The 142,219-nt window shown below is 46.8% G+C and overlaps 1 protein-coding gene across 1 annotated transcript; it reads right to left on the minus strand.

The window, feature by feature from the left end:
* Positions 1-57,593: 57,593 nt before the first annotated feature.
* TTC9 (tetratricopeptide repeat domain 9) lies at positions 57,594-99,177 on the minus strand. The gene is made up of 3 exons (XM_044271445.1): positions 98,771-99,177; positions 71,830-72,012; positions 57,594-58,495 (listed from the first exon to the last, which is right to left on the minus strand). The coding sequence occupies exons 1-3, from the start codon at positions 99,057-99,059 to the stop codon at positions 58,416-58,418; spliced, it is 552 nt and encodes a 183-aa protein (XP_044127380.1). The 5' UTR covers positions 99,060-99,177; the 3' UTR covers positions 57,594-58,415.
* Between the last annotated feature and the right edge of the window lie 43,042 nt (positions 99,178-142,219).

The raw sequence follows: 142,219 nt of genomic DNA on the forward strand, positions 1-142,219 counted from the left end.
AAGAGAGTCGTAAGCAGTGGATCTCCCCCTCTATGTCATGTCCACATGACTAGGTGTTGTGGTGAGGTTGTCTCTTTGCCCTAGAGAACTTGGCACAAGCATATATTAGAGGCACTAAGAGATTTGCCAAGAGGTACAGCTGATAGCCAGGGGCTTCTTCTTTAAATCTCCTAAACCCTTTAATTTGGCCTGCTCCTGATGACCTACAGTAATGGGGCATGTGGACAACCCTTTTCCATATACCCCCATAGGACAAATAGACATTGTAGAGAGATGACTCTCAGGACCCCCTTCTATGATGTAGAAAAGAGAGCCACTAAAAACTGCTCCCCTTTGGCAGAAGAGGAAATGTATTTCCTGGGGTTATAGGGGCTAAAAAAAAAAACTGCTGAATATCCCATACTGAGAAGTGATGCATACCTATGGCCATTACTTATGCAGTAATGCATTTTTTTCATAATTTAAACCCATTAATCTGGCTCCAGATCTTACAATATAACCAAAAGTAGATAAAATAAATGATAACGTTTTTTTTTTCTTGACATTTTCTATTAGTGTTCCACAAAATGATGCTGAGTGTGTCATGAAACCGAAGAAAAATGTGACAGGCCAGAAGAAAAAGAAATCTGTATTCGATGGAAGAAGAGAAGACTCGCGTTGAGGTATTTTAGGCACTATCTTTAATTAATTGCTAGTTTTCTAAGATGCAGACATCAGAGAGATCTTGCTGGTCGGCTCCTTATCAAGCCTCTGGCAGCTGTGCCTCTCCTGACATTATCTCTACTGAGGTGGGTGCACCAGAACATAAACACAATGAATGACCTTGACTTTTGTGAGGACACAAGTGGAGCGCTGTTGGCACAGTCGACGTTCCTAAATCTTTCTAAAAGAAAATGAACAGTCATCTGCTGGAAAAGGGGGATGCATGCATTAAGCCAAAACTGCAGCATCCCATGGCTCCTTGTATAATAAACATCAGCATCTCTTATACTCAGCTCTGCCTCTTACTACAATATGGCGGCACATACTGAGGTGGGAGGAGAGCAGCCAAATACTGAAGTCTGTAAGGAATGAGGACTTCACTTCTATAACACATCCCAAAAATAAAAAGTTACTCCCTATGTTTGGATCGCATGTGGGCTCATGGAAATCGTGCCTCTCCTTCTTTGTGACTGTAGTCAGATGAACTGCTGTTGTAAGCCACAGGGCTGCAGCTGTAACAGGCATGTTACTTTTCATCAGTGCAGTCTCCAGCTTTGGGGAGCAGAGAGACTATATAATCAGTAAGGACCCAAATGCTTTCTGTATCTTGCATTAAAGGGAACCTGTCACCGGGATTTTGTGCATAGAGCTGAGGACATGGGTTGCTAGATGGCCACTAGCACATTCACAATACCCAGTCCCCATAGCTCTGTGTGCTTTTATTGTATAAAAAAACAACTATCTGATACATATGCAAATTAACCATAGATGTGTCCTGTCCCTGAGATGAGTCACGTACAGGACTCATCTCAGGTTAATTTGGTACACTGCATTGTGGGAGTGCAAAGCATCCTGGGAAAGAGAAGCCTCCAGTCACCAGAGCACATCAGCAGAGCTGTCCTTCTGCATATCTCCTTCTCAAACTCCACCATCCTTGTAAAATCATATCTGGTGAGAGATTTACCTTTGTTTCAGGGACATATGTTATGCAGAACTGTTCAGCTAGTTATCATTGTTACTCAGGGAGTTGTGTCTACTGTTAGCTAGACATGTAATCCTATGTAAAGGGAGCCATTTTACCATATGCTTTCACTGATGACTGTTAATGTTATAGTATACGCAATTCTATGCTTAATACTTATACATGCTATTTGTATTCTTGTAGTTTTACCAAATACTTCTGTTTTACCAATCAATCAAACAAACCTGTTGACCAATAAACAAGTTAGACTACATAGAACAGTCCTCTCATTTGGAAGACAGGAATGGTTTATGCTGAATGTCGGGCTGCACACTGTGTGAACGTGTATGAAGACAGAACAGGCAGCATGGCACATTATATATTCGTGGTATCCAAAAGGAGCACAGTGAGTACAAAAACCAAAGGGCAGGGATATAATTGATCTCATCATGGGCAACAATACATCCTATAAAAGTGTATAAATGCATACTGGTGGCACATTACTATTTTAATGTGCAATAAAACCTACTGCTAAGAAACTGCCAAAATATTGAAAATAAAAAACGGTAAGATCTTCTAATTTATAAGGCATATTGGACACAGACATGTGGTTTACAGTTTTCCTAGTTTCTAAAATGAATATAACAAATAATCAAACGGAAGTTGCAGTATTTATTGTGAGGCTTGAGCCATGACACAGGTTACAGCTCCAGCAGTGTCCTGCATATATTTGCTTTCGGTGTAGCTTGAATATTGTAACATAGTAACATAGTACATAAGGCCGAAAAAATACATTTGTCCATCCAGTTCGGCCTGTTATCCTGCAAGTTGATCCAGAGGAAGGCAAAAAAACAAAACTGTGAGGTAGAAGCCAATTTTCCTCACTTTAGAGGAATAAAATATTCCTTCCCGACTCCAATCAGGCAATGAGAATAACTCTCTGGATCAACGACCCCTCTCTAGTATCTATAGCCTGTAATATTATTCCACTCCAGAAATACATCCAGGCCCCTCTTGAATTCCTTCATTGTACTCACCATCACCACCTCCTCAGGCAGAGAGTTCCATAGTCTCACTGCTCTTACCGTAAAGAATCCTCTTCTATGTTTGTGTACAAACCTTCTTTCCTCCAGACGCAGAGGATGTCCCCTCGTCACAGTCACCGTCCTGGGGATAAATAGATGATGGGATAGATCTCTGTACTGACCCCTGATATATTTATACTTAATTATTAGATCTCCCCTCAGTCGTCTTTTTTCTAAAGTGAATAACCCTAATTTTGATAATCTTTCAGGGTACTGTAGTTTCCCCAATCCAGTTATTACTTTAGTTGCCCTCATTTGGACCCTCTCCAGGTCTGCTATGTCTGCCTTGTTCACAGGAGACCAGAACTGTACACAGTACTCCATGTGTGGTCTGACCAGCGATTTGTAAAGTGGTAGGACTATGTTCTCATCACGGGCATCTATGCCCCTTTGGATGCAACCCATTATCTTATTGGCCTTGGCAGCAGCTGCCTGACACTGTTTTTTACAGCTTAGTTTGCTGTTTATTAAAATTCCTAGATCCTTTTCCATGTCAGTGTTACCCAGTGTTTTACCATTTAGTACGTACGGGTGACTTGCATTATTCCTTCCCATGTGCATAACCTTACATTTGTCAGTGTTAAACCTCATCTGCCACTTCTCTGCCCAAGCCTCCAGTCTATCCAGATCCCTCTGTAGTCGTATACTGTCCTCTTCTGTGTTAATTACTTTACATAGTTTAGTGTCATCTGCGACATTTTTTATTTTACTGTGCAAGCCTTCTACAAGATCATTAATAAATATATTGAAGAGAATAGGGCCCAATACTGACCCCTGAGGTACTCCACTAGTGACAGTGACCCAATCTGAGTGTGTACCATTAATACCCACCCTCTGTTTTCTATCACTGAGCCAGTTACTTACCCACATACAGATGTTTTCTCCCAGTCCGAGCATTTTCATTTTATATACTAACCTTTTATGTGGTACAGTGTCAAATGCTTTGGAGAAGTCCAGATATACGACATCCATTGATTCGCCGCTGTCAAGTCTAGAACTTACCTCCTCATAGAAACTGATTAAATTAGTTTGCCATGACCGATCCCTCATGAAGCCATGCTGATATTTTGCTTATTTCCGTTGAGATGCTCTAAGATACCATCTCTTAGATGTATTCTGAATCTTATTGGATTTTAGGATTGTTAAGGCCATTTAAAGGGCCTCTGTGATCAGATACATGCTTAGTGAACTGGCTAACGTAAGACGTGCTAATGTCAGCTGAAGCTAGGCAGTGTTTATGTCATCCTGCGTGGCCCTGACTTTGGCGAAAATCTCACACCTGCGCCGTGCCATTCAGCATTTAGTGCAGGCATAGTAAAAAAGGCTGCTGCCGGCCGCGGACTTCCCTACTGCGCCTGCAACACATAAGTCACTGTACACCCGGAAGACGTATGCGGCACCGGAACGAAGTCTACGGCCATCGATCAACATAAGCAGTAGTTTTGGACTGTGATATGGTCCCAATTGCTGTGTGTGGAAGATTTCAACCACGCACTTTGGGATCTTAAAGAGGACCTTTCATCTGTTTAGCCCTAGTCTAATTAGGGTCTTACCTTATAGGGTGACCCACACTGATGTCATCGCATTTTTTATTTTTTTTCAAAGACATCCGCTGTTGTCCCCTGTTGATTTTGACGCCTTATATTCTAATTAGCCGACTTGGTTATACTAGGCTGAACATGAGCGGTTCTCTTCTCCCTGGCTGTGAGCGCATCCAATCAGATTGCACCGCTCATAGCCAGGGAGGAGCTCATTCTTTGAAAAAAAAAAAAAAAGTGCGATGACATCAGTGGGGGCGGCCCTATAAGGTAAGACCCTAATTAGACTAGGGTTAAACAGATGAAAGGTCCTCTTTAAGAGGAGCACTGTAGCCTTTCACTCTAACATTTGCAGGGGTTATAACACATGTCAGAAGTTGTTTCAAGGTTAAGTCGCCCATAATAGGGTTGGCCACTATTATTTAGCTCCCTACCGAGCAGGTCATCTGAAGAGAAGTATTCTCAGCTGCTTCCTGCCAATCATTTCTGGCTCCATGGTTCCTGAGCCATCTCCACTGCTCGCCTGTTCCCTGCATGTAAACCTCCTGCATGGATGGGGGTCACATGCGCCACTCCAGTCAATGACTGGCCTCAGAAGTGACGTGTCCCCAAACACTATACACTGATCGCAGAATTTACACTAGACTATGGACTGACTGACTGCAGCATTTACACTAGACTATGCACTGATTGACTGCAGCATTTATACTAGACTATGGACTGACTGCAGCGTTTACACTAAACTATGGACTGACTGCAGCGTTTACACTAAACTATGGACTGACTGCAGCGTTTACACTAAACTATGGACTGACTGCAGCGTTTACACTAAACTATGGACTGACTGCAGCGTTTACACTAAACTATGGACTGACTGCAGCGTTTACACTAAACTATGGACTGACTGCAGCGTTTACACTAAACTATGGACTGACTGCAGCGTTTACACTAAACTATGGACTGACTGCAGCGTTTACACTAAACTATGGACTGACTGCAGCGTTTACACTAAACTATGGACTGACTGCAGCGTTTACACTAAACTATGGACTGACTGCAGCGTTTACACTAAACTATGGACTGACTGCAGCGTTTACACTAAACTATGGACTGACTGCAGCGTTTACACTAAACTATGGACTGACTGCAGCGTTTACACTAGACTATGGACTGACTGACCGCAGCATTTATACTAGACTATGGAATGACTGGCTGCAGCGTTTACACTAGACTATAGACTGGCTGACTGCAGCGTTTACACTAGACTATGGACTGATTGCAGCATTTACACTAGACTATGGACTGAGTGACCGCAGCGTTTACACTAGACTATGGACTAACTGCAGCATTTACACTAGACTATGGACTGACTGACTGCAGAATTTATACTAGACTATGGACTGACTGCAGCGTTCACACTAAACTATGGACTGACTGAAGCGTTTACACTAGACTATGGACTGACTGACCGCAGCATTTACACTAGACTATGGATTGACTTTAGCATTTACACTAGACCAGGGACTGACTGACCTTGGTGGTTACACTACTAGACTATGGACTGGTCACTAAGTTGGACAATGAGAAATTGTGGCAGGTTGATGTTAGAAGAGTGTGGCAGCAGACAGGCATGCAGCTCAGGGACACCCCATCTACATAAAAAATTTAAATTATGGGTGGCCTCCCACAAGACACTTTGCCCTAGGGCTTCTGCCAGGCTTAATCAAGTTTTGATTACTCATTAAGTGCCGGATTCTGTTTGTTATTACAGCTCTTACATCCATAATATATGTGTGTGCTGGCAATTAAGGCTAGTATAACAATGATTATTGGTACTTATAGTATCTGTAGAAAGGCACAAGGGACCATCATAGATGGAAGATATGTGTCACCGAGGTTCCTGGCCTCGGTGAAGTAGGAGCCAGTAGTGTATATGTCCGCAGCAGTTGCTGATGGACACTTTGATAGTTAACATAGCTGTGAAAAGCTAATCCGGGCCGGCTCTTACTGGGAGCAGCCAAAGTGCAGGCTGGGTTGGCTGTTCCCCATGGTCCAGGCCGGGTTTTGACGGGCTTACAAAAAGTCATCCAGCCATTACCTGGCTGATGGTGGAGCTCTGTGTAGCTGTGTGTTTTTGGAGCCGAGTGAAAACCAGAGGGTCATTGCCGAGAGACAAAGGACAAAGCAAGGTCCCCATCCACTCCGTGGGGAGTACGGTACTGTGCCCTAAAAACTTCCTATGTGATTTGTTCAGATTCAAGACTGAATTGTTTTCTTTAAAGGGCTTCTGTCACCCCACTAAAGTGATTTTTTTTTTTTTGGGCTGGTGAAATTAGTTATATTGCGATATATCACAATATAATTGTGTCACTTACTTTGATCCAGCAGTTTCTTCAAAAAACAAAGTTTTATCATATGTAAATTCGGTCTCTAACAGCAAGTAGGGCGGCTACTTGCTGCTAGCTGCTGCAGAAATCCGCCCTCTCGTCGTGTTGATTGACAGGGCCAGCCGGGATCTCCTCCTCCGGCCAGCCCCTATATTGTGATATATCGCAATATAACTAATTTCACCAGCCCAAAAAAAAAAAATCACTTTAGTGGGGTGACAGAAGCCCTTTAAGTGTCAGCTGAAGTAAGCTGATCACTACCGCCTGTTGAATTGTGGTGTGCCAACAATAAAAGACATTTATTACTTTGATTTCCACCACTAAAAGGCTACTGTGTATTTATCTGAAGGCTACCATTTGGGAAATCCCTACAATTGGTGTCGGATGCAGGCACACCCAGGATTGCTTGAAGCAGCAACAAGTTAAATGTCAAAAGCAGTTTTTTTTCCTCTGGTTGGACTCTTAAAGGGCCAGTAGCCTAAATTACTGAATGGATTTTTGTTGAAAGGAAGTTTTTCAATTGATGTCCTGGGTTAAAGCAGCAGCGGAGCTTCAACAAGAGTCAATTAAAATGGAGGATCTTATCAAGCAGATGGTGCAGAGCAATCTACAGCAGCAACAGGCATTGGAGCAACAACGGCAGGCTAATGCCCATCAGCAGGAGACGAACCGCCTACTGGCGGAGCACATTGCAACTCTAAGAGAGAGGGTGGCAGCACAACCAGCGGGGTATGTGGCTGAACAGAATGTGGGCGGAAGAAAAAACGTGCAATCTGCCTTACAAAAAATCACCGCAGAGGATGACGTAGAAGCCTTCCTCACCGTCTTTGAGTGGATCGCTGAGCGTGAGAGACTACCAGCTGAGCAATGGGCCGAGGTGCTGGCCCCCTTCCTCTCAGGCGAACCCCAGAAGGCGTATTATGACTTATCATTGCAGGATGCACTGGAATACTCCCGACTAAAGGCAGAAATATTGGCACGTCTGGGGGTAACCATCACCGTCCGAGCTCAGAGGGTGCACCAGTGGGGGTTTCAGAGAGGCAAGCCTCCCAGGTCCCAAATGTTTGATCTACTGCACCTCGTCCAAAAATGGCTACAGCCGGATGTCTGTTCCCCAGCCAAAATGGTGGAGCGGGTCGTAATGGACCGATTCCTGCATGCTCTCTCTAAGCCGGTACAGTGCTGGGTTGCACAAGGAAATCCGCAGACTGCAGATGACTTAATAGGCTTGGTAGAGAGGTACTATGCCGTAGAGCCAACCATAGCTGCCTCAGGATCCTTGAACTCCCCCTACTGGAAGGCACGGGTTGACACTGAAGTGCAGAAAAAGGGACTAAAACCCCCCGGGGTGGACGTTATGAGGCCAAGAGTCTATCAGAACCAACGCCACGGCCGTCCTTAAGAGAGGTCAGCTGCTGGAGGTGCCGTGGCCTGGGACATATGGCAGCCCAATGTCCCATCAGCCCAGAACAAATGGACTGTTCTGTGGGGAGACGAACCTCCCTGTTTGCGTGTAGTGCGGTTCCTAATGTTGAGGGAGGACTCCCTTTTTGTACAATTAATGTGAATGGCAACCCCACAAAGGGACTTCTGGACTCGGGGAGCCTGGTCAAGCTCCTAACGGCCCATATTCCTCATAAGTTGGTTCCTGGGAAGACCTTGGGAGTCACCTGCATTCATGGTGATACCAAGGTCTACCCAATAGCCCAGGTGACCTTAAAAACAGAAGAGTGTATGGTATACCACCAGGTAGGGGTAGTGCAGGGGTTGATGCATGAGATGATCATTGGCCGAGACTGTCCTGTGTTCTGGGACCTGTGGGCCAAGGCAGTACCGCAGCAACGCCCTGGTGCTGCAGACAGCCCCGTGCTCCTTGACCCTGAGATGGTCCCTGACTTTCCGTTCTCGGCCCAGGTAGGTGAGAATGAGGAAGAGTCTGAAGGTGTCTCGGGGAAACTTTGGGACTGCTCAGTTTCGAGATGAGACTCTAAAAGGGGCCTTAAACAATGTGGGGGTAGTCAATGGGGCACCTCAAGAGCCAGGGGCAGACAAAAGGTACCCTCACTTTGCAATAAATGAAAACTTGTTGTACCGGGTGACTAAAATTCGGGAAGAATTAGTTGAACAGCTCGTGGTTCCTAAAGCATACCGACACATGGTAATGGACCTGGCACACAGCCATGCAGGGCCGGCCTTTGGGGTGTGCTGGCTGTGCGGCCGCACAGGGCGCCATAGCAGGGCGGCCGACAGCCCGCCGTGAACTAAGTCTCTACTCTACTCACAATTATTCTGCGACTGTCTGCGGGCGGCCGACTAACACAGCGCTCAAAGCGCACGGTCCGGACAATTGAGGAGTGAGGAGGGGGGCGGGGCCCGTGACCGCTCTGAGCTCCGCTCTGCTGCCTGGCTGGCCTGCCTGTCTCTTTAAGAGAGCAGACCAGTGGCTGCTAGAGCGTAACTGCCGCACAGGCACGTCTTCCCTTTTGACGTTGCCACTGAGCTCCGCCCCCAGAGAGAAGACGGAGCGTGCCTGAGCGCCAGCCAGCAGCCACAGCCACAGCAAGGAAGCAGCACTACAATCTACACAGGCACAGCAAAAGAACAAGTAGGTATTTGGAGAAATGTGCCATGGGGGCTGGGGGGGGGGCAGAAATGTGCCATGGGGGCTGGGGGGGGGGGCAGAAATGTGCCATGGGGGCTGGGGGGGGGCAGAAATGTGCCATGGGGTCTGGGGGGGGCAGAAATGTGCCATGGGGGCTGGGGGGGACAGAAATGTGCCCTGGGGGGGGGCAGAAATGTGCCCTGGGGGGGGCAGAAGGGTGCCCTGGGGGCTGGGGAGGGGAGCAGAAATGTGCCATGGGGGCTGGGGGGGGGGCAGAGATGTGCCATGGGGGCTGGGGGGGGCAGAGATGTGCCATGGGGGCTGGGGGGGCAGAGATGTGCCATGGGGGCTGGAGGGGGGGCAGAAATGTGCCATGGGGGCTGGAGGGGGGGCAGAAATGTGCCATAGGGGCTGGGGGGGGAACAGTTGTGCTGATGCTGCAGTGCCCATCTGGAGGGGAGAAATGTGCCATGGGGGAGGGGGGACAGAGATGTGCTGGTGCTATGTGCACACTCCGCATCATCCAACCCCTAATGCCCTCCCAAAATGCCCGGTGTGGGGGGGGGGGGGGGGTGGGTATGACAGGCAGGAGGAGCAATGTGTATGCGGGCCCTTGCACTGCACTCGCTCAGCTGTGCTTGCATACATATCATGCCCTGTGTCCACTGTCCTGTGCCCACTCTGCTAAAGCCTGGCATAGCCCAGCTATGCCCAGCTTTACCAAAGCAGACAGGCAGGAACTGTGATGTGATCATATTTATTGTATGTATGTGTGTGTGTCCATCCCTGTGTCTGTGTGTCACCATCACCATGCCCACAGTGTTCCTATGTCTTGACGCAGCTGCATCAGGACGTTCTCTGCGGAGGACGAAGGAAGAGGAGGCAGCGCCGCCAGCAGGGAGTCCGTGCGATAGACACAGGAAGGCACACTAAGGAAGAAGGTAACACTACCACATTATCAGCACTAGTGTTATCTGTGGTGTTACATAGGACTGCAGGTAACACGTTTTTTTCCTCTTTGTATGTGTTTATGTGACCAGGTGTAAGGAGGGGGGGGGGGGGGGGGCGCCACAAAGTTAGCTCGCACAGGGCGCCTGAACACCTAAGGCCGGCCCTGCAGCCATGTATTAGGGGGACACTTAGGGGCTAATAAAACTCTTGAAAGGGTTTTGCAGAGGTTTTATTGTCCCGGGTGCTACAGAGAAATTAAGGATTACTGGATTACTGCCAATCCTGCCCTACGTGCCAAGTAACCTCTCCAGTCGCAAACTTCCACAGCCCTCTAATACCATTACCAATTATCGAGATACCATTCGAGAGAATTGCGATGGATTTAGTCGGGCCATTGGTAAAATCCGCAAGGGGGCACCAATATATATTAGTGGTAATGGATTATGCTACCCGATACCCTGAGGCGGTGCCCTTGAGGAAAGCTACCTCTAAAGTTATAGCCAGAGAACTGTTTCAGATTTTCTCCAGAACAGGGCTGCCCAAGGAGATCCTGACTGACCAGGGGACCCCATTCATGTCCAGGGTCATGCAGGATCTCTGTAAAGTATTAAAAATTAACCAGTTGCGTACCTCAGTGTACCACCCACAGACAGATGGCCTGGTGGAACGCTTCAATAAAACTTTGAAGGCCATGTTGAAAAAAGTGGTTGAGAAAGATGGCAGAGATTGGGATTACCTGTTGCCTTATCTACTGTTCTCAATCAGAGAGGTATCCCAAGTGTCAACAGGTTTCTCGCCTTTTGAGTTGTTGTATGGAAGGCATCCACGAGGCCTGTTAGATATTGCTAAGGAGACCTGGGAGAGTAAGGTCACGCCTTACAAAAGTGTCATTGAACATGTGACTACATTGCAGGAGCGAATAGCTCAAATGACACCTATTGTGAAAGAGCATATGCTCCAGGCACAGGAGGCGCAAGCGAGCGTATACAACAGGACGTCCCGTCTTAGACAGTTCAGTCCTGGGGACCGTGTTTTAGTCTTAGTCCCCACAGTGGAGAGCAAGTTCCTGGCCAAGTGGCAAGGGCCCTATGAGATAACTGAGAGGGTGGGCGAAGTTAATTACCGGGTACATCAGCCAGGTAGGAGAAAGCCCTATCAAATCTACCACATCAACTTGTTAAAACCATGGAAGGATAGGGACCCTCCTGAGAGCCCATGTCTGTTGACCCAACCAGACACCACCATTGACGATGTAAAAATTGACGAAACCCTGTCCCCTTCCCAAAAATACCAATGCCAGCTCCTGTTACAGCAGAATAGGGACTTGATTACAGAAACCCCTGGCTTAACCAAGGTCGTGGAACATGAAATTCTAACGGAACCTCAGGCGCGAGTAAATTTAAAACCGTACAGGATACCTGAGGCCCGAAGGGAGATAGTTTCCAAAGAGGTCCAGAGAATGTTAAAACTGGGGGTAATTGAGGAATCCAAAAGTGGGTGGTCTAGTCCCATAGTGCTAGTCCCGAAGCCCAATGGAGAATGGCGATTTTGTAATGACTACCGAAAATTAAACGAGGTGTCCAAAGTTGATGCTTATCCCATGACCCGGGTGGATGAGCTCATTGAGAGACTAAGGCCAGCTCGAAACATAACGACCCTGGATCTTACAAAGGGATACTGGCAAATTCCGTTGTCGAGAGAAGCTAGGGAAAAAACAGCGTTTTCTACACCGGAAGGGTCCTTCCAGTACGTTAGGATGCCGTTTGGTTTGCAAGGGGCCGCCGCCACCTTCCAGAGAGCTATGGACCAAATCTTACGCCCACATCGGGAATATACGGCCGCTTACTTGGATGATATAGTGATCTTCAGTCAAGATTGGGAGAGTCACCTCAGTAAAGTTCAGAGCATCCTAGATGCGCTACGAAAGGCCGGATTCACTATAAATCCAAGTAAGTGTGCCATGGGGTTGGAAGAGGCTCGATACTTGGGATATCGTAGGAAGAGGTATAATAAAACCCCAAGTAGCTAAAGTGAAAGCTATCCAAAAACGACCCCGCCCACTTACCAAGAATCAGGTCAAAGCCTTTCTCGGTATTGTGGGATACTACAGGAGATTTGTTCCTTGCAGAAATAGCAGTACCCCTGACTGACCTTACAAAAGGGGGGAAGTCTGCTGTGATCAAGTGGTCCCCGGAGACTGAAGAGACCTTCCAAAAACTTAAGTCCGCCCTCTGTAGACAGCCCATCTTGGTAGCCCCTGACTTCTCCCGGGAATTTATTGTTCAGACAGATGCATCAGAAGTAGGCATAGGGGCATTAATGTCTCAAGTCATAAATGAGGAGGAACATCCCGTGTGTTACCTCAGCAGAAAACTGTCTCCGGCAGAGCGGAATTACTCTATAATTGAAAGGGAATGCTTAGCCATTAAGTGGGCCCTTGATTGTCTCAGATACTATCTTCTGGGACAGAGATTTACACTGGTCTCGGATAATGCCCCTCTGCAATGGTTAAGAGAGAAAAAGGGTAAGAATGCCCGTGTCACCTGTTGGTTTCTAGCTCTACAGGACTTTAGGTTTTCGGTAGAGCATAGGCCGGGAAAGCTACAAGGAAATGCGGATGCCCTATCCAGAGTACACTGCATGTTTGCTGGAGTTGCCCAAACCCCCGGCTTTGGGCAGAGGGGGGGATATGTAGAAAGGCACAAGGGACCATCATAGATAGAAGATATGTGTCACCGAGGTTCCTGGCCTCGGTGAAGTAGGAGCCAGTAGTGTATATGTCCGCAGCAGTTGCTGATGGACACTTTGATAGTTAGCATAGCTGTGAAAAGCTAATCCGGGCCGGCTCTTACTGGGAGCAGCCAAAGTGCAGGGTGGGTTGGCTGTTCCCCATGGTCCAGGCCGGGTTTTGACGGGCTTACAAAAAGTCAGCCAGCAGGGTCAGTGGTGTGATTACCTGGCTGATGGTGGAGCTCTGTGTAGCTGTGTGTTTTTAGAGCCGAGTGAAAACCAGAGGGTCTCTGCCGAGAGACAAAGGACAAAGCAAGGTCCCTATCCACTCCGTGGGGAGTACGGTACTGTGCCCTAAAAACTTCCTATGTGATTTGTTCAGATTCAAGACTGAATTGTTTTCTTTAAGTGTCTGCTGAATTAAGCTGACCACTACCGCCTGTTGAATTGTGGTGTGCCAACAATAAAAGACATTTATTACTTTGATTTCCACCACTAAAAGGCTACTGTGTATTTATCTGAAGGCTACCATTTGGAAAATCCCTACATATCTCACAAAAGTGCGTACACCCCTGACATTTTTGTAAATATTTTATTATATCTTTTCATGGGACAGCACTGAAGATCCGACACTTTGATACAAAGTAGTCCGTGTACAGCTTATATAACAGTGTAAATTTGGTGTGCCCTAAAAATAACTCAACACACAGCCATTGATGTCTAAACCGCTGGCAACAAAAGTGAGTACACCCCTAAGTGAAAATGGCCATATTGTGCCCAAATGTCAATATTGTGTGTGGCCACCATTATTTTCCAGCACTGCCTTAACTCTCTTGGGTATGGAGTTCACTACAGCTTTACAGGTTGCCGCTGGAATCCTCTTCCACTCCTCCATGACGACATCACAGAGTCGGTGGATGTTCGAGACCTTGTGCTCCTCCACCTTCTGTTTGAGGATGCCCCACAGATGCTTAATAGGGTTTAGGTGTGGAGACATGCTTGGTCAGTCCAGCACCTTTACCCTCAGTTTCTTTAGCTAGGCAGTGGTCGTCTTGGAGGTGTGTTTGGGGTCGTTATTATGTTGGAATACTGCTCTGCGGCCCAGTTTTCAAAGGGGGGTGATCATGCTCTGCTTCAGTATTTTACAGTACAGGTTGGCATTCATGGTTCCCTCAATGAACTGTAGCTCCCCACAGCTGGCAGCACTTACGCAGCCCCAAACCATGACGCTCCCACCACTATGCTTGACTGTAGGCAAGAAACACTTGTCTTTGTACTCCTCACCTGGTTGCTGTCACGCATGCTAAACACCATCTGAACTAAATAAGTTTATCTTGGTCTCATCAGACCACAGGACATGGTTCCAGTAATCCATGTCCTTAGTCTGCTTGTCTTCAGCAAACTGTGGGCTTTCTTGTGCATCATCTTTAAAAGAGGCTTCCTTCTGGGACGACAGCCATGCAGACCAGTTTGATGCAGTGTATGGGGTATGGTCTGAGCACTGACAGGCTGACCCCCCACCCCTTTAACCTTTGCAGCAATGTTGGCAGCACTCATACAACCTCTGGATATGACGCTGAGCACGGGAACTCAACTTCTTTGGTTGACCATGGTGAGGCCTGTTCTGAGTGGAACCTGTCTTGTTATACCACTATATGGTCATGGCCACGGTGCTGCAGCTCAGTGTCAGGGCGTTGACAATCTTCTTATAGCCTCAGCCATCTTGATGTAGAGCAACAATTTTTTTATTTTCAGATCCTCAGAGTGTTCTTTGCCATGTGGTGCCACATTGAACTTCCAGTGACCAGTGAGAGAATGTGAGAGCAATAACACAAAATTTAACACACCTGTTCCCCATTCACAACTGAGACCTTGTAACACTAACGAGTCACATGACACCAGGGAGGGAAAATGGCTTATTGGGCACAATTTGGCTATTTTCACTTAGGGGTGTACTCACTTTTGTTGCCAGCAGTTTAGACGTTAATGGCTGTGTGTTGAGTTATTTTGAGGGCACACCAAATTTACACTGTTATACAAGCTGTACACTGACAACTGTACTGTCACGGGTGATGTTGCAGATAGCTGGAACTTATGAATAAACGTCCGACTGGCTTGATCCCAAACTAAGGAGCATATAGGTGAGCCCTATAAAACCTTAAGAGCTTTCCCTGACTGCTATGCCCATGCAAGGGTCTCAATGGTAGACGATTGCATGCCCACGTACCTAAGACTGTGTGACACCTGAAAACCCTATAATAGTGAGGGGACACGACCACCGGCTCCCTGCACTTAATCAGGGTCACCTAGAATCAAGCCAGCAAGGAAACACAATACATGAAAAGACTTTTGAGTAAACAGCAGCAGCCTCCAGCAGTGAACATGTAATCCAGGAAGTAGTATAAACCGCAAAGTGAGGCAGTATGGGAGGGAATATAAAGGGAGACGATTAGTCTAAATAGGTGACACCTGGGAGAAGGAAAGGAGATGACAAAGTGAAACCAAAACAAAGAACATCATGCAAGAGGTAGAGAAGAACGTCTGCCAGACCTTCTCACAGAACTGGCGGTGACATGTACATTGTATGAAAGTGTCAGATCTTCAGTGCTGTCCCATGAAAAGATATCATAAAATATTTACAAAAATGTAAGAGGTTTACTCACTTTTATGAGATACTGTATATGCAACTATGCGGGTGAATAAGAACTGTCCGGAGGGGGAGCTTATTTTGAGGAAATTATATAATATAAATTTAGCAATCCCCAGGGAAGTAAAACATGTAAAATATTTACCTTCAGGCATAAAATCCTAGATTTTTTAAGTATCAATGTGATAACACTGAAAAAGAGGGAAAGGCCGGACATAAGGTTAGCCCTAAGGCACCAATACACAATATACAGATGTCGGCTAAACCCGTCATGACCATGTGCATGGTGAGATCCCCTGACCAATAATCTCGGGAGAGAAGGATCGGCGCTTTGAATTACAACACCTGATCCTTCTGTTCTCCCAGAAGTGTTTGGCAGTAGCTTCTCCTCTCTCCCTATAAAGACACATACATCCATGATTGGCATAGCAGAGTGTATATGGGAGGTCAGAGGAGATGGCAGTAAGCATTTTGCCAACACCTTTTGAAGGTTTATGGGCATCTTTATGGGTCCAAAGAAGGGGAATAGGAGAATGAGGAAATAGATCCGAGGATGAGAAAGAAGGTAAAGGTGAAAAAAGTATGCTCGTATTGAAATCTCAAGAGACTTTAAGATGCAGTGCATCCTGGGACTGGTGAACTTATCCATAACACTTAATATGAAAACCTAGTACAGGTAGACTTTTTTACATCTATCCTACTAGCAGTTGTTTCTCCTGTTGCGCCCCGCAGGTAAAACAAAACATAATTATCTTGTTAAATCATCTTTATCTCTATGTGTAGACATGTGGCAACGTAAATGCCCCAAGCCCAATATCCCTTTCTGGGTGTGAACTGGTCTAAAAAAAAATATTGTCTGGAAATGGCCAACCCCATATCTATGACCTTTGAGTTTCGTAAGCAGTTTTGAATGACATCTTACAGATAACAGGCAGAGAAAGAACATACCGCACTGAATAAAACATGCCCAGGTCTATTTAGGGCAGACAAGGCCATTTGACCTTTTATTACTCGGCCATATTCGCACATTCCAGAAATATTTACTTGTCTCATCAACATATGATGTATAGCCTCTCAGACAAGAGGAATCATGTTGTGGAGACTTTGTTCTTTTTTATTATATGTAGCTTTGACTCAAGGGCATGAAAATACCATCTCCTGATCCAGCTGCAGGTGTAACGGACTTCATCTGGGGGTAAGACGCCGCTGGTAGAAGCTCCTTTTCTCCTGGGAACAAAGAGATGGGATATGCTATTATCCGGGTGCTCCATCCTTCTCTCCTCAGTCATCTGCTGTTTTGGGGGCCTGCCAGTCTGTGCCGGAGCCTGCGTTATAATTGACAGCTGCCTCCAAAATTCTTCTGGTTGTTATTGGAAACAGTCAATAATTTTGCTGACTGATTTGGAGGAGTCCCTATAACGGAGTGGAAAACATGGCTTTCCTTATAGCACATGCTTTATATACACCACTGGGCTTATTGCTCAGTATAGCTTGCGGATCACAGAAATTACATTCATAGAAAAGTATTGTGTGACTATGAAGTAATCGCCTGCAATAATTGGGCAGATCTTCCATGGTTGCGTTCACTTCAGGTTAAGTACAACCTTCCTCTGCTTGGTCAGTAGCTCAGATAGATCCCATGTTTAAAGGGGTTGTCCAGGTTCAGAGCTGAACCTGGACATACCTCTATTTTCACCCAGGCAGCCGCCCTGACATGAGCATCGGAGCAGTTCATGCTCCGATGCTCTCCTTTGCCCTGCGCTAAATCGCGCAGGGCAAAGGCATTTTTCAGAGTTCCGGTGACGTACCGGGCTCTCCATGGGGCTGACAGGAAGCCTGGTGACGTCACCGGCACTGATGGGCGGGATTTGGCTCTGCCCTAGCCAGTAAAACGGCTAGGGCAGAGCTAAAGCCCGCCCCTCAGAGCCGGTGACGTCACCGAACACTGCTGGGCGGAAGTTACCGCCCGGCAGTGTGTTATTGAAAACAAAAGAGCCCGTGCCCTGCGCGATTTAGCGCAGGGCACTGGAGCGCATCGGAGCATGAGATGCTCCGATGCTAGGCTCAGGGGGGCTGCCGGGGTGAAAATAAGGGTATGTCCGGGTTCAGCTCTGAACCCGGACAACCCCTTTAAGCGGAAATAAATGCCCACTTCTTTTTACGCTGCTCCAAATCTCCTGCTTCGCTTCTTACATGCTTGATGCAGTCGGGCTGTGGGTCTAATAACAAATTGGTATCAATAGTCCTAATAGTTCCGTCAGGCTTTTATTGGCGGCCAGAATACAGGTGCAGAAATGCACTTCTCTAAAGCTTATGTGAAATTGGCCATAGAGTTAAAGGGATTGTCCCACTAATAAATGTTAATGTAATCGCTACATTGCACAAAATATAACAATAAAAGACACGCCACAGTGTCAGGGGTTTAGCAGCTCTTCCAGAATTGCCACTATATTTTTTTGTTTTTCTCTTTCTGCCTTGTTAGATTTGAGTGCGTTTGCCTTTACTTGGCATTCTAACACTCTTTTGCACCTGGTAACCTCCATCACATGGTCTGGTGTGGGTGTGGCTCGCGGCCTGGCTTCATTCACATTGTACAACCGCAGTATTCATGCTGGACGTTTGTGGGGAGCTTGGCTGCGAGCTGAATTATATCACCCCCAGACCGTGTTCACACCACAGTTAGAGCAGCGGTTAGCACCCCTTGCCATGCTGAGAACCGTGACGTGGTGTGTGATGGGCTCCGATATCTCCATGACTGGAATATATTGGCAAAAGTCTCAGCTTTTAATACCTGCATTTATGTCTTGCCAGCATAGTCAGTGTTATATCTGTTTGGTGCATTCTCTCTCTGTGTTTTATATAACAATTTTTAACAGCAAGTTCTATACTCAGTCTTTTATTTTAATTATACTAATTGAAAACCTATGCATTTCATCCTTGGACAACCTCTTTAAATGATAAAATGCTGGCTGCTTGCAGTCACCACTAGGGGGAGCTTATTGCATACAGGATAATTATTACTGACGTTATGGAGAGTTGCATACAGTAATCTCTACCTAGTGATGGCCTCTCTTTGTAGGCAGTTACATATTGGCTGATAGTTTTAGAGAAATGTCCTGGGGTAAGCCATGTAAAACACTATATAATGAAGCTAGTACTGGGAGTCAATCAGCGGCTCAGACATCCCACTCAGCAGTGCCGCGCACTTACCTACAGGTCCCTGTGTATATTCGGATGCCTCACAGCATCATTTCACCTTCAGGCTGACCCCATCTCAGGCATAAAATCTGAGATTTTAGAAGTATCACTGCCTTTACATTCAACCTATTTCACAGAAATGAGATATCGCACAGTGAAAAATTACAATTCTGATGGATCTTTTCTCTTTTGCTCTCGGCACTTTCTGTCTGATATGTGACGGTCTAGTTTCATGGTTTGTCGTTGCGCTGCCGGTAATCAGTCTAAAGACTGAATTAGATTCATGCTATGGTTTAGGATGTTAATTGGCTTTATAGAAAGGGATATTCCAAGGTCAAATGCTGCCAGTACTATGGATACATGCCACAAAGACCAGGCTCCAGAATGTAAACTGGGTAGGACAACTCTCGTCATTTCCGCCACTGCAAAGGCAACACTGAGCGATCAGTTAATGGTTAAATGTCCTAATATAATAGGGTATATTATGTAAAGACAGTTTTCTGTTGTAGAAAAGCAACACTATCAATTTAATCTCCATGCACTTAATTTAGGGCACTTAGGGGGAGTTTTATTATTCCCTTTAGGCCTGAAAAGCAGCGTCGAAAAGTCGCAGGTGCGACTGAGACTTTTTTTTTAATTGTCGCATCTCCCCTTTTTCTTCATCCTTGCCACTTTTCTAAAATGGTGTGTGGCAAGGGCAGGGAAGGGACGTTTCCAGCTGCAGCAGCAATTTTGTCTTCATTTACACCAGTTTTCTGGCGTAAATGAAGACAGAAATCTACGGTAGCTTTCTGCAGGAAAGCGCAGGGGATATAAAGACAGGTGCAAAAAGCACCAGTCTTGATAAATCTCCCCCTTACTGTTTATTTTAGGGCACTTAGGTGTTTATTTATTATTTAGTGTTGATATTTATTATTTTGTGTTATTTATTTATTGATGATAATTTTTTATTATTTATTGATTTTTATTTTATTTATTTTGTTGATACACTGTGCAACTGAAAGACTCTATGTCCATCAGACCTCCCAGAAACTAATCCAATTCTACAGCTCTCCCTCAACACCTCAAAATTAGCAGCGGGCCTAGGCCACAGTCTACCCTAGTTCTTCCACACTGTCATAACCACCACAGCTGGCGTTCTTACCAGAATTAACCCCAAACAGTGATTTCCATCAGTGATTTGTGCACACGACCGTTCCATTTTTTGTGGTCCGCAAAACGGACAAGAATAGGACATGCTATATTTTTTTTTGCGGGACAGCACACGGATGCGGACAGCACACGGAGTGAATGGGTCCGCACCCGAGCTGCAAAAAATGTGGCTCTGATGCGGACCACAACAACGGCCGTGTGCATGAGGCCAAAATCAGGTGCGGGTCAAAAACCACAGAACAGGTGCAGATCTTTCCATTATACCTTATGTCTGTGTAGACTTCACTGCTGCTTTTGGCTCACAAATCACTGATTGAAATCACTGACCAAACACTGAAGTGTGAATGAGGCCTTAGCGAAGCAGATAATCCCTCTGCGCAGCCTTCTTCAGACCACTATCACGCCTCTGTCCGTCCCTGCAGGAATTGAGACTTTTCAGGCTCCTGCCGCCACACTCCTAAGTGTCAGACCACGGTAGCATCCCCCTTTTTAACAGATCTTCATCGCTCCTGCCAGCGGGATAATGCAATGTGCCCCTGTCTCCATATACATCTTACCTGTGTAGGACCAGGCTTTCCCTGGCTATATATATAACTAGCAGAAGTCATTTAATGTTTGTGTGTGTCGTTAAAAGATATCGACTTTATCCACTATAACAGTGACATCTACAGTACTCCGCCCCTTTAACAGTGACCTCCATAGCGGTCTGCTACCTTAACAGTAACATCCACAGTACCTCGTCTCGTTAACAGTGATTTCCACAATAACTCGCCCCCTTAACAGTGACCTCCACAGAGCTCCGTTCCCTTAAAATGTGACTTCCACCACACCCCCACCTCCTTAAAGTGACCTCTACAGCAGCCCGCCCTTTAACACTGACCTCCATAGCAGACCGTCCCCTTAACTGTGAACTCCACTGTTCCCTGCCCCTTTAACAGAGACCTCCACAGAGGCCGTCCCTTTAACTGTGACTTGGGCAGCATCCCGCCCCCTCAACAGTAACCTCGACAGCATCCCGCCCCCTTAACAGTAACCTCGACAGCATCCCGCCCCCTTAACAGTAACCTCGACAGCATCCCACCCCCTTAACAGTAACCTCGACAGCAGCCCGCCCCCTTAACAGTGACCTCCACAGCATCCCACCCCCTTAACAGTGACCTCCACAGCAGCCCGTCCCTGTAACAGTGACCTCCACAGTGGCTGCCCCTTTATTAGTGACCTCCACAGTACCCCATCTCCTTAACAGTGATTTCCACAACACTCCGTCCCCTTAACAGTGGCCTCTACAGCAATCTGCCCCTTAGCACAGAACTTTATAGTGGACCGTCCCCTTAACTGTGACCTCCACAGAAGCCTTCCCCTAGGGTGGCCAGAGGTCCAGTTTTAGGCCGGACAGTCTAGCTTTCAGACTCCCTGTCCTCTGTCTGGTGCAGGGCCTGGACAGACACAGGGATGTCCTTTTGAACAGCTCACTCTCAGACACTTCCCGGACACCTGATGTACCTGTGTGCCAAATTTCGTGATTGTAAATGCGACGGTGCAGATTCCTTTAGCGGACATACATACACATACACTCAGCTTTATATATTAGATTAGTTGCATATAGTTATAGATGCATCTGCCACTAGAATGGAGAGCGCACAGTCACATTGTGACATTACTCTGCAGCCCCCATAAGGTTTTTCCTTTGGCTTATAGGCTGTTTGCAAGCTGTCACCGTCTGATCGCTCTGGGCGATTGCTCCACTTCTCCTTTGCACTGATTTGATTATCCTCTCTCTGATTTTGTGCACTTCTGTTAACATCTCCTTCCATTAGCGGGCATTTCTTTTACCTCGTGGGTCCTCGTACCTCTCTGCAGTGGCAGTCCAGTAGTACACCAGTTATGTAGGGCAGGTTGATGCCTGGAGGGAGCACAGCGGCTGCTCAGCTGGAAGTCTAGGTTGTGTTAAGTCAGGGACTTCACTGTGGGAGGCAGCGGCTATGACATTTCTTTGAAAGGTTCCTATTGATTCCAGCTTTATGCCAGCACGTGGATATTAGATTCACTGTATACAAATATCCTATGATAATTCCTATATCTTCTTTAGCTCTTTATCCAGTAAGCAGCACTGATGTTCTCTGGGTTGAAGTATGTGGTAACTAATAGTGCCTGCCCATACACATTAGATGTATGTCGGCTGATCCCGCTGATTTTGACAGGGCTGGCAATGGGGACCTCCTCGCCCTTCCCTGGTATCAGGGAAGATAAAAATTGGGCAGCAATTTTTTTTTATCTCCTTTACGTATTGGTGACAGGTAGCAATGAGCGAACCCATGGAAGTTCGGGTTCGCCGGGTTCTGCCGAACTTCAGGTCAAAGTTCAGATTTGGGACCGGAACTTGAAGTCAATGGGGACCCGAACTATACTTTATTATTTTCCGTTATAACATGGTTATATCAGAAAATAATAGCATTCCTAAGACAGAATGCAAAACAACATGGCCATTTAGGAGTTAAAAAAACAACAACTCACCTCATCCACTTGATAGCGCTGCAGCAGCTTCTTCTATCTTCAATGAACAGGACCTACCAAAGGACCTGCGATATGCGCGATGACGTAAACCACGTGGGAGAGCGCGGTGATGTCATCACACACATCGCAGGTCCCGTTCAGTGAAGATAGAAGAAGCTGCTGCAGCATTATCAAGTGGATGAGGTGAGTTGTTGTTGTTTTTTTAACTCCTAAATAGCCATGTTGTTTTGCATTCTGTCTTAAGAATGCTATTATTTTCCGATATAACCATATTAAAATGGAAAATAATAAAATCACCCGAACACCGAACCCGGACTTCAGTGAAAACGATCAGGTCCGTGTAGCCGAACGCGCAAAGTTCAGGTTCGCTCATCCTTAATGACAGACTGAGCATGCTTGTGTATGGGGGGGGGGGTAGTCAGGAGACGTAGCTGTCAGGTCAACAGCTCTCTAATGTGTATGTGCTCTTCTGTCATGCCCTGCTCTGACTATGTGCGGAGGTCGGCCAGATTAGCAGCGCGTGTTTTGTGTTTTGTTTTGGAGTCGTGTTAGATCCGCCTCCCTTCAGGTGCACTGGGTGGGGTCCTTGGTTTAAATTGCACTCAATCCCAGTGTTCCGTGCGGGTTATAGAATTCAGTCTGGCCTTGGAAGCAAGGAGAGAAGGATTGTCTGTTCCGGCTCAGATAAGATAAGTTTGGTTTCTGTTTTTTGTGGTTTGCTGTCTAGGCTGTTTTGTGTGACGTCTGTTCCCTCCAGGTTCTGAGGGAGCAGGCTGCCCTATTCCCCTTTCACCATCTCAGGGATTCTAGGGTATTTGCAGCCCAGGCACGAGGACACATTATTCCCACCTTAAGGGTCTGAATGTGGGCTTAGCAGTATAGGGAGAGCTGTTAGGGATTTGCTAGGAGGTGACCTTACCCCAGCTTCTCGCCTAGAAACTTGTTGCTTGGTTTATCTGTGTATCTGAGATCCTGTCCGCCGTGTTATCTTCCCACAGGCGGAGAGAATGGACAAACACTCATAGAAACGCCCATTCCCAATCATTGACCACTCATTGCCTGCATTTAAATGCAGTAATGATCACTGCTGTATGGGGGTGAATGCTCAGTACTGACACTGTGTCAGTACTACTATTCATTCTGATACAGTCACCTTGTTTGTAGGCAGGACATCACTTTTTACACAGAGCAAAGTGCTGCCAACAAACAATTATATTTTGTGCCACATAAATGATTGGAGCATTTACGTGGGCCAATTCTCGGGAATGAGTGTTCGTACAAACATTAATTCCCTATTATTGGCATGATCATCATCGTTGTAAATGGGGTTGTCCCTCAAAAAATATTCTACAGTTTTCAAACCAGCCCCTGGATCTGAATTATTTTGTAAATGCATGTAATTAAAAATTTAATATAGCCAGCGAGTTATTCAATAAAATGTATCTGTACAGCACCACCTGCTGTTCTTTTCCTTATTGCTTGTCCACTTAACTGAGGTGGTCGCACACGCTCAGTTTAAATCTTTAACTGTCATCAGCTATATCTGCTGTTAGAAGCTGTGGCAGTTGCAAAAAAAGAGCTGCAGCAGAAAGGACATCCCTTCTGAGCTGTTATAAGGAGACAGCAGTAGCATTAAGCAACCCCTTCCCCCATCGGAGCTTTGATAAAGAAAGCTGCTGCAGAAAGGACATGCTCCATCTGCTGGGATAAAGACATAGCTGCAGCCAAAAGGACACGCCCCATGAGCTGTGTTAAGGAGATAGCTGCCACATAAAGGACACACACCCTGAACTGTCAGCCTGAAATAATTCTGGCAGAGCAATTGGAGCAATGAATGGGGAGATGTCTGATTCCATGTGAGGTACAGGGCTGGTTCTAGCTTTGTTGTGATGGATGTCACTCTGACCAGATGGATTCACATCATGTTAGTGATGGATGTTTAGCGTGGAAAACATTCTGACAAACAGCTAAAGGAGTATAGCATAGCATAGTAACTGTGGAATTCCATAGTACAGTATCCAATAAATTGAGCTAGTAAAAAACCTAACAAAAGTCCCTAGAGGGTGAATCCCATGGGGATTTTGGACAAAAAGAAAAAAGGGTTTTTTCAACCCTAATCAATCCCTGTGCAGAGTCACCTTTGAAATGGTTAAAACTTAACTTGTAATGGTTATATTAATAAAAAGGTATGACAAGTCTACTGCATTAAAACTGTCAGGGTGCCACTGCCACCTTTTTTTGTGGCCCAATATCAATTTATGTGATAATGGAGTGTGTTGTTGGCTCTCGCCTTGCTCCTTTATACACCCCTAAGTGGGGGACGGAGAGGGGGGGAGAAGGACTACTCTAGATGTAGTGTAGATTGAAGCTGCTTGCTGGATCCTTGCAGAGTCCAGATGCTGATGGTGTGGAGAGAAACCTCTTCCACCCCTGGGGTCTCCCCTTGCTCCTTTCTTACACCCCTTTCTTACACTAGATGTAATATATAATGGAGCTGCTCGCTGGGAGCTTGCAGAATAATGCTTAGCATCGCCCAATTCCCCTGATGACAGCGGTGTGCCGGTGAAACATGAGGGGGGGTCTTGTGTATGGGCACTCTTTTTAGGTTGGGAAACGCTGCTCCACCAGTGGCACTAAAGGATGTTCCTTCACCATAAGGGTGATTGGACCAATCTGCACTGACAGGAGCGTGTGTGTATGGTCTGAGTGTAATCTCTGAAGAAAGGAGCTAACAACACGCTCCACTATTACATAAATTGATATTGGACCACAAAAAACAGGGTGGCAGCTGCACCCCAATAGTTTTAATGGACTACACTGGTCATACCTTTTTAGTAATATAGACATTAAAAGTTTTAAGGGTGACCCTGCACAGGGATTGATTAGGGTTGATAGCCCGCTTTTTTCTTTTTGTCCAATAAATTAAGCATTACTGTTAAAGGGGTTGTCTGGGTTCAGAGCTGATCCAGGACATATCCCCTTCTTCCCCCAATCAGCCCCATGAAATGCCCCCGTGCTCTCCCTTGCCCCGCGCTGTATAGCGCAGGACCAGGGCTTTTTATATTACATTTTTACACTGCTAGGCAAAGGCTTCCACTTAGCAGTGTTCCTGGTGATGTCACCAGCTTTAGTGCTGCCCAGCCATTAGTACCGGTGATGTCATCGGGCTCATTGCTAGGCGGAAGCCTCAGCCGAGCAGAGACCGGGTACGTCACCGGATCTGCAGAAAAAGACCTTGTCTTGCGCGATTCAGCACAGGGCAAGAGAAGGTATCGGAGTATGAAGTGCTCCGATGCTCATGTCCGGGGGGCTTAGTGGGGGGAGAAGGGGATATGTAACCCCTTTAAATGCGTGGTGTACTTTACAATGGTGGCCTGAGGCTGACAGATGCCACTGTATGGAATATGTTGGAGGCATCTGTTTAACATATACATTCAGTTGTATGAGGCAAATGGAGGCCATAAACGTGATGTGAACAGACCCAAGTAAGTGATAAAAACTGAAGCCAAAGTCAAATGTGTGAACTGAGCCTCACCCTCCTTTCTTTTTGTGTTCTGTCTTGGGTTGAAACAAGAAGCTTAAGAAGAACGGCATGACAGTTCAGCGGCACAAAGGAGCCGTTCTGCAGGACATGGACTAGTGGGGACACGGTAAGGCAAGCAAGTGCTGTATGATAAAATGTGATTGTGCATCTCTGGTTACAACCTATGGCCTAGGTGTCAAGCCTGTGGTAGAGGGTGCGCCGAATGTCTCTGGGGAGCATAAAGCCTTTAGGGTACTTTGTAGGATAGAAAAACAAAAAAGACCAAGGGTGTCCAAATGAAAGATGGAAAGCAATGCCCACCTAGTATAACCACAAGGGACACCCGTAGTTGTAACTCGGTACTAGCTCCCGAGTGAAATGAGCGAAAAAACAAGAAAACTGAGCTCATAGTGCCAAAAAGTAAAAATATATTTTATTTAGTTATGACATGATTAAAAGATATACATATAAAGAAATAAATAAATGATATGCCATTAAAAAGTAAATGGGAGCAGAAAAAGAGCGCCACCCTGGGATAGCACACGTATCAATTGTGAAAAATATGTATATTGATCAATGGAAAATGCATGGTACAATGACCGACCAATGACCAGAGAAAAGTATGATAACCTTAATACACAGGTGAGTCAGCAGTCAAAATGAACCCACATGGCAAAAAAGGAGGGTTTGTGTTGCAAGTGCAGCATGATAAATAAACCACAAACCACAGTGAAGACCAGGTATAAGATATAGCTTGTGTCAAATGCCATATGGGTAAGAAATAAAAAAAAATAAGGATTTTGATTTGTCATATTAAGAGGCCCATAACTTTATTTTTCCATTGATAATGCTGTACAAGGCTTGTTTCTTGTTGTTTTTTGTGGGGTAGCTGTAATTGTTAATCATGCCATTTTGGGGTTCATATGACTTTTTGATCACTTTATATCACATTTTTTGGGGAAATAAGGTGACCATAAAAAAGCAATTCCCTTTTTTTTTTATAATGCCATGTATCGTGCAGGATGAATAACATGATATTTTAGTAGTTCTGTTGCTAGACTGTTATTGATGCAGCAGTGCCACTTATGTTTATATTTTTGTGTAGCTTATAGAACACATGGCAGTACTTCCATGCCTTTCAGAGTTATTAAGAGGAGTACTATACAATCAGTGCCGCCAGTGTTTGGCTGTGCAGGGACAACCCCACAACTGTTAACACCCATCTGGACCTTTATTTTTAACTGCTAGTAATGTATTCATAACTTTTGGAAGGATAATAAAGGAATGGCACATCATAGAGTCATAAGAATAGATGACCTAGAATTGTTATTGTATGGGGGATGCACGTAGTTACTAAAACAAGCATGTTGGAGGGGGAAGGGCAGCTCCTCTAGAAACCAATACGATCATCTGATATAGGCTACATGCACACGACCGTATGTGTTTTGCAGTCCGCAAATTGCGGATCCGCAAAAAAAAAAACGATGATGTTACGTATGGCATCCGTTTTTTTTTTTGCGGATCCTTTTTTTTTGCGGATCCATTGTAATAATGCCTATCCTTGTCCGCAAACTAGAAAAAAATAGGACATGCACTATTTTTTTTGCGGAGCAACGGAACGGACATACTGATGCGGACAGCACACTGTGTGCTGTCCTTGTTTTTTGCGGACCCATTGAAATGAATGGGTCCGCATCCTATCCGCAAAAAAACCGGATCGGACACTGAAACAAAATACGGTCGTGTGCATGTAGCCATACTCAAATGTTGTATACAAAGGTACACGCTGACTTAAAGTGTAACGGTCATATTTTTTATTTTATTTGCTAGTTTATTAGAGCTAGGCATATATACTAGAGTTAGTCTGTCAATGATTGTCAAAAGATCTGTAATTACCTTATAATAACTTTCATTATCTTTCCACTGGTCCCTTAAAAGACAGTTGCTAGGGCTTGTCTGTCTTCCCTTTAGTATAAACAGAAGACAGAGGGGCGGTCCTTCACGCTTCATGCCTGCATTAGGCTTCAGAGTGGGGAGGCGTGTCTCTCAGTAATCCAATCTGATAGGCTGGCAGGAAGCTGCTGGCTAAAACAAGTGTGCATGGTATGTGAAGTGAGGGAAGGCAGTTTTGGCCTCAGAAAACTGGCAGAGGAGCCATCTTCTCATATTGTAGGGTCCAAAACGGCCGTAACTAAGGGAAAACAGTGGTATGTGAAGAAACTTAACATTGCTTTACGGATAAAGCTGCAGCAGCACTTACATATGCTAAAAAAATGTATTTATTTTTTTATGAAAACATGAGATATATCTAGTATATAAAGCTGAGTGTATGTGTGTGTCCGGTAAAAGAATCCGCACAGTCGCATTTACAATCACAAAATTTTGCATAGCCGCCTCCTGTGACTCGGGGAACGTCATAGACTATGTTTTGAGTGGAAATTTTCACCTTGCGCTTTCTAATTATTTGCCAAAAATTACGCTTAGTAACCTAACCGCCAATTTACAGGAGCCTTGCCTGGATATTCATCAGGTTGCATATAGCAACCAATCACAGTTCAGCTTCTATTTTGCTACAGGTCATTAATATGAGCTCTGATTGGTCGCTAAAGGCAACAAAGGACATTCTTAGAATAGGATAGCTTATGTGTGAGTTAATATGATCTTGATTGCCAACGTTGTTGTAGAGGCTGATGTAATCATCACCTTAAGTGTATACTAATTCTGTGGGGTTTTATATACTGTCGATTAAAGACAATAATGCCCTGTAAGAAAAGGAATTCGATTGGACGATTGTCAGGGACCTGTGGAGGTCACTGTTAAAGGGGTGGGCACGGTGGAAGTCACTGTTAAGGGGGCAGGGGACTGTGGAGGCCACTATTAAAGGGGCAGCTGCTGTGGAGGTCACTGTTAAGGGAGCGGGGTACTGTGGCAGTCACTGTTGAAGGGGCAGGTACTATTGAGGTCTCTGTTAAGGGGGCAGGGAATGGTGGAGGTCACAGTTAAGGGGACTGTCATCTATGGAGGTCACTGTTAAGGGGAAGGGTGCTGTATAGGTCACTGTTAAGGGGACAGGCCCCTGTGGAGGTCACTCTCAAGGGGTTGGGGTGCTGTGGAACTCACTGTTAAAGAGGCAGGCTGCTGTGAAGGTCAAAGTTAAGGGGGTGTGCTGCTGTGGACGTTCCATTTTAAGGAGGTGGGGCACTGTGGGGGGGGGGGGGTCAGTGTTAAGGGGCGGGATGCTGTAGAGGTCACGTTATCGGGGGATACTGTCGATATCTTTTAACGACACACACGAACATTAAATTAAATAGATGAAATATACCAGTGTGAAGCCGGGTCCTTCTGCTAATATACACTGCCTGTCCCAAAAAGTGCCACCCCAAAAAATGGTCACACGCATAAATATTTTGTTGGACCACCTTTACGGCACGCATTCGCTGTGGCATTGTTTTGATAAGCTTGTCACATGATTTATTTCCATCCAGTGTTGCATACATTTTTCACCAAGATCTTGCATTGATGATGGTAGAGTCTGACCGCTGCACAAAGCCTTCTCCAGCACATCCCAAAGATTCTCAATGGGGTTAAGGTCTGGACTCTGTGGTGGCCAATCCATGTGTGAAAATGATGTCTCATGCTCCCTGAACCACTCTTTCACAATTTAAGTGAATCCTGGCATTCTCATCTTGGAATATGCTCGTGCCATCAGGGAAGAAAAAAATCCATTGATGGAATAACCTGGTCATTCAGTATGTTCAGGTAGTCGCTGACCTCATTCTTGGAGCACATACTGTTGCTGAACCTAGACCTGACCAACTGCAGCAACCCCAGATCATAGCACTGCCCCCACAGGCTGGTACAGTAGGCACTAGGCATGATGGGTGCATCACTTCATCTGCCTCTCTTCTTACCCTGATGCGCCCACCACTCTGGTACAGGGTAAATCTGGACTCATCAGACCACATCACCTTCCTCCATTGCTCCAGAGTCCAATCTTTATGCTCCCTAGCAAATTGAAGCCTTTTTTTCTTGTTTGCCTCACTGATTAGTGGTTTTCTTACGGCTACACATCTGTTCAGTCCCAATACCTTGAGCTCCCTTCGCATTGTGCATGTGGAAATGCTCTTACTTTCACTATTAAACATAGCCCTGAGTTCTACTGTTGTTTTTCTTCGATTTGATTTTACCAAACGCTTAAGTAATCACCGATCCCAATCATTCAGGATTTTTTTCCCACCACATTTCCTCCTCGAATACGATGGGTCCCCACTATCCTTCAAGTTTTTAATAATGCGTTGGACAGTTCTTAACCCAATTTTAGTAGTTTCTGCAATCTCCTTAGATGTTTTCTCTGCTTGATGCATGCTAATAATTTGACCCTTCTCAAACAGACTAACATATTTTCCACGACCTTGAGATGTGTCTTTTGACATGGTTGTTTAAGAAATGAGAAGCAACTTATTGCACCAGTTAGGGTTAAATAACTTATTGCCAGGTGAAAGATAATCGCCCATGCAGTAATTATCTAATAGGAGGCTCTTAACTATTTGCTTAGTTAAATCCAGGTGGCGACTTTTCTTTGGGACAGGAAGAGTATATATATATATATATATATAGTTAGTAGTGAGCAATGTCAATGTGTTCTAATGTCAGAGGAACTTATGCTACTCAAAGATTTGCAGATACCGTAAAGTGGGGGGGGGGAAATAGCAGTGCGTCCTATACGGCGAATGCTGCTGATTTTGCGAGTTTTCAATGATACACCCGCCGTGATGCCACGCGGCGGATGTATCAGCTGTGAGGGAGGAGGGGCTGGCATCTGCTTTTATAATGACAGCGGGGCCCGTGCAGTGACTGTATTCTACTACACGGGCCCCGCCCACTGTATAATCGTATCTCTAATAGTTAATTGTTATGTACATAATCACATAATGAGCGCTGTGTATTACTTACAACTACAAGCGCTCGCCGCTCGGTAGGTAGCAGAGAGGAGGGAGGAGGCAGGCTGGGAGGACAGGCGCTGGCAGTGTGAGTCATACGTCACGTGCCTGAGCCGCCCAATTTATGAATGAAGCCGGCGGCGTGGGCGCATGACTTAGTGACTCGCACTGCCAGCGCTTGTCCTCCCAGGCTGCCTCCTCCCTCCTCTCTGCTACCAACCGAGCAGCGAGCGCTTGTAGTTGTAAGTAATACACAGCGCTCATTATGCGATTATGTACATAACAATTAACTATTAGAGATACAATTATACAGTGAGCGGGGCCCGTGTAGTAGAATACAGTCACTGCACGGGCCCCGCTGTCATTATAAAACCAGATGCCGGCCCCCAGCCCTGTATTGAGGTACAGGTACACTGTTATGGAGGAGATCTGTGGATGACACATAGCATAAGATGCTATATATGTGTCATACACAGATCCCCCCCCATAACTGTCATACACAGATCCTCATAACAGTGCCATCCAGAGAGCCCAATAAGAGCCACCCACAGATCCCCCATAAGCGTCACCCACAGATCCCCCATAAGCGTGTCACCCACAGATCCCCCATAAGCGTGTCACCCACAGATCCCCCATAAGCGTGTCACCCACAGATCCCCCATAAGCGTGTCACCCACAGATCCCCCATAAGCGTGTCACCCACAGATCCCCCATAAGCGTGTCACCCACAGATCCCCCATAAGCGTGTCACCCACAGATCCCCCATAAGCGTGTCACCCACAGATCCCCCATAAGCGTGTCACCCACAGATCCCCCATAAGCGTGTCACCCACAGATCCCCCATAAGCGTGTCACCCACAGATCCCCCATAAGCGTGTCACCCACAGATCCCCCATAAGCGTGTCACCCACAGATCCCCCATAAGCGTGTCACCCACAGATCCCCCATAAGCGTGTCACCCACAGATCCCCCATAAGCGTGTCACCCACAGATCCCCCATAAGCGTGTCACCCACAGATCCCCCATAAGCGTGTCACCCACAGATCCCCCATAAGCGTGTCACCCACAGATCCCCCATAAGCGTGTCACCCACAGATCCCCCATAAGCGTGTCACCCACAGATCCCCCATAAGCGTGTCACCCACAGATCCCCCATAAGCGTGTCACCCACAGATCCCCCATAACAGCGTGTCACCCACAGATCCCCCATAACAGCGTGTCACCCACAGATCCCCCATAACAGCGTGTCACCCACAGATCCCCCATAACAGCGTGTCACCCACAGATCCCCCATAACAGCGTGTCACCCACAGATCCCCCATAACAGCGTGTCACCCACAGATCCCCCATAACAGCGTGTCACCCACAGATCCCCCATAACAGCGTGTCACCCACAGATCCCCCATAACAGCGTGTCACCCACAGATCCCCCATAACAGCGTGTCACCCACAGATCCCCCATAACAGCGTGTCACCCACAGATCCCCCATAACAGCGTGTCACCCACAGATCCCCCATAACAGTGTGTCACCCACAGATCCCCCATAACAGTGTGTCACCCACAGATCCCCCATAACAGTGTGTCACCCACAGATCCCCCATAACAGTGTGTCACCCACAGATCCCCCATAACAGTGTGTCACCCACAGATCCCCCATAACAGTGTGTCACCCACAGATCCCCCATAACAGTGTGTCACCCACAGATCCCCCATAACAGTGTGTCACCCACAGATCCCCCATAACAGTGTGTCACCCACAGATCCCCCATAACAGTGTGTCACCCACAGATCCCCCATAACAGTGCGTCACCCACAGATCCCCCATAACAGTGCCATCCACAGACCACAATAAGTTCAAAAGCACACCTTTTGGTTAAAAATATTTATTTTCTTATTTTCCTCCTCAAAAACCTAGGTGCGTCTTATGGGCCGGTGCGTCTTATACGGCGAAAAATACCGTAATAACCAGTTAATGAAATCCTCACCATATGTACAGTAAATCTTCCAATGAAATAAGCAGCCAAGACCATTAAGGTAATTTAATTTCCTTTATAACCGGTTTTGCATTTACAGTGCTGGTTTTATAACAAAAGTAAAAAGAAAAGCTGTGAATAGAAGTTATTACATGACTAAAGATGGCACCTAGTCGACAACTGCGACCCAGTAACAAAAAAAGTGATACAAATGCAGTTCAAGCAGTAAGGTTTACTCCACCGAGTGCCACGTGCCCTCTATCTGCCTGATATATGTACCCACACATCCAGTCACTGCAGAATCAAGGCAAGGCTAGGTTTAAGGAGTGCTCCATTTATCCTCTGCGAGAGCCCATCTAAACTTCTATTAAATAATACAACAGTATTAGCCACAGGAAGGCATTAACATAGAGGTTCATGCTCATTAAAATCCAGAAATAGGAACAGAAAGCCTGAGGTAGAAAACGCGTTGAGCTAATTACAGAAATTGAAAATCTGAAATAACGACATGAAATGGCGAGGCCGACATCACAGTCTTTAAAGAACAGATTTCATGGTTATGGCGGATACAGAGGAGTAGAATTAATTTATTCCCATTTCTAAATTAAAGAACACACTAGGCAAAACTGATAGATACCTAGTGCTGTTCTTAAGGGGGCGGAGCTTGACACAAGCATTCTCCCTGGTGCCCTTTAAATCCCTCCGGCTCTGCTGTAAGCACAACACAGTGAATCCGTTTTGCAAATTGCGGATCCGCAACACACCCGGCCGGCGCCCCCTATAGAAATGCCTATTCTTGTCCGCAGCTGCGGACAAGAATAGGACATGTTCTGTCTTTTGCGGAGCTGCGGACCGGAAGTTCGGGGCCGAAACCCAGAAGTTCGGGGCCGCGCTCCGCAAATGCGGAAGCGGTGAGCACATAGTGTGCTCTCCGCTTCACATCCGGGCCCATAGAGAATAAATGGGTCCGCACCCGTTCCACAAAATTGCGGAACGGGTGCGGACCCTTTTAAGGACGTATGAATGGGGCCTAAAGGGGTTGTCTAGGATCAGAATAAAAACTGCTTTGCTCCAGAAACAGAGCCCCTCCTGTCCATGGCTGTGTCTGCAGCTCATCCCCACGTGAATTTGACTGAACTGCAATACCAGACAAATTTCATGGACAAGCGTGGAGCTGTTTATGGGGAAAATCTGATTTTCTTTTTAATCCTGGACGGTCTCTTTAAGTCTTCAGAGCAGTAGCAGTGATGTGATGCCCATTGCCTAGGTAAATACACTTGTGGCAAAGTTTTTTTTTTTCTAAGCCAGCAAAGTAAAATATTTTGTTTCAAAAGTCATTTATTTGGGTTTTGGCATCAGAAAGTAAATAACTGAGCAAAAAAAGAACATAATACATTTTTCATTATGAAGGGTAACAAAAACAGGGAGAAAAAGAAGAAAAATTCATGGATAAGAGCATAAGTAAGTAAAGGGAAAAATCCAGTTACATTTTAAGAATGATACAGAGAAATAAACATTGGAGTACAGTGGGGATTGCAAATCATCAGTTAAATTCCTTGAAAGATAGAAGAACATTGTGGCAGTGGGGGTGTGCTATAAAGTAATACAGTAGCGGAGATCAGTAGAATGAGGAGAGGATAGCCAGGGCTCCCAGAGCTTCTCAAAGGCTGCATAAGTGTCAGTACGTATGGCGGTTAGCCGTTCAAATAGAAGTATATTATTGATTCTATCTAGTACAGCCTGAAAACTAAGTGAGGCCGAGCGCCATTTAAAAGCTATATGAATTCTGGAAGCTAAAAGAATAAATTGTGACAGCTTAATTTTAGCAAACGTCAACCAGGACGGTTTGTCCCCTAGGAGGCAAAGAGGTAAAGAGACGGGATACTGGCAACCCAACACAGCCGACACGAGAGCAGAATCTTCCCCAGAAGCTCTTAACTAGTGGACAAGTCCACCATATGTGTAACATAGTACCCGCGGTAGTGCAACCACGGAAGCATCTGGGAGAAACTTCAGGGTATATGCAGTGCAGTCTAGCTGGAACCATGTAGGTCCTATGGAGTATTTTTATGGATGTTTTAGCTAAGGTGGTCTGCCAAGAGCCCTTAGTGAGAGTCTGGGAGCGCTGGAACCATCGAGAAGTTGAGTATTCTACCTCCAAGTCCTCCTCCCATGCTTTCATGTATGGCAACTTGGAACCCTCGGCTACACCATTAAGTATTCCATATATCCTGGACAGTAGACCTCGTTTGTATAAAGGGTAGGCTATAGAGCGTTCAAAGGGAGTATAGTCGAAGGTGCCAGTAGGTGTCTGAATAGAATATAGGAATGAGAAAATCTGGTTAAACCTTTCACTGAATTCAGCCAGGGAAATAAGTTTGCCTCTTACTAGGAACCTGTGTTATTCGATTTCCACAAAACAAATGCATGGTCTTGAAGGTCAGGTAGAAATGAAGGATTTCCCAAAATATGCACCAGTGGTGAGATAGTGGACTGTAGAGAAGACTTAAACCTGACTGACCTCCAGAGCAATAACGAGTAGTGGGATAGTAAAGAGTTGGGCCGGACATTAGACTGTAACGGACGGGTGGACCAAATCGGAGCCTTCCACGAATATGGAGCAAATAAGGTTTGCTCCAAGGCAATCCACAATGGCTGCTCCCTGGGATTAAGATCTGTTAGAAACAATTGTGCTAGTCTAGCAGCTTTATAGTATTTATGGAGGTCAGGAACAGAGAGGACTTTCTGGGATTTATGGCAATAGATTGTGCGCATAGCTATAGATGTTTATCCACCCATATAAATTATTGAATATCAGTTTGTAGCTGTTTTAAATCTGAAGTGGGCACCGGCACAGGGAGGGTTCTAAACCAGTACAATAGTCTGGGGAGGACCGCCATCCTGATGATTCCCACCCAAGAGACTGGAAGAGATGGCCAGCATCTAAGGTCCTCTCTAATTTTACGATAGAGAGGAGGGTAATTGGTTTTGTAGACCTTGTCAATTATGTTAGGTAGGGATATTCCCAGATAGGGGATAAAGTTATGTCTGATTTGGAATGGAAAGTTTTGTAGTAGGGCTCTTTCACACCTGCGTTCTTTTCTTCCGGCATAGAGTTCCGTCGTCGGGGCTCTATGCCGGAAGAATCCTGATCAGGATTATCCTAATGCATTCTGAATGGAGTGAAATCTGTTCAGGATGCATCAGGATGTCTTCAGTTCCGGAACGTTTTTTGGCCGGAGAAAATACTGCAGCATGCTGCGCTTTTTGCTCCGGCCAAAAATCCTGAAGACTTGCCGCAAGGCCGGATCCGGAATTAATGCCCATTGAAAGGCATTGATCCGGATCCGGCCTTAAGCTAAACGTCGTTTCGGCGCATTGCCGGATACGACGTTTAGCTTTTTCTCAATGGTTACCATGGCTGCCGGGACGCTTAAGTCCTGGCAGCCATGGTAAAGTGTAGTGGGGAGCGGAGGAGCTGTATACTTACCATCCGTGCGGCTCTCGGGGCGCTCCAGAGTGACGTCAGGGCGCCCCAAGCGCATGGATCACGTGATCGCATGGCACGTCATCCATGCGCATGGGGCGCTCTGACGTCATTCTGGAGCGCCCCGGGAGCCGCACGGACTGTAAGTATACCGCTCTCCTGCTCCCCGCTCCTACTATGGCAACCAGGACTTTGATAGCGTCCTGGCTGCCATAGTAACACTGAAAGCATTTTGAAGACGGATCCGTCTTCAAATGCTTTCAGTACACTTGCGTTTTTCCGGATCCGGCGTGTAATTCCGGCAAGTGGAGTACACGTCGGATCCGGACAACGCAAGTGTGAAAGAGGCCTTAGATGGACCGAATCTGGGGTGTTAAATTACAAGGGAGAAGTTCGGATTTAGAGTGGTTGACGGAGAGTCTCGAGGCCGCAGAAATGGAGCCCAACACCTTCATCGGGGACGGGAAGGAAATGACAGGATTGGTAATGGTAAGGATAAGGTTATCGGCAAATAGGCTTAGTTTGTGTTCGTGGCCACCTATAGGGAGTCCTGTTATATCGGGATGTGATCTGATTCGGATAGCTAGGAGTTCCATAGCGAGTGCAAATAAAGCCAGTGACAACGGACACCCCTGACATGTTCCCCTTTAAATCTTGATGGGTGAAAAATGGGACGCAGGGAGTTTTAGATATGCTTCAAAGTAAAATATTTTATGTTTCTAAGAAAAAAAAATTATATTATGGACTGATCCACAATTTGGGACCATGAAACTATTGGGGGGGGGGGGGGGGGGATTTATCATAAGGGAAAAATTTGTAGTCCGTTTTGCTCGAGTCTACGTTGGCGTACATTGTGTCAAATTTATCAAATATTGCACATTGTTAAATTTGGTTCATCTTTAAAGGGGTTCTGCAGTTTTTTTTTAACTGATGATCTATCCTCTGGATAGATCATCAGCATCTGATCGTCGGGGGTCCGACACCTGGGAACCCTGCCAATCAGCTGTTTAAGAAGGCAGCGGCGCTGGCAGTAGTGCCGCGGCCTTCTCGCTGTTTACCGCCGACCCAGTGATGTCTCGACTAGGATGAATGGCCTGGGCGGGGCTAAGCTCCATTCAAGTAAACAGAGCTTAGCCCCGCCCAGGCCATTGATACTAGTCGTGACGTCACTGGGCCTGCGGTAAACAGCGAGAAGGCCGCGGCACTACTGCCAGCGCTGCTGCCTTCTCAAACAGCAGATTGGCAGGGGTCCAGAGGATAGATCATCAGTTTAAAAAAACTGCAGAACCCCTTTAAACCTAACCTCTAGAAATGTTAATCCAGTACCGCTTACTGGTGTGTTAGGACTTTTTCTGTATTTTTGAAGACAGAATTCTAGGGGTGCAGGGCATGATAAATCCCCCCCCCCCCCCCCCTACGTATTTTAGCTGCTAGAGTTGATGAGTTTCTTAAAGGGGGTATTTCACTTCAGCAAATAGCATTTATCATGTAGACAAAGTTAATACAAGGCACTGCCTGATGTATTGTGATTATCCATATTGCCTCCTTTGCTGGCTAGACTCATTTTTCCATCACATTATACACTGCTCGTTTCCATGGTTACAACCACCCTTCAATCCAGCGTTGGTGGCCATGCTAGCACACTATAGGCATAAGCTCTTGCTTATGTGCGCTCCTATGATGCCAGCCACCAGAGAGGCTGGCACTTTTTTCTATAGTGTGCAAGCACGGCCACCGATGCTGGATTGAAGGGTGATCGTAAACATGGAAAGAGAAATATATAATGTGTTGGAAAAAGTAGTCTAACCAGCAAAGAAAGCAATATGGACAATCACAATACATTAGTAAGTGCCTTGTAGTAACTTTCTCCACATGATAAATGCCATTTGCTGATGTGAGACACCCCCTTTAAGGTAGTATATTGTGCTGTTTTCCACAAACTGTGATGTTACCTTTTAAAGGGGTTTTCCCACGAAGAACATCCACAAAAAAGGTGATAGGTGTCTGACTGGCGGGGTCCGGCCACGGGGCCCCTCGGCAACCCCGAGAATGTGCTTTCAATTTGAATAGTTGTGCGTATCCACTTCCAGTCCATTCGACACTATGGGACTGCCAGAGACAGGAGAGTACAGCATTACAGCGGACAGACCCCCACTAATCAGACACCTATTATCCTGGTAGGGATTAAGGTTTTTCATGAGAAAGTGGTTTGAGCTAGGAATGCTTGCAAATAGTCTTAGTCTGAACAACTGTTTTTCAGACGATCACCACATTGGTCAGCGGACAGTCACAGAAAACTGAACCCAATTGGATATAAAGAAAAACGTTCCTGTTTCCCCTGTGAATGTGGCTGAACGGTCATTTACACAGTGGCTAATCAGACATCGCCGGGAAGGAGCAGGATTGCAAATCTAGGAGGCAGCAGGTAAGATGTGTAGTCAGCGACGTTCAGGCACTAGCCGTTTTATTTTTAAACCCATTAGAGATTCATGCGATATATCCAGCTCCGCTTTAAACTCCAGCCAGACAAAATAATTCTGGGTGTAGCATCCTGATACAGCCTGATTACCACCAGATATTTCACACTGCATGTAGACTAGGACTATGCCAGCCGCATCTGTTTGTAGCTCGCTTAAAAGAGCTAAATGAACATGATGGTATGTTAAAGGGGTTGTCCCACGAAAAATACCTGGATCTGAATACTTTTGTAATTGCATGTAATTAAACATTTATTACAGCTCTACTGAGTTATTCACTGAAATCTATCTGTATAGCGCCACCTGCTGTTTATTTTTTCTTATTTCTTTGTCCAGCTCACTGAGAAGGCCGCACATGCTCAGTTCCATCCTTCAACTGCCTTCTGAGCTGTGATAGGGAGAGCTGAGACACGCCCCCTGAGCTGTGATAGGGAGCACATGGACACGCCCCCTGAGCTGTGATAGGGAGAGCATGGACACGCCCCCCTGAGCTACAGCAGAAAAGACACTCCCCTTGAGCTGTCAGCTTGATATAAATCTAGCAGAGCAATGAATGAGGAGATCTCTGGATCCATGTGAGGTGCAGGGCTGGTTCTAGCTTTGTTAGAGATTGTCATGTACAGTGATACCTCGGTTCACGAACTTAATTCGTGAACTGACTCTGGTCGCGAACCGAATTGGTCGCGAACCGAGGCACATTTTCCCATAGGGTTCAATGTAAATCCGGTTAATCCGTGCTGACCTTTTTTTGGGGGGTTTTGAAGCACAAAAATATGAAACAAATTACAATACACATTAGTACAGTATAGTAATGTATAAAGAGAGGACACTAACCTTGCTTGAGATGACTTCTGGCATGGAGGAAGGCAGGTGGGAGGCAGTTATTGTTTGGAGGGAGAGTCCCCCCTCCATAAGGACATCAGGGGGAACTGTACAATACAGTAAGTACAGTACTGTAGTACAGTACAGTACTGTATGTGCTAAAAAGCACACCAAAAATAAAAAAATCACTTAAAATGTTTGCAGAGTACTCACAGTACTTCTTTCTGTGTCTCTTCTTCTCTCCACGGTCTTCCTACAGGAAGTCACGACCATGTGACAGCCTGGAAATGGCATTAAAATGGCCGCGGCTCCTGTTCGTGAACCGAGGCGGACTTCGTGAACCGGAGCATATTTTTATGAACTTTTCTGTTCGTGAACCGAGTTGTTCGTGAACAGAAGCGTTCGTGAACCGAGGTATCACTGTACTATATAATTTAAATTTTTTACATGAATTATGGGATAACCCCTTTAATGTTGGAAGTGCATATTCCAGATGTCTACAGTTCCTGAACATTTCCCTGTAGCCAAGAAATAGTCATCCCAGAAGAATGCAAGAATTATACTGAATTCAGAGTATGCAGATTTTTCATGCATATTCCACTGAGTTGCATTAATCACCCACATGGCCATAGTGATATTGTCGTAGCCAGAATAGGTTAGAATAAGCAGTACTACAACGGCAGGTGCTGTCATATGTCACTAAATCCTTTGCCTTAGTGATGATGAGCCGATTCTGCTGACTCTGTCCCAGTCAACACAGCAAAGCTGAAAAGTGAGCTGCATACAATAGGAAATACTCTATTGCAGGGATGCTCAACCTGTGGCCCTCCAGCTGTTGTAAAACTACAACTCCCACCATGCCCTGCTGCAGGCTGATAGCTGTAGACTGTATGGGAATGCTGGGAGTTGTAGTTTTGCAACAGCTGGAGGGCCGCAGGTTGAGCATGCCTGCTCTATTGTGTGTGTGCTCCACTACCCCTGAAGTAGCATTTTGTTACGCATAGTGCAGCACTACAAGGGTTATAGTCAGCAGCCCCGCTCATTATTACTTTCTGCAGACTGGACCCCTCCCGTGCCCTAATTTTACAAATAGCGGTCTCCATTAAAGACTTGGATACAGGAGGGGTTGTTAAACTCCCAGCCAAGCTTTTAATGACAGTTGCCCTATAAAAAATTATTTCATGCTGGCTGCTAGGATCAAGCAAAGATTGTAAAAAAAATTGCCTGTCGATGCAAGCACAAAAAAATCCTCATTCTCTAACTTTGCCAAATCCATAAATTCATGCAGGGTATAAAAGTATGCAGATGCTGCGTTATCCGTGCACACAAATTGTCATTTACTCTTCACTTCAGACAAGATAAACCATGACTGTAGGGTGCATCATTTCTCCGAGCCGTATCCTAACACCAGCCACTTTCCAGCGCTGTATAATTTATCCGGAGCAAACTAGCCACACAGCAGATCTTCTCCATATAAAGCGCTGCGCCGTATTGCTAAATCACCAATAATACTCGTCCCATTTACTCCCACAAGCTGCATTGTTATGAAACCACTGGGCCCATTAAGGAGTCACTTATCTCTCCCAGCGTATTTTAAGCTTCTCACAGCTATCTTATAAATAATACAGAGCTCCTTCTAGGCCAGAAGCTCCACTCAACATTTAGAAACCCTTTCAGGACAAAATGTTCAATTATCACCCCATCATGCTTTATTAAATAATGGCAATCTTAAAGGGGTTCTCCGGGACTTTACTACTGACTATCCTTAGGATAATTCATCAATATCAAATCGGCGGGGGTCAAATGAATGGGAGCAGTGCTGCAGTAACCAGCAGCGGCCAATGCACAGTGGGCGGAGTTTTGTCGCTTCCAGCGCTACAGCAGAACAGCTGATCAGTGGTCGGACCATCACCAATCTTAAGGATAGGCCATATATAGTAAAGTATTAAGGAACCCCTTTAACAACAAGGGGTAGTGTAATAATGTGCTTACTTTCAGGACTATAAAATGGCTTATCCCTATGTTTGTTCAGTGGGGGTATGACCTCTGGGGCCACCACCAATCAACACAATGGAAAGACCCCAGGACTCCTGTGATCATCATGTCCTCTTCGTTGTTTTCTTGGGCATAGCTACCACTGGCACTTTCCATTCCAGTGAATGGGATGAGTCACAGTGCCCAGCACAGTCCCTTAGCCCCTTAAGGACCTCCGCCGTACATGTACAGCGGCGGTCCTGTCCCCAAACATAGCGCCCGCTCACACGTGCGGCGGGCGCCATAGCCGCCGGGTTTCTGCTATTTTAAATAGCAGAGACCCGCGGCGCATGTATGCGATCAGCCATAAGACTGATCGCATACATTTTCCCTTTCAGATGCCGTGGTCTATGGCATCTGCGCAGTCCGGAAGTGGAAGTCGCACACTTCCGCTCCGGTAACAGCGTTCCCCGGCTGAGATCGGGAAACCTATTACACTGCTCTAATAGGCTGAAGACTATTAGATGACTATACCAATACAGGCCACTAGGTGGCAGCATTGTATTGGTATAGGACAAATGAAGTCTTCAATGATGGCTATATAGCCATCACTGAAGACAATGGGCAATCTAATGATTGCCAGTTATTGTCACCCAAGGTGACTTAAAGAAAAAGTAAACATTTTTTTTACAAATATATATATATAAAAAAATAAGTTCAAATCACCCCCCTTTCCTTAAAATAAAAATACTTAAACAATAAAAAAAATAAACATGGGCATCGCCGCGTGCGAGAATGCCCATACATTTAAAATAAAACAATATTAATGACAAATGGCGTACGGGGAAAAAAATAAAAACAGCCAATTTGCCATTTGATGCCATTTTTTGTGACTTCAACTACCCAATAATTTTTTTAAATAAAAAGTGATCAAAAAGTCGCACACACTACAAATTGGTATCACTTAAAAGAACAGATCGTCCCGCAAAAAATGAGCCCTCACACAGCCACGTACACATAACTACAAAAAAGTTATAGGGGTCAGATTATGGTTATGAAAAAAACATTTTTTTCCCTCAAAGGTTTAATAAAAAAAATTAGTGTTAAAACGCAAGAAAAATTATACAAGTGTGGTATCGTTGTAACGGTACTGACCTGGAGAATCAAGATAACAGATCAATTTTACTGCATATTGTACATTTGAAAATGTTTTCCCGCTTCCTACTACATGGTATGCAACTGTAAATGGTGCCGTTAGAAACTATAACTTGTCCCACAAAAAATAAGCCCTGATAAGGCTATGTGAATGGAAAAATAAAAAAGTTAGGACAATGGGAAGGCGGGGAGTGAAAAACGAAAAAAACACAAAAATGGAAAATATCAGGGTCCTTATAGGGTTAAGAGCAGGTTCACACTTCTGTTTGACTGTTATAGCACAGAACAGCTTGCTCGAGCTGACCCTATTGACTATAATGAGACGTGGACGCTTTCTGGCATGAGTGCCGGGTTTTAGCCGGGAAATAAACGGTGCATGTAGTGGTTTTTGTCCAGCTGAAACCCGGCACTCATACCGAAAATCTGACGGATCTCATTAAAGTTAATTAGGTCCGGCAAGGGAACATGGTATCCAGCTAGACCGGATCCGGTGAAGACCAGCAGGCTGTTCTCTGCTGGAACAGTTAAATGGAGGTGTGAACATAGCCTAAGTATTTAAGTCTGAAGACTGCATTACACTGGACGATAATAACGAGCGTTCGCGTGTTGCATTGTAATACTGCTGACGATTGCCTTTACTCGTTCAGCGGGCAATTCAGATTTTTAGGCATGCCGCTTGCCGTGGCAGATCGTGCTGTCTAATAGCGATCTGCCACCGGCAAACCAGTAGACCATATGGGGATGAGCAATGGCATAGTGATCGCTCCTCCCCACGCTGCAGAGGAAATCGCTGCATGTAATAGCAGCGATCTCCTCCGCTAGTGAGCAAGCGATTGCCAGGAGGGGAATGCTTTCCTTCCGACAATCTGGGGGAGAGTTATCAAAGTCCGGCGTTTTATGCCAGTCTTTGAAGTCTCAGACTCTGCCAGAGAATGCTGTAAGGCTGCATTCACATCTCCGTTTAGGAGATTCGGCTGCCTAATCTGGCCGGACAAAAAAAACGTTGCATCCATTTATGCCGGAAATTGGTCGAATCACCACTGGACCTCATTGCAGTCAATGGGGATCCGGTGGTGAAGTAAAAAGATCCGGTAAGCTGCCCTGTGCCGGAACAGCCCGCCAGATCTCCTAAATGAAGATGTGAACATGGCCTAATTCATGGAGGTGCATCCTCTGGCAATCCATGTGCCAGGGCGAAATCTACGGCAGCTTAGAGTTGCTGTAGAAATCAAAATGTGTCACAAGTGTCATGACGTTTGTCACTTTTTACATGCTGCAGAAAGAAAATAACCATTCAGATGCAGGGAAGAAATTTCCAGTTGCAGCAACAAATCTGCCTCATGTGAATTCACCCTTAAAGTCAACACACAGCTAAAAACGAAATAAAAGAGACTAATGGTGGCTGGAGCTTTATCACGCCAACGCGCTGCGGTATGGCACAGGCGAGCCTTTCAGGCCGAATATACTGCAGCCTGTCAGACAATAGAACATTATTTCCATGACAATTAGACTTCAGTGTGAGATCCAGATCCATTTTATATCCCAGATGTATAAGAGCAAATTATCAGGAGTAAATCAGAGGCATGAAGAGAAGACGGAGAAGTAATTAGCTCAGAGCGACAATCATTTTCATCTGCGTGACTCATCCTGTGCGCACACGACACCTGCTAATCTTTCTAGACGCTGGAAGCCTATTTCAAGGGAACAGCAGAAAATAGCGTAACATAGCCGCCAGAAGCCAATCACGTAATACTACTGCAGCATATATGCTGATTAATATCGTCACATGGATGACTTCACTGTGCGTACTTTTCTTTCTGCTGTCACCCACCTTATTTTAATCAACACATTCACACGACCGTATCCGGTTTACGGTCCACACACCACAGATCCGCAAAATGCAGATACCGACTGGGTGCATCCTTCACTTTTTTCGCGGGTCCCATTGTCAAAATGCCTATTCTTGTCTGCTTCCAAACGGACAAGAACAGGACATGTTTTACCACTTGCAGCGTGGCCGCCAGAGGATGACAGCACAGGGGTGACATCCTGGAAATTAAAGACAACCATGACCATGAAATGCAGAGTAACCTGCAGGCACCATTCTGTAGACCTGGAGGAGCTGAGCAGATTGATATTTTTAGGAAAAGAAATCGGTAAAACTTGGGCGGGGGGAGGGGGGGAGGACAGGTTATATTTTTTTGACAGACTGGAACCACGGATCACGGACGCGGATGACAAACGGTGCATTAGCCGAGTTTTCAACGGACCCATTGAAAGTCAATGGGTCCGCAGAAAATCACGAGAAATGGAACAACGGACACGGAATGAAACAACGGTCGTGTGCATGAGGCCTAAGTGTGTATACAGAGATAGATGTCTCTCACTGATAGCTGTACACAGGGGAGGTGTTATCAGTGATAGCATTCTCTGTGTAAGTGTGTATACAGAGATAGCTGTCAGTCACTGATACCTGTACACGAGGAGGTGTTATCAGTGCTTGATAGCATTCTCTGTGTAAGTGTGTATACAGAGATAGCTGTCAGTCACTGATAGTTGTACACAGGGTAAGTTATCAGTAGAGATGGCCTTCTCTGTGTAAGTGTGTATACAGAGATAGCTGTCAGTCACTGATAGTTGTACACAGGGTAAGTTATCAGTAGAGATGGCCTTGCGGGTAGCCCGGCGGTCGTTTCACGGCGAACTTTGCTTGTTCGCGATTCGCCGAACATGTGAACATATGGCGATATTTGCACTCGCCATATTTTTTGCATAGCGCCAAACTTTGACCCATGACACATCCATCAGGTGGGACAGGACAGCCAACTGAGACGTTTCAGCACATGGACACACCCCCTACCTTATAAATAAACCTGATCTGGCCGCCATTTTACATTCAGTCTTTTGTTAGTGCAGGGAGAGGTTGCTGTGTTGAGTAGGGACAGACTTAGAGAGTATAGAGACACCAAACGCTAGCTAATAGGGCCACAAAAGTCCTTTTAAGGACTGGTATAGGTGTGCTATCGATAGGTGTGACTTACTGAGGGGTGTAATATACAGGGTGGGCCATTTATATGGATACACCTTAATAAAATGGGAATGGTTGATGATATTAACTTCCTGTTTGTGGCACATTAGTATATGTGAGGGGGGAAACTTTTCTAGATGGGTGGTGACCATGGCGGCCATTTTGAAGTCGGCCATTTTGAATCCAACTTTTGTTTTTTCAATAGGAAGAGGGTCATGTGACACATCAAACTTATTGGGAATTTCACAAGAAAATCAATGGTGTGCTTGGTTTTAACGTAACTTTATTCTTTCACAAGTTATTTACAAGTTTCTGACCACTTATAAAATGTGTTCAATGTGCTGCCCATTGTGTTGGATTGTCAATGCAACCCTCTTCTCCCACTCTTCACACACTGATAGCAACACCGCAGGAGAAATGCTAGCACGTGCTTCCAGTATCCGTAGTTTCAGGTGCTGCACATCTTGTATTTTCACAGCATATGCAGCATCTGAAACTACGGATACTGGAAGCCTGTGCTAGCATTTCTCCTGCGGTGTTGCTATCAGTATGGAGGGGAGTTCAGAGAGAGAGAGAGAGACGGAACAGCAGATAGAGAAGAGAAGCAGACAGAACTCGCAGTGCACAGGAGGCAAAAAGCAGACTGTAAATGTATCTGGAGCGAGCTATCCACCATGCACGGTCACATCTTGCGCTCCCAGGACGCCGGCACATGGCTCCGCAGTGTGGGCTTTTTTAAACTTAGCTGCTAATAATAGTGTTGCCATCTGCAGCCTGTGCTGTCAAAGCATAAGTCGTGGTAAGCCCAAAATTCACCTAGGGACGACCGCTTTAAGAAGGCACCTGGCCTCCCATCACCGAGCCCAGTGGGAGCAACGCCGTCAGAACCCACAAAGCCACACTCCTGGTGCTCCACGTCCTGCCTCTTCAACTTATCCTCTCTCCTCCCATTTGTCCTCAACTCTACCTTCCACCCTGCCGTCGTCACGTTCATCTGGCACAACACAGGCTTCCGTGGGCCAAATTTTCGAGAGTAAAAAAATGATGATGCCGGATAATCTTCTTGCCCAACGGCTGACTGCTGGCTTGTCGGAACTGCTAGCCCGCCAACTACTGCCATATAAATTGGTGGACTCGGAGGCCTTCAGAAAATTTGTGACCATTGGCACACCGCAATGGAAGGTCCCCGGAAGTGAATATATCTCTGGCACAGTGTCGGTGCCAAGATACATCTGACCACAGACACGTGGTCTAGCAAACATGGGCAGGGAAGGTACATAACTTTTACTGCCCACTGGGTAAACTTTCTGATGGCTGTCAAGCATGTAACCCGTGGCACCCGTGTGGATTTGGTGTTACCGCCACGGATTGCATGCAGGCCTGCCTCTTCTTCTTCTCCTCCTCCATCCTCCGTTGACTCCTCCTTTTCAATTGCTACCGCATCTTCCGCTGCACCCCCCAAGCTCCCCAGAACCTATTCGACGTCCCAGGTGAGACGTTGCCATGCTATGCTGTTGTGCCTGGAAGCCAAGAACCACACTGGTCCTGTGCTGCTTTCAGCTCTGCGGCTGTTCAGTGGCTAACCCCGCTCAATTTGACAGTTGGTGCTGTGCGACAACGGTGCCAATCTGCTGAGCGTGCTGAAACAGGGCAAGATGACACACATGCCGTGCATGGCACACGTCCTGAACTTAGTCGTGCAGCGATTGGTTGCTAAATACCCCAGGGTGCAGGACGTCTTGCTGCAGGCCAGGAAAATCTCTGCCCATTTTAGAAGATCTTATACGGCCATGGCTCACCTTGCAGAAGTTTAGCGGCGACACCACTTGCCCGTCAGACGTCTGATTTGTGACTGCCCGACACGCTGGAACTCCCTCTTGTATGCTTTATAGGCTTCTACAGCAGAAACGTGCCGTTAACGAATACCTGTACAAACTCTGCGGCAGGACAGGTTCTGGGGAGCTTGTTTTTTTTTCCACCGCGCCAGTGGCCCCTCGACGCATGCAGACTTCTGCGGCCATTTGATGAGAACACCAAACTAGTCAGTCGCAGCCAGGGCGCCATCAGTGACGTCGTACCTTACGCCTTGTTTCTGGAGTGTGCATTGCGTTGTGTCATTGATCAAGCCGTCGAGGAGCAGGAAGATGAATTCACAGGGGGGGGGGGCTACTCTATCTGAGACAAGTCAGCAGGAGTCTGAAGAGGAGTCAGAGGAGGATGTTGGCTGGGGAGAGGAGGAGCAAGAAGAGCAGGCTTTAAACTTTTATGGGATCCCTGGTGTTGTCCATGGATGGGGGGGAGCAGCCAGGCCGATCCACCGCTTCCAATTTAGAGCAAATAGGGGCCTACGTGCTCCAGTGTTTGAAGAGGGACCCCCGTATAAAAAGCATAAAGGGAAAGGACCAGTACTGGGTGGCAACGTACTTAGACCCCTGGTACAAAATGGCGGACATGTTACCAGCATCACAGAGGACTGTCAGAATTCAGCATTTCCAGGCCTTGCTGCGAGAGTTGCTGCATTCTGCTGTTGTGGGCGTTGGCAGAGGAATTTACACCCACAGAGAAACAGTTGTGAGTACAAATCCTACAGCGCATGCAAGAAGAGGGCGGTTTGAAGATGTGTCGGTCACTTCGGATATGAGATTATTCTTGCAGCCAACCCATCAACAGCCGCCCTCCGGATCCAGCCTCAGGGAATGACTAGAACGACAGGTGTCCGACTACATCGGGTTAACGGCAGATGTGGACGCTCTGAGAAGCGAGGAACCCCTGGACTACTTGGTGTGCAGGCTTGACCTGTGGCCAGAGCTGGCAAAAATTGCCATGGAACTCTTGGCTTGCCCCTCGTCGAGTGTCCTGTCCGAAAGGACGTTCAGCGCAGCAGGGGGAATTGTGACCGCTAAGCGCACTCGCCTAGCTCACGACAGTGTGGACTACCTCACATTTCAAAAAATGAATGAGGCATGGATCTCAGAGAAATTCAACACCTGTGACGACCACGTTTAATTGAATTTCCTCATGACAGCCCACAAATATCCGCCACCACCCAGAACAATTAATGGTCCCTGTCTTTAGGTAAATACAGCAGCATAAAAGGCCTTTTCTGTCCGGTGAATGCCTAATCTTTTGGACCTCTGAGAAATTCAACACCTGTGACAACCACGTGTTATCGAATTTCAACTATTATCATTTTGGGGGTTGTCAAGAGGGGGGATTTCGTTAACCATTTTTTAAATCCAATTTTATATTTTTTGTTCTTTTAAACATATGTATTTGACATCTATTTGTACTGGCCTGCAGTAAAATGTATATCTAATGACCATCTACTATACCTCCAGCCACATAATTATTTGTTCTTTTCTTTCCGGTGAATGCCTAATGTTTGGGGCCTGTACTACACTAGCCTGCAGTAAAATTGATATTGAATGGCCGTCTAATATACCTCCAGCCACATAATCACTTGATCATTTATGTACGGTAAATGCATAATTTTTGGGGCCTGTAATCTAACTGGCAAACAGTAAAATTGTTATACTGGGACCTCCTAATTTACCTCCAGCCACATTATCAATTGTGCTTTACTGTACAGTGATTGAATAATTTTTGGGGCCTGTAGTCCACTGGCCTGCAGTAAAATTGATATCCATTGACCGTCTAATATTCCTCCGGCCACATAAGCACTTGATCATTTATGTATGTTGAATACATCATTTTTGGGGCCTGTAATGTAACTGGCCAACAGTAAAATTGTTATACGGTGACCGCCTAATGTACCTCCAGCCACATTATCAATTGTTCCTTTCCGGTGAATGCCTAATGTTTGAGGTCTGTACTACACTGGCCTGCAATAAAATTGATATTGAATGACCTTCTAATGTACCTCCAGCCACATAATTACGGTACTTGTTCTTTTCTGTCCGGTGAATGCCTAATGTTTGGGACCCCTGAGGAATTCAACACCTGTTGACTACGACGACGTGTTATCCAGTTTCAATTATTATCTTTTTATTTTATTTTTCATGGGGGGGAATTTCATAAGCCATGTTTTTAATCCAATTTTATATTTTTTGTTCTTTTAAACATATGTATTTGACATCTATTTGTACTGGCCTGCAGTAAAATTGATATCCAATGACCGTCTAATATACCTCCAGCCACATAATCACTTGATGTTTTCTGTCAGGCGAATGCCTAATTTTTGGGGCCTGTACTCCCGTGGCCTAAAATACAATTTTTCTAGGCTCCAGCAGGCCACATTTTTGACAGTTTACCTTGAAGACGCATAAAAAATGGCCCCTGATTAAAATACACTTTTTTTTGTCCATGTTGTGGGACAATTTGTGCACTTCTTATAAGTATATCTGTAAAGAATAAATCAAGGCAACTGGATGTACTTGATTTATTGCCTTGATTTATTCTTTACAGATATACCATGACCTGGATAAATGAGAACCTTCACCGACACTTCTTATTAGTATTTGCTGGCTCCAATAATGACCTGAAGGTTTTTCAGGTTCTGCTGCCATTAAAGTGAATGGGGCCCGCCGCGAACTTGTGGTTCGCGAACATTTGATCGCGTTCCCGAATCGTCCCGGCCAATGTTCGTCCATCACTAGTTATCAGTAATTGATAGCACTTTCTGTGTAATTGTATATACTACATAGATAGCTGTCAGTCACTGATAGCTGTACATGGGGAGGTGTTATCAGTGATAGCATTCTCGGTGTAAAGCCTCATTGACACGTCAGTGTTTTCCATCAGTGATTGTGAGCCAAAACCAGGATTGGAGCCTCCCCAGATATAAGGTATGAGGGAAAGATCTGCCCCTGTTCTGTGCTTAGAGTCGCACCTGGTTTTGGCTCACAATCACTGACCGAACACTGACGTGTGGATGAGGCATAAGTGTGTATACACAGATAGCTGTAAGTCACAATAAAGACTGCCCCTGTGTACAACTAAACTAGAGCAGAGATTTAAATGTATGTGTTTAACCAAAAAGTTATATATCAATCTGCTCAGCTCCTCCTGCTCTATTACATGCTGCCTGCAGATAGTACTGCATTTTGTGGTGACAGGTCCTCTTTAACAAACTGTTTTGTCAGTAGGGCATATAACTACAACGGCACTGTCAGACTGCGTAGGGACACCATGCACAAGTCTAATAATAAAGGTGTGCAGTTATCAGATTACTCAGAACAGAAGAATGGCATAATGCAGAGTTATGAGTAAAAACACCCCAGAATTAAAGTTTTATGTGGTGTAGAAGTATTGATTGGACAGGGGAGCGGACACATCTTCTGTAATAGTTTTAGAAACCTACAGGAGAATACAATATAGAGCCCATATACTGAAACAGGTGACTGGGTCCTACTTACTGGTGGTGGCATCAGCTGCTGGATGCCCACAGCTCTGACTTATGGCCCATTCAGACGGCCATAGTGCTTTGCGGATATTGCCCGTGTGTGTTCCGCAATTTGCGGGCCGCAACCGTAATAGAAAATGCCTATTCTTGTGTGCGATTGAGACAAGAATAGGACAAGCTCTATCTTTTTCGCGGAGCGGAACTACGGATGCGGCAAGCACATGGTGTGTTGTCCGCCTCTTTTGGGTCGCACCCGTTCTGTCTGAATGAGCCCTTAAAAAAATATAACGAAGGACAACCTTTCAAAACTAAAATTAGCCATTTCTACAATTTCCTTAAGGTAGAAGAAAATGTATTAAATCTTTATTAATATTAGGTAACGGTATCCTCTATCATGCCATAGTTGAAATATCAGAATTTTTTATTTTTTTAATACTATAAGAATAAAGATGCGGTCAGCCATATTGTACAGACTTCCACTAAGGCAGCTTGCTGTAAAGCGAATCCTATAGTACTTACCACGAATAAGACACTTCCACTTTACAATTCAGCAGAAGCTACAGTTGTCTATGCTACAGTAACATCATGTGATACCAACCAGTGTTATACAGACGGTCAGAAAGCTTTGAAGAAGGTCCTTGTTTTAGGTTCCCCAGGTTCTCATACCGTCAAGCTTTTTTTTTTTTTAAGCACGATCTTATATGTGAAGGCATCAGTCATAAGTGTGAAACGTAAAGAGGTCACTCTGGATGTAGGTGATCATTCCAAAGAAACACAGCTCACCATTAGGCCTATTGCACATGACCATATGGCTTTTTCAGTGTTTTGCGGTCCGTTTCTCATGGGTCCATTGTTCAGTTTTTTGTTTCCGTTGTGTTTCCGTTTCTGTTCCGTTTTTCCGTATGGCATATACAGTAATTACATAGATAAAATTGGGCTGGGCATAACATTTTCAATAGATGGTTCAGCAAAAAACGGAAACGGAAGACATACGGATGCATTCATTGACTTGAATGGAGCCACGGAACGTGATTTGCAGGCAATAATAGGACATGTTCTATCTTTGAGGCCTTATGCACACGACCGTTGTGTGCATCCGTGGCCGTTGTGCCGTTTTCCGTTTTTTTTTCGCGGACCCATTGACTTTCAATGGGTCCGTGGAAAAATCGGAAAATGCACCGTTTTGCAGCCGAGGCCGTGAGCCGTGTATCCTGTCCGTCAAAAAAATATGACCTGTCCTATTTTTTTTGACGGACAACGGTTCACGGACCCATTCAAGTCAATGGGTCCGTGAAAGAACACGGATGCACACAAGATTGGCATCCGTGTCCGTGATCCGTGGCCGTAGGTTACTTTCATACAGACGGACCCGAAGATCCGTCTGCATAAAAGCTTTTTCTGATCTAAGTTTTCACTTCGTGAAAACTCATATCCGACAGTATATTCTAACACAGAAGCGTTCCGTGGTGATGGGGACGCTTCTAGTTAGAATACACTGCAAACTTTGTACAAGACTGCCCCCTGCTGCCTGGCAGCACCCGATCTCTTACAGGGGGATATGATAGCACAATTAACCCCTTCAGGTGCGGCACCTAAAGGGGTTAATTGTACTATCATATTCCCCTGTAAGAGATCAGGGCTGCCAGGCAGCAGGGGGCAGACCCCCCCCCCCCCTCCCCAGTTTGAATATTGTTGGTGGCACAGTGTGCGCCCCCCATCGGGCCCCCCCTTCCTCCCTTTAATGTTAGAAATCGTTGGTGGCACAGTGTGCGCCCACCATCGCCCCCCCCTCCCTCTATTGTAATAAATCGTTGGTGGCACTGTGTGCGCCCACCATCGCCCCCCCCCCTCCCTCTATTGTAATAAATCGTTGGTGGCACAGTGTGCGCCCACCATCGGCCCCCCCCCTCCCTCTATAGCAGTAACAACATTGGTGGCAGTGTGCGGCCTCCCATCCCCCCCCCATCATTGGTGGCAGCGGAGTTCCGATCGGAGTCCCAGTTTAATCGCTGGGGCTCCGATCGGTAACCATGGCAACCAGGAAGCTACTGCAGCCCTGGTTGCCATGGTTACTTAGCAATAGTACAACAGTAGAAGATTCATACTTACCTGCTTGCTGCTGCGATGTCTGTGAACGGCCGGGAGCTCCTCCTACTGGTAAGTGACAGTTCTTTAGCAATGCGCCGCACAGACCTTTCACTTACCAGTAGGTGGAGCTCCCGGCCGGACACAGACATCGCAGCAGCAAGCAGGTAACTATGAGTCTTCTACTATTGTACTATTGCTAAGTAACCATGGCAACCAGGACTGCAGTAGCGTCCTGGTTGCCATGGTTACCGATCGGAGCCCCAGCGATTAAACTGGGACTCCGATCGGAACTCCGCTGCCACCAATGATGGGGGGGGGGGGGGAAATGGGAGGCCGCACACTGCCACCAATGTTGTTACTGCTATAGAGGGAGGGGGGCCGATGGTGGGCGCACACTGTGCCACCAACGATTTATTACAATAGAGGGAGGGGGGGGGCGATGGTGGGCGCACACTGTGCCACCAACGATTTATTACAATAGAGGGAGGGCGATGGTGGGCGCACACTGTGCCACCAACGATTTATTACAATAGAGGGAGGGAGGGGGGGGCGATGGTGGGCGCACACTGTGCCACCAACGATTTCTAACATTAGAGGGAGGAAGGGGGGGCCCGATGGGGGGCGCACACTGTGCCACCAACGATATTCAAACTGGGGAGGGGGGGGGGGGTCTGCCCCCTGCTGCCTGGCAGCCCTGATCTCTTACAGGGGAATATGATAGTACAATTAACCCCTTTTAGGTGCCGCACCTGAAGGGGTTAATTGTGCTATCATATCCCCCTGTAAGAGATCGGGTGCTGCCAGGCAGCAGGGGGCAGTCTTGTACAAAGTTTGTAGTGTATTCTAACTAGAAGCGTCCCCATCACCATGGGAACGCCTCTGTTAGAATATACTGTCGGATCCGAGTTTCACGAAGTAGCTCATATCCGACAGTATATTCTAACATAGAGGCGTTCCCATGGTGATGGGGACGCTTCAAGTTAAAATATACCATCGGATTGGAGAAAACTCCAATCCGATGGTATAAAAGAACTCCAGACTTTACATTGAAAGTCAATGGGGACGGATCCGTTTGAAATGGCACCATATTGTGTCAACATCAAACGGATCCGTCCCCATTGACTTGCATTGTAATTCAGGACGGATCCGTTTGGCTTTTTTTTCATGTCCGTGGATCCTCCAAAAATCAAGGAAGACCCACGGACGAAAAAACGGTCACGGATCACGGACCTACGGATCACGTTTTTGTGCATGAGGCCTAAACGGAACAGAAAAACGTAAATGGAATGCATACGGAGTACATTCCGTTTTTTTGGCGGAACCATTAAAATGAATAGTTCCGTATACGGACCGTATACGGAACGCAAAAAACGGCCAGTAAACGGGGGGGGGGGGAAAAACAGTCGTGTGCAGGAGGCCTTAAAGGGACTTTCCTGGCATAAAATATTGATGATCATCAGTATCTGAATGTCTGACTTCTAGGCCCACAGCAATCCACTGTTGGAAGGCGCTATGGCACTCAGATGAGCGCTGCAGCCTCTTTGTAGTATACCAATCACAGTGCCGTACATTGTATAGTGGCTGTGCTAGGTATTGCGGCTTATGTAATGAATGAGACAGCTGTATAAAAGTCATAAGACCAATAGATGTGAGGCCATGGCCCCTTCCAATAGCTGATCAGCAGGGGTTCCAAGAGTTAAATATTAGTGACCTATCCTCAGGATAGGTTATAAATAAGTGGGCGGCCATGTAAGAACGGCTGCTTAGCAGACGCTGAGGGGCCCTTTTATACAGGATTAGGATCAGGCGTGTTCTCTATCGCTGCCCAGTATAAACAGGTCAGCAATCAGACGACAAATGACCAAACGCTTGTTTGTCAGCAGATTGCATCTTTTATACCCGCTTGTCGACCAACCTAATGTACACTGCATAGGGGACGAACAAGCGTAGTTGTGATTGTTCATCCCCTTATGCAGTTTTCATTGGCCAGTGTAAAAGCACATTAAAAGAACACCAATCAGCTTGTTTTATCACGGATTGGCGCTCGCTATGGTTCTATATCGGGATGCGTAAAACCACCCTGACTTGAGAGAACACAATGGATGGCAAGAACCGTTGCCAGGGTTAGCATCAGTTTTCAGGCCCGTCGTGGACAGTCAGCACTGGCTTATTTCTTGTAGTCATCCATTTTTATCTTCTCTTTTGTTCACAGTTAAACAAAAACAGAACAATACAAAAAAAATCACTTCAATAGGAATAAAAGACCCGACCATTCAATGTCACTAACAAAACAGAAAACCACAAAACCAACCAGAAAGGAAAAGGATGAAAACGTCTGACAATAAAGACACAGGTGACATACTAAACCTAAAGGGAAAGGAATGGACTGGATATCCGACAGGAAAGGACAGGTGTTCTCTTTAAAAAAAATAAATAAAATACAAGAGTTAATTCAGTGAGAACACGGCCCAAGTCAGGCAGGAACCCTGTGTTATTGTGATCATTACTTAACGGTTTGGTCAAAGGTTAGCAAAGAAGTTCTGCTTTTTCCCCAGAAATGCATCATGTGTCCATGGACAGTATATTGTACTGCAGCTCGGTCAACTCTGGAGTGAATGTAGCCTAACTGCGATGACAGGTATGACCCGTGGACAGCTGTGGTACAGTTTCTGACTTCAGTATTGAATGGGGGTGAGCTGCAGTACCCTTCACAGCCACTACGCTGTGTAAGGAGCACCACAGCTAAATGGGGGAGAGTCGGGAGTCGGACCCCCACCGATCTGATATTCATGTCCTATCCTAAGGATAGCCCATCAAGATTAATGTCCCAGAAAGCCCCTTTAAATGTAGTAGAATTTGGTTACTTGTTATAAGTTGATACATTTGCCACTTGGCGTTACCCCTGGGCCCTCATTTATTATTGTATTTACGCCAAATTTTGTTGGAAATTACCTATATCAAAAAACCTGCTACATTTGTCTTTAACTCCAACAAGAGAAAGAAACAAGTGAGAAGTGTGCGTAGTCCAGTCATAAATCTCAAGCCAAGGCGCAAATGCACAGCTGCTCATAGCAGGCGTAAAATAGTCAGACACTTACTCCTGGACCAGAGGCTTCAATGAATTAGGCACACTTCTCCCCAACATAATGGGTGCAGAGGTCATATTTAAAGGGTATTAAGTATTGATCTGTCCTCAGGATCGGTCATCTGATCGGAGGGGATCTGACTCCCGGCACATTCAGCTGTTTGAAGAGGCCTGTCCACGGTCACGTCTGTTGGTCACGCGGACTTGGCTACAATATGAAGCACAGCCACTGGACAATGTATGTGCTATGCTTGGTATAGTATGAGGAGCCCATTCAAAGAGCTGATTGGCGGGGGTGCCAGGTGTTGGCCCCTCACCGATCAGATATCGACAACCTATCCTAAGGATAGGTAATCAATATTTCATTCCTGGAGAATCCCTTCAATTATTTTTTGGATAGTCCGTGTAAAGATGCTAGGACTGAATTTGACCTGAGAAAGCACTAGGGGAAGAGTCAGTCCTATATACACAATGTACGATATACAATTCTGTACACTGTATTATGGACTGTGTACATGTGAACATTGCTTCCTTCAATCTTAAAGGGGTTGTCCGGGCTTTTAATATAGAGGACCCATCCTCAGGAAGGTCATCAATATCAGATCAGCGGGGGTCCGACACTCCCACCAATCAGATGTATAAGATGACGGCACGTGCCGTCTCTGCTGCTGCTTTGCTATGGACAGCAGGAAGAGCTATGGGAGAGTGCACGCACGCCATCTCCTCATACAGATGAACGGTAGGGGTGCCGGGTGTCGGACCCCCACCGATCTGATATTGATGACCGGACAACCCCTTTAAGATGGTCATATGGATAAATACTGTCTGGAGCAGAGGGACGAGCCTATTATAGAATGCATATATGCTGCCTATCCAAAGACAGTGGATATTGGGGGTGGAGGAAGTGTCAGACACCTTGGGTTGCCAAATTCTTTGTCCTGCAGGAGATAAGCAGCTGCCAGCTGTTTTTCCGCCTCTCTCCATTGTAAAAAAAAATAAAATAAATGCATGCTCGGTCCAGCCTGCACATTTATAGAAGAGTCCAAGGGATCTAAAATATATAAGCAGCAGATAAGAACAAGTCCAAACCCCTAGAGACCAGTCACATCCAAAGGTGGAAAAACAACAATACACAACCTTACATCATCGGTTGAAGAAGTGAATAGTTCTAGGTCATATAATAAAAATAAAATAAACTGTACATCTAGTACTTTGAATTCATGTTTTCCCGAAGTACTTCTTTAATTCAAGTTAATGAACCCAGGCTATTGCAGTAGTAAAAGGCGAAAACTGTACAATCTAACATAAAAAGACAGGTTGTCAGGTAGGTGTCCTCATTCTTCAAAGCATACAACAATCTGTAACATGCAGCTCAGAAGCGGGGAGCCATGAAAGCCCTGTGTATAGTTAGAAGCTCAGGAACGTCTGTTCCCTATTAGATGAAATGTTCTAGATTTCGGCTACAGGTTGTTGTAATGAAGAACTTAGCATCGCTATGGGAAGTAGTGTACAGTATCGCTCCCTGTAATCAGTGCTGGATGGGCTGAGACGACAATCTGCACACATGGATATACTCTGTAATCAGGACTGCGGCCATTAGTAAAGTGCCCGCTTCCTGCCTCTGTTCTGTAATTGGGCTGGAGCTTTCGCCCTTAGCAGTAGAAGTGTTTCTAACAAGTACAGATCTATAAAATTAGCTTACGGTGACAAGCCGGGCCGGAAAGACTTCACATGATGCAGAAGATAAAAACAGTTTGACCCATAAGCAAATAAAAAACATAAATGAGGGTTTAAGGTGAAATCTGCACCCTGTCGACATCACCACCCCCTCCTTCCCTTTTCAACATAGCGGGTGCAAGCAGGTGGCAGAGTGCATTGCAGCAGAGGACAGCATTACACATACAGTAAATTACATTTCCAGGTCCTTTGCGTCTGTAAAGCAGTGGAACTGGTCAGGTATACAGGACCCCTGACCCGCACAGCTCGCAGTGATAAAACAGTCATGTGATCCCATTGGCAAATAGATTTCTTAATTATGATAACTCCTTTTCTCTTTGGGAACATCTACTGAGCTTCATTTCTGCCAACTGGATGTATCGGATGACGTTTGTATCTGGGGAAAGACAGAACAAATAATCAGAAATGTGGGCAGATACAGGTTTGAGATACGATCACATAGACATAGGCTCAGCCCACAGAGATGTCCATTCTCCTGTGCACTAAATATCTTGTGGTAATGACCATGGTTATGAATCTATCCAATAGGCGCGAATACTTAAAATCCATGTACTTTCCCGGGTAGGAGACATTATACAACAGTACTGAGCAGTGTAACTGTGAATCCAGCACTGGGGTGAGACAGTATAACATTTAGCCCAATTTAACATGAACATATTCAGTCCAGGACATGCACTACTTGTGACAGTTGCTTCTTGGAGAGCAGCAGACGATCCACTGTGCCAGCATAGACTGGGAACATGGAGAAGGCAAAAGAAGACTAGGCTAGACCAGAAGTCTAGACGTGTCAATCCAAGAGAAGGGAGTAACAATCTGGTGCTTCATGGGGTCTGGCCAGCCCCTCAGGGCTTCAGTAAGCTTATTTGCATATGAATATAAATCCAGTTTTCTGATCAATTGTACTGTCATAATCAGGGTATGTTTTTTTTTTTATCAGCATGATCAACCCTACCAGACAATGCCTGGTTTAATAAGGTTGATCTTGCTGTCAGATGCTCTTTTTTTTTTTTTTTAAATCAGATCGTTCACCGTAGGGGATAATTTTACGTGATATTTAAGTAGTCTGGGTGGTTACAGACGTGGCAGTACCAAACATATGGGGAAGATTTTTTTTTTTGCAATTTTTTTCATTAAAAAGCATAATTTTTTTATGGGATTTTTTTAATTGAATAAAAAAATTTTTTTTTTACCACTTAATAGTCCAACAAGGGGACAATAACAGACAGCTTTTTTTTATTGCTTTTAAAATGCAATGCATTATCCCTATAGTGCATTGCATTTTATTGGCAATGCTATTCTGACATTGACCAGCAAGCTGCGCTAGAGAGGTGCAGCCTGCTGGAAATCACTCAAGGCTGGTCTGGGACCTACATCAGACCCCAGGCAGCCTTTACACACATCGGCACCCCGCGATCGCATTTGCGGGGTGCTGATGGGAGACAGAGAGAGTCCTTTCCCTCTGTCAGCACTTTACATGCGGCGGGCGCCATTGCCTGCGGCATGTAAAGTGTTAAACAGCCCAGATCGGCACTCCTGCTGGTCCGGTCTGTTACAGCCGGTTCAGACCTGAGCGTTTTACAGCGCATTCCTACGCGCTGTAAGGCTACTTTCACACTAGCGTTCGGGTTTCCGTTCGTGAGCTCCGTTTGAAGGAGCTCACGAGCGGACCCGAACGCAGCCGTCCAGCCCTGATGCAGTCTGAATGGAGGCGGATCCGCTCAGACTGCATCAGTCTGGCGGCGTTCAGCCTCCGCTCCGCTCGCCTCCGCACGGACAGGCGGACAGCTGAACGCTGCTTGCAGCGTTCGGGTGTCCGCCTGGCCGTTCGGAGGCGTGCGGATCCGTGCGGATCCGTCCAGACTTTCAATGTAAGTCAATGGGGACGGATCCGTTTGAAGATGCCACAATGTGGCTCAATCTTCAAGCGGATCCGTCCCCCATTGACTTTACATTGAAAGTCTGAACGGATCCGCGCAGGCTACTTTCGCACTTGCGCACTTGCGAATTTTTTTAAAGTTATTAATGCAGACGGATCCGTACTGAACGGAGCCTCCGTCTGCATTAATATGAGCGGATCCGTTCAGAACGGATCCGCCCGAACGCTAGTGTGAAAGTAGCCTAAAACGCTCAACAGGCAAGAACCAATGATTCCCTATGGGAATGGTTCTCACATGAGCGTTTTACAGCGCGTACGATCGCGCTGTAAAACGCCCCAAGAAGTACAGGAGCTTCTTTGGGGCGTCTTGTCGCGCGTTCCCGTACATAGACTTCAGCGGGAACGCGCGACAATGGGCGTTCGTTTGTCTCTGTATGCGCGATTGCAAACGCCCGTACAATCGCGCATACAGAGCGTACGTTCAGTACGCTCAGGTCTGAACCCAGCCTTAGAGAAGGGCTGGGGCGGGCTCTCATGCGAGAGCCAGGTCCCCGCTGCACGGTCCCCTGTGCAGCGCTTAGACTGGGCCGCCATAAAAAAGCAGCAGCCCAGCCTAGGGCCCCTTAGTGACCGCCATAAAAATACATATGGATGGTCACTAAGGGGTTAAAGAGGAGCTGTCACCCACCTAATACAATTTTGGAGCATACCAGACTGCTTTCACATTAGCATTACCATTTCTGTTCTGCTTCGTCATAGGAGCAGAAGAATGAAAATAACGGAAGTGCTGGATGCAGCACATAACGGACAGGAACAGGGCCTAATAGAGCGCATTGACTATAATGGGATCCGTTAGGTTTCCACTAGAAGAGTTTTCTTAGCAGAGAAATATATCTGCATGCAGGACTTTTCTTTCCACTATTTTGACGAGCTAAGCCTCCGACACAGATGTAAACGTAGCCTTACATTGTGCTGTTCTACTGTCACTCCTCCTAGAAATGTATGAATAAATGGAAAACTGGGTGTTACCAGCTGTGTCCCTGCACACTCTGATACTGTTCACATTATGTGGAGCGACCACTTTTTACCCAGTTGACAATTTATTTATACATTTCTAGGAGGAATAATACAGGAATAGCAAAAATAGTTATCAGAAAAGATGGTTCTAGATGCTAGATAAATGTGACCCAGTATCAGACCAATATTGGTGTGTTAAACCTATACAATCGAGAGATAGATACATACATACCAGGCTGATGGTGAACAATGTCAAGTATTTAAAAAATAAAAAATGACACGTATACAGTATAGTACTAACAACAGCAATGGCCTCTTCTGTAGTCACCAATACCAGAGGGCACCACTCCCAGAACGGCACTGGTATTGTGTAATACACAGGAATGTGCTCCACATCATCTATCTGTACTATTACAGCCTCAGGGACCATTTACATGCATGTCTGGTGAACTAGTTTCATCGCTTTTCAATGTCATTTATAGCATAGCTTTAGCTTAGACTGGTTTCTGTTGCCCTTTGGTCTGTATTTACTTAGTATGGTATTAAGGCTTTTCTTTTATGTATCATTACTATTGTCTACTTTAGGACTGATGATAACGACTGGTTCTATACTAACATTATTTAAAGGGGTTGTCAGCAAATAACATTTATCATGTACAGAATGTTAATAGAAGGCACTTACTAATGTATTGTAATTCTCCATATTGCCTCCTTTGCTGGCTGGATTCATTTTTCCATCACATTATACACTGCTCATTTCCATGGTTATGACCACCCTGCAATCCAGTAGCAGTGGTCGTGCTTGCACATAAGCTGGTGCTTTTTCCTACAGTGTGCAAGCATGACCACTGCTGCTGGACTGTAGGGTGGTCGTAACCATGGAAATGAGCAGTGTATAATGTGATGGAAAAATGAATCCAGCCAGCAAAGGAGGCAATATGGAGAATTACAATACATTAGTAAGTGCCTTCTATTAACTTTCTCTACATGATAAATGCCATTTACTGAAGTGAGACAACCCCTTTAACGACCAAAAGATTACCATCATCAATATAAAAATAATAAAGCTAGATCCATTTGTTGATAAGAACTAATATTTTGACTCAAACCCCCCCAAAAAAGTATTTTAAGTTCTTAATCAGATGATACAGGCAATTCAAAACATGGGACAAATACGTCCCTTGGTCCTCAAAGGGTTAAGGGTACTTTCCCCATCTTCTACCGTTATATGGAAGCTATTATGAATTTTAAGTGGTCTATGTGTCTATACATGTGTGTAGAGATGAGCGAATTTCATATTTTGAAATTCGTTCACACTTTGTTGGTTAAAGGTGAATTGCGTTATGGATTCTTTTACCACGGACCATAACGCAATTCTATGACGGAATGAATAACGGAATGTCTTTAGAGGTATTCCGTTATTTATTTTGTCATAATAGAAGTCTATGGGCTGCAAAACGGATCCGTCCCGGAAATGCGACAGATCCGTTTTGCAGCCCATAGACTTCTATTATGATGGAATGGATAATGGAATGCCTCTAAAGACATTCCGTTATTCATTCCGTCATAGAATTGCGTTATGGTCCGTGGTAAAAGAATCCATAACACAATTCACCTTTAACCAACAAAGTGTGAACGAATTTCAAAATATGAAATTCGCTCATCTCTACATCCGTGGTATTTACCGTATTACTTATTTTATAAAGATTAGCTTTTTACACTATTGGCAGTGTGCTTTGTTCTATGAAGTTGATGTTTTCTGTAAAAATATATAAAAAATAAACATCTTTTCATGACAAATTACTTACACGTAGTCGTAGTCAGAGGTGACTGGTTCTACGTAACAAGCTCTACCCATTAATACACAATAACATTGAGCAGCCCGGACATGTTCTGCAGGATGTCCGCTTTCTACAGAGTTCTGCACAAGGGCTTACATGTTCTAGTTCATTATCATGTATTGGAATTTAGGCTTTGCACCCATTTGGCATAAGCTATTTTCTCCATACAGATAAAACTCGGTGTCTCCTCCCTAGATACAAGGGGGTTTTAGAACAGATCCTGTGCAAGTAAGAAGGAACGAAAAACGAGAACATGGAGCAAGTCTTGTGCAGATGATATTAAAGGGGCTGTACGAGCTTAGAAAAAAGCATGGCTGCTTTCTTGCAGAACTAGCGCCTCCCTCGTCACATGCACTTGAGGTATTGCAGTTCTGTTCTATTCAAAAGAATGGGGCTAAGCTGCAATAGCAGGAATTGCATATGCACCAGAGTCGGGCCAATTATGAAAATAGCCATGTTTTTCTAACCTCATCCAGCCCCTTTAATAATGTTAGAAGACCGGTCACCACTCCTGACATGTATGTTAAAGTAATTCTTTGCATTTCCCATGTAAAAACAATTCTGGAGCATCCATTATTATGCCTATGTTGTGCTATTCCTTTATTATTCCTTCTAGAAGTTACTAATGAATTGCTAGCAGTTTGCAATAAACAGTCCAGTTGAGGGCATTAGGATTAAACCCATAGGATTAAAAGTATACCGTTCACTATATATATATATATATATATATACACCGTATTTATAAAAAAAAAAAAAATTATATATATTTTTTTTACTGGATTACATCTGCCTACACTATTCTATACTTATTTTAAACTCCGTCATGAGCGGAGCTTCCCTTTACCATCTGCATGCATAAAACCAATCATTACCTGTACAAGATACTCTGGCATCACTGCGACTACTCCATCATTTACAGTCAGGGATAAAATTACTCTAGATTTTCCCATAAAAGCTGATAGGATTATTTCTTCCTCATCAACCATCTATTCAGAAGGGATCCCATAGTGACGGCGCTCGGTGTGCTTGGAGATTAACTGGTTCTGTGTAAACTAGTCCTCGTGGGACATGGACAGCTCTGACATGATGGAAAGATGTGATGCTGGGGAGGCTCTGCATTACACCTCATCGTTTCACATCTGCACTCTAATTTCTTTTATAGGAACAGAAAAAAATAAAGTTAGGGCCGGGACGGATTTATAACATGATGGACACCCAAAAGATCTATTGCTTATAATAGGTTCATTTGGTTTTTCTTATTTTTTTGCAACTGATGTGGATGTGAACCTAGCCTTATGGGTCAGGTTGTTTGAGCTACTGGGAGAATATGCAACAAAATGCTCCTTTCTAGATCATATCAGCATTTATTTAAAGGAGTTTTCCACTCTTAAGATTTTGATTACCTATTCTCCGAATGGGTCATTAAAATCAGAGTGGTCGGAGTCTGGCACCCTCCCAGATCAGCTATTTTGGCTGGAGACAGAAACAAAACAGGGTATGGAGATGTAGCAGAAGGTTGGGTCCACAGTGTGGTGGGTATGAGAGGTTACTGCAGCTCAGCTCCCAGTCATGGATGACCACTACACACTGGATGGAGCCATCTGCATCCGTCTCGGTCCGCTGTCTTGTTTCCAAAAACAGCTGATCTGTGGTGGGTGCCAGGTATTGGAACCCCACTGACCTGATATGGACGGCCTATGTGGAAGATAGGTCATCAATATCTAAAGAGTGGAAACGCGTTTAATATCATGGCGCTGTCAGATTTAAAGGGAACCTGTCACCGGGATTTTGTGTATAGAGCTGAGGAGATGGGCTGCTAGATCGCCGCTAGCACATCTGCAATACCCAGTCCCCATAGCTCTGTGTGCTTTTATTGTGTAAAAAAAACCAGATTTGATACATATGCAAATTAACTGTAGATGAGTCCTGTCCCCGACTCGCCTCACATACAGGACTCATCTCAGGTTAATATGCATATGTATCACATCAGGTTTTTTTTTTACACAATAAAAGCACACAGAGCTATGGGGACTGGGTATTGCGGATGAGCTAGCGGCCATCTAGCAGCCCATGTCCTCAGCTCTATACACAAAATCCCGGTGACAGGTTCCCTTTAATTCCTTTAGCAGTGACAGCCTGCCAATGATTACATGCGAGGGGCGGTAATGTCCATCTAATGCAGGGATCAGCAACCTTCGGCACTCCAGCTGTTCAGAAACTACAACTCCCAGAATGCTCCAGTCACTTCTATTGGAGCTAGAAGAACAGTTCAGCATGTTTGCATGCTGGGCGTTGTAGTTTTACAGCAGCTGGAGTGCCGAAGGTTGCTGATCCCTGATCTAATGCATGAGCAGATATTGTCTGGTTTATGTAGAAGGCAGCTATGGATAAGCTACAGGCTGCTGTAAACAGCTCACAAGCCCTGATGGAGAATGTATGATTCCCATGGAGTCAAAACGTCCACACGGCTTAGGCTACTTTCACACTAGCGTTCGTCGGTCCGCTCGTGAGCTCCGTTTGAAGGGGCTCACGAGCGGACCCGAACGCAGCCGTCCAGCCCTGATGCAGTCTGAATGGAGCGGATCCGCTCAGACTGCATCAGTCTGGCGGCGTTCAGCCTCCGCTCCGCTCGCCTCCGCACGGACAGGCGGACAGCTGAACGCTGCTTGCAGCGTTCGGGTGTCCGCCGGGCCGTGCGGAGGCGTGCGGATCCGTCCAGACTTACAATGTAAGTCAATGGGGACGGATCCGTTTGAAGATGCCACAATATGGCTCAATCTTCAGGCGGATCCGTCCCCCATTGACTTTACATTGAAAGTCTGGACGGATCCGTACGAGGCTATTTTCACACTTTGCATTATTTTAGCATATAACAGCTGACGGATCCGTTCTGAACGCTAGTGTGAAAGTAGCCTAAAATGCCAATGACCAAACTGCTATGTAAAGCCGAGGTCACATCTCCGTCAATCCAGCACAAACGTCGGTTGTTGGCCAGACAAAAAAACCTTGAATGCAACGTTTTTTTGTCTGGACGAAACCCAGCATTTATGCTGGAAAGCGGCTGGATCCCCGCCGGACCTCATTACAGTCCATGAGGATCCGCTGGAGAAGTACAGAATCCGGCAATGATGGATCCTGCGAAATCCAGCACTTCACAGAGAACTCAGCCTAAAGCAACTCTATAATATATTCATAAGTGAACACATGCTTTAAAGCTCTTGTTTCACCAGGACAACCTCAATCCATATACTCTACTTGACAGGACCATGTATCACTTGCAGAATGTTGTATTATTCACTGCCTATCCAGTTTCATGTGTGAGCAAGCGGAGTTGTTTGGCTTACCCTGGAGATATCGACTGATCATCAGTGAGTCATGATGGGATCACCCTTTAAATGGGTTTACCAGTTATCAAACATTGATGGCTTATCCTAATATCAGTGGGGGTCTGTGTCATACAGTAGCATTTAAAGCAGGAATGCACAACCTGCGGCCCGGGGGCCACATGCGGCCCTCAATACCATTCTGTGTGGCCCCCAATCATCTGGTAACAGACATGTATATCTATGTCTTGTGGCTGCTCACATGTATCGTTCATGTATTTTCCCATTAGATGGGAGTACTAGAAGTGTAACTAGACATTTATGATATTCTGTATGTTAAATATGCCATAAAAATAGTATTTCAGTTGGTAATACCCCTTTAAGTTTTATTTTTGGCCCTTGGAATTGGTTCAGGCTCACAACGTGGCCCCCAACCAGAAAAGGCTGTGCACCCCTGATTTAAAGGCTATAAACATCTTTGCACTAAGTTTTACTATTGTTTATTTGCTTCCTACGAGCAAAATGAAGCAAATTCCTAAATTATCGCCAATTAAAAATTGCCCATCATTTTGCTTCTATAGAGTGTGCGTAGGTCCTTCGCCCGGCTGCTGGTGCTGCAGAATCTGACATAAATCCAGTAGACCACTGCTCCAGTTTCTGACTGCTCTCTCCTTTCTTCTCTCAGAGTAAGGCCTCATGCACACGACCGTTGTGTGCATCCGCGTCCGTTCTGTCATTTTTCACAGTTTAGCAGAGGTCCCATTCATTTCTATGGAGCTGTGAAAAAAAACTGATAGTCCTCCGTTTTTTCTCCGCGTCCGTGATCCAGGATTCCAGTCTGTCAAAAAAATATAACCTGTCCTATTCTTGTCAGTGGAAAACGTCTGTCAAAAAAAACCGGATGCACCACTGGTATGTCATCCCTGTCTGCGTCCGTTTTTTTCCAAGACTTTGGTGCAATAAAATTACACTTTTCATTAACCTTTTTTTTTTCCCTGTCAGACAACCATTGAAGCAAAATCGGACACGGACCACTGAAGCCAAATCACTGACAGTGAAAAAACACTGTCGTGTGCATGAGGCCTTAAAGTGTAACTGCCATTTCACTACCAAAAATGAAATTCCTAACACATGTGATGCTGAAGGGAAAGTATTGATGAAGCTTTATTTTTCAGTTAATTTTACCTTTCTGATGTCTGTATTCAGCCCTTAGCAACCATATTTCTCTGTGCCTCTATTTCAGCATCTTCCAAAAATGGCCTCTGCAGCACTTAATGTCCTTGAGGCCATCCTGTATTTCCCTCACTTCCCATAAGCCCTTGCTCTCCTTACATGAACTAGCAGGACCAATCAGAATGCAGATAACCTCCCCACTACCCCAGAGCAGTCTGTATCCTCGCACATACAGACAACCAGAGACGGACAAGACCAATCAGAGTGCAGATAACTTCCACCACTACCTGTCACATACAGCTAACCAGAGACTAGCCCTGCAATTACATGAAATCAGTAAGCATTAGTTTTATCTGCTATTGTAACCTGTGCTGCTTTCCCTTTACTGACCCTATCTACATTTTGTGAGAGATATATATTTATACACACACACAGGTGAAACTCGAAAAATTAGAATATCGTGCAAAAGTAAAAAAATTTCAGTAATGCAACTTAAAATTAGAATATTGTGAAAAGGTTCAATATTCTAGGCTCAAAGTGTCACACTCTAGTCAGGTAATTAATCCATACCCCCTGAGCAAAGGGGACCTGAGATTGTGACTTTGGGGTTTTCATAAGCTGTAATCATCCAAATTATAACAAATAAAGGCTTGAAATATCTCGCTTTGCATGTAATGAGTCTCTCATGTATTAGTTTCACCTTTTAAGGCCTCATGCACACGACCGTTCCATTTTTTGCGGTCCGCAAACCGCGGATCTGCAAAAACTGGAAACCGCCCATGTGCCTTACGCAATTTGTGGAACGGAACTGGCGGCCCATTGTAGAAATGTCTATTCTTGCCTGCAAAACGGACAAGAATAGGACATGTTCTATTTTTTTTTGCGGGGCCACGGAATGGAGCATTGGAGTGCTGTCCGCATCTTTTGCGGCCCCATTGAAGTGAATGGGTCCGCATCTTAGGCTACTTTCACACTAGCGTTCGGGGCTCCGCTTGTGAGCTCCGTTTGAAGGGGCTTACAAGCGGCCCCGAACGCATCCGTCCAGCCCTAATGCATTCTGAGTGGATGCGGATCCGCTCAGAATGCATCAGTCTTGCAGCGTTCAGCCTCCGCTTGCAGCGTTCGGGTGTCCGCCTGGCCGTGCGGAGGCAAACGGATCCGTCCAGACTTACAATGTAAGTCAATGGGGACGGATCCGTTTGAATATGACACACTATGGCTCAATTTTCAAACGGATCCGTCCCCCATTGACTTTCAATGTAAAGTCTGGACGGATCCGTCTGAGGCTACTTTGACACTTAGAATTTTTTTTACAATATAATGCAGACGGATCCGTTCTGAACGTATCCACCGTCTGCATTATATGAGCGGATCCGTCTCAGACGGATCCGCTCTGAATGCAAGTGTGAAAGTAGCCTTAGCCGCCAAAACAGCGGCTCGGATGCGGACCCAAACAACGGCCGTGTGCATGAGGCCTAAGTTGCATTACTGAAATAAATAACTTTTCACGATATTCTAATTTTTCTAGTATATATATATATATATATATATATATACATATATACAGTCAGTTGCCCCCTATACTTTAGCTACACAGCCAAATACTCATCTAGTTCCTCACGATCCCGGCTACAACACAGCTCTCCCCTCCAACAGCGCGATGTACACGGACAGATCGCGCTGCTGTGAAGGAATACAAGCGGTGCCAGCAGGCGAGGTGACAGGCAAAAAGGTAGCTGTGGCTAAAGGGAGGGTAAATAATACATATTTCCTTAGGCTGTTTTCCTTAGGCTCAGCCTGTGCAATACCTCTGTAAAATAAGCTATGATGGGCTTTTGGGGCAGGCATCTGGGTCCGGAGGAAAGAAGGTTTGTACACAAACATAGAAGAGGATTCTTTACGGTAAGAGCAGTGAGACATTGGAACTCTCTGCCTGAGGAGGTGGTGATGGTGAGTACAATAACGGATTTCAAGAGGGGCCTGGATGTATTTCTGGAGTGTAATAATATTACAGGCTATAGCTACTAGAGAGGGGTCGTTGATCCAGGGAGTTATTCTGATTGGAGGAGTTAAGGAATCTTTTATTCCCCTTAAGTGTAAAGGACAATGCTGTTGGCAGCAGTGGAGGGATAAGCAGGTAGAGACAATTTGCCTGCCAGTGGAGAAAGGGTAAAAAAGAAGGGAGCAATGCTCTGCCAGCAGGGGAGGGTTTGGAATGGGGACAATGCTGATGCTAGAGGTGCTTCTGGAGAGGTATTTTGTGTTGCATTGTGGTATCTGTTTGGCTTCAGTGGAGACGTGTCTCTTTTGGACATGTCCCCGCAGAAGCCAGTGGCTGGCTGCAGTGGAGCAGGTAGACATGGCGGGGAGGAAGTAAACAAGCCACAGACCTGAAGATGGACATACTTGAACCCTTGATTCCATAGTGATAGCAGACGGCGAGCACCAGTGAAAAGTTATTTATTGCCGTACATGGGAGTGGTGAGAGCCATGGCCAAGTAAAGCAAGATTCACCTCAGGGTGCATTGTTCATCACTATTGTTTTTTTGGGTTGGTCCTGTTTGTGTGCCAGTGGGAGGGCAGCCTGTATGATTGGGAAGGACACTTCCACATGAGAAAAGTCAGCCACTGGGGCCAGGTTGTAAACCTGAGAATAAATATTGCAAACTTAGTACAACTCCTTTTCTTACAACGTAACTACTAACATATGTAAAAATACATTTGCCATGTAAACTGTGTCCCTAGGTTTTAAAGGGGAATTACGTTTTTTAATTCTTTGGGTATCAAATAGGAAATCATGCAAATTTTCTATTATACATGTATACCTTTATATCAGGCAGTTGACCCCTATATGCAATAGAATGGTATAGGCCAGGCATGCTCAACCTGCGACCCTCCAGCTGTTGTAAAACTACAACTCCCACAATGCCCTGCTGTAGGCCGATAGCTGTAGGCTGTGCGGGCATGCTGGGAGTTGTAGTTTTGCAACAGCTGGAGGGCCGCAGGTTGAGTATGCCTGGTATAGGCCACGTATCAGTCCTGTGTAATGCATCCATGGTCTAACTGAAACATGGCATCAATCTCTTCACATCATATAATCCCTGCCATTCAGTAAGCAGCAGTGTTATCCGACATACAGGTGCTGGGTCAGAACACAGGACACATCCATGTAATAACTAAATTGGACTAGTGGTGGAATAATGATTTTTATTGATTGTAGGTAGTACAGTAACTACATCACTGTGCGTATTCACACGGCTGCCTGTCTCTAGGTGATTTGTAAAATGGCTGCTTGCCTCTAGGTGGTGATGTTATATTGTTAATAAAAAGCTTATTGTAAGGAAAAATAAAACACAGACGTGCAATAGTAATACTGTATATACTGTATGTTCAGTTCCTCATTTCACTAATATTCACCTGTTAGATGCTTGAGCAGTTAACTGAAGGCCAGATCACATGACACATATAAGGGTCACATGACACATATAAGGGTCACATGACTGACGCCATATTCAGTTCTATCCAGCTCTTCTAGGGATGCTTTTTAAAAGGACTAAAATGGACCATACAATTTTTTTTCTTTAGCGAGGGTACTGCATGGATTTAATAAAGGTCTGCTGGCAAAATTTTAAATAGATGTATATTACAAAAGTGTTCATTGTCCTATTCTGTAAATAAAGAAATGTCATCATTAAAACCGGAATACCTCTTTAAGGGACAAACAAACTGTGTATTGTGTGACATAAGGTGATCAGACGGGAGAAGATCTGCACATCTTTCTGGCTGACGTGTGTCTAGGAGACATTTAGCAGAGGATAAAGAATGTAAATAGCACACCATCACATCTATCAAATCCTGGCAGGAAAATTGCAATTTCAATGAGTTGGCAGAGCCAATAGGTATGACTGTACAGCTTCACAGAGATAGAAGGCTGAAAACCTCCATCATCCCAAGTAATTATTTATAGTACTGTCAACTGCGGGAATATTGGGGTCAGAGAGGACAGATTCTGTCCGGAACAAGCAGATGAATTATTCTGTACCCTTTGCCCATAGATCTGGCTTTAGAACCTGCAGAGGTACATTACATATAGTACTATAGAAGCTGGCCCCGCTGCTGCTGCTTAGAGGGTACCTGCTCACTGGCCTTTTCTACCTCCTCATCTATAGGTGTTGTAGCCTTGCCCAGGTTCCTCCATCTCCACAAGGTTAGCAAACAGGAAGGAACTGGCCCAAAGGTCATGGAGTGGGTGAGCTGTCCAAAGTAATGGTCAGGATTCCAAGCAAATATGGGGGAAGGGAGAATTGTGTAAAGGTTATCAGTACTCATTCCACTCTGTCAGGGATTCCCAAATAAAGACATGTTTAAGCATATCTTATCTAGGGTGCTTCAGACCTTGGTCAAGAAAATCTGCCTAGGAAGAAAGAGTGGTACTACACCAGTTCAACGTCTACATTGCTCCATTACAAAGTAATTGTACCTGTTGGTTGCCGGCTCTTGGCTTCCTTCAAGTAGAACAGTGCTTTGTCATAGTCTCCCAGGTGGTAAAAAGCTACTCCAGATCTGTACAAGGCCTTGAAGTTCTCTCCTTCCTTCTTGAGGACCTTCAGGCAGTATTCCTTAACCCGCTCATAGTTCACCAGCTCAGCTTGCAGAAGACATGCTGTCGGGGGAAAAGCAGACAGAAAAAGGTGGAGGAAATTAGAATTTATGATGTGAGGAAGAGAACATGTCTGAATTTTCAAGGTCTCAAACCTTCTATATTATCAATACAAGCATCAAAATGCTGTTGGTACTGGTGGAGTCCTTATGCCATAAAGTGTAGATCTCCAAGCATTTCTGAAGAATGGAAAATTACTGTAATGTACCACAGCAGCCCAAGTACTGGACTGAGCTCATACTGAAGACTTTTCAAAGAAATGAGAAAATCCATCTGCCAAGACCTTCAAGGGTCATCTCCAGCCCCTTTGGAGAACATTGTGCACACTACAGTGAATACAGTACAAATGATTCATATTTGGTAACGATATATAAAAGTTATACAGAATTTCCATGGCCTCAGCCTGTGCCTGGAAGCAACACAATCCGGATCTTCTCTGCATGTTCCTGTAGGGAGATTGCTGGTAACAGAAACTCATCATATAATAATATCAGGGATCGGCATAGACAAGTAAATTGTGCGCTCCCTGCAACCCTGAGGAAATAATGAATGTAAAATTCGATATAAATACAGCAGATTTGTACCTATGAAACTGGCTGACCTGTTACATGTGCGCTTGGCAGCTGAAGGAGAAAAGGAGTTTCTGCTCTGGCGCAAAAACACTGGCAAAGGCGATAGTTCATAAATCGCCTGTGCCACTGGAAAGAAAATGCAATTATTTGGTCTCTGAAAATAGGCCATTTTGTAAATCACACTTTCACAAATCAATTCGATTATCATATATTTTCTATGGTTATTATAGTCCTGTGGTCACATTTAGGCCCCGTCCACACAGCGGACTTTACACAGGAAAAATCTGCCAGACAGAAACCCTTCTTCTTCTACCAGGTTTTTTCAATGTGAATGCCATGGGCCCGCTTGTGGTTTAGCCCCTCTGAATGGAGCTAAACCGCGACTGGACACCTGCAGCGATCTCCAGCGGCGTCTTTCCGGACGCAGCACCAGGAAAGGACATGTTGGCGCGGTTGTGGCTATAAACCGGAGCCACATGAATAACTGTGCAGCCTTACATTGAAGACTATGGGAGACGGATTCCAGGCCACCGCTACCAACTTTTTCCGCAGAGAATTCATGCCAAATTTTGTATGAACACCTAATACATTATGCACTTAGGTGTCAGAAAGACTAAGGCTCCATTCACACGTCCGCAATTTTCCTTCCGCATCTGTTCCGCAATTTTGCGGAACAGGTGCGGATCCATTCATTTCAATGGGGGAGTAATTGCTGTCCGCATCATCACTTCCGTGATGCGGTTCCGCAAAAAGAAAATGAAGCATGTCCTACTTTTGGCCGCAAATTGCGATCTACGGCCCCATTGTACTCAATGGGTCCGCAAAAAAGCAGATGACATGCGGAAACACACTAAATATCATCCGCATTACCCTAGCAGCATGTATTCCTCCTTCCTTTTTTATTTCTGCAGAAACACGGAACAGATGTGGATGCACTTTTGTAAAAAACTGAAGGTTTTTACGGAAACACGGATCCGCAAAAAAACGGACCGTAAGGAAAATTGCGGACGTGTGAATGGAGCCTAAGACGACCAGGAAGCCGTGGCCTAAGGAACCCAGAGTAAAATATCAAAAGCTGGTGCAGTCACTATGGCACACACACACCATTCTGTATCCCTTCTTTCACATGTGGAGGACACCTCTTTTGGAGGGTGTGGAGTGGAATGACACTATAATTCTAAACTGCATGCAACATTTCTGTCTTCAAAACCCTGTAGGCCAGAGCGGGCACACACTGTAGGGCACACACTGTAGGGCACACACTGTAGGGCACACACTGGCATTGTAAGGCTACTTTCACACTAGCGTTCGGCTGTCCGCTCGTGAGCTCCGTTTGAAGGGGCTCACGAGCGGACCCGAACGCTTCCGTCCAGCCCTGATGCAGTCTGAATGGATGCGGATCCGCTCAGAATGCATCAGTCTGGCGGCGTTCAGCCTCCGCTCCGCTCGCCTCCACACGGACAGGCGGACAGCTGAACGCTGCTTGCAGCGTTCGGGTGTCCGCCTGGCCGTGCGGATCCGTCCAGACTTACAATGTAAGTCAATGGGGACGGATCCGTTTGAAGATGCCACAATATGGCTCAATCTTCAGGCGGATCCGTCCCCCATTGACTTTACATTGAAAGTCTGGACGGATCCGTCCGAGGCTATTTTCACACTTAGCTTTTATATGCCAAAATAATGCAGACGGATCCGTTCTGAACGGAGCCTCCGTCTGCATTATTATGATCGGATCCGTTCAGAACGGATCCGATCGAACGCTAGTGTGAAAGTAGCCTAATCTTCACTTCAGTTTATGTATGTAGATATGTCTTAAAGGCTATGGCATTTTTAATGATTGCATTGTATTCATTCTGGGTGGCTAAATATTGTTTTTTGAATTGGTCTTTATTAACAAATGTTCAGCAGTTTTTGTGATACATGTGGTTAAAAATCAGTCTCATATGAAGCCTGATCTCTGATCTCCTGACCTCAAAAACACTGATTCAAGTGATATTCCTAAAATGAGTGTTTATGAGGTCAGGAGATCAGAGATGAGGCTTTACACAAACTTAGAAAGGACATTCTGCAAATCGATTGATTTTTCACTGCATGTATCACAAAAACTGCTGAAAGTTTTTAATAAAGACCAAAAGATATATTTTTTTTAGCCCAAAACGAGTAAAATTCTATTATAGAAAAAAATTTACCCAAAGGTGTCCATAGCCTTTAAATACTTGCCGGTCGGTTTATTCGATGCTCAGATGTTGATCCCCCATATCCAATACTACAGATGTACATCCATATTTAGTACAGTACACTTGCAGCTTATTTCTGTGAATATGCCATTTGTCTAACAAAAGCGGTGTCATTTTCAAAAACCGGACATGTGCCACCAAGCAGTTTGCTTTCACAATCACATGGTAGTGCCATCTCTCAGCAGCACCAGTTGATTGGCACTTGCTACCATGATAGCAGTCAGTTGTACTGTATTGGTGGCAAGCATACAGATTTTATTGGCACTCATTTAAAGGACCTTTCAGAGGGGCCGATTTCAACTGAAGGGGAGAAAGAAAGAATCACTAGTGTGATCATTTGTCCCCAGTTTTCATACTGTCGACAGCACGTATGATTTACATGTGGAGATGTACTACCCACCAGAAAGCATTTATGCTACACTCATCCATCATATGAGAGTTTTCTCATTTTTCAGTTGATCGCTGTTTAAATGGAGAAATTATCGGGAAGGAGTGTTCATATGACTGTCATCAGATCAGCCTGTAAAAGGCACCTAAAGGAGTGCTTCTGATCAGGCACCATCCATGAGATGCCCTTTGTAACTACACAGTTAAGAAAAGGTTATCACAGCCGGCCCCTATTCCTACCAGTACTGGGTACAGAGATGGCATCACACGCTGCTTTTCATGCAACATTCCGATAGGGAAAAGCTGGTTTCATATTAGAAGTGAAGCTTTCCATTAGGTTCCCATAGCTGTCACTATATTTAACTTCCTCCAGTTTCCCCCTTATCACATACTGTCATACAGTGTAAAATAACTATACCGTATAGTGGGAGTAAGAACAGCACTATCCAAATGTCTGTGGTCACAGGTCTCTTCAGCAGGGACAGCTGATGCACTCGTTGTAGCCACACAACCCAGCCGTGATTTAAGACGGACACACACAAGATGTTGGCCGAACCCGCTGACCATTTAATGCAGGGGTCAGCAACCTTCAGCGCACACCAGCAGTTGTGAAACTACATTTCCCAGCATGCACACTTGCATGGCTACTCTCGGAACTCCCACAGAATTGAACAGAGCATGCTGGGAGTTGTAGTTTTACAACAGCTGGAGTGCTGGAGGTTGCCGGCCCCTGATCTAATATACCTAGTGATGTCCTGACTGCCCCTTGACTGTAGAAGTCGAGGAAAAGAAGGGTCAGCCATGCTGAATTTTAACATGCCTGATCTTTTTTGTTCTCTGGGAAGATAAATCCCTGCTGGAAGTGTCCGACAGCGGCTTTTTCCCCTCCCTCTATTGTGAACACTTGCATGCTCGGCTATGCCAAGCAGATACATGTAAAGGGGGATTGGAAGGAACTGTCGGGCATTTGAAACCCCCCACAATTAGACAGAGCAATGGTGCTCAGTAAAGGTATGTTCACACGATGGATTTTCCATACCATTTATGTCCTGTATTCTGCACCGGCATCCGATGGAAAAATCGCATGTGATTCCCCTGCCATTTCGCATGTATTTCACTGCGCTGCTGCTCATACAGCCGCATATTGTTTTTTAGCATGGAAACCACTAGGGATGTCCTCAATGAGTGGGGCTAATCCGCAGTGGCATCCACCCCCCCACCCCAGATAATGCAGGTTGGATTTTTCGGGTGACGACACGTTAATCAGTCACGTGGTCTAGGCGCAGCTCAGCCCCATATAAAAATGAAAGGGCCTGAGTGTGCTACACAATGGACGGCACTGTGCTTGGTAAGCTGCGAGAATGCCACGGTGGCTTCTCAAACAGCTGATGGGCGGGGGTCCCAGGGGTCGGATCCCCACCGATCAGATACTGATGACCTATCCAGTAAAATCTTCGAAAACCCTTTTAATAACATTCACACAGCAGCCGATGGACATCTTGGTCCGTGCCCTGACCTCGGCCAAAAGAGTCCTTTGGCCTCTAGCGGTTTACTATCTGTTAGTATAGGAATAGGTAACACAGTGCAGTATTCAACACAACCAATGTATCCCACGTCATACAGATAGAGCTATGTAATCTATCTAGGAGTAACTTATTGATGACCTGTCCTTAGGATAAAGCCTCAGGCATGATGGGGACTGGGGGCTGTGTACTGTCCGCATCCGTATGTCTGTTCTGTGGTGCTGCAAAAAATAAAAAATAAAATAGAACTCGTCCTATGTCCGTTTTGTGGACAAGAATAGGCATCTGGGGAAGGGAAAAATTCGGGATGCACAGGGCCGATATCCGTGTTCTGCGGATCCGCAATTTGCAGACCGCAAAACAGATACGGTTGTGTGCATGAGGCCTTAGTCATCTATATGAAATCGGTGAGGGGCTGACCCCCGGCACCCCCTACCGGTCAGCTGTTTTGATGCTAGAACTGCGTAGCTCCATGCACTGTGTCGTGGCCTTGCAAAGTCACTGCAGCAAATTAGATATAGTTATTTAAAGATCCTCCACTTTCCCCGCCAGGTGAGACCGCTCAGAGGCTTGGAGGGGTTTATCACGCAGCGTGCGCCATGCTGAGCAGTCGATGCATACTACACTATGGTTACATACCAGGGACCACCAGAAGGAGGAACAGCAAGTCAGGCAGTATTCACACAGTGGAAACTGCAGATTCGCAGCAATACAAACCAAAATGCCCAAAACCCAGAGCAAACATTCAACATACGGAGCACACCAGAGATTTCTGTCCAACCACATTCACTTTTAGGGTACGGCGACACTGGTTATGGCCAGGATTGCAGTGGGTAGTTCCATAGAACTGAAGGGGTCGCAGCACCAGTCACATGTGTGCCGCGACTGCGACACCTGAATCGCAAAAAATCCAAATCTGCCAGATTTAGGGGTTGCAGTTACAGCACATGTGCAACTTGTGTTGCAGCCCCATTAATTTCTATAGGATCCCCGCTGCACTGTGACGCCCCCGAGATCCTGGCTGAGACCAGTGTCACCATGTGGCCCTCCCCTCACTGTTCAGTACTCTGTGTGAACAGAGCCATAGTTCCATGTACATATGCCCCAATCCGTAACGTGCTGACGGGAGAGGATTTCTCAGACCAGCCATCATCTTACTTCTACAAGGCACAGAATGAGGACATGTAAGTAACCTCGGGTGAATTCCGAAAAACAGGTGTAAGCACGCCTCTACTGTGACAGAGGGAAATTAGCGCAAGTGAATGCACAAATGGGGGCTTTAAAGTGAAGCATTACTTTATTTTATAGGTTAATTACCTGCTGAATCATTTAAAGTGACGGATCAGGACAGCCACATGCCGGAAAATGGATGAAACTGAAGAGGACGATTATTGTGCCTAACCCAACGACTACAGTTCCACCCGTTATTATCCTCATTTTCCACTTAAAGGGGTTGTCCAGGGTTATAAAAAAAAGAAAAAAGTCTGCTTACATCCAGAAACAAAGCAAATGATGATGCTGAACTGCAATACCAGATTCGGCCCATGGACAAGTGTGGCGCCATTTCTGGATAAAGCAGACTTCTTAGTAATCCTGGACAACCCCTCTAAAAGGGAAAGGCTGCTTGATAATTGCTTATCACATGTTAGGAACTATGTCAAATAAAATTGTAACGGGCCTTATGCCTTACCCCAGCTCGTCAGTGGAAGGCCCCATGCTGTCCGTGAAGGGCATCTGTAGGTGTCCGGTGCATGTACATATATAAGCAGCAGAATGTCCTGCATCTGCGCATGCGCCAAACACATTACGCCGATGTTCAGCTCCTGCACAGGAAAAGCAGAGGAAGCCATCTTCTTTCCTACGGATGCAGAGACGATCACTCTCCCATGTCTATATATCCCACTCATGGACCTTTATAAGGGTTTTCCAAGATTTTTTTTTTTAAACGCAGAGAGCAGGGGGCTGTATGAAATAAAAAATATGGCCCATGCTCACCTTTTAAATATCCCGCCGCTCTGGTCCCCACTGGTCCTGCAGTGATCACATACTCTTTAATGTTGAATGCTGAGGGCCCGGTGGGAATCGGAGTGGTGGTACAATAGCTGTGGGACATTAAAAAAGGTGGGCATCAATTTTTTCTTCATTCTATACAGCCCCCTGCTCTCTACACTGTTTAAAAAAAAAAATCCTGGAGAACCCCTTTAAATGCAGACATGTGTCCTTAAGGCATAAAGGCATTTGCAATCTGATGTGACTCAACATAAAAGTTTCCAGCATTTTAGGAAATGTTACTATAAAGTGGCCAACCTATTTAAAGGGAACCCTATAGAGAAGCTCCAGACCACCCTCGGGCACGAGCATGTGCACTGTATTGAGCGGAGTCCACTGCTCGGGTTCGGAGTGACCCTACGTTTTTACCGGTTCCTCCGTCACAAGTTTAGGCTTCCGATACAACCACAACTCCTCTATTGTTAACGAAAAGGGACTACAGATTCCAGTGTCTCCCAGTTAGCCCCATCACTGGTTGCGATTTTCATCCTGGCCTCTACGTCCTCCTATTACTACAGCTCTATAATTATTAGCTATGGAGACAACGATGTGTATGAGAATGGCCAATATGGCAGATCCCTGTTTTCACATGGTCAGATGTGATCGTCCTCTGCAATAAATACAAACCCTTGTGTTCATAAAAGGTCATAAGGCAAAAACCAATGGTCCCCCAACCTTCAGAAGAGAGAACATTTAAGGTATATAAAGTCACCCGGTCTACTACAGCTACTCTTCCACAGATGCTCCTGATGAAGGTCAAGAGTGTGTCCTGAGCCGGCATACACCAGTGAAGATGTACTTATTTTTCGCCTATGGGCGATGGATGTGCCTAAAAAGTGAGACGCATACATCAGGAAATCACTGCGAAACACGGTGTTAAATCTAGCCTTACATCTGTACCAAACAGTACTGAAGAGGTGACGGCGCGGAGAGAAAGGCTCCCTGTGATTTCTGTGGAGAACATGTCCTACACAGCATGTCCTCCTTTACACCATTATTTTGTAGGCTATAATCTCACTTTGAAATGGGATTCTGAATTACACACTAGTATAGGAAAGACCCAAACCTACCATTACCAGGTGCCACGCCGCTGTACAAACACAGGTCCATCAAGAAGCAAAGGCAACCGGTGATCCCTCCCCCGTCATCTGCAATGTCCAAAGCGAGTCTACTCCATATAGCGTGTGGCAAGAACATGCCCCTCTAAAATAGTCAATGTGGCTACAATATGGTCACCATCACAGTTCCTTGTCACCCAGCTTTATTCGAGCCCTGAACCTCAATGCTACCACATGGAAAAACAACCACTCACCCCATGTAAGGAGCTTAGGATAATTGGACAACAACCCCCATGCCCATGGCACTTGAATTTGCAAGAAGAACTCAACTAATATGTATTGGTGCAAGTATGGGCTGGCTATGCTTTTTATACTAGTCAGGTCAGTAACGTAACCCGAGTATGGCTAAATCTAAATCTGCCAGAAAATAGTTTTCATAACATAAGGATAAATTAGGGACACCCTTCCTTAGCTCTCAATAGATTAGACAGTGTTCACATTTGGGGGTCTCCGCCACCAGCGCTGACACCTTTCACAGTAATAGTGCAGTATGCGGCGCCATTGTTGCTGTCAAAACGACAGCAACCCTGATAGACCCCATTATAAGACAAACCGATTTTGTGAGGCACCGTCTGTATCCATTGTGCCGGGGATCGGGGCTTCCATAGTGGACAGGAGATCCAATGCAAATGTGAACTGAGCCTTAGCTGTTGTGGACCCTGCACAGTATGCAAATCTCTGGACCCCAAGAAATTTATATTATACACTTATATACAACTTAGGCTACTTTCACACTCGCGTTTGGTGCGGATCCGTCTGGTATCTGCACAGACAGATCCGCACCGATAATGCAAACGCTTGTATCCGTTCAGAACAGATCCGTTTGCCAAGTCAAAAAGGATCTGTCTTGACCTACATTGAAAGTCAATGGGGGACGGATCAGTTTTCAATTGCACCATATTGTGTCAGTGAAAAACGGATCCGTCCCCATTGACTTACATTGTAAGTCAGGACGGATCCGTTTGGCTCCGCATAGTCAGATGGTCACTAAAACGCTGCAAGCTGCCTTTTAGTGACCGTCTAAAAAACGCAACGGAGACCAAACGCAGCCAAAATGATGCATTCTGAACGGATCCTTATCCATTCAGAATGCATTGGGGCTTAACTGATCCGTTTTGGGTTGCTTGTGAGAGCACTGAACGGATCTCACAAGCGGACCCAGAAACGCCAGTGTGAAAGTAGCCTAAGGGCCCTTTCACACTTGCGTTGTCCGGATCCGGCATAGAGTTCCGTCGTCGGGGCTCTATGCCGGAAGAATCCTGATCAGGATTATCCTAATGCATTCTGAATGGAGAGAAATCCGTTCAGGATGCATCAGGATGTCTTCAGTTCCGGAACGGAACGTTTTTTGGCCGGAGAAAATACCGCAGCATGCTGCGCTTTTTGCTCCGGCCAAAAATCCTGAACACTTGCCGCAAGGCCGGATCCGGAATTAATGCCCATTGAAAGGCATTGATCCGGATCCGGCCTTAAAGAGGACCTTTCACTACTGTACAAACTAAAAACTAACTAGATCAGTGGGCAGAGCGGCGCCCAGGGGTCCCCCTGCACTTACTAGTATGCCTGGGCGCCGCTCCGTTCGCCCGGTATAGGCTCCGGTGTCTGCGCTCCCTCTGACTGATTTTTTGTAGGAGGCGTGTCCCTTGCTGCACTGCTGGCCAATCGCAGCGCACAGCTCATAGCCTGGCTATGAGCTGTGCGCTGCGATTGGCCAGCAGTGCAGCAAGGGACACGCCTCCTACAAAAAAATCAGTCAGAGGGAGCGCAGACACCGGAGCCTATACCGGGCGAACGGAGCGGCGCCCAGGCATACTAGTAAGTGCAGGGGGACCCCTGGGCGCCGCTCTGCCCACTGATCTAGTTAGTTTTTAGTTTGTACAGTAGTGAAAGGTCCTCTTTAAGCTAAACGTCGTTTCGGCGCATTGCCGGACCCGACGTTTAGCTTTTTCTGAATGGTTACCATGGCTGCCGGGACGCTAAAGTCCTGGCAGCCATGGTAAAGTGTAGCGGGGAAGCAGCATACCGTCCGTGCGGCTCCCGGGGCGCTCCAGAGTGACGTCAGGGCGCCCCAAGCGCATGGATCACGTGATCACATGGAACACGTCATCCATGCGCACGGGGCGCTCTGACGTCATTCTGGAGCGCCCCGGGAGCCGCACGGACGGTAAGTATACCGCTCCCCCTATGGCAACCAGGACTTTAATAGCGTCCTGGGTGCCATAGTAACACTGAACCCATTTTGAAGACGGATCCGTCTTCAAATGCTTTCAGTACACTTGCGTTTTTCCGGATCCGGCGTGTAATTCCGGCAAGTGGAGTACACGCCGGATCCGGACAACGCAAGTGTGAAAGGGCCCTTAGATGAAAACATTATAAGTTTCCTTTTAATATATAATTATATATACTGTAATATATATATACATTACTAATTGATTTTTAGAAGCCTCTATCTCAGTCAATCAAACCACTTCCACTAAGTCCACTAAAAGGACTCAGCAGCCTGTCACCAAACCATTGTCATTCTGCATCAGAAGATGACTGCATGGATGTAATTCAGCAGCTCATTGGAGCCAGAGATGGTGCTAGGACTTCCCGCTGGTAGAGGGGAGTGAGAGCTGCATCACTCATAGTATAGACACTATACAGGACAGCTTACATGGCCTCTGCACAGATCCAAAACACAAGATAAGAGAAGAAAAACAAGGTAATTTTGCACAGGGTTTCAGTACTAGGACAAGTGGTACTTTTTCTTCTGGTTTTGCAGGGGGAGAGTTTCGAAGACCTCACACATTGTGAATCATTTATTCTTTTAACAAGATATTGTAATGGAAGCTGATCAGCAATATGAATATTTCATAATGTAGAAGTGTTACATTAAAATATACATGAACGTTTTATCCACAGCAATACCGCTTGTCTTCAGATCCAGATATCAAGCTGTAGATCTGATCACAGGAGGGCAGGTAGCAGCACCTTACATGGTGTACGGCACTGTCACCCTAGTAGTGACGGCACTCCCCTCACCGTCTACATACACTGGTCATCAACACAACCGGAGTAAAATGAACAAAATACAATAAAATCGCCATTCTTCCACCAAAATGGAGGATGGACACATTACTGTAGAGAGAGAATATAAAGGGAACCCGTCAGCATGAAATCCCAACAGGCTCCTGGTTACAGACAGGACCTGTCGTCTCTCCGGACATGTCCGTTTTAGTAACTACGGTACTTACATTTCCCATGAAATAATTTTGGAGCATCTATTCTTAGGAGTCTGTGTTGTGCTGTTCCTTTATTATTCCTACTGGAAGTTATGAATGAATTACTAGCTATTTGCAATGAAGGTCCAGATGGGTGTTAGCAGTTTGGGGGGCAAGGGGGTGTCCCTGCACTGTCTGACGCTATCCAATCAGTGCTGCCAGTTCAGACTGTGCAGGGACACCCTCAACACTCATCTGGACCTTCACAGCAAACTGCTAGTAATTAATTTATAACTTCCAGCAGGAATAATAAAGGAATGGCACATTAGAGTCATAAGAACAAATGATAAAGAATTTCTCCCCTCTTGTCTGGATTGACAGGTCTATTCCCATCTGTGTATAAGAAGAGACCCATCAATAAAGACCAGCAGGGGAGGGATGAGCTGTTGTGAAACGCCCCTATGACTCTTCATCAGGAACTGGGTGCACAGTCATCTGGGCGACTCCCCGCTCGGCTTCTTTCACAGGTCTATCCCTATACACAAATAGGGAGGGAAGACGCCTTCGGGGAGCCGCCCGGATGACCGGGGAGAGAGACTGCAGCGGCATGCCCTCCTGCCGTTCTACTGTATACCGTATTAGTGCAGACTTTTTGGGGTGAGAAGGGGGGTGCAAGGAGGTACCCAAACATTTACAGAATGCTTGCAGGCTGCTGGAAATTGATGAAAGATTTTAAACCAAACTATAAATATATTAACAATGTGCTTGTTACTATGGGATCTCATCCAGACAGAGCTGGCTGCCATATGAAGAGTCATTATCCTCACCAAACAAGTCATTGAATGGGTCAAATAGTTCTCCTGACTGGTCTGTTAAGCAATTTATTTTATTCCTGATTGAATTCTGGAGCATCTTTTCTTAGACTTCTCCACTGTGCCATTCCTCTGTTACTCCTGCTAGAAATGTATGACTCCTTTGTAAACTGAGTGTTACCCCCACTCAGTGCTGAAAGTATCAGAGTATGTATAGACAAGGGGAATGGCGACATCCAGTTGTCCATTTTTTTTGTATAAACTTCTAGGAGGAACAACAGGAAGGGCAAAACAGAGTCATAAGAATATATCATCTCCTCTGTATGGGTACAAGGCACTGCTACTCCTATCCCTGGTCCCCATACAGGAGGATCTGCTGCCCAGTAATGGCGATTTAGGTGTCCGTATCAGCCATGCTTCCGCCCAGCATTTGCTCATTCACTGCGTGATCGTCAGCACCTTTATACAGAACAATTGTCCTGATCGCCGGCCCGCGTAACAAGACAGTGGGAAAAAAACTGCCATTAAAAACAGATAAACTGTCCGTTTTTCATGGCCATTTCACATCAGTGTATGCATACATTTTCTGGCCGTTTATCTATTTTTAACGTCGTTTTGCATCATTAAAAACAGCCATTAAAAACTGATGACTTTTTTTTTTAACCCAATCCATGCAGTGTCCACAGTATATATAATGGCCCCCATAGTGCCCCCAGTATACATAATGTCCCAATACTGCCCCCATAATGCTTCCCAGTATAAATAGCCATTTGTGCCCCCACTATAGATAGTGGCACCCTATAGTGTCCCCTAGTATAGATAATGCCCCCACTATAGACAATGGCTCCCTTTGTGCCCCCAGTATAGTTAATGCCCCCCATAGTGCCTCCAGTATAGTAAACCCCCCCCCCCAGTATAGATAATGCCCCCATAGTGTCCCCTAGTATAAATAATTCCCGATACTGCCCCCCAGTATAGATAATGCCCCTCATAGTGCCCCCAGTATAGATAATAGCCCCTTTGTGCCCCCAGTATAATGACCCCCATAGTGTCCCCTAGTATAGATAATGCCCCTGATACTGCCCCTCATTATAGATAATGGCTCCCTTTGTGCCCCTAGTATAATGCCCCCCATTATAGACAATGGCCTCTTCGTGTCCTCCAGAACAGATAATGGCCCCCTATGTGCACCCCAATGTAGATATTGACCCCCCTTTGTGCTCTCCAGTATTATAAAATGCACCCTTTATGGCCCTGGTATTATAAATTGCCCTATTTTGCGCAGACAAAAAATAAAATAAAATAAAAACTCAACCACTTGCATGCACAGGAACACTTGCTCCTCACTGCAAGCAGCAGGACCTACGCTCCCAGTGTGATCATATGATGTCATCATGCTGGGAGTGCAGGTCCTGCTGCCCCAAGTCCGGCCATGAAAACAGACATGTCTATTTTTTTTTATGTTGCTAAACAAATAAAAAACAAACAAACCGCCCCATTGACTTTAATCCTATCAGGACATGGACCCCGTCGATTGGCATTAGACTACAAACTAAGGAATGAATGCAATAAAACAAAATGTATCAGTTTTCATACTATGTAGTAGTTATTTTACTCCAAAATTATATAAAAATTATATAAACAAATGATGGATCCATAACTAAACGACTACATATAATAATTTACTTTATGGATCCATAATTGCTTTTATGTTCAATATCATTTGGAGTAAATACCTAAGTGGTATTAAAACTGATATTTTGTCCATTTATTTATCAAACCCATTTTTTGTAGTTTATCCCCGGAAGAAGCCTGGTTGGAGAAACGGCGTCGGGTGGAGGCGGCGGCAGAGCCACGTTCCCACATCTGGTATGGCTATAATGGTTGGCTGCTCTGTTTATTGCTCATGATGCACGACATAATACTGGTATATCTTGATGGTGCTATGTGTTTGGGACACTGCTGTTGCTTACTACTTAAGAACATCGGGTATTCCTTTTGTCCGGCCCCTTTGGCCTCAAATACCACTATAGCTGTGTATCATTAGCACATTGTGATCGCTACTGTCCTAGGTGAATACTGATTGTGGTGGACAGACCTCCTTGTCCTCCCTAGGGGTTGATATTTGCTGCTAAGTTTTTAGGAATTTTCCACAAAAAAAAAATTTGTTTGTATGTATTATACTCAATAAAGTACAATTTATTTGTAGCAATTGGAGGTTGATAAGAATTTTATGGTGGGATGTAATAGACATAATCACCTCTGGCATGTAGTTAAAAATTTAGCATAGCCACTGAGTTATTTAATACAATCTGTATAGCGCCACCTGCTGCTAGTTTTTTTCTTATTTCTATGTCCAGCTCACTGAGAAGGCCGCACATGCTCAGTTTCATACTTCAACTGCCTGCTGAGCTGATAGGTGGAGCATGGACACACCCCCTGAGCTGTGATAGGGAGAGCATGGACACGCCCCCTGAGCTGTGATAGGGAGAGCATGGACACGCCCCCTGAGCTGCAGCAGAAAAGACACTCCCCTTGAGCTGTCAGCTTGATATAAATCTAGCAGAGCAATGAATGAGGAGATCTCTGGATCCATGTGAGGTACAGCGCTGGTTCTAGCTTTGTTAGGAAGAGACTGCAATGTGCTATATGATGTCCGATTTTCATTTTTTACATTAATTATGGGATAATCCCTTTCAAGAAATGCGTGTGTGAAGAAGGCCCATGGGTACGGCCGAACTGTCAGGTTTTCTTTTGTTATTTTAGAAGCCAAAATCGGGACTGGATCACCAAAGGAGAGGAAGTATAAAAGACAGATGGAATTTATTTGTGCCTTTGGCTTCCAAAACTGCATCAAGAAACCTGACTGTGTGACTATAGCCATAGGGCGGCTTTTACAGGTGGTGCTGCAATGCAATCCAAAGGCAGTTCTAGGAATATTCCTAAAAATACTTATTATTTGGACAACATTCACTAAGGGCCATGCATGAGGCTGTTGTCGGGCGGTCCGCAATATAGAGACACCGGCCGCGTGCGCACCGTATCACGGATGCGGACTCACTTGAATGGGTCTGCAACCTGGAAGATATGGTGTGGAGGCATGGAGCGGAAGGCCACGGAAGCACTACAGACAGCTTCCACGGTATTCCGGCCCGTGCCTCTGCACCGGACGGATCACAAGCGCATTCGAATTCAATGGGTCTGCGTCCGTCTGTGCCAGCCACACGGACGGTTCCTGTGCATTGGGGACTGCAATTTGCGTTCCCCAATGCACCGAAACGGGTGGCACGTGTGCATGAGCCCTAAGTGTCAATGGAAGTCGTCTTCTCATCGTAGCCAAATATCTTGCTAACTCGGAAACAGAATGAGATCATTTTTTGGACTTGCACAGTACCGTACTATGGCTCTGTGGAGCCTTGCTGCACCGCTATACACCACTAAACTCACACAGGAGCTTTTCTCCTTAGATTTTATAGGATCCTTTGGAGACCGTATTTCAGAGTTATTCTTACATAAAAGCAATGCTTCAAGGGGAGAATCTCTCTGTAATAAGGTGCGGTAGGGAGCAGCACAGAACAGACCTGCAGGGACTCCTCCGTAATATACCGTCCTATGGAAGATGGCCCATCAAGGCTTTACACCTATAATAATGCTATCCACCGTAATTGTTATTTATTGATATTACAGTGTATATCAGGACACAGTCATAATAAAGGGCCCGCTTTCATATTCTGAACAATGCCTGGTGTCCCACGCATCTGACTACATACAGAATAGTTAAACAAAAGCAATGCCTCTATCTGCAGTGAAATGCGGATCACTCTGATCTGCACGTCCAGGGCTTTCATCCAATTACTGGCAGTTCTGCAGCGGGTACAAACATCAGTGGTGTTCAATGAGCTTTTAAGTCGGATGCAGCTTTGCAAACTCAATCTGGAATTTAAAGAGCCTAATAGGATAACGGGCATTACCTTGGAGATTAGACGTCGCCGTTGGATTGTGAACATTTTATCCCATTTGCTGCTGTGGCAAAGTGGTCAATAGAAGGGGCAGGGAGAGGTGAGATCCGAGGAAATGGCCGTGAGAGCTCTTCAAGGTACTAGAAAATGGCACCTTGGAGAGATTTAAGGTACATTTCAGACACCAGTCAACCTTGTCTATGATCTCCAGGAAATTGGGAGTTGACAACATAGTAGGAGACATCCGCCTGTCAGGTGCACACTGTTTCAGATCCTTCAACAAGACTGTGCAGAGATGTGAGGAACTTTTTGTTACTCAAAAGGGAAGACAAAAATACACCAGTTCCATTTGGCAGACCGAAATTCTGTCCTAAGAGATCTAATCAGCATATCTTTTATCCCAGAGAAAATTGCACGGCCTACAAGACTACCTACACTAGTTCTGGCACTCTCTGCAAGGATGAACAGGTACCCCGATCCCTTCCCCAAGACCTACATGAAAAGGCCTCCGACCCAGCACCCTGCTCTGTCCTGAAGAGGGGCAAGAACCCTGAAACAGCGGTCTGCAGAGGGCCTTCCTTTTCTTTTGAAGATGGCTCTTGGTTTGACTTATATCCTAGGTCAAGGTTAAACAACCTCTGGCACCCCAGCTGTTGTGAAACTACAACCCCCTGCATACTCTATTTACTTCTATGGGAGTCCCAAGACCAACCACGCAAGTGTGCATGCTGGGAGTCTTAGTTTCACCACAGCTGAAATGCCAGAGGTTGCTGTTCTCTGTCCTAGGTCATGTTACAAGGCCTGTTAAAAGGTTTAGACATTGACTATAAGGGAAGCTACCTCCATCAGGTGGCACTACAGAGACCTCTTACTTTCTCTCAGAAGAGAGCTGATCTGCATGCCCAACCATAAAAAGCAGTCGCTAGATTTGCAGAAGGACACTTCAGCAATAAATGTGATAGACATCCAGCAGCGTTTGAGAATATGGATGATTTTCAAAGCATGATTTTGGCCGACTGACAGAAAAGCCTTTGTAGATTTCGGGTAAATGTATTATCTGTGAGGTTTTGGTCAATAGGAAGATTTCTGCAAATGGCTGAATGTGGGTTAAGCACAAAGTTGCCTCCATCCAGCAGAAGTTGGCTCAAAGAGTTGGATCTGGACCAAACAAACAACTGATCTTGTTCAGTTAGAGGACCCACACAGACCACCCACCCAAACATATGTAGCAGGTGACACAGCTGGGTTTCAGGCAACACTATCTGAAATAGCAGGGCAGGACACAAGTAGAAGACAATGTTGGGGGAATGAGACATTCTGAACAGGGCTGTGGACTCCGGGAAGCCAAAGTTCTGACTCCTTCATAAATGGCCATTAATTTAGTAATGACAAATTGACAGTAGTAAAAGGGTAACATCGGGCCTTTTATCACTGTCTTGCAAGTATGTAATGGCTGGATTCAGAGGTGACACGTCCATAAGAGACATCACCACTGAAGCCAGTTAATAGAAGAACATGCCCATGTCGGAGATGAATTAAACAAGCCGCGGACTGGAAGATGGACACACGGAAGACAGCATGCAGGACCAGAGAGGCAGAGAGTAGGTAAGTATGATACTTTCCATAGCAGAGACAGCCTGTTGACACCTGTGAAAAGTTACTTATTTCCAGACAACCGGTCTTCCTGTTCTATCTAGCAGTTCCGAGATGAATGCAGGCATGCCCAGCAGAGAAACTTCCTTGTCTGGTATACATTTTCAGGCATAGTAACTAAGGGACTTAGAGCAGCATGAAGATATCTAATATAAGGGACATTAGAGGAGAGAACCGATTATCACCAGTAGACCACCCTGCTTATCACTGATTATAGACTAGTGAAGAACACAGGAGAGGTAAGAACTGATTATCTATCACCACTAGAACACCCTGCTTATCACCGATTATAGTATAAGGACAGTGAAGAACATAGGAGAGGTAAGAACTGATTATCTATCTCGACTAGAACATTCTGTTTATTACGGATTATAGTATAAAGACAGAAGAGAACACAGGAGAGGTAAGAACTGATTATCTATCACCACTAGAACAACCTACTCATCGCTGATTATAGTACAAGGACAGGAGAGGTAAGAACTGATTATCTATCACCACTATAACATTCTGTTTATTACTGATTATAGTATAAATACAAAAGAGAACACAGGAGAGGTAAGAACTGATTATCTATCACCACTAGAACAACCTACTCATCGCTGATTATAGTACAAGGACAGGAGAGGTAAGAACTGATTATCTATCACCACTAGAACATTCTGTTTATTACTGATTATAGTATAAAGACAGAAGAGAACACAGGAGAGGTAAGAACTGATTATCTATCACCACTAGAACAACCTGCTTATCACTGATTATAGTATAAGGACAGGAGAGGTGAGAACTGACTAACACCAATAGAAAACCCTGCTTATCATGGATTTTGATAAAAAAAAAAAAAAAAAAAAAAAAAAGATCTTAGTTTTATTACAACATAAAAAAATATTGATTAACATATCTAAACTTTTCTAAATTTGTATGAAAGTATAATTTCTTAAAAATATAATTACACAATATTAATAACAGGTAATATTTTTTAAGCTGGAGTCAGAGTGGGTACATTTCTACCGATTCCTCCTCCACAGCCCTGCTTCTGACTCACTGTAAAATATCTTGCCCATCTGCTGTTTCTGGTGGCCAGTATCCAAAACAGACTGTTAAATGCTACAGCCAGCAAGTGACCACCCTGGATCTCCCTGCTCCTGTGAAGACCAACATGGTCATCCACCACTTCAACATTGTTGGCCCTTCTTACTATTGCACCACTATCACTTCAGTTGCATTCGTCCTGGACTTTTTTTTGGGCCAGCAGTTCCTTGTTGTTGGGAGGGATTTAGTCTGGCTGTTGACAATCATCTTGTAGAGTTTACATCAGGGGTGCACAACGTTTCCTGGTTGGGGGCCACATTGCCAGACTAAACCAATGACGAGGGCCGAAATTAAAAGTTAAAGGTGTATTAACAACTGAAATGTTGTACTTATGGCATATTGAACATACATTATATACCATTAATGTCTAGTTACACTTCTAGGACTCCCATCTAATGGGAGAAATACATGAAAAATACATGTGAGCAGCCACAAGACATAGACATACATGTCTGTTACCAGATGGTTGGGGGCCGCACAGAATAGTATCAAGGGCCGCATGTGGCCCCCGGGCCGCAGGTTGTGCACCCCTGGTTTACATAGATGATGAAACAGGTGCCCAAGTCCAGGATGTCATCATTATACCACCACACAAGGTTCATCGATACGCAAAAACAAACATATAAAATATTTTCTCTTTGCATGTTTATTTTTGTATAGGCTTTTATTAACGCATCTCCAAATACGTGACATTACATCTATACCAAACAATTCTAGTCTCTGTGGAACCAAGGAAGCAGGTGAGGCGTCTCATGACTGCCAGTAACAGCCATAAATCTCGCAGGAACTACTCTGCTATGTTATTTGTCCTGGAGGCATCCTGATAGGCAGGAAATATGAGGGAGTACATTGCATCACAGGAAAGGACAGGATACATCTCTTCTGCATTGTTTCCATTAATTGCTACAGTAAAGGGGGCCGAGACACGTTACAGAAGGTCCTGATCGATGCTCCCACCACAAGCCCTCGGTTATAGCCCCACTCACTGACACAAGGACGGCCACATTAAATAAGAAATCTTTAAGGAACGTCTGAAATAAATGTTGGCATTGCACCCAGGGAGAACAGTCTACACAGTGTTACGTGCGGGGAACGCAGATGTAGTCTGCCACTTGTGATTGGGAGGCTTTGACAAAATATGCTCATTGGAATACAGCTGTCCAAGTGCCGCGGCTTCTCCAGGAACACAAATCTGTCACAACTGAAAGCTGCCAGACATGATTTCACAAGAGAACCCCACCTAAACACCACGCGGACGGGGACAATGAAGGGGTTGTCCAGGAGCTCAAAAGAACGGCTGCCTGCTTCCATAAACACTGCCACACCTGCCCACGGGTTCACTGTGGTATTGCGGCTCAGCTCTAATCATTTCAAACTTGGCAATACCAGAAAATCCAGGATGTCACTGTGTAGATTAAAAGCGGTATAAAATAGCTATAATAAAGCAGCCTGCAAAAATATTCTGGGAAGAGAAAGTAAATTGTTCAATCTGGGGGCCTAAGATTAGTGGCACCACTGCACCCACAGCGCCAACTTAATGCGCAACACTCTGGGGTTTCTCAAGACCATACTCTACATAGGTCATCAGTATCTGATTGACACCTTGGACCCCGCCGATCAGCTGTTTCAGAAGGCAGTGACGCTGGCAGTAGAGCTGCCACCTTCTCCAGCTTAGCCTAGACCAGTGACAACACGTTCATCGGTCACGTGGCCTAGGCGCAGCTCAGCCCCATTCCCTTCAATGCTATACCAAGCACAGCCGCTGTTAAATGGACGGCGCTGTGCTGCGAGGAGGCTGCAAACCTACTGTGCGCAGCGGTGCCTTCTTATAGGTGAGGGTACCGGGTGTCGGACCCCCACCAATCACATACTGATGACCTATCCAGAGGTTGGGTCGTCAGTATAAAAGTCTCAGAAAATCCCTTTAAATATCCGCGTGGCAAAAGGTATCAGTGACGTAAAAGATAATTTGGTCCACTGGCAGCTTCAGACAGGGGTTCACATAGCTGCCTGTACGGGGTGGAAAGAAGGTCTGGGCGCCACCTCAGGTGGGCACTACCACTATGCCTCAAGACGAACTGATTTCCTACCCCCACTGTAAACCAACGCTTCTTGGAAAGTTTTAACATGTTTAAAAGGGTTGTCCTATTAGAACAACCTATCCTCCATCCACAAGGTAGGGTATAAGTGTCTGATCAGCGGGGGTCTGACCACCGGGGTCCGCACCGATCACGAGAATAGGGGCTGGTGTTCCCCTGTGTGAATGGAGCAGTGGGCATGCATGCGTGTTACACCTCCATTCACTTCTATGGAGAGCTTCTACTTGGCTATCCCAGGCAGTCTCATAGAGCGGAATGCAGTTTCATTGCTCCCTTCAAATGGGGGAACAGAGGCTTCCGTTCTCGTGCTTGGCGGGTGCCCCAACGGTTGGTCTATTGCACCATTTACGAGAAAATACAAAAGACAAAGGGGGTCATTTATTAAGACTGGCGTTCTAGACACTGGTCTAAAACACCCCTATAGCTGGCAGTGGATCCGCCAGAGTTATTAACAGGCGCCGGCGTCTCCATAACTTTGGCGCATCCAGCACCACTATAAACGTAAGCCAGCTTCCTAGCTGTCTCACATTTAGACCATTTTCTACGCCTAAAACTGGCTAGAAAATCATGAATGAGACACTGCGCAGATGACAGAGAAGAGCAGAACACAGTAATCTGCTGCAGGGGAACGGACGGCGTGATGATCTGCGACTGAGCGGCGTATAACTACTCGCTAACACACAACCTTTGACATATATGCCGGGAATTGGATTTTTATTTCGTTTTTCATCTGCATACATCTGCAATCTGCATGGTGCTAAGCCGACCTATAGCAATGAGATGCAGGCGATACAAAGTACACTGTACGGGATTTCTACCCCAAGCCTAACATGGTCACAGATTAATCCCAACTTCTGGTCGTAGGTCAAATTTGGAAATTACATTTCTCCTGCTTAGAGAGATATTGGTAATTCTCCAATTGCGGCAGTAATTCTCAAGAGGAATGGCCACCATATTTGCTATTTGATGAAATCTATCTGTATGGCGCCACCTGCTGTTTGCTCTCTTTCTAATTTATCGGTCCTGCTCAATGAGAAGAACATGCTCAGTTCCATCCGTCAACTGCCACCAGCTGCAGTAGAAAGGACACGCTCCCCTGAGGGCTGGTTCTAAGTTTGTTAGAAAGATATTGTCATGTACTATCGGTATATGATATTATATTTTAATTTTTTTTTTTATTATCACGAGATAAAGGGATAAGAGTTGCCAATTTTATTTTTTTTATTTGCCCCTAGCCATCAGTCACCTGATCCCTGCCACTCCATGGTTCTCCTTTACTGTATTTCTGGTCCCCCTCTGTCAACTTCTGCACAGATGGGTCACATGCTCTGCTGCAGCCAATGACTGGTGTCAGAACTGACATGTCACCAAGCCATCACGCTTGGGAAAACGCCACCACTGAGGCCAGTGATTGGTTGCAGCAGAGCATGTGACATGTCTGTGCAGGAAGTTGACAGAGGGGGACAGGAAGTGCAGCAAAGAGCCACTGAGCTGGATCGGAGCAGTTTCACACTAGTGGCAAGGAACTCCGGCAAACTGTTCCGGGACTACCGCTCCGACATGTACTTTTATTCCGGCCGCCTCTCGGCATGTTTGCCGTGCTGCCATCGGAACTCCGGCCCGTCCCCATTATCGTTAGAGGGGCCAGGGCGGTAGTCCGAGGGCACGCGTGCACTAGCGGCAGCACGGATCCAACAGGCTGTTCACCCGCCGTCACAGCCTGCCGGAGTTCCTTGTCGCTAGTGTGAAACTAGCCTAAGGCTACATGCATACGAACGTTGTTTGTTTCCGTGTCTGTTCCGTTTTTTTTTGCGGACCCATTAATTTCAATAGGTCCGCATTTTTTGTGTGCTGTCCGCATCAGTATGTCCGTTCCGTAGCCCCGCAAAAAAATAAAATAAAACATATTTCCTATTCTTTAGGCATTGTTACAATGGTTCTGCAAAAAAATAAAAATAAAAATAAAAAAAATGGATGGCATACGGATGTCATCAATTTTTTTTTGCGGACCGCAAAACACACACGGTCGTGTACATGTAGCCTAAGTATGGATTTTTTCTCAGATCCCGCTACCTGGGAGGGAAATGGAAGGAAAACCTGGACAACCCCATACATTTTGGGGATTTGTGGCTTTTTTTTTTTCTTACAAAGCAGCATGCTCTGGGTGCGGTATCTTATTTGTGGGCTTTTAAAAATGCCAGGAAAAAATGCTTTAAATGTCCCTAAAATAAATAAGTCACAAAAAACAACAACATAGATTTCAAGTGTTTTTTACCTTTACAAAATGCTTGCAATTTATGGTGTTTATATATATATATATATATATATATATATATATATATATATATATATTAAAAAAAACTCAAATAATCATAAATGGGGAATTATTTACCTCTTTTTTTTAATTAATTCACTATTGGTTTTACGGCTTCTATAAAAAAAAAAAGACTAAAAAACATCAGAATGGGACATATGAAAGCACCCACCAGGGGAGATTTATCAAACTGGTGTAAAGTAGAAGTGGCTTAGTTGCCCATAGCAACCAATCAGATTCCACCTTTCATTTTCTAAAGGAGCTGTGTAAAATGAAAGATGGAATCTGATTGGTTGCTATGGGAAACTAAGCCACTTCTACTCTACACCAGTTTGATACATCTCCCTCCATGTCCATATAAACATGTACCCAAAAAGTAGACCTTGGTCCAGAAGATAAGAACTTGAGGCCAAGAAGTAACTGCATGCTTTGTTTCAGCTATCATATAAAGTAAGTGAACCCCATTAAAAATAAAATCCCTCACTATGGCGAGCATGACATGTCACCGAGTAGGACATCTGTGTGGATAGTCAAATGGCCATCCTGCAGCCCTAATCTGAGGAGCAGCTGTCCCTCCAAAAATAGGAGCTTGTGCAAATACTGGAAGAAGCGTGGTCCTCTACAGCAAGAAACTGACCAACTTCTCCCGCAGAGCCCCCCCTGCCCGTCCATAGCCAAGAACAGCTGCTTGGAGAATGAGAAGAGCGCCTGGATTGCAAATCTGGTGCCCAGCTGTCAGCCAGGGCATGAAGACCAGCTGTGGGTGTGTTGATTACAGCACAACAGGGATGGTGCCCAGCTACCAATTATCAGTGTATGCTGTCAGCGAAGTGGTGGCCATGAAAGGCCTAGTCCCATGAGCCCCACCAAAGATGAGAAGATCGGTGGTTCTACAGTACCTGAGGAAGCAGCTGGTTTCTACACCTTACCCCTGCAGATGTCTAGCATCACATGGCACCCACATGATGGTGCCAATGGATTCCAATCTGTCTTGGTCCGACCCTTCTATGAGCTTGTTTCATAGTTTTTTTTGGTACCCCAGCAAGAAGAACTTGCATAGTCACTGACAGTCAATGAACCTAGCACTTTGCTGGTGCCTTACTTTTTGGGTTGTTTTCTAACTGGTTCCCAGGATTGTACCCTAGATGCAACAATTGCCCTCTTCGGAAAACCCATTTTCAGATAGCCCATTAGCTCACCCAGAGGTAGGCTGCTTCCAGATGGCCACAAGGTGGGCTTATTGTAGAGTCCGTACTATGGTGGCAGTAACCGGACCTACAGTGGTTCTACTGAACCAACATCACCATAGAACCACAGGAGGAGGGTATCGCTGCCGTAATATGTGCCACCTGGAAGCAGTCTTATGAGAGCCCTCAGCTATCAACAAGAATAGCGAACACTTTAAAAAAGTAAAATTACAGCTGATTGCAATATGCTTTTACATGATGGTTCTCATAAAGTAATGCCCACCCAAAGTATGGGCAGCTGGACTGTATGTGTAGTATGTCATACTACATCCCCCATTATCCTCCAAAATTGGGCTGGAATACGGAAGATGGCAGTACTCTGTGCAGAAAGTCCACTCCATGCTGCCATTTGCTTAGCCTGGGCATCATCAGTGCCAGGTCTGTGTTCTCCTCTAATGGTTATTACTACTCACAGTCTCAGGATTACAGGTATGTGGGCACGTCTCGGGTATGTGGGCACATCTCGGGATAACATCTGCACTGATTTACAATCCAATTAAAAGAAAATATCCATCGAAGGACCTGACAGCCCAGATATTGCAGGACGCTGCTTCTGCCCAGAGGAACATTATAGCCAGTCCTTTTTCGCAGTGGGGGCAGCAGCTGCCTATCGGGGGGCCACCATCATCCACCTTGCATAAAGTGGGCATCACAGTAATTCACTTTTGCCCAGAGGGGATCATCCAGCATCGAATCTAGCCTTTTTAGGGGGCTCATACAGAGCAGTTGTTGCCATGTGGGGGCACCGCACACAGATGCTTCTGCCCGGGGGCCACAGCTCACCCAGACACTTTTATTAACTTCCCATCCATGCCCTCAGCTACTGAGCAAAATTGCAGCCACTTGTTTAGCCCAAAGGGCATCACTGCTGATCAATAGTGTTGGGTCAGGGTAAGGAGGGTAGTAGTCAGGGACTTGTTCCCAGTGGGGTGCATCACAGTCAGCAGCTAATACCCATGGGGTGCACCACTGCCCGTCACTTGCCCAGGAGATGCATCACTGCCAGACACTTGTCAATGCAAGTGCATCATTGCCAAACACTGTGCCCAGGAGATACATTACTGCCCGCCACCTGCCCAGGAGATGAATGGCTGCCAGACACTGTGCCCAGGAGATGAATCCCTGCCAGACACTGTGCCCAGGAGATGTATCACTGCCAGACACTGTGCCCAGGAGATGAATCCCTGCCAGACACTGTGCCCAGGAGATGAATCCCTGCCAGACACTGTGCCCAGGAGATGAATCCCTGCCAGACACTGTGCCCAGGAGATGAATCCCTGCCAGACACTGTGCCCAGGAGATAAATGGCTGCCAGACACTGTGCCCAGGAGATAAATGGCTGCCAGACACTGTGCCCAGGAGATAAATGGCTGCCAGACACTGTGCCCAGGAGATAAATGGCTGCCAGACACTGTGCCCAGGAGATAAATGGCTGCCAGACACTGTGCCCAGGAGATAAATGGCTGCCAGACACTGTGCCCAGGAGATAAATGGCTGCCAGACACTGTGCCCAGGAGATAAATGGCTGCCAGACACTGTGCCCAGGAGATGAATCCCTGCTAGACACTGTGCCCGGGAGATGTATCACTGCCAGACACTGTGCCCAGGAGATGAGTGGCTGCCAGACACTGTGCCCAGGAGACGTATCACTGCCAGACACTGTGCCCAGGAGATGAATCCCTGCCAGACACTGTGCCCAGGAGATGAATCCCTGCCAGACACTGTGCCCAGGAGATGAATCCCTGCCAGACACTGTGCCCAGGAGATGAATCCCTGCCAGACACTGTGCCCAGGAGATGAATCCCTGCCAGACACTGTGCCCGGGAGATGAATCCCTGCCAGACACTGTGCCCGGGAGATGAATCCCTGCCAGACACTGTGCCCGGGAGATGAATCACTGCCAGACACTGTGCCCAGGAGATGTATCACTGCCAGACACTGTGCCCAGGAGATGTATCACTGCCAGACACTGTGCCCAGGAGATGTATCACTGCCAGACACTGTGCCCAGGAGATGTATCACTGCCAGACACTGTGCCCAGGAGATGTATCACTGCCAGACACTGTGCCCAGGAGATGAATCCCTGCCAGACACTGTGCCCAGGAGATGTATCACTGCCAGACACTGTGCCCAGGAGATGAATCCCTGCCAGACACTGTGCCCAGGAGATGAATCCCTGCCAGACACTGTGCCCAGGAGATGTATCACTGCCAGACACTGTGCCCAGGAGATGAATCCCTGCCAGACACTGTGCCCAGGAGATGAATCCCTGCCAGACACTGTGCCCAGGAGATGTATCGCTGCCAGACACTGTGCCCAGGAGATGAATGGCTGCCAGTGTGCCCACGTTGGACAGGACAGCCAGCAATCTTCCCCCAGAGATGAAGTATGCAGTCAGCCACTTTTGCCCAGGAAGACATAATCACTAGACGCAGGTGCCCTGGCATGAGTGGCATCACCGTTATGCCCACAGGAGGAGTGATGCCCGCCGCCACCCACCTGCCAGGCTGTTGTAGCAGTCCACCTCGATGCTCTCCGCCGCACTCCGCTGCTCCTCCGTTAGCCGGGGCTCCTGGCCGTCCTGCTCCGCCGGGAGCCCCTTCAGCTCCAGCAGCGCCCGGTGGTACTTGCCGATGGCCTCCCGGTACTTCTTGTCCTTGTAGCACTGCGCCCCGTGGGTCTTGAAGTCCAGGGCTCTGTGGATGAGCTGCCCCGGGTCCCCCCGCACGCCCCCGGGGAGGCTGGCCCGGTCCATGTCGGTGCAGGCAGTGCTTACATGTCCGCACATCCACAGCGGTGTACGGGAGATACAAACAACCAGACAGAGGCAGCTCCCTCCTCCTCCTCCGGGGGCAGCCCCTTCCTCAGCTGTTAAAGGGCCAGTCACACGGCAGGCAGTGCCAACCCCAGCCCTGCCCAGCCGACTGCTGCAGAACCTCTCAGGAGCGGCTACAGAGAAGAGTGACTGTGTGTAGCAGCGCCCCCTGCTGGCAAACACATGTCACCCCAATTCCCAGTCAGGAGCCTGCCAGATCCGTCAGCAGAATGCCTGCCTGGCTGACAGGGAAGCAGAGGGGCGACTCCACCTCAGTCCTACTGGATATATCTGAGGGGCTGTGTCACTTCAGCCAATGGCATTTATCATGTAGAGAAAGGTAATACAAGGCACTAATGTATTGTGATTGTCCATATTGCTTCCTCTGCTGGCTGGATTTATTTTTCCATCACATTATACACTGCTTGTTTCCATGGTTACAACCAACCTGCCGTCTATCAGTGGTGGTCGTGCTTACACAGTATAGGAAAAAGCTCTGGCCTTTCTGGTAACTGTAGGAGCAAGCACAGGCGCCATGCACACTCCTAACGGTCCCGGCCACCAGGAGCACTGTATAATAGGATGGGAAAATGAATCCAGCCAGCAAAGGAAGCAGTATAGACAATCACAATACATTAGTAAGTGCCCTGTATTAACTTTCTCTACATGATAAATGCCTCTTACTGAAGTGAGACGACCCCTTTATAAAGGGCTTGCCCATCAGATAAAGAATTCTTAGAAAAGTGGCAGAATGGGTTAAAAAAAATAAACCAATACTCACCTCGCTCATCCTGTGAGTCAAAAGGCCGCCGGGGATCCAATAAGTGATGTCTCGGCTGCTGCGTGGGATCAGTAAAGTATTGCTTGCTGGGGTTTTTAACCCATTTTGCCCCTTTTTAAAGAATATTCTGAGTATGTATCATATGAATATTATAAGAGTATTTATTATATAAACATGTATTATATGAATATTTATAGTATTTATTAATCTGATCAAACACTCCGACAGCGGTTGGCCAACAGCTATTCCTCCTGACACCCTTCCCCCATACAACGTACATTTTCAGTGGGAACAGGGGAGTCGGCAGAGGCATACACAGATCTCATTGGGCCCCGCAGCTAAATGTACTATGGGCCCCCCCTGCCCCACCCAGTTTGCCAATGTATTCACACCAGACAAATGGCATAAATTGTTAAATAATTGCTCCCCTTCATATAATACATTACTAAACTGCCGCCACTGGTGGGGGGGGGGGCACATATTATAGGAATTTATACAGCTTCTATTGACTGCGATGGAAGCTGTAATAGTCTGCACTGAGCTCCCCTTAGTGGAAGCTGCATGAAAATGTAGTGTGTCATGTCAGGTACAGAAGAAGGAGTTTCCTGCCGGTGTCACGGAAGGTGTGCAGGAAACTAGAAAACACAAAATGAATATACGACTGACTGGATCCAAAACTAAGGAACAAAAAGGGAGAGCCCTGCATCAGACCTGGCTCTCTCCCTGACTGCTCAGCCTATGCAAAAATCCCAATGGTAGATGATCGCATATCCTCGTACCTCGACTGTATAACACCTGAACACCCTATAATAGTGAGGGGACACGACCACCGGCTCCCTACACTAGATACGGAGGGAGTCAGGGTCACCTGGGATTCAGCAAACAGAAAGACACAAATAAATGAACAAAACTTATCTTGTAGAAGACTCAGAAGTAGGAACAACATGCACACACTCCAGGAAGTTGTATAAACCGCAAAGTGATGCACTATGGGAAAAGGATTTAAAGGGATGCAATCAGTGCAACTACATGACAGCTGAGAGAGGCTAACGAGATGAGAAAATGAAAGCAAAACAAAGGAACCTCAAGGAGGAGGTTCTAGATGTCTGTCAGAGCTTCTCAGATGTCTGGTGGTGACAGTACCCCTCCTTCTACGAGTGGACTCCGGACACTCAGAGCCCACCTTCTCAGGATGGGACCTATGGAAAGCCCTGATGAGACGAGTGGCCTTAAAGGAAACCTGTCACCATGATTTTGCGCATAGAGCTGGGGACATGGGCTGCTAGATGGCCACTAGCACATCTGCAGTACCCAGGTCCCATAGCTCTCTGCGCTTTTATTGAGTTAAAAAACTGTTTTGAGTGATATGCAAATTACCTGATATGAGTCCTGTAGCCGGAGATGAGTCAAGCGGAAAGGAGCCCAGCACCGCCCCGCGTCCTCCGAATCTCCTCCTTGCTGGCTGACGTCACTGAGCTGGAGCGCCGAAATCTCGCGATGCGCGAGCTAGCGCATGCGCAGTTCGTTCCCTGTGCTGATGCCAGCACAGGGAGTGAACATGATGCCGACACTGCGCATGCGCTAGCTCGCGCATCGCGAGATTTCAGCGCTCCAGCTCAGTGACGTCAGCCAGCAAGGAGGAGAATCGGAGGACGCGGGGCGGTGCTGGGCTCCTTTCCGCTGGACTCATCTCCGGATACAGGACTCATATCAGGTAATTTGCATATCACTCAAAACAGTTTTTTAACTCAATAAAAGCGCAGAGAGCTATGGGACCTGGGTACTGCAGATGTGCTAGTGGCCATCTAGCAGCCCATGTCCCCAGATCTATGCGCAAAATCATGGTGACAGGTTTCCTTTAATGTCCGTCACTGGGACCCACATCCTCTCCTCAGGACCATAACTCTCCCAATGAACGAGGTACTGGAGAGAACCGCGGACAACACGAGAATCCACAATCCTAGAGACCTGAAATTCAAGATTACCATCAACCACAATCGGAGGAGGAGGCAAAGACGAGGGTACAATGGGTTGGACATAAGGTTTTAATAAGGACTTATGAAAAACATTATGGATCTTGTCTGAGGAAGATCAAGACGGTAGGCAACAGGATTGATGACGGACAAGATTTTGTAAGGCCCAATAAACTTAGGACCCAACTTCCAGGAGGGAACCTTCAATTTGATATTCTTAGTAGACAACCACACCAGATCACCAACATTCAGGTCCGGACCAGGCACACGTCTCTTATCCGCCACACGCTTATATCTCTCACTCATGCTCTTTAGATTATCCTGAATCTTTTGCCAAATAGATGACAACGACGAGGAGAATCTGTCCTCATCAGGTAAACCAGAAGACCCCTCTCCCGAGAATGTCCCAAACTGCGGATGAAACCCATATGCACCAAAAAATGGTGACTTATCAGAGGACTCCTGACGACAGTTATTTAAAGCAAACTCAGCAAGAGACAAAAAAGAACACCAATCCTCCTGATTCTCCGCCACAAAACAGCGCAGATATGTCTCCAGATTCTGATTGACGCGCTCTGTCTGGCCATTCGACTGCGGGTGGAAAGCAGAAGAGAATGACAACCGAACCCCCAAGCGAGAACAGAAAGCCTTCCAGAATCTGGAAACAAACTGCGTGCCCCTATCAGAGACTATGTCTGAAGGAATACCATGCAATTTGACAATGTGATAAATAAATGCCTGCGCCAGCGTCTTAGCATTGGGCAAACCAGGAAAAGGGATGAAATGCACCATTTTGCTAAAACGGTCCACCACCACCAGAATCACAGTCTTCCCCGAGGAACGAGGCAGGTCTGTAATGAAGTCCATGGACAGATGTGTCCAAGGACGGGAAGGAATGGGTAAGGGAAGGAGAGGACCTGATGGCCGTGAATGAGGGACTTTGACACGAGCGCAGGTCTCGCAGGCTGCCACAAAACCCTCAACCGACTTACGAAGCGCCGGCCACCAGAATCTCCGAGCGATGAGATCCACTGTGGCTCTTGCCCCCGGGTGCCCAGCAAGGACAGTATCGTGGTGTTCCTTAAAAATCTTGTGTCTTAAAGCGAGGGGCACAAACAACCTCCCAGGAGGACAAAGATCAGGAGCCTCTGACTGGGCTACCTGAACCTCTGCCTCCAATTCAGGATAAAGAGCAGAGACCACCACACCTTCAGCCAAAATGGGACCCGGGTCTTCAAAATTCCCGCCTCCCGGAAAACAACGTGACAGGGCATCCGCCTTCACATTCTTAACCCCAGGGCGGAACGTGACAACAAAATTAAACCTGGAAAAGAACAAAGACAATCTGGCCTGTCTCGGGTTCAGACGCTTGGCTGACTCCAAGTAGGCCAGATTCTTATGGTCAGTAAACACGGTAATAGGGTGTCTGGCTCCCTCTAGCCAATTGTCATGGAACCATGAACCAGACGTACAACAAGAGATAAGTGGAAATAAGAAGGCTTTATTGAAAATCAAGCTGTAGCAAAAGTCCAAACGGATGGCTAAACCGAAGCAGGGTCTTGCGTAGACAGAGGTCAGGAACCAGGAGGGTAGTCAGACGAAGCCTGGATCAGGAACCAGCAGGGTAGTCAGACGAAGCCAGGATCAGGAACCAACGGGGTAGTCAGACGAGGCCAGGATCAGGAACCAGAAGCAGCAGCAGTCTTAGAAGCATGTGAACACAGGAGGACCAAGCAAGGAACTGAAGCCACAGACCTTCTATATATATGAGCTAGGCATCCAGCTCCTCCCAGTGGGAAGGAGAAGCCGCAGGGTGGGAGGCTACAAGAAACCCAGAAACCAAGATGGCCGCCAGCACATGTCAAACGAAGGAGAACAGTAAGAAGGTAAGACCATGACAGTACCTCCCCCACAAGGGCCCCTCCTCCGCGGAGTCAGGAACGGTTTCTGAGGGAAGCGTGCGTGGAAGGCTCGGAGCAAAGCAGGAGCATGGACATCTGCGGAGGGAACCCAGGAACGCTCCTCTGGACCATAACCACGCCAATGGACCAAAAACTGCAACCGACCGCGGACCAGGCGTGAGTCCAGGATATTGCTCACCTCATATTCCTCACGATTGCCCACTTGGACCGGACGGGGCCGAGGAAGTGAAACGATTACACACCAATGGCTTCAACAGGGAGACATGAAACACGTTGGAGATCCGCATGCCAGGAGGAAGCGCAAGGGCATAGGCTACCGGGTTTACCCTGCGAAGCACTCGGAAGGGACCAACAAAGCGAGGCGCCAGCTTGGGAGTGGGCACTCGAAGGTTGAGGTTGCGGGTGGACAACCATACACGGTCTCCGACCTGGTAGGAAGGAGCGGGCGCTCGTCTGCGATCAGCCTGGAGTCTCTGGCGCTGCGCAGAGACCTCAAGGGACCTCTGGATCTGTACCCAAGAAGCACGTAGGACGGAAAGGTGATCCTCCACAGCCGGAGTATCCTGGGGAGAGAATACCTCCGGTAACACGGCAGGTTGGAACCCATAATTGGCCATGAAGGGAGACGTCCCAGAGGAAGAGTTCACCGCCGTGTTCCTGGCAAACTCAGCCCAAGGCAGGAGGTCAACCCAATTGTCTTGGTGATCGGAGACATAGCAACGAAGGAATTGCTCCAAGGCCTGATTGGATCGTTCTGCGGCCCCATTGGACTGAGGGTGGTAGGCCGAGGAGAAAGAGAGATGAATCCCCAACTGGGAGCAAAAGGCGCGCCAGAACCTGGACACAAACTGACTCCACCGATCCGACACAATCTCCTTGGGCAAACCGTGCAACCGGAAGACCTCCCTGGCGAAAATCGTGGCCAACTCTTGTGCAGAGGGTAACTTCTTGAGAGGAACACAGTGGCACATTTTGGAAAACCGATCCACAATCATGAGAATGACCGTATGGCCTCGGGATGCAGGGAGGTCCACAATGAAATCCATCCCCAGGTGTGACCATGGGCGCTCCCCGGTGGCTATGGGTTGCAAAAGGCCCAACGGAAGGTGCCGAGGGGACTTACTCTGGGCACAAACGGAGCATGCCGCTACATATGCGGCGATGTCGGAACGTAGAGAAGGCCACCAGAACAGACGTGAAACAGCCCAGGACAGCTGATTCTTTCCAGGATGCCCCGCGGCCTTGGAGTTATGGTAGGTTCGCAACAACCGAGTGCGCAACTCCTCAGGCACAAAACACCTGCCGTTGGGTCTCCCAGAGGGAGCACCAGATTGAGCCGCCAAAATCTGCTCACCCAGGGGAGAGGTCAGGCTGGTGCGAATGGCGGCCAGGATTTGATTCGGAGGTATGACCGAAGTCGGAATCGACTCCTCCCCGGACAGCTCGGAGTACTGCCGTGATAAGGCATCCGCTCTGATGTTCTTGGAACCGGGTAGGTAGGAGACCACGTAATTAAAACGTGACAAGAACAGAGCCCATCTGGCCTGACGTGGTGTCAATCTCTTGGCCTCAGAAAGGTAGGTCAGATTCTTGTGGTCCGTCAGGATGAGAACCAGAACCACCGATCCCTCGAGCAAGTGCCTCCATTCTTTAAGGGCCTGCACGATGGCCAATAACTCCCTGTCACCAATCTGATAGTTGCACTCCGCGGAAGACAGTTTCCGGGAGTAAAACCCACAAGGAAGCAGAGGACCCTCTGGTGTTCTACGCTGAGACAGAAGGGCGCCTACTCCCGTCTCAGACGCGCCCACCTCGAGGACAAAGGGCAACCCAGGGTTGGGATGCGACAGAATCGGAGCCGACACAAAGGCGGACTTTAGAGCCTCAAAAGCTCGGATGGCCTCGAGCGGCCAGACCTGGAAATTACTGCCCTTCCTGGTCAGATCCGTGAGAGGCTTGGCTAGCATAGAAAAGTCCCTGATGAACTTCCGATAATAATTGGCGAAGCCCAAAAAGCGCTGCAGGGCACGGAGACCACTGGGCTGGGGCCACTGTAAGACAGCCGAAACCTTCTCAGGATCCATGGAGAACCCCTCAGCGGAAATGATGTAACCTAAGAAGGTTACCTGGGATCGGTGAAATTCGCATTTCTCAAGCTTACCGAACAGCCTGTTCTCTCGTAACCGTTGCAACACTCGTCTGACATCCATAATGTGGGCCTCCATGGATTCAGAATATACCAAGATGTCATCCAAATAGACCACCACACACTGCTGCAACAGGTCACGGAAAACATCGTTGATGAATTCCTGGAAGACTGCGGGCGCCTTGCACAACCCAAAGGGCATAACCAAGGATTCATAATGACCGGTCCTGGTGTTAAACGCGGTCTTCCACTCATCGCCCGCCTTGATCCTTACCAGGTTATATGCCGCCCTCAGGTCGAGTTTGGTAAAGACCGTGGCCCCTTTGAGGCGATCGAACAGCTCGGAAATCAAGGGTATCGGGTAAGCGTTCTTGATCGTGATGCGATTGAGACCCCTGTAATCGATGCAAGGCCTCAACTCACCGCCCTTCTTTTTCACAAAGAAAAATCCAGCCCCTGCCGGGGACGAGGATTTGCGAATGTGTCCGCGTGAAAGCGCTTCCCTCACGTACTCCTCCATGGCCTCATTCTCCGCTACCGACTGTAACTCTATGGCACAATCGTATGGGCGGTGCGGAGGTAGGGCAACCGCGCGCACTTTATCGAATACATCCCGGTACTCTTCGTATTCAGGAGGCAACAGAGAGTCCGAGGAAGTACACAGCAACTTGACAGGCCCATGGATGCAACTAGCCCCACACTGCGGTGACCACGAGAGGATCTCGGCCGATCTCCAATCGAAAGTCGGATTATGCTTCTGGAGCCAGGGGTACCCCAAGACCACCGAGTAGTGTGGAGACGAAATCACCTGGAGACAGACCGACTCTCTGTGAACGGCACCAATGGCTATCCCCACTGGAAGGGTCTCATGAGTCACGTGTGGCGGCAGAAGGGGTCTGCCGTCTATCGCCTCAAGAGCCAGTGGGGAACCTCGAGGCTGCAGAGGAATGGAATTGGCGGCAGCGAACACACTATCAATGAACAAACCACCAGCACCAGAGTCCACCAACGCCTGGGTCGTCACCGAGCCCCCGACCCAGGAGAGGACAACAGTGATCAGTGGTTTGTCAACACGGGAAACCGGGGACGAGGAGACTCCACCCAAGATCTGCCCCCGACAGGATCTCAGGTGCGAGCGTTTCCCGGACGGTTCGGACATGCCAACCGAAAATGCCCACCGAGACCACAGTACATGCATCGGCCCTCGCGTCTCCGGAGTACCCTCTCCCCCTCGGACAGGCGAGCAAACCCCAGCTGCATGGGTTCACCCCCAGACAAGTCATCCCCAGGAGGCGTGGGAGGAGAGGGAGGCACGGGTGGGACAGCAAACGTAGGCGCCAATCTGTTAGAAGACCTCCGCAGGCTCTCCTTAAAGGAAGGTCTCTCCCTGAGTCTGGTGTCAATCAAAATCAGGAAAGAAATAAGAGACTCGAGCTCCACTGGTAGGTCCTTAGCTGCAACCTCATCCTTCAAGGCATCCGAGAGACCATGAGAGAAAGCAGCGACCAGAGCCTCATTATTCCAGCCCACCTCTGCTGCCAGGGTACGAAACTCAATGGCGTATTCAGCTACGGATCGTGAACCCTGTCTGATGGACATAAGGAGCTTCGCAGCAGAGGCAGCACGAGCCGGCACATCGAATACCTTCCGAAGAGAAGCAACAAAACCGGAAAACTCGGCAACCACCGGATTGTTGTTCTCCCATAAAGGGCTGGCCCAGGCCAAGGCCTTGTCCGAGAGCAGCGAGATCAAGAAGCCCACCTTTGATCTCTCAGTGGGAAAGGCATGTGGCAGCAACTCGAAATAAATGCCCACCTGGTTAAGGAAACCTCGGCACTGAGTTGGCTCTCCCCCAAAGCGCTGTGGAAGGGGGGCAGAACCGGTCATACCCCGAGACACCGCAGGCGCAGCAACAGGTGTCGGGGTAGACTCTGGCGCAACAACCAGAGCGGCAGTAGGAGCGGGCCCAGGAGCGACAACCGACCCATCGGCAACGGAAGCGAAATGAGCCGTGCGTTCAAGCAGGGTTTGCAACGCCACAGCGAACCGACCCAACAGGTGATCCTGCTGATCAAGTCTGGCAACCAGCGTAGGTAGCGAGGATGGCCCTGTACCGTCAGAATTCATGGCTTGGTCCTAATGTCATGGAACCATGAACCAGACGTACAACAAGAGATAAGTGGAAATAAGAAGGCTTTATTGAAAATCAAGCTGTAGCAAAAGTCCAAACGGATGGCTAAACAGAAGCAGGGTCTTGCGTAGACAGAGGTCAGGAACCAGGAGGGTAGTCAGACGAAGCCTGGATCAGGAACCAGCAGGGTAGTCAGACGAAGCCAGGATCAGGAACCAACGGGGTAGTCAGACGAGGCCAGGATCAGGAACCAGAAGCAGCAGCAGTCTTAGAAGCATGTGAACACAGGAGGACCAAGCAAGGAACTGAAGCCACAGACCTTCTATATATATGAGCTAGGCATCCAGCTCCTCCCAGTGGGAAGGAGAAGCCGCAGGGTGGGAGGCTATAAGAAACCCAGAAACCAAGATGGCCGCCAGCACATGTCAAACGAAGGAGAACAGTAAGAAGGTAAGACCATGACACCAATGGCGCCATTCCTCAAAAGCCAATTTGATGGCCAACAACTCCCTATCTCCCACATCGTAATTTCTCTCTGCGGAGGAGAGTTTCTTCGAGAAAAAGGCACACGGTCGCCATTTGGCAGGAGAGGGACCCTGAGACAAGACCGCACCCACACCCACCTCAGAAGCATCAACCTCAACTATGAAGGGTAGAGAAATATCAGGTTGTACCAAGATGGGAGCGGAAGCAAAACTCTCCTTGATATTAGAAAAGGCCTTACGCGCCTCTACCGACCAGGAGGAAAAATCTACCCCCTTTCTAGTCATATCAGTGAGTGGTTTAACAACAGAGGAATAATTCAAAATAAACTTCCTGTAATAATTGGCAAAGCCCAAAAAACGCATCAGCGCCTTCTGATTCTCAGGAAGCTCCCACTCAAGCACAGCGCGGACCTTCTCGGGGTCCATGCGAAAACCAGAAGCGGAGAGAAGAAACCCCAGAAATTGAATTTCTGGAACCGCAAACACACATTTCTCCAGTTTAGCGTACAATTTATTCTCCCGCAGGATGAGCAAGACCTGACGTAAATGTTCCTTATGAGTTTTGAAATCAGGAGAAAAAAATCAAAATGTCATCTAGATACACTAATACAAATTTCCCCATTAAATTATTAAAAATGCTGTTCACAAAATGCTGAAAGACGGCTGGAGCATTCATCAAACCAAAAGGCATAACCAAATTCTCAAAATGGCCCTCAGGGGTATTGAAGGCCGTCTTCCATTCGTCTCCTTCTCTGACCCTGACCAGGTTGTATGCCCCTCTTAGATCCAACTTGGAAAAAACTTTAGCCCCAACAATCTGGTTAAACAGGTCCGGGATCAAAGGAAGCGGATAAGGGTCACGAATTGTGATACTGTTCAGCTCCCTGAAATCCAGACATGGTCTTAAAGAACCATCTTTTTTCTTAACAAAGAAAAAACCAGCGGCAACTGGTGACTTCGAGGGTCGTATGTGTCCCTTTCTCAGACTCTCAGAGATATAAGCACGCATAGCGACCCTTTCAGGTTGGGAGATATTGTATAAACGAGATTTAGGCAGCTTGGCGCCTGGGATGAGATTAATTGGGCAATCGTACTCCCTGTGCGGGGGCAAGTCCTGAGCATCACTCTCAGAGAAGACATCCGAAAATTCAGAGAGAAAAGATGGTACAGTCTTAGTAGAAACCTCAGAAACAGATGTCGTGAGGCAATTCTCTCTGCAAAAGTCACTCCAACCATTTATTTGCCTCGCTTGCCAATCAATGGTGGGGTTATGTTTAGTGAGCCAGGGTAGCCCCAACACTAGAGGAGTAGGCAAACCGCTAAGGACGAAACATGACACATCCTCAACATGAGTATCACTCACAATCAAACGGATATTGTGAACTATTCTCTTTAATGATTTCTGAGAAAGTGGAGCGGAATCAATAGCAAAAACAGGTATATCCTTTCCCAAAGTGCAAACCTGGAAACCATGAGTTATAGCAAATTGATTATCAATGAGATTGAGAGCTGCTCCACTATCTACAAAAATCTCACAAAAAATGTTCTTGCTCTCTAGCGCCACCCTGGCTGGTAGGACAAAACGGGAACTACAAGCAAACGGAAAACCTTCAATTTCCGCATCAACCATGCCAATGGTAACAGATGGAACATTTTTAAAGGATTTTTTCCTTTTTGTTTCTTTATTACTTTCAAAAAAACTGCCTGAATCTCCTAGAGGGACAAACATTTGCCAAATGATTTATACCTCCACAACAGAAACAAACCTTCCCATGAGGGCTGAATCTTCTATTGTTAGAGGCAATCAAACCCAGCTGCATGGGCTCCTGCTCAGAAGGGGCTGACAGCGACTGAGACCCCTGTGCACAGAATGAGACCGCCGCATTGTCCTGGGACTGAGTATGACAGGAAGGAGTGATCTCTCCTCTCTCTCTAAGATGCCTGTCAATACGAACGGCCCGAGACATGGCAGAGTCCAAGGAGGTAGGCCTCTCATGAAAGGCAAATGCATCTTTCAATCCCTCTGAAAGACCATGGCAAAATTGACTTCGGAGTGCAGCATCATTCCAACCAGTATCAGCTGCCCATCTCCGAAATTCTGAACAGTATATCTCTGCGGATTGTTTACCCTGACATAAAAGACGTAGTCTAGACTCAGCCAGAGCAACACGATCCGGATCATCATATATCTGACCCAGGGCTAAAAAGAATTCATTCACTGAACGGAGGGGCCGCGCCCCCACCGGCAGCGAAAAGGCCCAGGACTGAGCGTTATCCCTGAGCAGCGATATGATGATCCCCACCCTCCGTTCCTCATCACCAGAGGAATGGGGAAGTAGGCGAAAATGGTGTTTACAAGCCTCTCTAAAACGCACAAAATTCTCACTACCCCCGGAGAACGTATCCGGGAGCGAGATCTTAGGCTCAGAACAAGCTCCATGAACGCAAGCTGAACCGGTCACTTGAAACTGAGAAAGAGTCTTACGGAGATCTGCTACCTCCAATGAAAGACCCTGCATGCATTCAGTCAAAAGTGAAACCGGATCCATGCTTGAGACGGTTTTGGCGGTTTATAATGTCACGGAAGGTGTGCAGGAAACTAGAAAACACAAAATGAATATACGACTGACTGGATCCAAAACTAAGGAACAAAAAGGGATAGCCCTGCATCAGACCTGGCTCTCTCCCTGACTGCTCAGCCTATGCGAAAATCCCAATGGTAGATGATCGCATATCCTCGTACCTCGACTGTATAACACCTGAACACCCTATAATAGTGAGGGGACACGACCACCGGCTCCCTACTCTAGATACGGAGGGAGTCAGGGTCCCCTTGGATCCAGCAAACAGAAAGACACAAATAAATGAACAAAACTTATCTTGTAGAAGACTCAGAAGTAGGAACAACATGCACACACTCCAGGAAGTTGTATAAACCGCAAAGTGATGCACTATGGGAAAAGGATTTAAAGGGATGCAATCAGTGCAACTACATGACAGCTGAGAGAGGCTAACGAGATGAGAAAATGAAAGCAAAACAAAGGAACCTCAAGGAGGAGGTTCTAGACGTCTGTCAGAGCTTCTCAGATGTCTGGTGGTGACAGCCGGGCTATCCTCAGGAATATCTGATCAGTGGGGGTCCGCTGATCAGCTGTACAAGGAGACGGCGCGTGCAGCGTGCACATGCCATCCCCCTCCTCTCTTCCTGATCACCGCTGCTTTGCCATAGACATGGCAGCAGCAGAGCAGAAAGAGAGATGGGAGACGGCGCGGGCACACTGTGTGCGCCATCTTCTTATACAGCTGATAAGCGGACCCCCACTGGTCTGATATTGATGACCTATCCTGAAGATAGGTCATCAATATTAAAAGCCCGGACAACCCCTTTAATTCTGTATGGGACTGCCAGAGATAGCCAAGCACTGTAGTCATGGTTAAGTGTCAGACGCAGGAGAGCCACCACATGGGTGTGAGCTGGAGTCCTGCAGACGCTGCACTATACAGGACACAGATACAGGTGAGGAGAACAGGCCGGAGCATAGGGGTAGTAAGGAGCTGCCCAGCCCCCACATCTTTATACCAATCAATGCTTGTACAGGAGACAAGTGCTATAATTTGGGAGTCCATATTGTGTGTGACTGCGCCACTTGGAGGAGATACAGAGGCCCCATTATACATAACCCATGACATTGAAATAAATCTTTACTTAAAGGGGTTGGCAAACCCCACCTTCTGGCACTTGAACGCTCGTTCAAATAGGCTAGAGCTCTGTTCAATAAATGTGCTCATACATGATTGAGTCCTCTGTGACTACACAATGCATGTCTGCTAGATCCTACACTGCAGATGATCCAACACCTCAGTTTTTGTCTCATTTTATACAGAAGGACGCCAGTTGTTTTTCTCAAAAATTGTCCTATCACATGTTGTATTATATAAGGTAAGTGCACGCAGCTATGTCATGTGCCTGAGCCCTAAAGCACCTGGCAGACAGATTCATGAGAAGCATAAGGAGGAACGTAAAAAATGTTCTGGGAGTTGGGACATGCATCCTTCCTCATTATGTATTCCATCCTCTCATCATGTAAGGGTTTCAATCTCTATACCCCTTCCTATGTCACTTTAGTGAAGCAACCATGAAAATACCAAAATCTGTCACCCGCGATGATAGGGAGGCTCGTCCCAGTCATAGCCTGCTATTGGCTGAATCCCCACCACCCCGTCGCCGGATGTTTTAAACCGTGCGACTGGGAGATGCAGCAGCCGCGCCGGCATCTGAAGCGACACAAGTGCCGGGGAGCGAGGTAAGTACAATCTGTGTGAGGGGCCCGGGCATATGGGGGGGGGGGGCATTGTAGGTCTTGGATAACCCCTTTAATGTGCTCAATGTTGTCACAGGAAGGACCAACCACTGAAATCAGTAGGTCTGTCACTACATTATGCTCCTGTATGCTTACAATAGGCCATCAATATTTGACTGTGGGGGATCGACCTCCACTGCCGATCAGCACCATGAAGCTGTGTCTTTGCTACGTTAAATAAAATATAGTGAAAAAGTATCAATTATTTTTTCATGTGTCTTTTCAGACTAAAACCTTCCCTTTATCTCCTATAGCCAGCCACTATGTCAGCCTCCAGGAAGTCAGAAGGGAACATGCAGCAGATTCAGAAGGCTGCAGGACCAATTATTAGTTTTAGGATTTTCTGATTTCAGCTCCCAGGGGAGATACCTTTCCTGAACACTACTGAGATGGTAATCCGAGCTGTAACTGTCCTTCCCAGCAGGGTCATATACGTTACAAAAAAAATGACAGATTATATTATTTCTTGGGAACGTTATAGAAATAATAGAAGATGACAAACTTGTGCAGAGGAGGATCTTTAGAACGTAGAGTGGCATTCGAAAAAGAGAGGAGTAGGTAAGTATCGCTCACCATACAAAACCTGAGGTTATGACTGACATGGATTACTATTGTTAAAATTAGGTCAAATTATGGGTCCTCATGGGACTCCATGACCCATCTCTTGCCACTGGGACTATGTCTGGGCCATCATAATCAAAGGGGTATTCCTCTATAAACATCTGTGGCATATGTCTAGGATATGCCACAAATGTGAGCTAGGTGCTGGTCCCACCTCTGGCACCCCCTCCTATCTTAAGAACGGGGCCTCCTAAGTGAAGGGAAGGTAGCCGCGCATGCGCAGCCATCCTCTATTTACAGCAAAGGGAGTTCCGAATATAGCAGGGAGTTCCGGCAGTCCCATAGCAGTGTATGGAGCGGTGGCCGAGCGTGAACAACTATTTCCAGAAGTATCATAGCAGTGAATGGAGAGCATGCTACACGTGCGCATTGCGCTCTCTTTCACTTCAGGGGCCCTGTTCTGAAGATAGAAGCTGGTTCCAGAGGTGGGGCCCGTACATATACTGTATGGCACTTGTGGCATATCCTAGAGATACACCACAAATGTTTAGATGACAAAAACCACCTAAGCTACTAGTATACACACTAGAGGGACTCCTCATGAGCAGTAATCATATCTTGACGGGACTGTTTTTTAAAGCCATTATCTCACACTTCTAAGGCTATGCACGTCCACGTTGGGATTAGGATGTCCTTATTATTGCCAAGCAGTACCAGTCTAGATGGGATCACACCTATTTGCTCTGGTATATACAGTATCACTTTAAAGATGTTGTGCCACCATTAAACGTTATTTTATTATAATTCAGCACAAAATAGTAGTTACTTTTGAAATTTTCTTTCGGTGACAAAGTTGTGGAGCTGCCTGGTGTTTAATCTGTATATTAATGTGTTCACTGTGCCTTTTGCCGCTACTTGAACTACAACTACTCCCATCATCAATTCAGTAAAGAGAGATTTTATTTATTGTAACCATCGGACCTGGACTTTAACTCCACCATCATCCGCTGGCCCCTACATCTGTCCTGCACCCATCTACCTAACAACAAGCGCACCTCACCTATCACAAGGCAGGAGCCCCAGAAGGCCCAGTGAGGATAGCCACTGTGAACCACCACCAATCAGGACACGACTACCACTCTCCTCCTCCTTGCTGCACGTGCCATATCTGCACCATCTTGCGACTTGGCTCAGCAGAGGGGGCCTGGCCTCTCACGGTCTGACGGGTTTACTGTCATTTACGCCAGAAACTGGTAAAAAAGATAGTTCAAAATTACACCAGCTCACAGCTGGTGAAGGCTTGGATTTCTGACACATGGACTGCCTGGAAATGGTCCAAATTTATTAAGAAGCCCGTGTCTCACCAGAATTCGCAAAGCAATAACTTCGGCTCATCTAAACCAATACATTCTAATACTGTACAGAGCTCCTGCTCCGTACAGTATTAGAACAAAGTTTTATGCGAATCGACTTCGGATGTTTCATCCAAAGTCGATTCGCTCATCCCTAGACTTCATACTAAGACTTGCTTTGTAAAGCCAGTCTTAGTATATCTGCCCTGTGTGTTGGTTTTTACGTTTGGTTCAATTAATGTTACATTTTAGGATGTCAATTTGAGCCTCCTGTGCCGAAATCAGATGGTTCCGTCCAATGTGTGGTGCCCATGCCAATGTACTGCACACAAGTAAATGGGAGCTGAGCTGCAGTACCCCGGCACGGCCACTACACACTGAATGGTGCCTTCTGTTTCATCCATGGTTTTGTTTCTGCACAGACAAGTGGTAGGCAATTAAAGAGTGCCGTGTTTGTGTGAGGGGAGGCGGGGCTTTAATTATTTAAACCTGGCTCTCCTGCCCCCACTTGTCGGTTCGAATGCTTTCGAATCGGCTCGTGGGTTGGTGCCAGAGAAGTGCGTGCGTCACTGGAGAATCGGGTGGTCGGCTGCGTCGGGCTCGTCGCTTCGGTGATTAGGTAGGCAGGGTGGCTGCACACCCGTCTCGCTATGTATAACATGGGGCGCTGCCGAGCGTGCCGCCGGGCCCCAGCCGCGCTGGCGACTGCCCGCACTCCCGATCGCTTCCGGCACCCCGCTCCAGGCACCCCGATACAGGCACCCCGATCCGCTCCAGGCCCTGCGCCAAGCACCCCTGCTCCCACGTGCAGCTTCCCCCAGGCGGGCACCCCTCATCTGTGGCTCAGCAGCGACGGGTCACACGTCCTTCACATACCCAGAGCAGCGGTCACGCCGGCCGTCGGCTCCTCAGTGCAGCTCACTGGCTTGCTGCGCTCCAGCAGGCCCTGGCTTGATAGAGGGCGACACCTACAGGCCCATACTGGTACTGCAGTCCAGGTACAGGGCTCCTTGCTCAGGCACAGTGGCTAGGTACTAAGGCAGGACAAAAAAAAAAAAAAAAAAAAAAAAAAAAAAAAAATATATTATATATTTGGGATATGTTTTAAGGATCAAATATAAAGAGTGCTCCAAAAAGGGGGGCTGACCACGTCACTTTGCGCACGCAGCCGGGCCGCCCGCTAGCCCATACGGCGAGTCAGGGGGTTGGTTCGGGCGCAGTCGCAATAATCCGGTGGACAACAAAGGAGCGGTGGCAGGAGTGAAGGGTCACCCAGTCACCGTGCGCTCACTCACATGTCTGTCCTTGTTTATTCAGGTCCACAGGTGGTTGGCTAACTTACGATACTGTGGGGTTTGTGGCTGTCATGGCCGCCAGGTGAGTCAGGGGTGGTGCAGGCGTGGGCCAACCCCCTCCTTTTTTCCTGCATAGGCTTGGGGGACGGGGGATGGTGGACTATTATGGCCAGGCCTCTGGCGCATCTCTTACAGGGTGGCGCCTACAGTCGTGGCCTTTGGGGGGGGGGGGGGGGGGAGAAAAAAAAAAAAAAAATTGTATAGATAGGAATGTTGCTTTGCCAGGTCTGTCACGACTACAGACTCCTTATAAAGCCCTGCCACGACTGCAGGCATCAGTCTGTCACGACTACAGACCCGCTCTAAAGCCCTGCCACGACTGCAGGCAACAGTCTGTCACGACTACAGACCCGTTATAAAGCCCTGCCACGACTGCAGGCATCAGTCTGTCACGACTACAGACTCGTTATAAAGTCCTGCCACGACTGCAGGCATCAGTCTGTCACGACTACAGACCCGTTATAAAGCCCTGCCACGACTGCAGGCATCAGTCTGTCACGACTACAGACCCGTTATAAAGCCCTGCCACGACTGCAGGCATCAGTCTGTCACGACTACAGACCCGCTCTAAAGCCCTGCCACGACTGCAGGCACAAATCCGTTATGACTACAGACTCGTTATAAAGCCCTGCCACGACTGCAGGCATTAGTCTGTCACGACTACAGACTCGTTATAAAGCCCTGCCACGACTGCAGGCTCATGTCAACAGACTCGTGAGGTAATACTACCACGTCTACAGGCGATGGTCCGTTACCGCTACTCCCGAGGTAGGGTCCCCTCACGACTACAGGGGCCAGTCGGTCACATCCACAGACTCGGTCGCACTCCCGTTGACTACAGGCACTGGGGGGGCATCTACAGGTAGTTGCGTCACGTCTACGCACGCGGGTCAGCCACGGCCTGGGGGGTCAGCCTTCTCGGTTACAGGTAGGTCCGGTCAGACCTCAGTCTCCCAGCGGGTTCCAGTCACAATAACCAGCCCCTAGGGGGGGCACTCCCGCGCCGGCGCATAATGCCAGGGAGCTATGTGGCTCCCCACGCGGCACACGATTCAAACCGGCGAGGGCCGGGGCTCACGGTAAAGGAAGGGCTCCCTCTGATCCGGTGCACATCGCCAGGGAGCGGCGCTGCTCCCCACGTGGTACGAGTGTCCAGCCGGCGGTGGGTCGGCCCTGGCTGAGGGGGGGGGGGGCTCCCCCGCACTGGTGCACTCTGCCAGGGAGCAGCGTGAGCTCCCCACGCGGCTGGGGGTAAAGGTGCTGGACACCGTTTCCCCGCTCCTCATCTTCAATAAAGTCTGGCACGGGCCGCCGTGCCGTTAGGTAGGCAGGGATCGGGGGAAGGAGTACCAGGCTCGGTCAGGGGGAGCAGATCATAGGCGGTGGCTGGCTTCCTGCTGCCGGCCGTACAGAAGGTTCCAAGGGGGTCATTTAGGCACAGGATGTTAGTTAGTCCGTGCAGGTGACCTGCGTTATACCATGCTCTTCATGCTCGTACTCAGAGCTGTGCCCATACTGGAGCTGCGTAAGTGGTTTATAGTTTAAAAAAAAAAAAAAAAAAAATTCAAACCACAATTAGTCTTTCACGCATGGCTTCTCCGTTTTAGGTTACACATATGACTCCGCCATTAGAGTCTCTCACGCATGGCTTCTCCGTTTTAGGTTTACACATATGACTCCGCCATTAGAGTCTCTCACGCATGGCTTCTCCGTTTTAGGTTTACACATATGACTCCACCATTAGAGGCTCTCACGCATGGCTTCTCCGTTTTAGGTTTACACATATGACTCCACCATTAGAGTCTCTCGCGCATGGCTTCTCCGTTTTAGGTTACACATATGACTCCGCCATTAGAGTCTCTCACGCATGGCTTCTCCGTTTTAGGTTTACACATATGACTCCGCCATTAGAGTCTCTCACGCATGGCTTCTCCGTTTTAGGTTTACACATATGACTCCGCCATTAGAGTCTCTCACGCATGGCTTCTCCGTTTTCGGTTTACACATATGACTCCACCATTAGAGGCTCTCACGCATGGCTTCTCCGTTTTAGGTGTACACATATGACTCCACCATTAGAGTCTCTCACGCATGGCTTCTCCGTTTTAGGTTTACACATATGACTCAGCCATTAGAGTCTCTCACGCATGGCTTCTCTGTTTTAGTTACACATATGACTCCGCCATCTGAGTCTCACGCATGGCTTCTCCGTTTTAGTTTTACACATATGACTCCGCCATTAGTCTCTCGCGCATAGCTCCGCCATTAGTCTATCGCGCATGGCTTCTCCGCTTTAGGTTTACACAGATGACTCTGGCATTAGAGTCTCTCACGCACGACTTCTCCGTTTAGGTTTACACATATGACTCCGCCATTAGTCTCTCATGCATGGCTTCTCCGTTTAGGTTACACATATGACTCCGCCATTAGAGTCTCTCGCGCATGGCTTCTCAGTTTTAGGTTTACACATATGACTCTGGCATTAGAGTCTCTCACGCACGACTTCTCCGTTTAGGTTTACACATATGACTCCGCCATTAGTCTCTCATGCATGGCTTCTCCGTTTAGGTTACACATATGACTCCGCCATTAGAGTCTCTCGCGCATGGCTTCTCAGTTTTAGGTTTACACAGATGACTCTGGCATTAGAGTCTCTCACGCACGACTTCTCCGTTTAGGTTTACACATATGACTCCGCCATTAGTCTCTCATGCATGGCTTCTCCGTTTAGGTTACACATATGACTCTGCCATTAGAGTCTCACGCATGGCTTCTCCGTTAAAAAAAAAAGAAAAGAAAAGAAAAGAAAAAACTAAAAATTTTCCACTTTTTCTTTCAGGTTTGTCCAGGGGCAGATCGGTTGCCAATGCCAATTCCTCACCAGGCCCAGCTGCGCTGGGACTAGTCTCTCATCTCACCATAGCTAACAGACTGATGGCCAATTCCTTGGCCAGTAATACCCTGAGGGCTTACAAGACAGCTTGGCGCCTGTTTCAGAAATATGAACACCTACCCGGCTGCTGGCCGGGGGGACTATCACTCACCTATTGGGCTTCGTCAGGTTTTTTGCCACTCTCAATTAAACCTGTCCTATAGCACTGTTAACTATACCTGGCAGGTATTCAGCACATTCGGGTTTAGTTAACAGGTTCAGGGGTCGATCCTCTCTCGATCACAGGACATTCCTTCCACAGGGGCGCAGCAGCTGCGGCGTCCATGCATAAGGTACCAGTACATGTAATCAAACGGTTGGGTCGTTGGAGTTCCGCGTGTTCCATGCGTTATATCCCGGATCCTTAATACAAAATGTCACTGGCTTTCCGAGTTTTGGTTTTGTAGTTTCTGTTATCAAAGTCTTTCAAAACTCCTATGCATGGTTCTTTTGGCCCCTTTAGGCTACACTTCGATAAGCAGTTCCGGCATAACTCTGCTGCTTCTAGGTAGGGGGGGGGGGGGGAATATAGGCTTAGGTAGGGGACCCTCTCGTAATGAGCCGATCCGAGCACAAGTGGTAGGCAATTAAAGAGTGCCGTGTTTGTGTGAGGGGAGGCGGGGCTTTAATTATTTAAACCTGGCTCTCCTGCCCCCACTTGTCGGTTCGAATGCTTTCGACCCACCCAGAAGCCCTCCCTTCTTCTCAGGACTCATCATTGGTGTGGCCCCCTTTAGGCTACACTTCGATAAGCAGTTCCGGCATAACTCTGCTGCTTCTAGGTAGGGGGGGGGGGGGAATATAGGCTTAGGTAGGGGACCCTCTCGTAATGAGCCGATCCGAGCACAACTACTGAAAACAGCTGATCGGCTCGGGTAATGGGTTTCAGACCCCCCATACTTCCCAACCGTCCTGAATTCAGTGGGACAGTCTATTCTGTCACCAGGTTTGGGGCTATAGAGATACGGACATGCACGGCTAGAAGGAGCCCAGCACCGCCTATGTCTCCTCCTTTCATCAATGATAGATAGCCGTAATCTCGCGATGCGCAGTTCCTTCCCTGTGTTGGCATCAGCCCCAGGCACTGCACATCGCGAGATTACAGCTATCTATCGTTGATGAAAGGAGGAGACATAGGCGGTGCTGGGCTCCTTCATAGGCACGCGTGACTGGGCACGGCTGGGCACAAGTAAGATTCGTACAGCCCCTTGGACACATTCAACACTCATTTACATATCTATAAAATCCTTTTTTAAAGAAATTAAAACCACACAGCCCTATAGGACACATATATTGCGGACATGCTAGCGGCGATCTAGCCGTGCATGTCCGCAGCTCTATAGCACAAAACTTGGTGACAGAATCCCTTTAAGTTTCGGTGGCCGTCCCATGGTCCTAGGATGGCTGAGGTTGTCCCGATTGTTAGCTCCCTGCTTCCCCATTCAATGGCCTGCACTCTCCCCTATGCAGTGACATCATCAAGCCTGCTAGGCTGTGTAGGAAGAGTGCACAAGCTGAGAATCACCGCTCACGGAATCGGCCAGTGCTCTCCTCTGCCCAGGTCAGCATTGCGCCTGCTGCTGGGGAGAACTTGATGTGCCCCGATTATCGGAGGAATGGGCGTAGGTGAGTGTTACTCTTTATACGTGGCACTGCTATTGGTCATCCTTAATTTTTTTAAAGTTGGGCGATATGACTCCTGGATCTGATATACAGTAGATGACTTTCCTAAAGATAGATCCCTAATACCTACAGGCTGGAAAACCAGATCTGGCAAGAACCAAGAGTGGATTTTCTTAGTGTTCCAGAGCAGGTGAGCCTCAAGCCCAATGACATACATATGTCCTTATGGAGCTGTACTTTAAATAGTTGTTAGAACCTTCCATTCCCTTGACCCTTATTCACTGTAATGATGCATTTTAATTAATGAAAAAAAAAGAAAAAAAATCTTAAATGATTTACGTGGATTGCTCATTAGGTTTACCTGAGATTGCTACATGCAGGGCTACAATCGTGGCAGTGGTCTGAGAGGTCTAATGGGGGCTCATCTGAGGTTTGATATGGGGGTCTCATCTGAGGTCTGATATGGGGGTCTGATCTGAGGTCTGATACGGGGGCCTTATCTGAAAGGTAAGGGGGTATTTTTTGTACTGGCACACAATATAAGAGGTTGTTTTAGTACTGGTGCACATTATAACGGGGTATTTTTGTAGTGGCACACATTAGGGGGTATTTCTCTACTGGCATACATTATAAGGAGAAGTATTACTACTGGGGGGGCTATGGGGATTACTAGTATAGGCACATTGGGGCATTATTACTATTGGGGGCACTGTTAACACTATGCACTCTGGTAGATAATTATTTCTATTGGTGGGGCATTGGGGAGCACTATTACTGTGGAGGGCACCTGGCAGAGCTTAGCACAATTATTTTTGGAGGACATTAGGGTTACATAATTAGTGTTGGACAGTATTTGCCGGCTGCAGTTATTTTTTAGGGCACTGTGTGCCAATAAATATTGAAGGGGGCACTATCTGTGTGGTACGAGTATATTAAGGTGGACTGTTTCTGCAGTATATTATTGGGGTGCACAGCAGACACAATATTGGGGGTGGCAGGATGAGGTGCTAAATAGGTGGGAGGATGATGGAAAAGTAGGAAAATAAGATGTCTGTTTGTCAAACTCTGCAGAGAGAAGAGATGGCTGAAAGAAATCATCATGGTGTCATCATGGTGGTCTGGTCTGAAAGGAGAAGATGAGGAAAGACAAAATCTACATCAGAGGAGACGTCACTGGATGTAAGAGGTATGTGCCGCTGTATTACACTGTGTGTAATGTTTTCCAGGTATGTATTTAAAGGGGTTGTTCGTTCGCTTTTTACTATTGATGACCTAGCATAGGTCATCAATATCAGATGAGCGGGGAACGACACCCGGGTTTGAAGAGAAGGCAGCGCTGCCTTCTCTGCTGTGTTTACATGCTCGTCATATGGCGTCCCCTTTCACGTCTATAGGACGGCTCTGTAATATTCACTTGAACAGACAGAGCAGTCCAATAGTAGTGAATGGGGACGCCATACTTGTAATTACACCTGCTCACCACTGCAATTTCTGCGGCAAGCTGGTGAACAGAGCAGAGAAAGCAGCTCTCATATGAGCTCTGCCTTCTCTTCAAACAGCTGATTGGTAGGGGTGCTGGGGGTCGGACCCCCGCCGATCTGATATTGATGACCGATCCTAAGGATAGGTCATCAATGTTAAAAAGAGGACAACCCCTTTAACAGTTGGGCTGGAGGGAAGGGTTTAGGTTGAGAATTTGGCATGGAGGGGGGGGGTGGTTAAATTTTTACCTCAGGCAGCAGAATGGCTTGGTGCACCGCTGCTCCTTGCCACAAAGCACTGAGAGAAGGGGTGGGGGGCTAAGCTGGACTCTTGCATCAGGACCCGTGAGCCTTTAGCTACGCCCCTGGTCGGATCACTACTACTAAATGAGGGGCCCCACATGCATGAGACGCTGCACTGCCATACGTGTCCAGGAGAGGGCGCTGGACAACACACAGCTATTGGCAGGCGGTAACGGAGCCGGCGACAGCAGCTGCAGCTCTGAATGGACGAGCCGTGACATCAGGGGACATGTTGTAAGGAAGGTGGAAAATGACAGATGTGCGAAGTGGCTGTGCCAGGACTGTGTGCAGGATGTGGGAGTCGGACAAGCCGGCGGAGACCAGCCTGGGCTGGGAGGAGCTGCCGTGCCGGCTGCAGAGTGGCTCCCCGCGCCTGGGCTTCCTGGAGAAAGGGGGAGACAGCGACCACATCTCTGAGATGACCCCCACAACATACACTGCCCCCCACATTCATAAGGTGACCTCTCCACAGGTCGAGGGGTGGAGCCTGGGTGGGGCCCCATAAAATATGCCTGTATGGGGCCCTGAAATTCCTGATGGCAGCCCTGGCTTCATGCAAAATAACATTTTGCTGTGTTGACACCTTCGACAAACGTATGGAATGAATGCAGAGACTCCCTTTTCCAAGTTACTTTACAAGCAATGTACACAGGAAACATGGGAAATATGAGCCCCTTGAAGATTGGATGAAAAGTGCACAGAGAAGACCAGAGCGATATAGTGGAGCACCGGCCTCTGAGCTTCATGTTTCATTCATAGCCCCGTTTTTAGACTTGATCATATTTCACAGGTTTGTGCAGCTCAGGTGAGTCACAAGCGGATGTCTATACTGGACGCAAGCCCCTAGGTAGCCATGGAAGAGGTGACTAACACAACTACAGTGAAATAATCACAAACAACCCTCCAAGTAAACATATATAGGGGCATATATACCATAAAGCAGGCATACTCCACCTGCGGCCCTCCAGCTGCTGCAAAACTACAGCTCCCATCATTCCCGGACAGCCTACAGCTATCAGCCTACAGAAGGGCATGGTGGGAGTTGTAGTTTTACAACAGCTGGAGGGCCGCAGGTTGAGCATCCCTGCCATAAAGGACACCCCTGAAGCTGATATGGCGCCCATGCAGAAGGAAGACCTCAGCTAATGTTGACCCACCACTTTTCCAAGGGTGGTGTCTAGGCTTGGACTGGCCCACAGCAGACAGGAGTGGACTTCAAGCCCCCCCCCCCCCCATGCCCCTTTAACTTTCCATGGTGAACTATAACTCCTAGAATCCCCTGACAGCTATAGGCCTTCAGTACTTGCTGGGAATAGTGGTTCCCACACAGATTGCATTACACAAGGAACCTTCTTAAGGGTGCATTCACACAAATCGCGGCCATCTCCCTGCATTGCGGTGTAAGCCCATTCACTTCAATGGGTCCGCAATCTGTGGCGAAAGGTAGGACATTTTCTAAGTTTTGCAGCATGGAGGCAAGGACCCGGAAGCACATGGAAACACACACCCCTCTGATATTATCACCTATCTGCACAATGCTGCCCCACCAATTCCTACCTGCTGCATTATTCATATACAGTACCTAAAGGGGTTATGTCATGATTGATGTAAAATATCAAAATCAGACCTTATATAGTACATGCAATCTAGAACCAGCCCTGTACCTCATATGGGTCCAGAGATCTCCACATTCACTGCTCCAATTGTTCTGCTAGATTGATATCAAGCTGGCAGCTCAGGGGATGTGTCCTTTCTGCTGCAGCAATTTCCCTGTAACTGCCACAGCTTCTAACAGTGGCTGGTAATAGTTGAAGATTTAAACTGAGCATGTGCGACCAGCTCAGTGAGGTGGATAAGAAATACGGAAAAGAACAAACAGCAGGTGGCGCTACACAGATACATTGTATTGAATGGCTCACTGGCTATACTAAATATTTAATTACATGCAAGTACAAAAGAATTCAGATCCATTTGTTGATTTGAAAAATGCAAAATAGTTTTCGTGGCATAACCCCTTTAATTGGAGACATGGCAGTACACAAATACAGTCACCTTTCCATTTAAGTGAATTCATAGTCTGGGAGTTTGTGTACTGGGGTCAGGTAATATTTGCCCTAGGTGGGCCCTAGGCACTCCAGTGTAACACTGATGGTGTGAACCTACACAGGGCTCCCTCTCCTTACGGGTGCAGGGGAAGGTGGGTTAAAGGGGTTGTCTCATCACAGACAATGGGGGCATATCTCTAGGATATGCCCCCATTGTCTTATAGGTGGGGGTCCCTCACCTACATCGAGAATGGATCCCCGAAAGTAGTGAAGGGCGCACTGTGCATGCGCAGCCGCCCTCCGCTCATTTTCTATGAGGCTGCTGAAAATAGCCGAGCGCTGGCTTGCCTATTTCCGTCAAACCCATAGAAGTGAATGGGAGCGGTGGGCGGTCATGTGCGGTGTGCTCCCATTCACTTCTATGGGAAACGCGCTTGGTGGTGGCCGGACCACTATCATATTATATATTTAGGGTTTAGGGTCCATTCACACGTCCGTAGTGTATTGCGGATCCGCAATACACCCGGCCGGCACCTCCATGGAACTGCCTAGAATAGGACATGTTTTATTTCGGGGGTGCGCTCCGGAAATGCGGATGCGGACAGCACACTGTGTGCTGTCCGCATCTATTCCTGCCCCATAGAGAATAAATGGGTCCGCACCTGTTCTGCAATTTGCAAAACGGCTGCGGACACATTCACGGACACGTGAATGGACCCTTATGCAGGTAGTGAGCCCGGGAGAAACTTTGCACAATATCGCGATGTTTAAGATCACATATCCGTGATTTCAGACGTGACCTTGCGAGATATTGCGCAATTTTGCCACCATCTTGTGAGACGCTACTTGCGGTGATACATGGCTCACCTCCATTTTCAGATGCTACAGGTGAATGGTGGTGTGATTATTAAAAGGGAGGGATAATCTGCATCCTGTAGGATATATAAAGTGTTGGAATGGTTTAAACGAATATGCCCCCAAGAGGACGCAAGGCGAAGCGTACGTCGGGGTTGCTGGCCCCCCAAGGCTCTTGGTCTGTATCTTTGACTTATCCAGTGTGCACTTGTTAATATATTTTTCCGCCTGTGTTTGGTAGATATACCTTGATTTAGCATCTCTATGCCCCTGTTGGATCATATTATGTGAAAGATTTTTGCACTTTAGACTATATCGTTTTCTGGGATTTAGCCATAACAGGGCTTGTACATACACTTTCACTGCCTATACATAACACTACCCCATTTATGTATATAAAGGGATCCTAGATGACGGGGCAGTGCAGACCCTGAGCCTGGCTGGGGCACTATCATACATAACGCTTATCTGTACTGTAATTTGTAATTGATTTTATTAATTTACTGTATATCTGTACTGTCTCTTTTGATATTATGTAATAAAGTATGTATTTGGATTACATGTGTGGTCCTATTAGTTTGGTGCGGTATACACTATTGCCACACATCATTATTTGTGCTACTGTTTGGTGCTACATTTTTAATTACACTTTGTAGATGGAATTTCAGAACATTTATAATGCTTTATGATTGTATGCATAATGTAGGATACAAAGGGCGTACAAAGCCTTTTCTTAACCGTGGTTGAAATAAAAATTCAATATGAACAATTAACTCTTACTTCCAGGGGTGCACCACCAATGAGGCCAAGTGAGGCGATCGCCTCAGGCAGCACCAGGTAGGGGCAAGAGAGGGGCAGCCGAAAGGCCATGGGCAGAAGGGAAGGGGTTGGCATTGGGGAGGGGGGGGGAGCCCTGTTTTAGTTTTTGCCTCAGGCAGCAGAAAGGCTAGGTGCACCCTGCTTACTTCTTCCCCCTTTCTCGCATACAGCAGGTTGAGCAGAGGATGCAGCTCATGGTGAATGGTTCCTAACAGTGTCAGACTTAAAGCCTAAGGGCCTACCCTAAGAGCATATAGCACCTTAAGGGCCCTGTTATATTAGGGGTTCATCATTGTCAGAGATTGGGGCCATAGGAGGATCCTCTGGTACTCTGGTGGGCCAGTCCAACCCTGGTTCCTATTGTATTCTTCTAGAGAGGAGACTGGGATCACTTTCTCCTCAAATAATGGCCTTCTCTGCTCAGGAAAGTCTGCTGTGCTAGTGCAGCCAGCCAGAACCGCAGGGGAGACACGTGAGGTGCACGGTGGGTCGATGAGAGAAATAGTAGTGCAGTTCATCTGTTTACTCACGGTTAGCAGAAAGCCTCCCTGGGCCGGCAGCACAGTGTTGAGGAAGACAGCACGAAATCCTCCGGGGCACGCTCTGTGGTAGGGGAGCACCAGCCTAGATGGAGGTTGAGGTGCCCTTGATGGCAGTGGTGTTTAGGGTGCTTGTGGCGGCTGGGTCCCTTGGTGGTATTTGTCATGACGCCAGTACCATTAATGGTGGTACAACTAGTGGTAGTAATATTGAAGAATGAAGTAGACAGTGGTAGGATACAACTTTTACTGATGTTGGTTCCAGTTGCGGTATATACATCCAGACAGAATACAGTACTTTGTGATTTAGGGGAATTCTGTTGATCCACTGTTAATAGGTTTGGCTGGGTTTTAACTTAGCTTCTAAGTCCTTTTTAAACCAGTATAATTTGGCGAGGTTGCCTGTAATGCTTTTTTGGTATGCTTAGTCCTATTGTTTCTGTATCTTCCAAGCCCTTGAACAGGTAGCTAATCTGTATTCTTCAATGAATGGTGAGGCTGCCTGTAGCTAGATTGTCCTCCAGCATGTGCAAAGGTGCCCATTAAGCCTTTAGTGATGGCTGTTATCACCGATGTCTCTCTTTAGCTTGGTTTTCTTCCAGGGACGAAAACACTATCCTCTGGTTGTAGGATGTAGGAACTAAGAGGGTCACAGGAGGAAAACGCTCTTCTGCGCCTCATACCTTAGCTCTACCTCATTTCTGCATCAGGCTTCACCCACTACTCTGTGGTGTGTAGCCTCAGCTTAACAACTGGCTCTCCTCCTCTACCTTCACCATTTTCCTCTCTACACTAGGCCCGACTTAAAGGGACACTGACAGGGCCAATAAGCATATTGAGGTATATATATGTCACTACAGGTCTTATAATGGGTATTACAATCATATAAGTATCCCCCCTGTCCACATTATACAAACAGTAAACTTTAAGTTTTATAACCTGCTCCAATGGTCTGCAATCTGCCCAAGGGGCGGCGTTTCACTTCTCTTGCGCCCAGCCAGCCTCCCCAACTGCCGATTTGAAGCGCCGCCCAGCTCATGAATATTCAGTTTGCTGGGCGGCTTCTGCGGTCCCCGCTCTGAAGCGCAGAGCTGAACAGTGCCCTGCGCATGCGCCGGATCTTGTGAAGTCGGGGACAGTAAGCGCCGCCGAGCGAAGTGAATATTGATGAGCTGGGCGGCGCTTACTGTACCGGACTTCACAAGATCCGGGCGCATGCGCCGGGCACTGTTAAGCGAAGCGCTTCAGAGCGGGGACCGCAGAAGCCGCCCAGCAAACTGAATATTCATGAGCTGGGCGGCGCTTCAAATCGGCAGTTGGGGAGGCTGGCTGGGCGCAAGAGAAGTGAAACGCCGCCCCTTGGGCAGATTGCAGACCGTTGGAGCAGGTTATAAAACTTAAAGTTTACTGTTTGTATAATGTGGACACGGGGGACACTTATATGATTGTAATACCCATTATAAGACCTGTAGTAACATATATAGACCTCAATATGCTTATTGGCCCTGTCAGTGTCCCTTTAAGTATTTATATAACCTAAGTGCTATCCCCATCTAGTGGTGGGATGTATACATTACACCAGACCAGCCTATAAACAGGGATACAACAGGTGTTGTAATACAAAATGACATGCAATATGATAATGCCGTTTCACAGTAAGTTTGCAGTTCCCACGTGTCCTGAGTGGGAGGCTGCACTAGGAGACCATATGTATTAGGGGTTGTCGTAATCAGCAAATGTTCTGTCCCAGGGCAGGCTGTACAGCATGTACACGCCTCGAAAAAAGTCATACAGTTGTCATGTAATACCAAAATACCAGTGCCACATATAGTAATAATACCCCACACAATGATAATACTCCCCCATGCCCTACACAGTGACTACCATTCTGCTCTACACAGTAACAATGCCCCCTTAGTGTTCTCCTCCTCACAGTAATAGTGCCACCTTACTGCCACTATATAGTAATAGTGCCACCTTACTGCCACTACACAGTTATAATGCCTACCTTTTTGCTCAACACAGTAATAGTACTCCCTTAGTGGCATCAATACAATTTAGTAATACTATCCTCACAGTAAGAGTACCCCTTTAGTGCCCTTCGCACCGTAAAAGTGACCTTTTTCTACACCTACACAGTAATAGTGCCATCTTATTGCCACTACACTGTAATAGTGTACCTTTAGCACCCTCTGCCTAGTAATGGTGCCCCCTTTACTGCTCCTACACTATGATAGTGCCCCTTTTGTCCCACATAGAGATAAAGGGTCTCTCTAAGTTCCTGTATACAGGTAAAAATCTCCCCAAAAATAAATAATATGGATTTGACAATCTAACAAGCCCTTGCTTACGCCCCTGTCCACCACTCATTGGCAATCAATGCTGATGCTTCATACAAGCAGAGACAAACTTTTTCCTATTCTCCATTTTTGGAGACAGTGATGAAGGTCCGTCAGCAAGCCAAAAACATCCTTAACAACATGGACCAGGACATAAAAGTATAAAATGACTAAATAACGAGATGCTGGTCACTTCCAGCCTGCTCTGCTTATGTACCAGACGTTAAAACCTGGAAAACATCTAAAAGCCCTGGCACCAGAACAAGGTGCCATTAAGGAAGGCCGTGGATACGAAGATTGGGATTTGCGGCAGTAATGGACTCCATTAGCAATCATCGTGATGCAGAAGTGCTACATTAGACAGAACAGTATGGCAGCATCGTAAAGTAATGAAACCTCAACTACAAGAGTTGTTCTCAGCAATAGGATACACAGGAACTCTTCAAAGTCTATCTAAAGGACAGTCCAAACCTATACAGCATCCAGATGAGATATACACGGTATGGACTGAACGTATAGAAAACTGTTTATCAAAGTAGCAGTCCATTTTCAACTTTGTGCAATAGTAGACATCATCTCATCAATTTTCATCCATTTGGGCATAAATAAAACATTCCTACGGGGTTGTCATCTAAAAAGGGTTGTCAGAAACTGAGTACACCTCATAATGTCTGCCTATTAGTAAGAGCTGTGAACCGGGTCAAAGAACTGTAAAACCTTGAGGAATGCAGACCTCCAAAGAAATCCATAGACAATATCAACGGACACCCCCCCCCCCCCCCCCTCCTCCAATGCTTTATTCTTCCTGCAGCGGTGAAGGAATTTTCATAGCATTTTCCCTATGAGAGTAACTAATCTCAGGTAGCCCCACTGTTGGAACCACAATGAGCTTGGTCCCCTGGGCCACATGTGCTCAGGGCTTCGATTGGCAATTTCAGATGACCACCATTATCTCTATTTAAAGCAGTATTCCCATCTCAGACAACCTCTTGGACCTTCTCCTATCTCCAGAATGGGTCCCCATAGTAAAGGATAGTGCACCTTCCTGTTCACTGCTGTGGGAGTTCGAAAAATAGCAGAGAACTGGCTTGGCTATTTCTAGTCACCCCATAGCAGTAAATGGAGAGGTGGCCATGTATGCAAGGAGCGCTCTCCATTTACCACTATGGGACTTCCAAAAATAGCTGAGTTGCTTCTGGGACCCGCACCTATCTAACATTGATGACATATCCTAGCAATATCCTAGCAATATGTGGGGGACCACAGAATAAGATGGGGGCGCGTGCACCACACGAGGCCCAGCGTCTCTTTAGATTTTGCAAGTTAGCAGTGTTATTCCCGCTCATTTCGGGTCTGTTCGTTCAGAACAGCTTCGCTTTTACATCCTACACCCGACAAGAGATTTTGGATATAGGATTACACAACTACGACTGTTTTATCAGTAACCTTCAAAGCATCCCTGAAATAAGAAGAACACCCAACGATTTGCAGTCTTCTCGGCCGACCGGAAGTGCTCAAATACGGCGCAGGGACCGCAAACAAAGACGGGGGAAGCGCGGCGGGCTAAGAGCTAAGCTAAGGCTAACACCGTATCGGCTTTCTTTACCCAGCATTTTTCTTGCTAATGTGCGGTCCCTGGTGAACAAAATGGATGAGTTACGACTATGGATCGCTGACAACAGGACACTTATGGATTGTAATGTCATGATACTCACAGAAACATGGCTACACAGCGGAATATCTGACAGTGCTGTCTGTCAGTGCCTAAGGCACTAGTAAGATGCGTCCATAACCATTTGGGGGTCTCCTTTCTGTAGTATTAATAAAGCTCTTCAGCTCTGGGCTGAAATTTAGCTGAGGGATAAAGATTGCAGACAGCAGTTCACACAACTGGTCTCTCAACTGCAACTCTAGACCCAAGAGGAACTTGTCTGCCCTGGCTAGGCCGGAGCTGAACTATATATATGTCACGGCTGAGGATGGGGGAAACCCTCAGCCGTGCAATGCCAGAAGATGTTAGGTTGCTGCTCGGCCAGGACGACAGAATTAGGGAGCAGGTCACCTCCTATCACGTCCCTAATACTGACCCTGACTCCTAACCGTATGAGCCAACTCTGATGGTAGGAGGGCTCATACACCAGAACCTAGGGTTCCTACTAGCCCTCAGGATTGCCCTGGACTAGGAGCAGGGTAAGACGACCTGTTCCTCCTAGGCACGGACGAACAGGAGTCTCAATGGCCAAGCTGCAAGGAGAAGGGGAACATAAACAGACATATGGATATGACAGGTGAACAAAGCAGTTCCACACTAACTAAAATACGCTGTCCACACAAACACTAAGGAGACAGCACACACATCAAACCACACAGGTAACCAGGACATCCATAGCTGCAATAAAGATCAAAAGCATAAAAACATCAACTTAGTATCAGACATTCTTTTTTATGACCGCAAGGGTGACCCTTACTGGAAGGATGGTATATGAACCAGGAGGATGACTCCAGCAAACCGCATGGCTGAAGTACCCCTCAGCTTCTGCCATCCAGCAAGAAGCTAAATAGCCCAAGCGGCCACACCCACACACACACTAGGAAAGGAGTTAACCCTTCCATCACCAAACAAGGTAAGTGTCACTTAAAGGGGAAGTGTACACACCACAAACTCCCTCACACCACACATAGAAAGTGAACACTAAAACCACACATTGCCAGAGGCAACCGCATGCCGTGAAAGCGAGCGCCTAGCAACCGCTCAGGCCGCTCAACTGCCAACAACCTTATGTTGCCAACGGCAACCACACATGAGGCAAGATACAGAGCCCTCACTTGTGGTTGAACAACATAAAACAAACCGCTGGCAACTACATGCGAACCAAGGAGTTACGACCACAACCATGGTCGTGACAATATACGTATGGGAGGTATTATCTCCCCCTAGTGGTAAGCACAGTGTAAACGCATTCTAATACACCTGTTAGCAGGTTAGCATAAGGACACATTGCAGTATAAAAACAGGCTATAAAAAGTACAATACAACAACTTTGCACACCCATGACCCCATCCACATAATTGGCACGGCTGTTGAACGGGTTTCCAGCTTTAAGTTCCTGGGGACCCACATCTCTGACAATTTGTCCTGGTCAACCAACATCTCTAGCCTGGTCAAGAAGGCACATCAGCGCCTCTTTTTTTGAGGACACTGAAGAAAAACCACCTGACTGCTGACATACTGGATAACTTCTATGTGCAAGAGAGAGCATCCTGACCAACTGTGTTACAGTCTGGTATGGGAATTGCTCTGCTGCTGACCGCAAGGTGAAAACCGCCCAACGTATCACAGGGACTCCACTTCCTACTATTGAGGATGTTCACAACAAGAGATGTCTACGTCGGGCACGCATCATTCTTAGGGACTCCTCTCATCCTGCCAATAAACTCTTCCAGTTACTGTCACAACCAGACAGCTGAGAAGCTCTGACAGAGGCCTTTCAGAACCTCCTCCTTGAGTTTCTGTGTTGTGGTATTCAGCTCCTCCTCTCGTTAGCCTCTCTCAGCTGTCATGTGTTGGACTAATTGTTTCCCTTTAAATTCTTCCCCAGAAGGCTTTTCTGGGCGGCTTATACTACTTCCTGGAGTGTGTGTGCTCGCTGACTCTGTCCTCCTGTTTGCTTCAAAGCTAAGTGTTGTACCTTTATCTGTTATTTTCTGTTTGCTGGATCCCAGGTGACCCTGACTCCCTCCGTATCTTGTGTAGGGAGCCGGTGGTCGTGTCCCCTCACTATTGTAGGGTGCTCAGGGCTTTATAGTCAAGGTTCGTGGATATGCAAACCTCCACCATTCGGATCTTTGCATAGGCTGAGCAGCCAGGGAAAGTGCCAGGTCTTCTGCAGGGGTCTCCCTTGGTTCCTTAGTTTTGGGATCCAGCGAGGTGTTTATACATGTTGCTTTGCCTTGTTTCCTGTACACCGTCCGTGACATTATAAGCCGCCATAACCGTCTCAAGCATGGATCCGGTTTCACTTTTGGCTGAACGCTTCCAGGGTCTTTCATTGGAGGTAGCTGATCTCCGTAAGACTTTTTCTCAGCTTCAAGTGACCGGTTCAGCTTGCGTTCATGGAGTTTGTTCTGAGCCTAAGATCTCGCTCCCGGATACGTTCTCCGGGGGTAGTGAGAATTTTGTGCGTTTTAGAGAGGCTTGCAAACTCCATTTTCGCCTTCTTCCCCACTCCTCTGGTGATGAGGAACGGAGGGTGGGGATCATTATATCGCTGCTCAGAGGTAACGCTCAGTCCTGGGCCTTTTCCCTGCCGGAGGGGGCACGGCCTCTCCGTTCAGTGGATGAATTCTTTTTAGCCCTGGGTCAGATATATGATGATCCGGATCGTATTGCTCTGGCTGAGTCTAAACTACGTCTATTATGCCAGGGTAAACAATCCGCAGAAATATACTGCTCAGAATTTCGGAGATGGGCAGTTGATACTGGTTGGAATGATGCTGCGCTCCAAAGTCAATTTTGCCATGGTCTTTCAGAGGGATTGAAAGATGCATTTGCCTTTCATGAGAGGCCTATTTCTTTGGACTCTGCTATGTCTCAGGCCGTTCGTATTGACAGGCGTCTTAGAGAGAGGGGAGAGATGTCCCCTTCCTGTCATACTCAGTCCCAGGACAGTGCAGCGGTCCCGTTCTGTGCGCAGGGGTCTCAGTCGCCGTCAGCCCCTTCTGAGCAGGAGCCCATGCAGCTGGGGTTGATTGCTTCTGACAATAGAAGATTCAGCCCGCATGGGAGGGTTTGTTTTTGTTGTGGAGGTATAAATCATTTGGCAAATATTTGTCCCTCTAGGAGATTCAGGCAGTTTTCTGGGAGTAATAAAGAAACAAACAGGAAAAAATCTTTTAAAAATGTTCCGTCTGTTACTATTGGCAGGGTTGAGGCGGAAATTGAAGGTTTTCCATTTGCTTGTAGTTCCCGTTTTGTCCTGCCGGCTAGGGTGGCGCTAGAGAGCAAGAACATTTTTTGTGAGATTTTTGTGGATAGTGGAGCAGCGGTTAATCTCATTGATAATCATTTTGCGATAACTCATGGTTTCCAGGTGCGCACTTTGGGAAAGGATATTCCTGTTTTTGCTATCGATTCCGCTCCACTTTCTCAAAAATCATTAAAGGGCATAGTTCACAATATCCGTTTAATTGTGAGTGATGCTCATGTTGAGGATGTGTCATGTTTCGTCCTTAGCGGTTTACCCACCCCTCTGGTGTTGGGGCTGCCCTGGCTCACTAAGCATAACCCCACCATTGATTGGCAAGCGAGGCAAATAAATGGTTGGAGTGACTTTTGCAGAGAGAATTGCCTCATGACATCTGTTTCTGAGGTTGCTACTAAGACTGTACCATCTTTTCTCTCTGAATTTTCGGATGTCTTCTCTGAGAGTGGAGTTCAGGATTTGCCCCCGCACAGGGAATACGATTGCCCTATTAATCTCATCCCAGACGCCAAGCTGCCTAAATCTCGTTTATACAATCATTCCCAACCTGAGAGGATCACTATGCGTGCTTATATCTCTGAGAGTCTGAGAAAGGGACACATACGACCCTCGAAGTCACCTGTTGCCGCTGGTTTTTTCTTTGTTAAGAAAAAAGATGGTTCTTTAAGACCTTGTCTGGATTTCAGGGAACTGAACAATATCACAATTCGTGACCCTTATCTGCTTCCTCTGATCCCGGACCTATTTAACCAGGTTGTTGGGGCTAAAGTCTTTTCCAAATTAGATTTAAGAGGGGCATACAACCTGGTCAGGGTCAGAGAAGGGGACGAATGGAAGACGGCCTTCAATACCCCTGAGGGCCATTTTGAAAACTTGGTTATGCCTTTTGGTTTGATGAATGCCCCAGCCGTTTTTCAGCATTTCGTGAACAGCATTTTTTATCATTTGATGGGAAAATTTGTATTGGTGTATTTGGATGACATTTTGATTTTTTCTCCCGATTTCAAAACCCATAAGGAACATTTACGTCAGGTCTTGCTCATCCTGCGGGAGAATAAATTATATGCGAAACTGGAAAAATGTGTGTTTGCGGTTCCAGAAATTCAATTTCTGGGGTTTCTTCTCTCCGCTTCTGGTTTTCGCATTGGACCCCGAGAAGGTCCGCGCTGTGCTTGAGTGGGAGCTTCCTGAGAATCAAAAGGCGCTGATGCGTTTTTTGGGCTTTGCCAATTATTACAGGAAGTTCATTTTGAATTATTCTTCTATTGTTAAACCACTCACTGATATGACCAGAAAGGGGGTAGATTTTTCTTCTTGGTCAGTAGAGGCGCGTAAGGCTTTTTCTGATATCAAGGAGAGTTTTGCTTCCGCTCCCATCTTGGTGCAACCTGATGTTTCTTTACCCTTCATAGTTGAGGTTGATGCTTCTGAGGTGGGTGTGGGGGCGGTCTTGTCTCAGGGTTCCTCTCCTGCCAATTGGCGACCGTGTGCCTTTTTCTCAAGAAAACTCTCCTCCGCAGAGAGAAATTACGATGTGGGAGATAGGGAATTGTTGGCCATCAAGTTGGCTTTTGAGGAATGGCGCCATTGGCTAGAGGGAGCCAGACACCCTATTACCGTATTTACTGACCATAAAAATCTGGCCTACTTGGAGTCAGCCAAGCGTCTGAACCCGAGACAGGCCAGATGGTCGTTGTTCTTTTCTAGGTTTAATTTTGTTGTCACGTTCCGCCCTGGAGTTAAGAATGTGAAGGCAGATGCCCTGTCACGTTGTTTTCCGGGAGGCGGGAATTTTGAAGACCCGGGTCCCATTTTGGCTGAAGGTGTGGTGGTCTCTGCTCTTTTTCCTGAATTGGAGGCAGAGGTGCAGGCAGCCCAGTCAGAGGCTCCTGATCTTTGTCCTCCTGGGAGGTTGTTTGTGCCTCTCGCTTTAAGACACAAGATTTTTAAAGAACAACACGATACGGTCCTTGCTGGGCACCCGGGGGTAAGAGCCACACTGGATCTCATCGCTCGGAGATTCTGGTGGCCTGCGCTTCGTAAGTCGGTTGAGGGTTTTGTGGCAGCCTGCGAGACTTGGAAGATCCATAATGTTTTTCATAAGTCCTTATTGAAACCTTATGTTCAACCCATTGTACCCTCGCCTTTGCCTCCTCCTCCGATTATGGTTGATGGGAATCTTGAATTTCAGGTCTCTAGGATTGTGGATTCTCGTCTTGTCCGCGGTTCTCTTCAGTGCCTTGTTCACTGGGAGGGGTATGGTCCTGAGGAGAGGATGTGGGTCCCAGTGACGGACATTAAAGCCTCTCGTCTCATCAGGGCTTTCCATAGGTCCCATCCTGAGAAGGTGGGTTCTGAGTGTCCGGAGTCCACTCGTAGAGGGAGGGGTACTGTCACAACCAGACAGCTGAGAAGCTCTCACAGAGGCCTTTCAGAACCTCCTCCTTGAGTTTCTGTGTTGTGGTATTCAGCTCCTCCTCTCGTTAGCCTCTCTCAGCTGTCATGTGTTGGACTAATTGTTTCCCTTTAAATTCTTCCCCAGAAGGCTTTTCTGGGCGGCTTATACTACTTCCTGGAGTGTGTGTGCTCGCTGACTCTGTCCTCCTGTTTGCTTCAAAGCTAAGTGTTGTACCTTTATCTGTTATTTTCTGTTTGCTGGATCCCAGGTGACCCTGACTCCCTCCGTATCTTGTGTAGGGAGCCGGTGGTCGTGTCCCCTCACTATTGTAGGATGCTCAGGGCTTTATAGTCAAGGTTCGTGGATATGCAAAATTCCACCATTCGGATCTTTGCATAGGCTGAGCAGCCAGGGAAAGTGCCAGGTCTTCTGCAGGTGTCTCCCTTGGTTCCTTAGTTTTGGGATCCAGCGAGTCGTTTATACATGTTGCTTTGCCTTGTTTCCTGTACACCGTCCGTGACAGTTACTTCCTTCAAGAAGGTGCTACAGGACCCTTCAGACTAAAACAGTTTCTTCCCCACAGCTGTCACCCTACTGAACTCAGTCCCCCGCTGAACCCTTTCATCCATACTCTATACTCCTCCTCCCTCCATCCCTTCCTATGACCATGATCATGACTGTCATTCATTTATTCTCAACATTCACAGTATGTTCATATTGGTTACTGCTATAGTTGGGACACTGTCATAGCATAAGGCCTCTTTCACACTTGCGTTGTCCGGATCCGGCGTGTACTGCACTTGCCGGAATTACACGCCGGATCCGGAAAAACGCAAGTGTACTGAAAGCATTTGAAGACGGATCCGTCTTCAAAATGCGTTCAGTGTTACTATGGCACCCAGGACGCTATTAAAGTCCTGGTTGCCATAGTAGGAGCGGGGAGTGGGGGAGCGGTATACTTACAGTCCGCGCGGCTCCCGGGGCGCTCCAGAGTGACGTCAGAGCGCCCCATGCGCATGGATGACGTGCCATGCGATCACGTCATCCATGCACGTGGGGCGCCCTGACGTCACTCTGGAGCGCCCCGGGAGCCGCACGGACGGTAAGTATGCCGCTCCTCACTACACTTTACCATGGCTGCCAGGACTTTAGCGTCTTGGCAGCCATGGTAACCATTCAGAAAAAGCTAAACGTCGGATCCGGCAATGCGCCGAAACGACGTTTAGCTTAAGGCCGGATTAATGCCTTTCAATGGGCATTAATTCCGGATCCGGCCTTGCGGCAAGTCTTCAGGATTTTTGGCCGGAGCAAAAAGCGCAGCATGCTGCGGTATTTTCTCCGGCCAAAAAACGTTCCGTTCCGGAACTGAAGACATCCTGATGCATCTTGAACGGATTTCACTCCATTCAGAATGCATTAGGATAAAACTGATCAGGATTCTTCCGGCATAGAGCCCCGACGACGGAACTCTATGCCGGAAGACAATAACGCAGATGGGAAAGAGCCCTAAGGCCTCGTTCACACTTCAGTGTTTGGTCAGTGATTTCCATCAGTGATTTGTGAGCCAAAACCAGGTGCAGCTCTAAACATAGAACAGGAGCAGATCTTTCCCTTCTACCTAATGTCTATGGAGGCTCCACTTCTGGTTTTGGCTCACAAATCACTGATGGAAATCACTGACCAAACACTGAAGTGTGAACTAGGCCTAAGTCTCTGCTATAGTAGGTACTTACACCCCATTGTTCACTATTACAGTCTGTCCATAGCGCTACTCTTCCACTTCTGGAGCTATATTCATAGCATTCTGCAGATCTGTTTACTATACATCTGTAAATTTGTATATATGTAGCACATCTGTATAACTGTTCATAGTACAGCTGTGTATTTGCCATCTGTATAGCAATAGAACAGTTTATCTGTATATATGTATACATCAGCACATCTGTATATTTGTCCATAGTACATCTGTATATTTCCTCTCTATATAGCAATATAAACAACTGTATACTTAATTCATTTGTACATAATCTGTACGTAACTATTCCTACTTTCTACACTATCCTTATCTATATATAACTTGTTTTTATGGCACTTGCTGCCCTTTGCACTTCCGATTAGATGCAAACTGTATTTCTTTACCCTGTACTTTACATGTGTATTGTGTAATGACAATAAGGTTGAATCAAATCAACTCAAAATCAGTGTCTAAGATGGGTATAACCCTTTAATTAGCTAAAGATCATGATGGAGTGTCAAAGAAGTGATTCATTGTTCTGAAGCACCACCACTAGGTAAATGAAGAGTTACAGGGTTCTCATTGAAATCAATGAGGTGTCCATGTAATGGGTGGACAGGCAAGGTCTTCCCAAGCACTTTTTTTAGCTGGTCTCCAGCCTGGTTTATTAATTGAGGTTCTGAATAGGGGCCCCTTCTACAAACCCATAATTTTCTAATAAGATGTAGATAGTGGATATGACCATGGAATCAATTCCACTTGGCCACAGTATTAGATTTTCTTTATACTTTTGAAAAGTAACTTGCAGATCAGAACTGTCCAGCAGGAGACTTAGGCTACTTTCACACTGGCGTTTTGGCTTTCCGTTTGTGAGATCCGTTCAGGGCTCTCACAGGCGGTCCAGAACCGATCAGTTTTGCCCTAAAGCATTCTGAATGGAAAAGGATCCGCTCAGAAGGCATCAGTTTGGCTCCATTCAGTCTCCTTTCCACTTTCGAGGCGGACACCAAAACTCTGCTTGCAGCGAAAACTGAGCCAAAAGGATCCATCCTGGCACCAGGGCTGGCCTTTGGGGTGTGCGAGCTGTGCGGCCGCACAGGGTGCCATGGCAACAGGGGCGCACGGCGGCCGGCACAGCTTGCAGTCTGTCACTCTCTACTCTCTCTTACACAGGCTACAGCAGGCGGCCGGCCCGACCTGAGATTGTGTTAGCGGCGAGCCTGGGCCTGGCGAGTGGCGAGCTGAGGCTGAGCCGCTGGTTCCGGAGCGTGGAGGAGGAGGTTAGGGGCGCAGGCGCAGCGTCCAAGCGCTGCGGCCTGCGCCTTCACAGAGACTAGCCATGGAAGGATCCGCCGCTCAATGTGTGACTGTGGCCGGACCGCTGATGCGCCTCTGCAGACAGGGGGAGGGAGCAGTCGCAGAAGACAGACCGTGTCAGTGAGAACCTACCTGGCTGTTCTTATTGTTTTTTTTTTTTTAACCAAATATCTTTCATTAAATGGGGCCTGGGGGCAGGGTCTAATTAAGGGGGGCAGCCGGGCAGGGGACTACTGGAGAAGGGTGACAGACACTGCGGTATGATTAAGAGGTCAGGGGACTGGATCTGGATAAGGTGGGTGACAGTCACTGGGTATGATTAAGGGGGCAGGGGACTGGATAAGGCCTAAGGGTGACACTGGGTATGATTAAGGGACAGGGGACTGGCTTTGGTTGACACTGGGTATGATTAAGGGGGCAGAGGACTTGGTAAAGGTGACAGTGTATGATTAATGGGGGCAGGACCTGCCCCTTAATCATACCCAGTGTCACCCTTATCCAGTCCCCTGCCCCCCTTAATCATACCCTGTCACCTTTACCAAGTCCCCTGCCCTCCTAATCATACCCAGTGTCACCCAGAGCCAGTCCCCTGCCCCTTAATCATCCACCTTATCCAGTCTCCTGACCCCCTTAATCATACCCTGTCACCTTTACCAAGTCCCCTGCCCTCCTAATCATACCCAGTGTCACCCAGAGCCAGTCCCCTGCCCCTTAATCATACCCAGTGTCACCCAGAGCCAGTCCCCTGCCCCTTAATCATACCCAGTGTCACCCAGAGCCAGTCCCCTGCCCCTTAATCATACCCAGTGTCACCCAGAGCCAGTCCCCTGTCCCCCTTAATTATACCCTGTCACCTTTACCCAGTCCCCTGCCCTTCTTAATCATACCCAGTGTCAACCAAAGCCAGTCTCCTGCCAGTTAATCATACCCAGTGTCACCCTTATCCAGTCCCCTGCCCCCTTAATCATACCCAGTGTCTGTCACCCACCTTATCCAGTCCCCTGCCCCCTCAATTAGACCCTGCCCCCCTTAATCATACCCAGTGTCACCCATAGCCAGTCTCCTGACCCCCTTAATCATAACCTGTCACCTTTGCCCAGTCCCCTGCCCCCCTTAATCATACCCAGTGTCACCCATAGCCAGTCCCCTGCCCCCCTTAATCATACCCTGTCACCTTTACCCAGTCCCCTGCCCCTTAATCATACCCAGTGTCTGTCACCCTTAATTTAAGGGGGCAGGGTCTAATTGAGGGGGCAGGGGACTGGGTAAGGGTGACACTGGGTATGATTAAGAAGGGCAGGGGACTGGGTAAAGGTGACAGGGTATGATTAAGGGGGGCAGGAGACTGGCTATGGGTGACAGGGTATGATTAAGGGTGGCAGGAGACTGGCTATGGGTGACACTGGGTATGGTTGTACTTGTTTGCACTTGTACTTAAATTATCTGTAATAAAAAAAAACAGTTTGTTACAAAGATTGTTTTCCTCTTTGTGTATGTTTAGTCGAACCAGGGGGCACCACAAGATAAGCTCGCGCAGGGCACCTGAACACCTAAGGCCAGCCCTGCCTGGCACACAATGTAAGTCAATGGGGACGGATCCGTTTTCTATGACACAATCTGGCACAATAGAAAACGGATTCGTCCCCTATTGACTTTCAATAGTGTTCGAGATGGATCCGCCTTGGCTATGTTACAGATAATACAAACGGATCCGTTCTGAACGAATGCAGACGGTTGTATTATCTGAACGGATCCGTCTGTGCAGATCCATGACGGATCGGCACCAAACACGAGTGTGAAAGTAGCCTAAAAAACAAGTCATACTGACAACATACATGACATAATTATTATATTTATTGTCTTTATCTGCTTCCACTGTTTGGGTTCATGTCAGGGCTCTGGCCGGGCCACTCAAAGACATTCACAGAGGTGTCTCTAAGTCAGTCCTGTGCGCTTGGAGACATTGCCTTATTGGAAGATGAGCCATTGGTCCAGTCTGAGGTCCAGAGTATTCTGAATCAGGTCTTCATTAAGAATATCTCTGTACATTGCTCAATTCAGCTTTCCCTCAACCCTGACCAGTCACCATGCATAATGCTGCCACCATATCATACTTCACTATGGGGATGGTGTTGGGCAGGTGACGAGCACTGCCTGATTTCTTCCAGAAATGATGCTTAGAATTCAGTCCAAAAAGTTCAAACCTGGTTTCATCAGACCAGAGAATCTTGTTTCTCACAATCTGACAGTGCTTTAGGTGCTTTTTGCCAAACTCCAGGTGGGCTTTTATTTGCCTTTTACTGAGAAGAAGCTTCTTTCTGGCAACTCTGCCATAAAGCCAAGATTGATGGAGTGCTGCAATGATGGTTGACTTTCTGGAAGTTTCTCCCATCTGCCCATAGGCTTCATGGTCATCTCTCTTACCAAGGGCCCTTCTCCTCGGATTACTTAATTTGTTGGGGCGACTAGCTATAGGAAAAGTCCTAGTTGTTCCAAACTTCTTCTATTTAAGAATTATGGAGGCCACTGTGCTCTTGGAAACTCTCCGTGCCGCAGAAATTCTTTTGTACCCTTCTGCAGATCTGTGCCTCCACACAATCCTGTTTCTGAGCTCTACAGGCGGTCCTTTCTTCCTCATGGCTTGGTTTTTGCTCTGATGTGCATTGTCAGCAGTGAGACCTTATATAGACAGGAGGTG

The sequence above is a fragment of the Bufo gargarizans genome, chromosome 11, assembly GCF_014858855.1.
Source record: "Bufo gargarizans isolate SCDJY-AF-19 chromosome 11, ASM1485885v1, whole genome shotgun sequence".
In the NCBI taxonomy this organism is placed as follows: domain Eukaryota; kingdom Metazoa; phylum Chordata; class Amphibia; order Anura; family Bufonidae; genus Bufo; species Bufo gargarizans.

What these genes read in the sequence shown, in the direction of transcription:
- TTC9 (XM_044271445.1), bottom strand. Translation starts at nt 99,059, where the DNA reads ATGTGCGGACATGTAAGCACTGCCTGCACCGACATGGACCGGGCCAGC. An exon ending in CTGCTACAACAGCCTGGCAG is followed by an intron (nt 72,013 to 98,770) that starts GTGGGTGGCGGC and finishes TTCCCCCGACAG; the next exon opens with CATGTCTTCTGCAAGCTGAG. An exon ending in CAAGAGCCGGCAACCAACAG is followed by an intron (nt 58,496 to 71,829) that starts GTACAATTACTT and finishes GTCTTTCCCCAG; the next exon opens with ATACAAACGTCATCCGATAC.